The sequence below is a fragment of the Rhincodon typus genome, chromosome 1 (genome assembly GCF_021869965.1).
Source record: "Rhincodon typus isolate 14 chromosome 1, sRhiTyp1.1, whole genome shotgun sequence".
Lineage (NCBI taxonomy): Eukaryota > Metazoa > Chordata > Chondrichthyes > Orectolobiformes > Rhincodontidae > Rhincodon > Rhincodon typus.
Window position 1 is genome coordinate 76959797 of NC_063332.1, and position 139711 is coordinate 77099507.

Sequence of the window (139711 nt, forward strand, 5' to 3'; positions counted from 1 at the left end):
CCACAACGGGAACAGCGGATGCAGCACACCACATTAGCAGATGTGCAGGTGAACATCTGCTTGATGTGGAAAGTCTTCTTGGGGCCTGGGATGGGGGTGAGGGGGAAGGTGTAGGGGCAGGTGTAGCACTTCCTGCAGTTGCAGGGAAAAGTGCTGGGTGTGGTGGGGCTGGAGGGGAGTGTGGAGCGGACAAGGGAGTCACGGAGAGAGTGGTCCCTCCGGAAAGCAGATAAGGGTGGGGAGGGAAAAATGTCTTTGGTGGTGGGGTTGAATTGCAGATGGCGGAAGTGTCGGACGATGATGCATTGGATCCGGAGGTTGGTGGGGTGGTACGTGAGGACGAGGGGGATTCTGTTTTGGTTCATATTGCGGGGAGGGGGTGTGAGGGATGAGTTGCAGGAGAGGGGGGAGGAAGGGCGGGGGGTGTTCACGACCACTGGGGGGGGGGGAAGTTGCGGTCCTTGAAAAGCGAGGACAGCTGAGATATACGGGAGTGGAATGCCTCATCCTTGGAGCAGATGCAGCGGAGGCGAAGGAATTGGGAATAGGGGATGGCATTTTTGCAGGAAGGTGGGTGGGAGGAGGTGTATTCTAGGTAGCTGTGGGAGTCGGTGGGCTTGAAATGGATATCGGTTTCTAGGTGGTTGCCAGAGATGGAGACAGAGAGGTCCAGGAAGGAGAGAGAGGTATTAGAGATGGTCCAGGTGAACTTAAGGTTGGGGTGGAAGGTGTTGGTGAAGTGGATGAACTGTTAGAGCTCCTCGTGGGAGCACGAGGCGGTGCCAATACAGTCATCAATGTAACGGAGTAAGAGGTGGGGTTTAGGGCCAGTGTAGGTACGGAAGAGGGATTGTTCCACGTAACCTACAAAGAGGCAGGCATAGCTTGGGCCCATGCGGGTACCCATGGCCACCCCCTTTGTCTGTAGGAAGTGGGAGGAATTGAAAGAGAAGTTGTTGAGGGCGAGGACGAGTTCGGCTAAGGGGATGAGGGTGTCAGTGGAGGGGGACTGTCGGGCCTGCGGGACAGGAAGAAGCAGCGGGCCTTTAGGCCCTCTGTATGGGGAATGCAGGTGTATAGGGACTGGACGTCCATGGTAAAGATGAGGTGTTGGGGACTGGGGAATTGGAAGTTCTGGAGGAGGTGGAGGGCGTAGGTGGTGTCACGGACGTAGGTAGGGAGTTCCTGGATCAAGGGAGAGAAAATGGAGTCGAGATAGGTGGAGATAAGTTCGGTGGGGCAAGAGCAGGCGGAGACAATGGGTCGGGTTTGTGGATTTTGGGAAGGAGATAGAAGCGGGTGGTGCGGGGTTGTGGAACGATGAGGTTGGAGGCTGTGGGTGGGAGGTCACTTGAGGTGATAAGGTTGTGGATGGTTTGGGAGATGATGGTTTGTTGGTCGGGGGCGGGGTCATGATCAAGGGGGCGGCAGGTGGTGGTGTCGGAGAGTTGGCGTCTGGCCTCAGCGATGTAGAGGTCAGTGCGCCATACTACAACTGCGCCTCCCTTGTCTGCAGGTTTTATGGTGGGGTTGGGATTGGAGCGGAGGGAGTGGAGGGCTGCATGTTCTGTGGGGAAGAGGTTGGAGTGGGTGAGAGGGGTGGAGAGGTTGAGGTGATTGATGTCACAATGGCAGTTGGAGATGAAAAGGTCGAGGGAGGGTAGGAGGCCTTGGGGTGGTGTCCAGGAGGAGGGGGTGTGTTGGAGGTGGGAGAAGGAGTCAGTAGAGGGAGGGTTAGGCTCACGGTTGAAGAAGTAAGCGCGGAGGCGGAGGCGGCGGAAAAACTGTTCAATGTCCAAGCCTGAGCGGTATTCGTTGATGTGTGGGTAGAGGGGGACAAATGTGATGTGCTCTGCCTAGTAAAGAAGAAATAAAGCAGAATGCTGGTACTTCAGTAAGGAATTTGGTCAGCACTTGTAACATTACGTGCATAATCCAATATGGAGACCAGAAAATATTGTTTTCTACCACTATGTTCCACTACTGGAATAAAAACTTGCCACAAAGACAACATTGTATGCATCGTTCTATTTTTACCTCCCCAGCATAAATTACTTTCTTCTAAAAAGACTACTCTAAAATCTGTCAGCTCCATACTAAATGCAGCTCACAGAATGTAATGAGGTATGCTGCTCCAAATTTCCCACCCTGCAGTTCCTGAATTAACTTGTCATTGGAAGAGACCTTGGGGTGGCTAAGCTGATGGTTATTTAGCAACACTTGCTGGACTTAATATCTGCTTCAAACTTCTGGGTCAGTTGGAATTAAAACAAAACAGCAGCAATAAGGCTACAAGACCTCTCTTTCACTCCTCCTCCTGGTTGAAATAACCTAATAAAAGCAAAGTCTCAGTATTTTGATACATTGTAAACCCTGATTGACTGATTTTCAATCAAACTGAAGCTTTGCCTAAAAGATCTTCTACAAGTGTCAGCAACTCAATGTTGTCCACAAGAAGCTCAATAGACTGTGAGGAGTCATCAATGTCTATCCTTGGTTTTACAGACCGGTGGTTAATCAGAGCGTTTTTCCCTGTTTTGTAAAATATCAGCTCTGCCAAGTTGTCATTGGTCTGTATGGGTGAGAGTGCATTTGCTCAGGATTAGAAGGGGATATAGTTGAAATTCTAGATTATAGTTTAGATATTAACTGATTTTCCCCTCATTTTTGAGAATACATTTTGGTGTTGTATTAAATAGATAGTTTTCGGTTTATTCAAGAAGAGTGTGAAAGTCTCTCTTATTCTGGATAGCACATTTAAATAGGAAAAATTGGCCACTATAATTGTTGAATATAACCATTTATACTAATGGTATGACTTGTAAAGTATTGAGGTTTGATTATCACCATTTTCCTCCTTTTATGGTTGTGGCAAGATATAATAAATGATTAACATACACAATCAGTAATATAGAAGTATAAATTCTTATCCCTCTAAACATCCCCAAAACACAGCTTTCTCAGGAAATACAATCTTGTGATACTCTTTCAATCACTCTTTAAAAAGAGCAAATAGGTTTCATGCTGAAATCAGCAACAGGGCTTACTTTTCAAAACTGTGGAGATCATCTGGGAAACTTGCTCTTAGTAAGCTTTCCTCCAATTCAGCCTATTTTAGCAGGCTTTCATCCAACAGAATCAGAAACAAGCAAATCTCTCCAAACTTGTCACTGTTAAAATTGAGCAATGCTCTACAGCAAAGCAGGCAGTTATCACTAGTCATGTGTTGGAACACATATATTTATTGATTGTGATTCCTAACTGCTGTCTGGAAAATTAGGGATGGGCAAGAAGTGCTGGCCTAGCCAGAGACAAACACATCCCATGAACAAATAAAGAAAGCCTCACACATTACAATTTATTGATGACAGTGTGAACTTCAAATGCAAGAGAGAGAGGGAGAGTCAGGCACTTTGGAAATAAAAATGACCAGGGAACATACTTTTTTCCTTCTAAAGCTCAAGAAACACGTTTGATTGGATCTTTTAAGATTACAGGAAGTAAACAAACAGTCACTCACTGAATTTAGCAAGTATATCAGTTTCAAATGGTTTGTTTCTGTCAAACAGGTGGATAATTGAGTTTATTTTTCAACAATTAGTTTCAGTTTATTTGTGTGTAATGATCAAGCCAATAATGTATCATAATATTCTATTTAATCATGGTCAATGCAAGGCACTTATGTTGTAAGAATGGTCTATAGTCAACATGAACATGGGTCTATTGCTTTATTAGTGCTTTTATGGCTTCAAACTAATATAAACTGTAAAGCCACGTTGAAGTAAAACAGTTTTAGCGATTGAGTCACATAGTTCTATGTTCTAGATCACTTAGTTTGAAACTTAATGTTCTTTAAACATAAATAATCTCTTTGGAAGTATATAACAAGTCTATGTACTTAAATTACACTGGAATTAAGTTCCATAGACAGTTTTATATAATGATTTCTTGTAAGATAAACTAGGCTGTATAGATTGAAAATGATGATAAGATTTGATTCCCAATAATGTGATATGGTCAAATGAGAATTTTTGTAACCCTAAGAAGGGTTTTTGTAACAAAAGAAGGCTGTATTGTCTTTTCAAACTGATTTTCTAGTTAACTTGCTACAGGCATTAGCAGTTATTATGAAATCACACATTAACAAAGGGTTCCATGTCTTCACGTGCTGCCTCATTATCTTTGTCGGCAGCCATAAACTTAGTAAGATAGTGGATAAAAGATGTAAAGAAAAGAATGATCCTATAAGTGACTAACATTTTCTGGAATCAGTCAGTTTGTGAAGTTCAAACACTTAAAATGTTCATATTTGAGGCATGTAACTTTTCTAGAACAGATTGAATAATTTGGGACAGTTTAAAAACCTTTTCATTGAAGAATTAAGGAGTGAAGGTGGGTGTTTTGGAATTGGTGCCTGGTCATAGGACAGGAAATCTGAAATCCTAAAATTTAAAGTGCTGCAGATGGGGGTGTGGGGTGGGGGTGTTCATTGAATGAGAGACTACCTTCAACCAATTGCACATTTGCATCTTACTAATACCCAACAACTTCAAGCCAGCTTCCCAGTGGCCTGTAAATCCACTGGGGTGAAACCCAGAATACATTAAGATGATGCTGGCATCTCAACTCAATATCACTTTAGGGGATTTAATTCCCTGCACACATCCAAACCTAACTCTCCTGGTCTGTTTAATCTCTCTCACTACTTCTGTGTCTATTATTTACCTTTTTGTGTACTTATTTCAGATTTCTAACATCTGCAGTATTTTGCTTTGTGCTCATTTTCTTAATTGTTTCCTGAGTTTACTTTCCATGTGCCTACAGATGCCTGTGGCCACTGGTCAAAGACAAAAAAAGTTTACTTTACAAGGTTTCTGATTGTTAGATGCCACATTACATTGCTGTACAGTCAGATTTTGGTCAGCACAAGCATATACTTAAAAGCTCAGGGGTGACCACACAACTGTATCGAAGAGAATATCTAATGTACCTTAAACTCATATTACAATCCCTGAATACATCCCATCCCATCTCATTGGCATACCCAGTTGATGGGGTGGAGTAACATGTAAATGTGTAAAGCTAAGACCTCATGAGGCTCATAGCTTTAGGTCAAATAAAATCTGGAGATATGCTTTTTATTAACACCCACTCACTATTTACCCAGTGCTGAACAGTCAGGTTTCCTTCAAAGCAAACACCACTCAGAGGTACTAAGGAAAGTAAATAATTAGAATGTGTTCAGAGTGGGGATTTCAATTTTCACCACCAAGAGTTGCTCAATATACCATCACTGAGTTCTGAAGAACTCAGAGTCAATGGTAACAGTGAAGGTACCAACACCTGTGTATAAGCTGCTTGGCATTGATCTCAACAATCCAGTTTCCTCTCACAGTCCAAAGATGTGCAGGTTAGTTGGATTGGCCATACTAAAATTGTCCGTAGTTTCCACGGATGTTTAAGTTAGATGGACTAGCCAAGGGTAATGCAGAGTTACAGGGAAAGGGTAGGGGATGGGTTTGGGTGGGATGCTCTTTGGAGAAGCAGTGCAAACTTCTCGGGCTGATTGGCCTGTTTCCACACTGTAGGGATTCTATGATGACTGTTGTTGTCAGAGCTCAAATCATGAGGAGGAGACAGCTCCACAAATATCCCCATCCTCAATGATGGAAGAGTCCATCAGATCAGTGTAAAAGATACAGCTGAAGCATTCGCAGCAATCTTCAGCCAGAAGTGCCAAATGGAAGATCGATCTCAACTTCCTCCAGATGTCCCCAGCATCACAGATACCAGTCTCCACCCAATTCGATTCACTCCACGTGATATCAAGAAATGGTTGGAGGCACTGGATACTGCAACGGCCATGGGCCTCACAACATTCTGGCAATAGTACCAAAGACTGGTGCTCCAAAACTTGCTGCTCCAGTACAGTTTCAACACTGGCATCTACCCGGCAATGTGGAAAATTGCCCAGGTATGTCCTGTACTTAAAAAGCAGGACAACTCCAACCCGGCCAATTACTGCCCCATCAGTCTACTCTCGATCATCAGTAAAGTGATGGAAGGTGTCATCAACAGTGCTATCAAGCAGCACCTGCTCAGCAATAACCTGCTCAGTGACGCCCAGTTTGGGTTCCGCCAGGGCCACTCAGCTCCTGATCTCATTTACAGCCTTCGTTCAAACATGGACAGAAGAGCTGAATTCCAGAGGTGAGGGGAGAGTGACAGCCCTTGACATCAAAGCTGCATTCAACTGAGTGTGGCATCAAGGAGCAAAACTGGAGTCAACGGAAAGCTCTCCACTGGTTGGAGTCATAGCTGGCACAAAGGAAGGTAGTGGTTGTTGGAGACAGAACATATAGCAGTATAATGCAGGGACAGGCTGACCATGATGCCATTCTAAACTAATCCCATCTGCTTGCGCATGGTCCACATACCTCTATTCTCTGCTTGTTCGGGTGTCTGTCCAAATGCCTCTTAAACATTGCTATTGTATCTGCTTCTAGCAAAAACAATCCAAGTTTTGTCCTAACTCTTCCCATAGTTACTACGCTCAATCTACTACAGAGAAGTCATCTCAGCTCCAGGACATCTCTGCAGGAGTTCCTCAGGGTGGCGTCCTAGACCCAACCATCTTCAGCTGTTTTATCAATGACCTTCCCTCCATCATAAGGTCAGAAGTGGGGATGTTTGCTGATGATTGCACAATGTTCAGCACTATTCACGGCTCCTCAGATATTGAATCAGTCCGTGTTCAAATGCAGAAAGACCTGGTCAATATGCAGATTTAAGCTGACGAACAGAAAGTGACATTCATGCCACACAAATGCCAGGTAATGACCATCTGCAACAAGAGAGAATCAAATCATCACCCATTGATATTTAATGGCATTACCATCACTGGTTCTCCTACTATCAATATCCTGGGGGTTACCATTGACCTGCTTGTTTCTGGTCAGAAGCTAGGAATCCTGCATCTCCAGACTCCCAAGAGCCTGGCTAATATCTGCAAAGCTTATGTCAGCAGCGTAATGGAATACTCCCCACTTGCCTGGATGACTGCAGCTCCAACAACACTCAAAAAGCTTGCCACCATCTAAGACAAAGCAGCCTGCTTGATTGGCATCTACAAGCATCCACTTCCTTCCCCACTGCTGTTAATTATGTATATATTGTTCAGTATGTGCCATCTACAAGATGCACTTTAGAAATTCACTTGGGGTCTTTAGACAGCACTTTCCAAACTCATGATCCATCTTGAAGGACAAGGGTAGCAGATACTTGGGAATATCACCACCTGCAAGTTCCCCTCCAAGCCACTCATCATCCTGACTTGGAAACATCTCACTGTTCCTTCACTCTCAAGACAGATAGAATCACAGAGTCATACAGTACGGAAACAGATCCTTCCGTCCAACCTGTCTGTGCAGATACCGTAAACTGATTAGTCTCATTTGCCAGTATTTGGCTCATATCCCTCTAAATCCTTCCTATTCATGTACGCATCCAGATGCCTTTTAAATGCTGTAATTGTACCAGCCTCCACCACCTCCTCTGGCAGATCATTCCATACACACACCACCCTCTGTGTGAAAAAGTTACCTCTCAGGTCTCTTTTAAATCTCTTCCCTCGCACCCTATGCCCTCTAGTTTTGGACTCCCTACTGGCCTTGCCACTGATGCCCTCATCCCATGAAAGAATTTTAAGAAACTGTAATCTAAAGTCTAGGTTTCTAAAACTAAAAAGATGTTGCAATACATTGCTGCACAATTGGCACTTTTTAAAGGCACAAGTACATTTCACATTCTACTTTAGTCATTAGTTTGTAACATTTGACATAGACACTGCATTTACTCAGGGCTTCTGATCATTACTCTGGCTGGACTAACAGTACCCACCAGAAAAAGACAAAGCATCTAGGTGTGCCAATATCTTTCACCCTACTTTGTCAACAATATTATTCCTGCCTCCAGACCCCTCCAATTACAAAGCAACATCATAAAGTGGACACAGCCAGTAACATAGCATCTTTGTTTCAGGAGCCTTGGTTTCTCTCACTCATTTAGCACTCGGAGTAATACTGCAGACCACTATGTCTAATGAATTAGGGCATGCTGCATTCTTAAAGGAGGTCCCAACAACGAAAAAGAAGCCAACATTATATATGCAAGGTAGAGTGCATCCAAAGATAAAGTGGACTCTCTTCACATTTCCTGGCTATGTTGGGTATATCAGCACTGGAGAAGCACCTACAATGGCACAGTCTGCCCTTTTACAAGTTAGCAATATCCTGCACCTTTCAAGGACTTTGACTTTTCTGTTTTAAACTCATGTCCAAAACAAACTGCTCCATAATAAAATTGGTGACTCAATCCATCATTACTTCCTTCAATACGTTGTCAGCTTCATCTGCAGTTTTCCAGGAAACCTGAATACAACGGATGTGTCAAGAACAGCAGATCATTTCCAATTTATAACACTGTGCATGGTAATATGCATTATGCCAATGGTAACTGGAAGGGTCTGGAAAGAAAGTCCCTTTATGAAAGTTTATAATTGGTTTCACCAATGTCATTGCAATTATCTTGAGATTGAGATACCCATTACTCACTCATTTTCTTGGAACCCGAATACTTAACCAGTTGGAGATAGCAAGAACTGCAGATGCTGGAGTCAGAGTCGATACAGCATGGAGTTGGAGGAACACAGCGGCTCAGGTAGCATCAGAGGAGTACGAGATTTGACATTTCCGGCCTAGACCCATCAGGATGAAGGGTCTAGGCCAAAAACATCAACTCTCCTGCTCCTCTGATGCTGCCTGACCTGCTGTGTTCCTCCGGCTCCACACTGTACTTACCCAGTTGGTTCATAAGACAATTATTTTCACTAATCAATGTTATTTGCATTAAGTACAGTTGAGAGATAAATATGAAGATCTCTAATTAAGTCCAAATAAATTAAAAAAATCTGGCCTTTCATCCTGCTTGCTGCATACACTTGAGTTTAGCCAGGATTCTGCTGCCCAGATTTTAACTTGTACCAAGTCTTGCTCTCACATCCTGTGCTCATTGACTTACCTGACTGGGAGCCAGTGTATCACCGCAATTTTTAAATTCTCATCCTTGGTTTCAAGGCTTCACCTCTTTCATGGTGTTATGATTTACTCCAATTATGATGCCTTGAACATCATGATTTTGATCACTCCATAACCGGAGGCCATGACTTCAGATTCCTAGACTCCAAACTCTGAGATTTTCTACCTAAACTTCCTTTGCTCTTGAACACTCTCGTCCCCTTTACGATGCTCATCGACACATACCTGTTTTACTAAGTTTTTGATAAACACTTCCTTAAGCATCACAGCGTCAAATGTTTCACAGTGTTCAAATTAAGCATCTTGGGACATTTCACATGGTTTATAGACGTCATAAAACTGGAAGTTAAAAATTGTTTGTTCTTTAACTGCTGCTTTTGTCCTATTTCTGGAACATACTGGGTAGCACAAACCTTCTAGGATAATGAAGGAAAGCTAAGCTTTAATTTAATCCATATATTGGCAGAAACAGCAAACTGCATCAGCTAGAGGGCACTAAAAATGACTTCGCTACAAGAAGGCAGGGCAGAATTTTATGGGCTACTCACAGACAAGAAGAGCTGGAAATTAGGACACATGTCAGCCAAGATACTCACCCTTGCCTCATGCTACTGGCAGCAGGGGAAGCATCATATGAACTGCCTCCATCGACTTACTGTGGCCGTTCAGTGGGCAATGAAAACTGCTCTGGTGTAACAGGCAGGAGTGGCCTGGGTCCAACGTGTAGCCCAGCAGATTTAACACTGAGGAAAGGTCACCAGACCCAAAACGTTAACTCTTTTTTCCTTCACAGATGCTGCCAGACTTGCTGAACTTTTCCAGCAACTTTGTTTTTGTTCCTGATTTACAGCATCCGCAGGTCTTTCAGTTTTTAACAGTACAGACTGCTGGTCAGTGCAAAGGGGGAAGACTGCCTACTTCCCAGGCCCCCTGTGCCTATTGGAGGTTCCCACCCCAAGTTTTTGACTCCCCACATCCAACAGCCTGCCCCGTGTTGTCCAAAATGGCCCTCTAACCCACTTGTACGTGGGTTTTGGGGCATCAGGTTCCTATCCCTTCTGGGCCTTCTGCAGTACCAGTAGGGTCACTGACCCTGGTGTGGCACAGAGAATGGTACCTCTAACTGGCTGGCGGTTCTGTGAAGCTGGATCTCTCACTGGAAATGGATGGAAGTTCTGTCTTATACTAAAGGGCCATTGCTCGAAAACTATAGGAAGGAAAGACAGCCAAGTGAAGATGGGCTTTCCCTCAGAAATTTGTGCTCCGGTGCAGAGAACCCCTAGCCTATAATACAGACCATTATGTTATCTTCCCTTGTATGAAGAAAGGATCTTCGTTTACAGGTGAACACAAACTAAACTAATTCCAATTACTGTCTTTACAGCAGTATTCTCTGGTTCATTGGAGATCACTGAATAAATCAAATGTTGAAAAGGATGGAACCAATATCTGGAAAGTAAGTACAACACTGTTTACAAGTTTACTTCAGTAAATTAAAAAGCTATGGGAGCAGAGGTGGTCTACCTATTATACATCTCAATTGCAGAAATTAGAAACTTAAAAACATTATACTTATTATTATAAATTACATATAAATCAAAACTAATAAAAGTGATACACAGCTTGAAACTTAAGCACAGAAAAGCAAACATAAGGACCACAAAGAACAGAATATAAATTATTCCTCTTTGTTTCTAGTGTTAATTAGTGTTGAAAACCATATAATTTGAGAATTTCTGTCTTCCACCCACCTATTTATCGTTCAGAAATAGGTTACACCATTCCCCTACCTGAGCAGTACACAAGACATGTTCATTATTTCTGCAATGAAGGCATGCTAAAGATAGTGCCAAGCTGAGTTGCATTCACTGAACATATTCCATTATTAAATGGAATGATAAGCTGAGTTTTCAAGAACTTAGCCCACAAAGTGTGGGACAGGACTTCCACCTTTCATTGTCTTGACCAGACCAGTTTCAGAGGAAATGCTTTCAAGGGAAGAGCAATGTTTCTGTAGCTGTTGATAAAGGTTGCAAAGATGTTAAATGATCCACAGGGTCTGAAAGACCATAGCAATACACTAAATGAGGACTGAGGTCTTCACCAGGTAAATAATCAAAGGATACTTCTGGTATTCCTTCCCTGCAATTGCCACTATTGAGACCATTATAAGCACCATCAGTCATCTGGATTCACATGCAACAAAGGAAGAATCACCAGCAGTTTTGCTAGAAAAGGAAATTCAGTTCAGAGCAGTGAAATGGTGGGAGTATTCATGGTCCAGTTTTACACCCGTTATCAGCATCAAATACGTTGACTTCAGGGGGGACATAGGGAGAAAATCTACCCATTACATCTACACATACAGATCCTCAGCTGTATAATTGCTAAGATGGCTACAACAGCACTCTCCAAAATCCCTGCTTTATATCAGAGTCTCTTAACGAACACATAAGAGCAATTGCACAGTATCTTCCATTATCACAGGACATCCCAAAGTGCTTTAGAGGCAATAAAATATCTTAGAGGTGTTGAAACTACTGCAACGAAGGGAATACAAAAAGCAATTTGTGCAAGAGCTTCCAAAAACAGCAAGATATTGACAGGATAAAACAGTTCTTTGTGATGTTGATTGAGGGATAAATATTAGGCAGGACCAGAGACAGTTCAGAATAGTTCCATGGGACCCAAGGGTGCAGACAGAGGCTCAGTTTGAAGTGCCATTTGGAAGATGATAGCACTCTCTTGGTGTTGGTCTGCCAGTTTCTGATGTTTGTGCTCAAATTCTGGAATGAGGTTTGAATCACAACCTTCCGATTCAAATGCAAGCAGGCTATCAATTGAGTCAAAGCATACACATACAGAATGTGGTGTTTTGTGTGTGAATTTTATAAACAAAACAAAATTTAAGTTATTTATCATCAAATATGGATGTAAATACGCAGAGGATAGCATGATAATCTACTATAGAAAAGTTAAATGCAGTATGAAAAGCACTAGTGAAAAGCACAGCAATTCATTATGAAAAAAGTGGTGGGCACCGAGTAGAGTGCCCACCTCTATCACACTGTGTTAACTCAACTTTAAATTACATTAATGCATTTATGTAGCTCCAGCTGGTACTTTGTCCCATTTGTTCCTGCCTGGTTGATGCTTCACCACTATAAAGCTAAAAAAAAAGTACTACAAACTTTTATCTCACTGAAGAGATTTCAGGTCAATTCACATCCAATGTGTTCTGAAAACTCTGCTCACAATTAGACTGATAATTTCCACAGTAGCAGCTAAGACAAGAAAACATTCTAAAAGAATCAACAAATGTTCTAATTAAAACAACCCACAACATTCTAAAAAAATTAATTCACTCCATTTCCTAATGTCAACAGGTGTTTTAGAAAATTATATGGTGCAAATTCACATCCAGATCTGCAAATTTGCTTAAAAAGCCTAATTATTTCTATGGCCACACCATTGACATGTAGCAGCTTTTGATGAAATCATTTTCTTTTAGATATATTGTTTCCAGACACATGGGCTAACAGTGGCAAAACCATTACTTCTTTCCATCCTACAAGCCTGGTGTTCCACAAAGAAAGCCATCAAACACATAGAGCTCGACCCCATATACACTCCATTGCGAAGGAAAACCGGAAGTGAGGTAATCCAGCTCAACGGAGTGAGTTTAAATAAACAGGCGGGAAAACACAATGGCACTTCATCAGAGGCTGCACTGATGAGGTTACCCAGCAAGGTAATGAAACATCTGCGGAACAAACCAGCTCGGCGACCCAACCAACCACAAGATGTGGAAGAGGTTTAAGGAACAGTGGAGAAATTTCAATGGGGACAGCAGTGACTCTTTTAGTGGGAGAAATGCTATGTCCACTTCCTCAATTGTAGGGTTGAGGGTAATAGGGGTTACAGAGAGAAGGCACACACTGTGAGTGGATGGTCAAAGATTGGGAATTGAGGATTACTCTGTTTAATAGTGTAACTGGTCATTTTCAGAGGCTGAATGAAGTTCATATACAATTGGTGGAGTTTTGAGTGTGGACAATGGGAGGAGTGAGACATCTCACTGCAATTCAGCTGTATGGATGAGACCCAGAGGTGCAGGTTCTCTTGTCACTGTTTGCCTGTGCATGGTCAGGAAGGAGAGATCATAGTCTGAGCAAGATACAGCCCAGATGAGTACACCATACTTTTAATTAACCAGCACCTCCTGCAATTTTTGTTTTTGTTTTGGATTTCCAGCATCCACAGTCCTTTAGGATTTTTTGTGTCTCATAAACGCAGTCTTCCTATAACTTCAGGAGCAGAATGAGAAAAAGTAACAAGGGAAGCTCTGGGCAGTCAATAGCCACGGCCTTGAGATCAACAGCAGCCAGCACTAGATGGAGTGGCTGATTAGGATGCAAACATCTGAAGAAGGCATAGAGAAAGGTCAATGGTGCAGCATCGAGTCTTTATGTCAGATTTCCAGCATTGCTTCATTTATAGGAAAGTGCAACATTCCCCCTCAAAGGAGCATAAAAGGGTAAACCTCCCTAAGTGGATATACATGCATATGAGGCTTTTCTGGCCATGACCATCACTCTGTATGGGGATTGTAACAGTTTACAAACTTTGGAACTTCCAACCAAACTTAAAGGCTGTGGTAAATGCTAATAATTTTGTAATTTTTAAATTCCTTCGTGGGATGAGTACCTTGCTGGCAAGACCAGCAGGGGTAGTCTATCCCTAGATGTCCTTGAGAATGTGATGGTGATTACAATATAGTACAAGTATTAGCAAGATGTAGCAATATTACATGGATCTGATCCATGCTGCATTTGACATAGATATAGAGATTAGGAATATTAGATACCAAAATAGGAAAAAAAAAACATTTTACCTCTCTCATTTAGTACTACAAACCTCCAATACTAACCACGTTGATATGTCTCATCTGGTAAGGTTCTGCTCCTTCAAATATAAAATCCTTAGTATAAAAAGATAGCATTTTCTCATTATCTCTGAAAGATTCCTCTCTGTTAATGAATACAAATGAACCATTTTACAAACATTTACTTTTTTTTATGAAAGGTAATTTCAGTTGCATATCATATTTTCTTCAAATACAAAATTGATTCAAAACAAAAATTTATGGCTAAAGCATTTATTTTTAAAACCCAGTTTCTAATTATGCCATCATGGAGATAACTTACATCCACACATCCACAATCAGCCCTGTGGATGAATGGTTCCCATTGGATCTTTAGTAAAGTATTTGTTATCTCTAGACTCAGTAGCTCGACAATCTCCCATTTGATGTTGTTGACTTGCGTGCCAAGCTGGCTTGTTTTCATTCAGATATTTCGTCATCATGCTAGCTGACATCATCAGGCTAGCTGACATCATCAGTGAGGCTTCCAATGAAACAATGTTATTCTACTCCGCTTGGAATTTATACTGTCTGGTCTGTTATGGCGAGAAGTGTCATTTTCAGTTTTGATCTGTATGGGTTTGTATATGGGGTCCAATTCTATATGTTTGTTGATTGTATATTCTTCACCTGTAATACATCCATATTCAAACCCATACAGGCCAAAACTGGAAATAGAGGAGATCAATATTACTTAAGTAGAGCAAGACTATGCAAAGCTAGAGAACCAAGGGATTTGGGAGCCTTTGTCCATGAATCACAAAAAGCTAGCATCCTAATTCAGCGATAATACGCAAGGCAAATGTTGGCCTCTCTTTCAAAGGGAACAGAGTATCAATGTAGTAAGATCTTGCCAAAACTATACACGAAACTAGTCAGACCAAAGCTGGAATACAGTGAACACTTTAGGGGCCCTTTACTACGCAAAGATATGTTGGCATTGGAAGTTGTCCAGAGAAGGTCCACTCGGCTGATACCAAGTATGAAGCGACTGTCTTATGAGATGAGGTTGAGTAGATTGGGCTCGTAGTCTTTAGGATACAGAAAAGTGAAAGGCAACGTTATTGAGCCATATAAGATTCTTAGGGGACTTGACAGGGTAGATGTGGAAAAGTTGTTTCTCCTTGTGGGAGAGCCTAGAGCAGAGGGTATCTCGGAATAAGCAGTTGCGCACATTTAAGACAGACATTGGGAGGAATTTTCTCTCTCTAAGGGTGAAATTCTTTACTGCAGAGGGCTATTGAGGCTGGGTTATTAAGTATATTCAGACCTGAGATAGACAGATTTTTAATCAAGGGAATCAGGGTTATGGGGAAAAGACAGGAAAGTGGAGTTGGGGATTATCAGGTCAGCTAATGAGCTCACCGAATGGCAGAACAGACTTGATGGGGTGAATGGTCTACTTCTGCTGTGATGTCTATAGTTTATTCTGTCTGCAGCATCTGACACAGCTGATTGTCCAAGTTTCTCCTCCGATCACCTCTTTGCTGTTGAAGGAATTGTTCTGGTTCCATTCTTACCTAAGTAATAATCAATGCCCAATAATCAATGCCAAAGAATCACTTGCAATGGCTTTTCTTTCTACTCCTGCACTATTACCTCTAGTATTCTCAAAGGATCAATTGTTGGTAACCTCCTATTTCTTATTTACAGGCTGCTTCTCTGTGACATTATTTGAATACACAGGATCAATGAATGCAATGTGTTAACTTAGTTTGTTCTGATTTCTGCAAATTTTTGTCTGACTCAAGCACAAGATCTGTGGTAACTCCCACACCACAACATATCACCTGCTCAACCATTATTCATTAACGGGTTGAGGCTAGGTAGCATTTATTGTCCATCCCCAATTGCCCAGAGTCAACCACATTGCCTAGTCACATGTAGGCCAGGCCAGACCAGACCAGGGAAGGACGGCAGTTTCCTTGCCTAAAGGACATCAGTGAACCAGATGAGTTTTTCCTGATAATCGACACTGGATTCGTGGTCATCATTAGATTCTTAATTCCAGATATTGAATTCAAATTCCACCAGCTACTGTGGCAGGATTTGAACCCAGGTCCCCAGAATGCTATCCAGGTCTCTGGATTAACAGTCCAGCAAGAATACCACTATTCCAATGCCTCCCCCTATTTACTTAATTTGGATGTTAAATATTTTAATGCTGTATTGCTTAACTGTACTCTTCAGCTCTAATAATGTCTCCTGATTTAAACCAATTGGCAAATCTGAAGAAATGCCCACCAAACACCAATTTGTTTTCCTGCAATGTCAAACTTCACGTCTAATACATAGAAACAAGTTGAAAGAGCTCCAAATCTTTAGGTTTTACCTCCATTGATCACCGCCCTTCTCGTGCAGATCTACTCTTTTCTAAACGGTTACTGACCTCGCTCATATATTGCGTAGAAGCACAGCTGCCTCCTTGCTACTTGCACCTGCCTTCTTGCCGCACACTCCTCCCAGTCCCTGAAGCTGCACAGGGTTCCATTTTAATCTCACTATAATGGATAGTTTTTTAGACAACACTTGCACTCAACTTGTACCATTTTTAGGAACAGCAAGTGAGAAATGTTAAAGCATAAAAGCATAAGGCATACAAAGATGGGAATAGTAAGGGTTTTAGAATGAATGGAGTGTTTGGAATTAACTAATTACATGACTTTTTTTTTGTCTTCAATCCATGGTGCAATGAGAGCAGCTAATATTTAGATTTTATATCGGAATTTAAGCTCAAGGAGAATCTGACAGTGTAACAGATCTTTATAGTGGTGCATACATATAAACATAAGTGCAACATGTGCAGGGGCACACCATCCTTTCCAGGACACAAGCCAACACTTCTTTGACATATATTGTCACTCCTCTATTATCACCAGGTCAAAATCCTAAAGCTGCCTACCTATTACCACTGTGATCTTCACCACAGACTATAGCACACCACTTTCTCAGGACTGAATGGAATAGAATGCCAACCTGTTGGTGCCTCCCACATTAACGGACTTGACAGGGTAAATACTGAGAGGATGTTTCCCCTCATGGGAGTCTAGGACCAGAGGGCACAGACTGAGAATAAAGGGATGCCAATTTAAAACTGAAATGAGGAGGAATTTCTCCTCTTAAAGGGAGAAGTGTCTTTGGAACTCCTTGCCACAGACAGCTGTGGGGACAGAGTCCTTCAGCAGTAGTGAAATCAAGAGTTATGGCAAAAAGGTAGAAAAGTGGATGTGAGAATGATCCTAGTGAATGGCAGAGCAGGCTCAATAGGTTGAACAGCCTACTTCTGTCCCTATTTCTCACGATCTTATTCAGAGACTGATATAATCCATACACTTTTACACATCTTAGTGCAATTTACTGAAACTTTAGATTAGTTGTTGCAACATTTCATGGTAGTATTTAATTAAATCACACAGGTTTAATGTTAGATTTTATTGAACAAAATACAGATTATAAACATATTCAGTATGTGTCCATTCCTACCAGTCCCCATTAATGGGTACATTACATTTTAATCAAAGTGCACTGTGGATTTACACACACAGGTATGCTACTATTTAAACTACTCCCCAGCTTTCCCATTCTATAGTTTAGGATTGCATGCCAAATGTTGACATCTTGGCAGTTTTACATGCTTTCAACACAGATTAATTCAATGATCTTTCAGTCCTGCTTAGACACAAAAAAATGCCAGGCAATGATGAAACATTATCAATGTTGTTGACCAGAATTACAATATTTTGTCCTTGTATGTCTAACATTATCTTGAATGCATTATTTTTTAATCTTCTGGTACTATATGACATTTGGAATTTGAATGTAAGTGTTATTTGAAGTGCATGTTAACTAATCTTTCCATGCACCAAAGCTTTCTTGATATCTGAGCAGGTTATCTCATTTCACTGATACAAATGACAATATCAAACCCATGTTGGATAGCTTGCCTTCCACTGCCATCATAAGTATTTAGGGCTATTGAAAAAGTCCTTTTCAGTACATAGCTACTGAAGTATAGTTCTGGCACCTTTAAAATCTCCAATTTAGAATTTAATTTTTACAGTAGCTGAAAAATCTTGAAGCAGATCTTGATGTACATTTAAACTTTTCCAATACTGAAAAGGCTTTGCACTTTCTCACATATCAATTTACATTACAATGCGAACAGTTGATTTCTGCATATTGGTATTGTAAACAATGCAAGAAATGTACAGAACCTCACTATACCAAAACTGTTATACAAGGTAATTACTGTTGAACAAAAATGTTTTCTGTGATATTACATTTAGCACAAAGAAATCCTGTGCTAATATCTTCAATTCAAAAGATTCTGGTAATGTAGAAAGATGCATTCAATGAAACAGACAAATAGTACCATCAAAACATTTACTTTTGCAGCATTGATTTATTCAAGGTGTGCAAACTAGGATATATAAAAAGGTATAAAGCGTGCACTGAATGACAAGTACAGGGATGTGCTAATAAAAATATCATTGAATTAACCTCAGATTGTAACATTTAATTTGTTATTGCAACAATGACAGCAGTATTATAGATTGATTAAAATGTGTATGCATTAAAAAGACAGCTTGCCAGTAAAGGGCTAACTGGACTTTTTTTTTTTTTAAAAAAGTCAGCATCCTTCTTCAGCATTCAAAAAGGAGTAGAGTTTAAAAAAAACTGCAGTAATGTGTTGATTGGAAGGCAATTGTACAAGTCATGGCACCACATATAGAAATTAGATTATTGCTAGTAGGTGCAAAACATGGATAGCATTGAATTTGAGCAATTTGTTCCGTCCAAATGTGCCTTGTCTTGTTGCTTCAAATTGCACTAACCCAGTTTTATTTCTCCCCCCACAATGACAGCCATTGAGTTACATCATAAGGTTCCAATTAATAACAGCAAAAGAAATAAAATAAATAGCAACAAAAACAAAGTTGCTGAAAAGCTCAGCAGGTTTGGCAGCACTGGTGAGGGGAAAAAAAACAAAGTTAAGATTTTGGGTCTGGTGACCCTTCCTCAGAACTTTGGATCACCGGACCCAAAACGTTAACTCTGTTTTTCTTCTTCACAGATGCTGCCAGACCTGCTGAACTTTTCCAGCAACTTTGTTTTTGTTCTCGATTTACAGCATCCACAGTACTTTCGGTTTTTAAAATAAATAGCAAAGCTGCCCACACTTCAAAAGGAAAGGACTTAACAGTGGTTTTTGTTTGGAGACCAAACATAATCAATATTGTTGCACAAACATCCAAACACAACAATGTGCTTAAACCTTGAATCAAAGGTGACATGCTAGCAGGAAAGCTACAAATAAAGACTGAAGAATGAATTTGTCAAATTACTTCTTTGTTGCTTGTAATTCAAACCAAAAGATTTAACAGACAAAAAGGCCTTTTCACTAAAGGGAGTGAATGTATAAACAGCTGAAAACCATTGCTTTTCTGTATCCTCACATCTGAAGGCCTAATAAGTTGAGTGCAAAAGTTTTGATGATTAGTTATTAGACCTCAATGAATCAACCAGTAGCTGGAATGTATAACAGAAACAAATGCAAAACTGGCAAGATTTTGAATTGAACAAGAAAAAAAAATTAAACACAAGCACAAGTTAACTCCAGTATATGTGGGACAGAAGGTATAGGTACAGATTTCAGTCTTATCAGAACGGGCTTTGCAGGTGGTAGCCTCAGCCATTTGCCTATTCCTCCCCCTACACTGCCAAATGTTTGGTAGATACGTAGACGGTCATATCTTAGTTAGATGCAAATAGGGGAAATATGGTCTCTCTTCAGAACAATATTCTCAAGTGTATATATGCACACCAATGTCAAAACTAATATTTAAAGTCCAAAGCTTTCTTCCACATGCCTACACAAACTCCCAATCAAGTAACAAACATTTTTAAAAAATGGATGCTCCATAGGCCCAAATAATTCAGTTTCATCCAAAAAATTCAATAAAGAAACTCTGCAAATCTTTCTTCAACATCTAATACAGTACCTCAGTTTTGAGTTACTTGAATATCTCCTGGTTAATTTTGAATTTATAAACTACACAAATATTTTGAACTTGAATAGGAATAGTATTGCCCTGTGATTATTCTGTTATGCACATTGGTGAAATGAAATCATACATTGACTGACACGACTGCCAACTGAGACCAAAATTTCAGCTTTCCCCATTCTACCCCATTGTTTATTCACATCACTTGACCATTTCAGCTGAACCTGAGCAAGAATTTTGACAAGGGCCATCATCGTTTATAAGCATCGTTATACACACCGTTAATAGTGCAAATGATTTGCTGGCAGGGACCTCGTAACATTGTTTCAGATTCAACATAACTCCAGGGCTAACTGTGCTACACCAAACAACAGTTAAACATTTATACAGCACACATGGACCAACAGAAGATTATCCATCATAGGTAAACTCCTTGCAATTGTTTAATTGACAAATACAAATTAATGCTCAACCATTCAAGTGGTTAAAAAACACCATCAGATATTCTGCCTAACAAACTTTTACTAAGTGTGGCCATTTTAGACACTGCATGCCAACCGACAAGGTTTCAGCCTGATCCAAACTTTAATTCCTGTAGATAGAGTATCAAGACAGAATGTGAACAAAAAGGAACATATCAGGAGGCCTTTGTATGTGGAGTTTTAAAAAAAAAAGACAAAAGAAAGCCATATCTACAGGGCTTAAAATTCATTCATCTCCCAGATACAAATGTTTACAGAAAACTGGAAAATAAAATGGAAACATGAACTGCAAACTGTAAATATTGATATCTGATTAGTGCCTATGTCAGTTTGTACTGTGTAATCAATACAATGAGCAAAAGTGTGAAAGTCACACCAATTGGTGGACTTAAGGTATTGTGAAACCAATCGTTTTAGTGGATAATGTTACTGTTGCACAAGTAAGTGTTTTTCTGAGTGAAGAGTTTATGTAGAGATACAATTTATGATCCAATTTGCTGATAATAACCTTATCACAAGTCTGCTTCAAGTTGCGTTGCCTTAGGAAACAAGTGCCTGTCCAACAAATGTCTATCCTTTTACTAACACAATGTTCTTTTGCAATGAAAGGGATTACCATTTTGATTGCATAATGGAAGATCTTATGTTGTCATTGATATAATTTGAGTAGTTATTTATTGAGATAAAAACTTGGAAGCGACTAAAAATGTTATGGCTGCTGAATTTGTACACAAAGTTGAAATTGCAACAGGACATCACAGAAAATCAGGAATATTGCGTTATTACTGGTTTTTCTGGATTCTCAAGGCATGGTAGACTAATGCAAAATTGACCAGTGTGAAGAATGGAGAAAGATAGTGTCTTTATAGAACATAATTGAAACGGTTTACATAGATCAGATAAACTTACAATACATGAATAAATAAATTGAAGAACACTAGCTGTTGGACAAGTGATTATTCAGGGACTCTTACAAATGACAATTATTATTGTCAATAATGAATCGGATTGAAATACTTGAAAAATTATAGCACACCATTGGCATGATGGCATTAATTTATGTAATTAAAAACAGCTTCTCCAGAGATCCACATCATTCCACATGAACAAAAAGATGAAGCGATACTTGCTTTTATGTTATTGGTTGAGGGAAAAATGTTAACCATGAAAGAGAGAGAACACCTGGTTTTCTAGTGTTTTGGAATCATTACTTGATTAATTAGACATCTTTGTGTGCTAATCTTGTCCTTTTGCAAGGTAATAGTAACCACATCAATTCTCAAGAGTTCTTGAGGCAGAGCTACTATGTAGCAACCAATAGGATTACTGACAAGTCATGGGTCAAAGATAGTCATTGCGATCTTGATACCTGTGTATAAATCCCTTCCATTGTGGGCTTTAAAAATTGGAAACCTAGAAATACAAAAAAGTCACTGCTTTTGAGGAAAATTGGTCTCTCTAGAGTTGCATCTTCAAAGCGAAGGCTCAGGATATATTTTATATCTGGTGCTCCATTAGAAACAGTCTATTCCTTTGTACAAAATCTCGATTGTTTATCCAATGCTCAGTAGGGAGGCCTGAGAACTAAAGATTGCAGCATGATAATAGGAGTGAGACTAGTGAGGATTGTGGATGTCAAATGATACTAACCTTCTCACTGATGAGTTAACAATAGTTCTTGATATGAAAAGGAAAGAAAAGAACTTAGTGAACTAGGAGGTCAGCTAAACATTGAAAGGTGGTGCTCAACATTTATGTTGTCAGAATTCCAAGAACAAATTCTAATAGATTAGAAAAGGTTCATTTATAGGTATTGTACACATTTCATTTGACAACCAGAATACCAGGGAACTATAAAAATTAGCAAATGGAGAGAAAAGGCTAATATAAAAAAAAGCTTGAATGGAATCTAAAAAACTACAAGGTGTTTTTATTAATATATAAATAACATGTGGAAATGGCCAATTTATTAAAATACTCTCCATCTGGTACATATTGGAAGGAGAGGTCAAAATACAAAGTCTCAGTTACACAATAAGTTAAAAGGAAAACCTTACTGGATTTAACCTAGAGATTGTTTTAATAAAACGGTACTGGAGAGAATAATTGGACTCATGATAAATCCCTAGAAACTGATATCTTGAAGAAACTATTCAGTTGAATTAATCAATTTTCTTAAACTCTAGATCTAGAAATTGTGCTATATAACCATGAAACTGCATAGATGCAAATCTGTGGATTTAACATTTGCTGTGAGCTAGTTAGTGGAACTCGGCCAGAATAACAGATGTAGTTATAGATTTACCTGAACTTACAGTTCAGTTATGAAGACAGGTCGCATAAATCTCTTTTTCATTATCTAGAGTTTAAAAGGTTGAGGATTCACAATCAAGAATGCAAAATAATGGGATTTAACTAGGTAGGTACAGATGAAATTAGAGCTTTTACAATAATTGCGAAAGATGATATTCTCAAAATTAGAACTAGGCCAATTAGAAGTGAAATCACGGAGCACTTGTTCACATAAGGATGTGAAAATCAGGAATTCTTCAAATCTTTCCTGCTCCCCAACATCACTACCAAAAAAAAAAAAGCTATGTTTACAGGATCAATTGAAATTTTCAAGCAAGAGAGCAGAGAGAAATAACGTTTCTGTTGGGTACAGGTTTCAAGGGAGCCAAGGCAAACAGTTGAAATATAGAAAAGCCATGATCCAACTAATTGCTGAAATAGCCTGAAGGGGCTAAACAGTCAACCACATTTCCTTTTCCCAAGAGCAGTGTTGTTCCACACAACTGCAATGTGTATCATTATGACAAAAGTATTTTCAACAAGTTTTAAAATAAGAAAATAAAGCATGTCTTGCTCACTGTCACTGACAATCTTGCTTACTACAGGCTCACATTGATTTGTACTGTTCAAGTTATTTTTTATTTTATGTAGCCTGATCCTGTCCTTTTTATATAGTCTGGTGCTCCAGATTCCGATCTTTGTTTGACTTCAGTGAAAACAAACTTTCTTGGGTAGTAGGGGAAATCAGATTACAGCACTATGCCTAACTATTGTCAGTTTAATATTTGGGTCTGAAGACTATTTCAAACCATTTACTAATTTCTTGATCAATATGTTGGAATTTCAAAGCGTTGGCAATCATTGTGAAAAGGAGTTACTTGCAACACTCAAAGGAATTGTGCCATCACAAAACAGGTGCTCAGATGTACAAACTGCAAAACTTATGAATGCTGAGAGTTAAACATTAAACTAAAACAAAGAACTGTGGATGTGGAAATCAAATAAAAACAGAATAACACCATGTTGTGCTGGCAATGGTAGATAGTTTGGTCTTTCCAGTAAAAATAATTTGCTGACCAGCTGCTCACAATCTTTAGCAGTAATCACTAGTGAACGATTAAAGCAAAGAAAAAAAAAGTGTGGAGATGCTCTAAGCTAGAGAAGACCACCTTCGCAAAGGAAGATAGAAAGTGGGCAAGAGCTGAAAAAAAAAAGGGAAATAACAGTGAATCTTGCTGACAGCTAATTCCTTGACATTGAGGCTCAAGTAATTTCTGTGGTGCGAGACATTTTTAAGATCCAAGTGCAGGATCCTGTCTATGACGGTGTTTCTTGCATTCCTCCTGCACCCAAGCTCAAAATAAATGCCTCTCAGACCTTCTCAGATCTGGGAAGAGCAGCTCCCTAAAGATTTCTGTGAAATTATGCCATCTTGAACTTTAGTTTCAGAATGAGAGTTATTCATTAATCTAGAGAGGATTCTGTCTGGAAATACACTTCTACACTCAAAGCTTTCTTGAACTAGGATGCAAATTTCAAGAAAGTGACTCACTTGAACCTGTGAAACAGGAGAAACAGTAAGGGCATCTGAAATGAAAGGCACAGATATTTGACAATCTCAATCACCCAACCATCTAGGGGGACAATGTTTGTCTGAGGGCCACCACATGCTTTTATTGGCTAGTTTAATACTTAATCTAAGTTTGGTAAGACAATGGGAAGTTAATGACAGCCAAATTCTGCATTAGCACCCTCAAGTCTGACAGTCATCAGGCTCAAATAGTATCAAGACCAATTCATTTCAGTAAAGTTAGATTATCTTTGTCTAAGTCTTTATTGTTGAAAGAAAGAGACGGTTAAACTTTAAACATCTTCACTAAAGTCAAACAGAATCTCTGCAACTAAAAGGTCAAAACTCTATTGCTGAGGCTACGGTGGGAAGGTGTAGGAATTCCAAACAAAATCTGATTAGCACACGACTTACAAGTAAATAGCATAAATGCATTTTGCTTCCCAAAAGTCTTTCCTATCTAACTCAGTCCAAGATCTGTTGATAAATCCAACAAGCTTTAGTTAATTCGTGCAGCAAAACAGTCCAGAAGTCTTGGCCAGTATTATCATTGAAACTGTAACACCTAACATTAACGCTGAAAAATCCTGCAATACATTTAGAAAAGCCTCTTTTATACAAGAAGACCGTTTCAAGATATCACTTAAATAGGTTCCATGGATTAAAAAACAATTATTCTAGAGAATTAGATAATAAGAGAATAAAGAATATTGACCATATTTTCTTACATTTACAAGACTTGGATATAACAAGTTCATAGGACAACTGTGTACGGAGGATCAACAGAAGTAATTTTACATACCATGGATTTTCCCTCCCTCAACAAATTCAAATGGCCAAAGAAACCTTTGGCTGAGCTTGAGGCTGGCTTTATAGAAATCGTGTATTATTACTAGGCAATGTAAGCAAGTGCTACAGGTGTTAGTCATAATAAACTCATACGTAATATAGATCTTAAAGTTAGAAAAGCACACTAAATTGAGATCCAGGATAATCTGATTGCAGAAACATTCCAGTCAAATAATAAGACTCCCTTTAAACTTAACTGAGAAAGATAATAACTAGAAAATTCAAAAAGTACCAAGGTGAACAATGTAAAATGAGGTTTACAAAACACTGACTGCACAAAAGGCTATAAAAATATGGTTAATGAACTGTCTCTGGCTGCCTTTCTTCTTTTGTACTGCAGTGACTTTTGTTTGGAAAGGTAAACAAAGGAAAAATCTGTAGGAAGTTTCCTATTCCACTAGATCTCCATCAATTTTTAAAATGTTCCTTACTTTAGGAGCTCATCATAAAAAAGTGTAAAGTAAACAATTATAACAACAGAAGCAACCAATTGCCAAGATAAATTTTTGGAGAGAGGGAAAACAGGAAGGTGACATAATACAGTTTGCTATTTTAAAGCTCAAGGTTTCTTGTGTGCAACACCTTTATACCCCAATCTGATGTAGACCATCTTAGGAATGTGAATTTAGAAACAAAGTCAATAAGAGAACAATAAATATTTTGTAGAGGGTAAAAACCTAAAGACAAAAGAAGCCTCAAATTTGCAAACAGAAATGTTAGTTGTCGGATTTTAAATTAAGAAGCACTTTGATTTGATTAGTACTGTATAAACCAAATCTAATCTGATCTGAACCATAATCTAAACAGTATGAGATTAATAGACACTTGAACCAACATAGTACATCAAACACAATATGTTTTTAAACTCTATAGTATACAGAAATGAGATTTCAGTTTTGAGACGGAGCACTTTTTGTTCCTTTTAAAGTTATAAGCCATCCAACAGGTTTACTCACTTTGTTAAGATACTCAAATCTCTGGCAGAAATACCATTCTATTCCATCTAATACATTTATTGTATTCCCATAAATGATATGATTAAAACAAAAACACCAGAATACATTCCAAAAAACCATACAATATACTTGATTAACAACGATCAATATGATCCTTTAGTACTATCCAGCTATAGGTGTCTTCCCATTATAGAATATAAACCTAAACAATTAAATGCTGCCAAATACAATACTGCAGCATTTAAAAGGTGACTGCTCACGAGGTCCAAATTCATCTTGAAACTAATTTCATTGTATATTAAAATAAAGTAACGCATGTCTGTGATTTGTTCCCCCACTTTTGATCTTTCAGTAGACAGGACCTTATTACATATGCAAAAATCAGAATCCATCATCATTTGGTGCTGATAAAACTGAAATGAACCAAGTTAACCAAGTCATATTTTCTGTGATATACATCCACTACACACCAATCTGTTTTTTAAAGGGAAACTAATATTTAAAAAATTATGAGTCTGTAATGCCGTATTATTTTCATTTACATTGAGATAGACACATTATCAGCCAGAATACAATCAATTAATTCCACCCTAAAATCCAGTGAATTAGTAGTCATTTTAGACAGACAAACTTCAACTTCAATAGTTTTAGAAGCAGACGGGGAAGAGGGAAGATAAATGACCTCTTCATGAAGGTCTGATATTAGTGAAACAAATGAGCATATTGGATCAGCAAAGGAAAATGCACCTCAGTGAACAACATCTGGAATATTACCATAACTACTGGCTTACTTTCATGTACTAGGGAAGACTTGCATGCATACTTGCATTACCTTTGTTAGTATTTTGACTGGATATTCCCTTGCCAAAACTACGGACTTACAGAACTCTTTTGTAAGATCACATTTGCTAGTAGCTGACAAATGCCTGGAATACGACCATGAATCCTGTTCGGATGCCCTGTACAAAAAAGGGCCCTGAAAGCACTATATGTCCTAACTATCAGTTGGCAATGGCCTGAGCATGTTTGGACTAGTTAACTATTTATCCACCTGATTATTCAGGCCAATACTTTACAATTTATTCTCTCGACTGATAAAATAAAATATATCCAGACTCTGAGTTTTTTGAAATGTCTGAAGTCAGACCATAGAATTCTTCAATTGCTTGAGCATCAATTTTCTGTAAAAGAAATAGAATTCTTCAATAAATTTATGAATTTCAAATATAACCAGACAAAATTCAAGTATGTTCAAATAATGAAACACATTAACTACAAAAATTTCTGCAAGTTTACATTTACAGTTATTTACTCTAAAGATGAGCATTGGCCAATCACTGCTTCACTACAGATCACAGCCTCATTACTTTAAAAGTGTAAATTATTTTTGATACAATCAAAACAACATGCCAACCTAACATACAGCTGCACTCAGATTTAGGCACCCATAAAATCTGCAGCTAGATAAAACATAATTCATTATATACTGGAATTTATTTCAAAACATAATTCCCCAAACTTTTGCAGCCTGTACTTTCAGCACAACAAAACGTTCCATCAGTTCCCACGCAAAGAATCCTTCCATAGTATAGGCTGGAAGGGTGGCAGATGTACCGAGCATAGTCAGGTCAGCAACTAGTCAGGGTGAGTTGGTGGTAGTGAACAATGCTAGTGATTGGGGGTCATTTCTATAATTAGGGACCAAGGCTTCCAACTCTAACTCAGAGTCAAAGACATTCGCAAAAGGTGCTGGGGAGAAGGGAAAATGGCCAGTCATAAGTTGAAACTTCCTCAGCAATTCCCAAGTATGTCAACATATCTGGGCATCTCCAGTAGTGTCTGATTGGAAAGTGGAGGGGGCGGGCCATGTCCTCTATGGTCCCCTTGCACTAGATCACATACCTGTTAATAATGTTCAAAATCAATCTTCTCCATAACCCTTGTCCATTACAATAAAATTTAGAATGAGCACAGAGGGAGTTGAGGGTGGAGGGGAGAAGGACAGCAAAAATAGAATTTGGGGCAGGATCCTGTCCAACTGAAATTTTCAGCCATTTATATCCATTTACGTTTTACGCAAATGACTCAACACCCAGGTTTCAAAACTTTGGTGAGACCAACAGTCAGATTCTGCCATTTTAGCAGCAGGATAGGTTAAGTGGAGTACAGAAATGACTTAATAGCAAAACAGCTGGTAAAAGGTAACCACAATAAAATCAAATTTGTTACAAAGAACAGGAAGGAAATCAAAGAGAATAAAAGGTCAAGGGTACTTGGTTGGAAAAAGTACATAAGAAATAACAAGGGACTATACTCGGACTAATTGAGAAGCACAAGGTGGATTAGACTAGGTGCAGTGTGAAGGAAAGCAACAGCAGAAATGTGATGGGCCAAATATAATGCTGTAGTACAGAACAGAAGTTTGGTTCCATTATTACAGGTGTTTGCAAATGTGGTTATTTGTTATAGCAAATCTTAAAATTCTAAGATTTCTACAAAGAAAACATCTTTTTCTACTAATTTTTTTGTATTTCTAGCCTCCAGACATTTATATTTTGCTGGGGTGCAATTTCATAGAACCAGTTATTCTTTGGGTATCTTTATCAAATCTGTAATTTTGCATAACAAAACAGACTGGTATTCAATAGATCATGACAATAGGAGCAGTGCCAGGGAGGAAGTGGCAAGAGTCAATCTACAATCCCTCAACTAATAAATTTCAGCCAGGTTCTGTTAAGAATAATACACCTCACTATTTTCCCATTTATCCCAGGGATTCGGTTGCTGGGAGACAAAGTTGCTTATGTTTTCCTAGGTTTATGTTTCTATCCACTTTCATTAGGAACATATTGATCATAAACAAAATGCGTATTTTTTAAAATGACAAAATGCATTCCTGAATTATGTGGTGTAAGTTAATACAACTTGGATGCACAACATAAAGACAACTTGCACATATTTACATAATGCAAAAGTTGTTGGAAGAGGGCAAGGTGTTGATTATTGTTTACTTGAACTTTCAGAAAACATTTGAAATACAACAGTATTTGACTGACATGTAAACAAAGGCTCAAATGAAGGAAGCAGTAAGTAGTACAGTCAATTAACTTCAGTGCACAGAATTAGGTGTTCTCAGCCATGTTCTCATGCAACATGCAGCCAGCCACATGAACTCCCAACAGGGTAGTCCATTACTGACCAAATCAGCACTATCCTCGAAATGTTGGTGTAAATGTTGGTTTTCCGCTTAATTAGTATTGCACTGATAATTGCAAGATGAAAAACTTCAGTGTTTTTTTTCAGCAGTCTTTTGCTTACTTAGAAAGCATTGCATAAATGCAGGCTATTCTTGCAGCTAATTTGCAAACTGTCAATTAACTGTATTCCCCCAGAAAATGATCTGAATTTGTGAAAAGACCAAAAAAGGCTTACAGGTAATGTCGATCATGAAAGAACACAATAACAGGTCTGTAAGCTCAGCGGTCCACCAAATTGGCATACCCCATCATGAGTCATTCTGGGAGTGAAAATGTTACAAGACTGGGACAGTTTAACTGCCTTCTTGTAATTGACTCAGTATCCTTGGAATAAATTATGGGCATGGATTATCACTGTAACAAAGCATGGTGGTGGTGGTGGTTTGGGGGCAGTGGGAGGGGAGGTGGGTGGGAAAGGTGGTGTGGTGTGTGTTGATAAATCAAGTAGGAATCTCACTCTTAATATCCTTACAGACTTTCCCATTATTAAAATTTAAAAAGCCAGAAAATAATCAGGCTGGATCTATTATGGATGCAAAATCCAGCCTGATTTTCCACGCTGTGCATTGGTCCTGTGATAGATGAAAGTCAACCCCATTTCTGCTGACTTGTAAAAATATTTATGCTTTATAATAAATTCAAGACTAACCTCAACAATATCATCGTCAAACAAAAGCCAGAAGCCATGGCTTTTCACAATAGTTATATAGTGTCCACGGTTAGGGCCACTGTGATGGAGAGAGAAAAAAAAAGAACTCATCTTGTAAGCATTCTCAAACAAATATTAGCTAATATAGATTGAATAATTGATCAACATTTATATAACTGCATTCTAATGAGAAATTTTTTGCTTTCTTATTTAAATAAGAATGGATAAACTGATCAGTTATTCAATAGGATTTCAGAATTCATCTGGTTCGGAAAGGATTTTGCCAGAAAAACACATTCAGGTCAGGTAGAGCTCACTCAAGTGACCATAAAACTGAATTGACAATTGAGTCAATTAGTTCACTCAAGTTACTGTACAATCAACATATCAGCTTAGCATAATACAGAGAGATCCTCTGGTAATCAACAGAAAAATTTTTTTTTCTCAGATTGCATTTTTGTTCTCACCATTCCTATTACAACATTAAGAATAGGAATGATTATATTTGGCAATTTTTCAGTCATTTTCTTTCTTCTTCATTCAATTTCCATCTGGTTTTCTAAGACACACTCATTGCAATCAATTTATTTACAGTGCATGTGCATTTTTTTTTTCTGGCTTCTAGTCTCTACTGCTTTAGCAGAACAGAAAAATAAAGATTAAATGGCTTAACAAGCAAATCCTTTACCCTCGCAGAGATAGTTTACATGTAATCGTCTGAATGGAAGAAAGACAACAGATCATTTGATTGGGGGGATATAGTGTAGCAAATTATTGTAAACATATGCCATTCCTTCGGAGGCACATGTGGAGTGACCAAGACCATGCCTTTTTTAAAATAATAGACATAAATGAATATACAAGGAGCACTGTTAGCAGAATGAACAGATGGTGTAATTTTTCAGTTTCCACTGATAGGAGACATTCAACATTGAGGGCCTGTTATCATTCTCAACTTTAACCAGGATTTAAAAATCTACTGAAGCCAAATGTTAGGGTGGCATGGTGGCTCAGTGGTTATCACTGCTGCCTCATAGCGCCAGTGATTCAATTCCGGGTTTGGGCAACTGTCTGTGTCAAGTTTGCACTTTCTCCCCGTGTCTGCGTGACTATCCTCTGGGTGCTCCGCTTTCCTCCCACAGTCCAAAAGATGTGTGGGCTAAGTGGAATGGCCATGCTAAATTGCCTTAGAGTCCAGGGATGTGCAGGCTAGATGGATCAGCCATGGGAAAATGCAGGGCTACAGGATTAGGGATGCTTTTTGGAGGGTTGGCGTGGACTCGATGGCCTGCTTTCAGGCTGTAGAAATTCTATGATTAGTTCACAGCAAATAGAAACATGGGTTTAAAATCCCTGGCAGACAGAATTGTGACTTGATGCCAAGAGTGAAGAGTGAGGCAGTGTCTTTACTCATCTCTGCCCACCAGAGAATAACAAATAGGCATTTACCACTTGCACATGGATTGCTCTGTGACTACACCAACAATATGGACTTCTATCCATAGATGTCAAGGGTAGCTTCTGTTGTGGGAAATGAAGGCAGAACTGCTGGGATGTTCTCGTGGTGTGACACCATTGCCATAATCATACCAGTAGTATGACATGCAGACTTGGTTACTTCTTTGCAAACTATTTCTATGATTCTATAGATGAATGGATAAGACTATTTGGCCCATAATGCATGTGCCAGCTCACTGGAGAGTTTTAAAATTAGTCTCACTCACTTTCTCAACTCTGAGCATGTACTTTATCGATAGCCTTCCAAAAAGACCATAACCACTGATTCTTGTTTATGTATTCTACTAATTACATTCAAAAAACTCCAGTAGAACATAGAACATAACAGCGCAGTACAGGCCCTTCAGCCCTCGATGTTGCGCCGACCTGTGAAACCAATCTGAAGCCCATCTAACCTAAACTATTCCATTATCATCCATATGTTTATCCAATGACCATTTAAATGCCCTTAAAGTTGGCGAGTCCACTATTTTTGCAGGCAGGGCATTCCACGCCCTTACTACTCTGAGTAAAGAACCTACCTCTGACATCTGTCCTATATCTATCACCCCTCAATTTAAAGCTACGTCCCCTCGTGCTAGCCATCACCATCCGAGGAAAAAGGCTCCCACTGTCCACCCTATCTAATCCTCTGATCATCTTGTATGTCTCTATCAAGTCACCTCTTAACCTTCTTCTCTCTAACGAAAACAACCTCAAGACCCTCAGCCTTTGTTCATAAGACCTTCCCTCCATTACCAGGCAACATCCTGGTAAATCTCCTCTGCACCCTTTCCAATGCTTCCACATCCTTCCTATAATGCGGTGACCAGAACTGTACGCAATACTCCAAGTGCAGCCGCACCAGAGTTTTGTACAGCTGCAACGTGACCTCATGGCTCCGAAACTCAATCCCTCTACCAATAAAACCTAACATACCGTACGCCTTCTTAACAACGTTATCAACCTGGGTGGCAACTTTGTGATCTATGCACATGGACACAGATCTTTCTGCTCATCCACACTACCAAGAATCTTACGATTAGCCCAGTACTCTGTATTCCTGTTAGATTAGTTAAACACGATTGTGCTTTCATAACCTAATGACGACTTTGTTTAATCCCATTCATGCTTTCAAGTGTTATGAGGAATCTGAGGAAGGGTCACTCAATCTGAAAATGTTAACTGATTTCTCTCCACAGATGCTGCCAGAACTGCTGAGTTTTCTCAGCAATATCTGTTTTTGTTTCTGATTTACAGAATCCGTAATTTTTGTTCCATCATCATGTCTTTTATAATAAACTCTAGCATTTCCCCCACTACTAATGTGAGTGGCAAGTGATCAGTAATTGTTTTTTGTCTTTTTTTAAATAGTAGGGTTATATTTGCCATCCTCCAATCTGAAGGAATTGCTCCAGGGTCTGTAGAATTTTGTAAGATGACCAAAGTATCCAATATATTCAGCACCTTTTCAGATAGTGATCTGGGATGCAGATTATCAGGCCCTGGGATTTTGTTGGCCTTAATTCCTTGCCTTTTTTGTTTACTAAATACAGACTTCCTTCAATTCCTCCCTCTCACGAGATCTTCAGTTCCTTAACATTTCTGGAAAATTATCTGTGTCCTCTTTTGAGAGTCAAAATATGTGGTTATTTTCTCTGCCATTTCTGTTCCCCATTATGGCCTACATTTGTCTTCATTAATATTTTTCTCTTCATGCACAAATGGAAACTTTTACAGTCAGTCAGTCTTCATGTTTCTGTCAAGTTTACCGTCATTCTATTTTCCCCCTCTCGATAAATCTTTTTGTCCTCTTTTACTGAATTATAAACTGCTCCCAGTCCTCAGGCTTGCTGATTTTTCTGGCAATTTTATACAGTTCGTCATTAGATCTAATACTAATGTCTTTGGTAACACACGGTTGAGCGACTTTTCCCGTTTAATTTTAGATAGCAACAAACAATTGTAATTTGCAGCCTTTCCAAGACATCCTTGACACTGACATCAAGAATGCAACATATAATCCAGGAGCTTCTTCGCAATTGCAGAAATACCTGTCTGTCTATTTCCTTTGCTATTGAATTGTTCATTACCATAGCAGTGCCACTCTTCTTCCTTCCATCTTGTGCAGCACAGCCATCATGGACCTGGCTTCTGCCGCTATTCAAGTACTCTCCCCCAACTGTACCAAAACAGTATATCTATTAGATTGGGAGTGGGGTTGGGGGGGGGGGGGAAAAAATCAGCCCCAGGGGTCTTCTGCATTGCCTGTTCTGCTCTGCCTGGATGGTCACTTTCTGCCCATTATATCTTTATCTGTGGTGTGACCAGCTCACTGAAGATGCTGTCCACAATAATCTCGGCATCACTGATGCCCTACAGGTGAATCCACCCAGCACTTCAACTCCAAAATTCAATTATCTGGTATCTGAAGCTGGCCACCTGGGACTCTGGAAGAGTCCATGACTTTCAACATAGCCCTGAAGGTGCACATCATGGGTGAGAGTTCTGTTGCCCTGACTTCTCTTTAGATTAAGCTCATTAGTTACTCCATTAAAGGACACCAATTACACTAGGGATCTTTTTCCATTCAAAACATTTCCACTACAGTCCAAAATCACTCCCATATTTTATTTAATCTAATGAACTGCTGCAATTTAATTCATGGAAAGTGTAGAAATATTCACTCAATGTTAGATTCAGATGCTTTCTAATTTAGAACTATTTAAAGACATAGATTACCAGCACTGTCCCACCCTGTTCAGCTCTCAATTATACACCGAGTTCGCCACTCTCCTCTTGTGCTGCTTTACACCAAGTCCAGTGCTCTCATCTGGAGTTGTCGGGTACCAGTTTCACTTCTCTCGTCTCATGCTGCTTTATATAGAGTTCACCTCTCTCCTCATATGCTGCTTTATACAGAATTCACTGCTCTATATCAAGATCCTCCTAATCCACTTCACAGCAAAGCTGCTTTGCTACCCACTGCTCCCAATCTACTTCATAGTGATGATGACTGCTGCAATGCTCCTCCCAGTTCCAAATCCTCCCAACCACAATGGGAGTGTGTCTAGGAGGGAAACTTGCAGATGGTAGTATATCCTAAATATTTGATTCCCATGTCCTTCTAGATGTCATAGGTTTGAAAGCCTTGGTGGCTTTCAGCATTGCATTGTGTAGGCAATATTTTCTGCTCCTACAGACACAGTGATGGAGATAATGAATGTTTGTGGACATGGTTCTAATCAAGTGGTCTGCCCTCAGAAGAAATTCCTCAATTGTGCCTTAAATGTTCAAACACTTATGAGATAATGCCTTCTGGTCTAAGGCTTTCCCACAAAATGAAACAATCTCTCTACATCTACCCTGACAAGTCCCCTAAGAATCTTGTATGTTTCAATAAGTTTGCCTCTGGTTGTTATATATTTCAATGAGAATAGGCCAAAACTAGTTAACCTCTCAAGAACATCCCTTCATACCCAGTATTAGCCACGTGAGCCTTCCATGCCAGTATATCTTTCCTTAGAGAAGGTCTCACACAGTTGGTTTAAAAAACATCAACACAGTAAATAAAATTAGTACACATGATTAGGAGGGAATTTACTGGTATGGATTGAGAATTGGTTAATAAACAGAAAGCAGAGCGAGGAGGAATAAACATAGCATTCTCAGGATGGCAGGCTGTTACTATGGAGTACCACAAGGCCCAATGCTGGCTTTACCAATGTTCACAATCTATTCAAATAATTTAGATTTAGGGACCAATTCTAGCATTCCCAAATTTGATAACACCAAACTAGGTGGGATTGCAAGCAAGCTTCAAAAGCATTTGAACAAGTGAAGTTAATGGACTAGAACATGGTGGATGGAATATATGATGTAAATAAGTGTGAAGTTACACACTTTGGCAGGAAAAAAAACCAAAAGGCAGAACATTTTCTAAATGGAAGAGATTGGAGAGGATAAAAAGTGTCCAAGAGAATGAGTGTCCTTGCCCAACAGTCACTAAAAGCTGGCATTAAGGCATAGCAATCAATTAGGATTTGAGTACAGAAGGAAAGATGTTTGTTTAGAACCCTTGAGATTTCACCTAGAGTATAGTGTGTAGTTTGGTCTCTTTCGCTAGGGAAGGGTATACTTGCCATAAAGGGAGTGCAACAGAGATTCACCAGATTAATCTTGGAGATATCGGGATTGTTTTTTTGAGAAAGGATCGAGGACACTGGGTCTGTATTAACTAGAGTTTTGAAGAATGGGAGGTGAAACTTACAAAAACTGTGACAGGACATAACGAGGTGGATATAGAAAGGATTGGCTATCTTAGAAACAGGGACATAACTTCAGAATAAGGCAAAGGCCATTCAAGACTGAGATGAGAAGAGATTTTTTTCATTTACAGGGTGCTGAATCTTTTGAATTCTGTACCCCAGAGTTGTGGAAGGTCCATATTCAGCACATTCGAGACAGAATTCATAGGATTCTGGAGACTTATGACAATATAGGATATGTGTGTGTTTTGAAAAATTGCCTTGAGATGACTATCACCATGATTGTGAATGGCAGGGTAGTTTGATGGGCTGAATGACCAACTACTGTTCCTATATTCCATTCGCAATATGGTGATACTGCACACATCTGACTATACCCACTCTCCTCACCATAACCTTCTTCATCTCTGATCCCCAAGTACTGCAACCTGGCCAGGCAGTAGAGAAACATCAAGATAATGAAGACAACAGCACATCACTTGATTTCATATTCACTGCTACCAGCTCAGTTACTAACCACGTCTGCGTCTAAAGAGAATAGATTAAAATTAGGATCTGCCTCATTGAAGCAACTGGCACAGAGCACTAAAGCCAGCGCAGAAGGCAAGCATAATACAGGTGTCATGTCTCTGGAGAGACTTCCCAGTTCAGACTCAGATGAAGACTTCAGTGGAACATAATGCAGAAGAACAGCAACAGTTATGCACATTGGAATAGTATAAAATGCATGAAATGTGTCAAAGTGAAAAACGTGAAGGTTGAAGTCTATTCCCTTCCTTTACAAGAATATAATAAGGCTGTTCTAAGAACTGGTTCAGGTAGTGCTAGTGAAAAATCTTTCTTGAAACAAACCTGCCACAGTGAACAACAACTGCCACCAGATCATACATGCGGTCCAAATTAATAGCATCGCCTGATGTATTAAACAGTCTCAACTCCAGCGGAAACACTACTCTGTAAGAGAGTTTTGTGTATCGATGTAATTGTTCCATGTATTTGAACCGCTTCAAATGTAATGCGAGGATCATGGGTAGCTTCTTGACACACATTCTGTTGAAGAAAGACAAAATCAGTATGTAGGCGGTTTAGACAATAAAATGCAAACATACTGGTGGTTACCAGATGGTCTTTTAAAAAAGTCATCCAGTCAAGATAACAATTTAATTTAGAGGCTGAAAGTAAGAATAACTAATTTCAAAGCTATCCAAAAAAATGTGGACGATTAAGTTGCAGAAATCAAATTAAGAAGTGTTCTTCCATTAAGAAATTTTGAATCCAGTTTCAGTGGATGATCAATGAGGCCTTTGCAGCAACATGGTGCAAATGCATACAGAGTAATATAGCAAATAACAGGAAAAAAAAACACTTTCATTAATTCACATGTTACTCATCCAGGTGAATCTCAAAGTAATGCCATGGATCAAAAAATATTGTAAAAACTGAAATGTGAAAGTAATATTCACAAACAGCAAGTATACTTCCAAATGATCAATTTTATGCAGAGTCTGTGACAACACTATATAAAAATACAGGTTCTGGATTACCAACAAATAATAATCATTTGATTCCTACATCCTATTAGTTTAATATATTTATACTTCCAATTGTTCTAATCAATCAATACCTGGCACTGGTTAAGTACAACCAAGCAATTGAGTTTGTTTGGCACTTTTGTCATAAAAATTTAAAAATTGATTCAGAACAAAAGATATCCATATTAAAGAGATATGTAATCTCAAAATTTGGAGTTACAACGCTAAATTACACTTGCTTATATGCTCACCTTTTCTGAGCTTCCTGTTTACTGCAACATGTTTCACAATAATATTTGTGTTCACTGCACAGTGTTTCTGTGTTGCTGAAATCTCTACAAATTAAAGTTATAAAAATATTATGTACAGTGCAGAAATGATTATAAAACAGTGAAGAAATCATAATTAATTGAATTTTGCAAAACAAAAAATAAATAAAAATAAATCTATAACCGGAAGATTCAACTACAATAGAGAAATTGAAAAACCTGAAAACTACACTTGGGATTTGAAATAGAAGATCTGCAAGTAGATTTTTTTTTAAAAAAGTTGGCAAGTTACCACACTGACACAAATACAGGCACAATACCTTCACACATGGACTGCAGCTGACAACAACCTTCTCAAGGGCAACCAGATTGGGCAATAAATGCTGGCCTGGCCAGCAATACCCCTGTGCAATGAGTGGATTAAAAATACAAACGCAAGAAGTTATGAAGAACTTCTACAGCACATTGGTCCAGCACCACGCTTCAGGAAGGATGTGAAGGCTTTAGAGAGACTGCAATAAGAGTATGAGATGGTTTTACTGGCAAGGAACTTGATTACATGGATAAATCAGAAAAGCTGGAATTGCTTTCCTTACAGGAGAGAATTTCCTTACAGTGGAAATTTGATCATGTGTGGTCTGGACAGAGTAGAAACAAAACTGTTGAGATTGGTGGAAGGTTGAGAACTAGAAGACAGATATAAAGCAAGTGGCAAAAGAACCAAAAAGAGGGGGGAAAAAATTAATCATGAGTGTTATGATCTGGAATGTACAGCTTGAGAGTTAAATGGATGCAAATTCAGATGTGGTTTTCAAAAGAGAATTTGATTAACACCTGAAGGCAGAATGCACAAATCAACAGGGAAAGAAAGAAAAAAAGAGCAGGAGTAGAGAGGGTCAGAGTTTGGAGTGGGTCTAGCTGAACTGTTCTTGCAGCCAGCTGGCACGGACACAACAACAGAATGGCGTTCTTCCATTTCAGAGAGAATACTGCACATAGTGCCACCTGCACTAAGAGGCTGGAAACAGGATTCACATGCATGAAACAAAACACTGGCATGATCCTGACCTTTCACAAAAATCTGATGGGGCCGAGTAAAGGCACCAAATGGAAGTCAAGCATTTTTCAATTGGGAATTGAAAGAATAGAAAAAAGTAAACAGTTTTCCATTCTACTATTAGGTCCTAGCCTCATCTCATTGTACCCAGAATATATTTTCAGCAGGATGTAGGGAAAGGAAAAGAAACAGGAGAAACAATACTTGTACAGTTCTACCTCTTCCAGGAATATTTTACAAAATGAAATACTGCAGATACTGAACAACAGAAATAAAAACAAAAATAAACAAACTAGAAATACATCAGAAATCTGTAACCACGAGGGTGCTGGAAGCAGAAACAATAATTTCAAAAGTTTGGGGGGTGGGGTGGGGTGGGGCAGGGTGGGGCAGCCAACATGGACTTGATGGGCTGAACAGTCTCCTTCTGTTCCATAAATAACAAGGGAAGGGCATGTAATTAAGCAGGGTGGTGGTATACCTGAACCCTTGCCAGATTACTGCCTGTCATAATTAAGTTCTGGATAGGAGGGAAAAAAAAAATTTAATCAACATTTCTGCACGCCTTCAACTGGGCTAATAATTACCAATTAAGGGGCAACTAAATGGAAGAGTGTTAAAGATACATTCAAAATTTGTTTTAATTAATAATTCTGCAGATCTATGAAATTCTTTTCCATATTCACTAATCTAATTTTATTGCATCTCTATACAGTCAAAGAGAATACTACAGTTCAAAGTTTTTTTTATTATCATGAGGTAAGTAAAGTTTTGAAAATTAAGCTGTTTTATTCATTGCTCACAATTCCTATTCGGCACCCTTGCTTAATAGCTTGCAGCCTCAAATATCTGCATTGTCAAAATGGCTAGTGTTCTTCATTTGAAGAGATCAGTAGAACACAAGACAATTGCCAATGAATACTTTAATAATAGGAATTATTCGCCCAGAAACTTGCTATCCCAACTTGCTCCATACTTGAAGTTATATGTTATTTCATAGGAAAGTGAAGGTTTACCGATAGCAACAGTAATTAAGCACAAGGAAAGGTAACTGGAACCAATCCGAGTCAAACAGGGGCATCCCCTTCAGAATGAGGGATTCAGGTTTCGTATTAGTTTATCTTGCTTCCGCAAGGAAATGCTTGTAAAACCAAAACGAGAAAAGGGAGAAATGTCCCCCCACTTAAATTGAGCCTGCAGTGGCAGGCTTTGAGTACAGATTATTGGTGTAAAACAAAAAAGTTTATGTATACAATTCTTCAGATACCAATCTGATCACTACTTACCTGAGGCAATGTGTAATTGATGTGTTCTGTTCCACATCAACTGAAAGATCAAGAAAATCTTCATCTTTGCTGCTAACCTGTGAAATTTTGTAGTTACAAAGTAAAATTATATTAAACTGTACTTGACTTTGGCAGTACGGGTGCTCAATATAAAAACAAGGAAATCATGCAAAACTTTACATATCTGATTAGATCAAAAGCTAGAGTATAGCGTAAGATTCTGGGAGCCACTCGAAGAATGGCGACTTGGCCTAAGAGAGGGTGCTTAGTGTTTCTGGGATGACAATATTACATTGCCTCCCTCATGCCGGGGTTAAGAATGGCTTGGTGCAACTGCAGGATATTCTGAAGAGGGAGTGATTGTGGTACAGTGGTATTAGTTAACAAAGATGATTTTTTTTTAAACAAAGTGATGAGGTCCTAAAAGCACAGTTTAGGGAGTTAGGGCATAATTTGAAAAGTAGGACCTAACAAGTTAGTAATCTCAGGATTACTAGCACTGCCACATGCTTGTGACAGTAGAAATAATAGGATATACCAGTTGGCAAATTGTTGGAATGCATTGAGGAAGTCACAATGGGACATTTACAAAGTTAAAACGCAATACATCAGAATCTGCATGGTTTTATGAAAGGTAAATTACGTTTGACCAATTTGCCAGAGTTCTTCAAAGATGTAACCAGAGTGGATAGTGGAGGCTTTGTCTACGATATCTGGTTTTCCAGGAGACATCTGAAAAGGTGCCGCACGAAAGTTTAATAAACGAGGCAGGATCACATGAAATTAGGGGTGATATATTAGCTGGTACCTAGGACTGACTAACCAACAGAAAGCAGGAAGTCGGCATAAATGGGTCTTTTCTGATTGGCAAGCTGTAACAAGGCTCAGTCCTCAGGCACCAACTATTTACAGCTTACATTAGTGGCATGTTACATCTTTGAAGAACATTGGAAAATTAGTCAAACACAATTTACACTCCATTAAACCATGCTGTACAAGACACTGGCAAGGCCACATTTGGAGTACTGTAGACAATCTGGTTGCCCTGCTATTGGAAGGATGTTATTAAACTAGAAAGCATACAAATGATTTACAAGCATGTTAACTAGATTGTAAGGTTTGAATTATAATGAGAGGCTGTATAGGCTGGGAGATTTTCCCCCGGAATGAGAAGGCTGAGGGTTGACCTTATTGAGGTTTATAAAATCATGAAGGACATAGATAAGGCGAATAGCCAAAGTCTTTCCCCAAAACTTAAGGTTTGAGAGGAATAATTTAAAAGGATCCTGAGGGGCCACTTTTTCCACAGAGGGTGGTGCTTATATGGAAAGTGCTGTCAGAGGAAGTGATAGAGGTGGGTACAATTGTAACATTTGGAAGATATTTAGAAGACATTTGAACAGATACACCGATAGTAAAGGTTTAGAAGGATATGGGCCAAATGCAGGCAAATGGGACTAGTTCAGTTTAGGAAACCTGGTTGGCATGGACGAGTTGGGTTGAAGGGCCTGTTTCCATGGTGTATAACTCTATAACTTGGATGAAGGGATAGAATGTATTACAGACGACACTAAAATAGATGGGAAAGTGAGTTGCAATGAAGAAATAAGAAATTTACAAATGGATATGGCAGGTGGAGTTTAATGTCAATGAGTGAGAGGTTATTTATTTTGGTCAGAAGACTAAAAAGGCAGCTTATTATTTAAATGGAAAAAAGCTTAAATGCTTCACTACAGAAGAATCTGGGCATCCTCATGCACAAGTCACAGAAAATTACTATGAGGTGTAACTGCATCTGGTTTTACTACGTACAGCTTTGGTCCCATTACTTGAGGAAGGATGTAACTCCGGTGAAGACTACGCAGAAGATTCACTAAATTAAATCCAGACATAAAAGGCTTGTTTCGAGGAGAGATTGGTCAATTTGGCCTATAGTTTAGAAGAATAAGAGGAGATCTAATTGGGGTATACAGGGTACTAAAGGTGATTTTGAAATCGACATACAGCTGATGTTTCTCCTTGTGGGGCAATCTAGAACAAGAAGTCATAGTTTTAGGCTAAGGATTGGCAGATTTGAAACAAAGATGAGGAGGAATTACTTTTCTCAAACAACCATAAATGCGTGGAATTCACTACTCCAATGTGGTGGATGCCAGGACACTGAATAAATTTGAGAAGGAGATATGATTTTAGTTAGTGATTGGTTAAAGCGTTATAGGGAGCAGACAGAAAAGGGGAGTCGAAACTGAAATCAGCCATGATCTTATTAAATGACAGAGCAGGCTGAAGGGGCTCAAATGCCTACTCCTGCTCTAGTTCTTGTGAATAGATGACTGCAGAAACGATGTAGGAGGGAAGGTTTCTGATTCCTAAGACATTGGGACCAGCTGTGGGAAAAATGGAATTTGTACAAGCTGGATGGGTTGCACTGTAACAGAAAGATGACCAGTATCCTTGCAGTGTCTTTTGCTTTGGAGGAGGGTTAATGTACAAAGGGTCTTCATGTCCCTATACACTGAAAGCAAGCATGCAGGTAAAGCACAGTTAGGAAGGCAAACGGTATGTTGGTTATTATTGCAAGAGGTATGAGTACAAAGTGTTTTACAGGTCTTTGTTGTGGCCATTCTTGGAGTAGTGTGCATAGTTTTGGTCTCCTTATCCAACAGAAGCATATATTACATTCCCTCTATGGCAAGAAGATTCATCAGACCAAGTCCTGCGAAGGCAGGTTTGTCATAGGAGGAGAGGTCGGGGCAACTGGGCCGTATTCACTCAAGTTTGGATGAAAGAGAAAAGGGATTTCATTGAAACAAAATTCTGACAAAGGATGGAAAGACTCGATGCACGGATGATTTTTACCAGACGATCCAGAACAAGGGGTCACGGTCTCAGGGTACACAGTAGGCCATTGCAAACTGAGGCAAGGAGAAATATCTTTACTCAGAGGGTGGTAAACCTGTGGACCTCTCAACTACAGAAATCTATGCAGGTCGATTCACTGCATATATGTTTAAGACGACAATAGATTTCTAGAGGAAAAACATGTCATGAGAGATAGGAGAAGATGGCACGAAGATAGAGGATCAGTGACGATCGCGTTGAAATGTGGAGTCGGCTCAGTGGCCTACTCTGAATTTTCTGTTTCCAGGTTTACTCAAATTCTGTACTACCAAATGACTAAAATTAGTACACAAGAAGACACAGACCAGAGTGGAGACGAAAAGAAAACAACACCTTTCTCCTCCCCTCTTCTCCAAGATGGAATGAAGCAACGAAGCAGTATTGAGAAACAGCCAATACGACAGCCGCAAAATGATCTTAAAAAAAAAACACTTTACATACCGTTTCGCAGTTCAGGCATCGTGTCTCATTAGTGAGTGTTCCTTGAAAGATCTCATGCACCCAGGTCGGTTCAGGCTTACTGTTCTCTTCTATTTCATTTGCATTTCCATTCTTCAACTTCCCATTCTGTTTCTCTTGCTTCTTTTCCTCCTGCAAGATGTCAGCGATGGTGTTCAATAGGTAGTTCAGAAACTCATGTGCATCTTGTTGCATGTAGTTATCAAACAAGTCTATGATTAAAAGGAAAATAAACATGACTAACTTTTGAAGGGCTTATAGTTTACAGAGCAAGAGAAAGTACTATTACAGTAATGTAGTAAGGACCTCATCACATGACCTTCCTTCCCCCATACCATATAAAAGACCTGACTTCATATACTGGTAGTGTAAAGTAAATTTTAATTTTCTATAATGATAAAAAGAAATCCTTTTCCCAATAAGTATGTTTGAGTGAAAAGTATGTATGACATGTTATGGAATAGGAACTACAAGTAAAAAATTGAGCCTTAAGATTCAGGTCTACATAGTCTATTCTAGCATTAACTGATCCACCCAGGTTAAAGCGATTAGAAAAATCAATCTGAAGATTTTTCACAAAGATAGCCCAATACATTTGCTTCAGTCTTTTTGCAAATCAATAATATCTTTTGTATGCTGGATTTTATACCATAAGCAATGTTAAGTTAATTTCTGTACTATTAGCGCTTGATTTTTTAAATTTGAAAATGCAATATGATAATGATATCAAGAAGTGTGTTTGGAGGAGTTATTGTGTTGCCAACACATTGATCGGCATGTTCATTAGCTTTCTTTCAAAAGAAGTGAGAAGCTTATGTTTCGATAACGTAATCATTCATTCACTTCAACAATCCACTGATAGAGAACCCAAGGGACTGAGGAATCAGTATTCAGTCCAGGGAGCAGCTTACTATGGGCAGACTACTACTACCTATTTTCTGCAATGTTGAAAATGCAAGACAAAAAGGAAGGTAAACCGCCAATGTTGAGTTTGCACCAAAAGACTACACTAGTCCCACTTTCCAGCACTTGGCACATAGCCTTGAGAATTATAACATTTCAAGTGCTTATCAAGTACTTGTCCAAAGGGAAAAAAAAATTTCAGCAGGTCTGGCAGCCTGCGTGGAGACAAAGAGTTAACAGTTTGTATCCAGTGACCCTTCTTCAGTACTGATTGTAGCTGTGTGTGCGCGCACGTGCATAGACAGTAAACAATAGGTGGAGATGGACTCCAGCGAGACAGAACAGCAATTGCATAGACAAAGAAATGGATAAAGGCCAACCTATGTAAAACATTAGTTGCTAATTGGGAGCATTAGTGGCTGACAACGGGCTGTTTGTGTTAGCAGCCCACGCGATGGCAATGTCTGGAGTGTGGGAAGAAAAACAGAAGTTGCTGGAAAAGCTCAGCAGGTCTGGTAGCATCTGTGAAGAAAAGAAAGAAAAAAAAAAAAGTTAACATTTCAGGTCCAGCGACCCTTCCTCAGGCCTGTTCTGGTTTTTATTCGAGAGTGGATGTGGGGCACGGATATTGGAGATAGTGCTCAGACCCCAAAAATGATTGAACTCTATATTCAATACTGAAGGTTGCAGGGTACCCAAGCAGAAAATGAGATACTGTTCTTACAGCTTGCGCTGAGCTTCACTGGAGACAACAGCAGACCCAAGACAGCGATGTTAGCCAGAAAACATGATTATGTTAAGTGGCAAGCAAAAAGGAAGCTCATGGTCATGTTTGTGACAGAAAGGGGCCTCAGTTATGCCTCTGTGGGGTACTTGGAACATTCCTTGTTCCAGTCCTACTTTGGCCTTCACCCACAATTCTTTCCCCAGTACAATAAGAACATTGGTGTTGCTTCCATCTCATCCAGATTTGAGAAAATTTATCAATTTCACTTCCAATTTCGGCCCTGCTATCAACTTCACCTGGTTGGTTGATCTGACTCCTCCCTTTCCTTCTTCCGATATTTGTTTCTATTTCTGGAGATAGGCTGGCCATCAATATACATGACAAGCTCACCGATTCCCACAGTTACCTGGATTATACATCCTCATACCTCACTTCCTTTAAACACTCCATTCTATTCTCCCAGTTTCTCCATCTCCATCGCATCTGTTCTGATGCCACCTTCTATAAGAGTGCCTCCAAAATGTCTACCTTTTTCCTCAACCAAGGAATTCCCCATTCTTCCACCCCTCATCCTCTCCTAGGGTCTGCAGAAGGGTCCCGACCCAAAACGTCAACTTTCCTGCTCCTCTGATGCTGCCTGGCCCGCTGTGCTCCTCCAGCTCCACACTGTTATGGGTCCAGCATTAGCAGTTCTTACTATCCCTTCATAGAGAAACTGCTCCATCCCAGGCAGTATCAAATACAAAGCTCATTTATGCTTTTGTTTCTTTTGTCAAGCTATTGCAATTGTTACATGCAGCAGTAATTATCATCCTTTGTTAGCTAGCTCAAACGGTAATCCAGTGCAAGAGTTAATTTGTACAACTCTGTAGAGTTATAACTGGACATAAACTGAATGAAGATGCCAAAAAACAAAACTGACTTTTCTTGAAATTTGCCACATTATCCAATTGCTGTGCTCGAGTGATGAATATCAATTATCTACAATATTGCACAGTATATTTCTTCTGATATGCAACAACTGTTTTTGTGTTGGACAGGAAGATATCTAAATGTTTTGACTAAACAAAACTAGAGGATTTTCTTGAAATAGGCTAAAATGTCTACATGAATACTCGCATTATAAATCACACAATGTGTCTCTTAAAAACTTTGAAACGGATTAATTTGAGTCAGAAAGAAAAGCAAAACTTGCAGCAATAAAACATTCAAAGCAAATAAGTTCTCACTGCATTACTCACCATTCTCTTTACGTAGCCTAGAAATGAATTTCTTGGGAGGAATCACACCAACTTTTTTCTTCTGGGTGGCAATGCTATGGAACAGGTCTGCCAAACAGGTCAACAGATTTTCCTTCTTCTTCTGTTGTGCCTTGTATGCAAGTACATTTTCCCGAAATGGTCGACAGAAGTAGAGAGCTTGCAGCACAGAGTTACAATAGCAGGTGTTTCCAAACTAGCACAGTAAAAAGGACAGGGGGCATTTAGATAATTTGTTACAACCATTAAAAAGCAATAGTATTCCTCAAATAAAATACATTTTTCAGTCAACTTTAAAGTTGGAAATATTTGCTTAAAAAAGGTGATCAAGGATCCCACAAATTATTACATCACAAGTATACTTCATAACGTACTATAGTTGGAAGCCACAAGTTTTCAATACAACTGATTGCTTTGAAGTCACAGCTGACCAAAATCATATTGTACATAATTAGTTGGTAAAGAAATCTTCTTAACCAAAAATAATCAACTCTAAGTACCATCTATTATTGAATCACTGAACAATCTGACCAAACCTGCAAATTATATTTACCAAACTTGCAAAATTTCTGATCATTTTATCTTAGCAAGATTTTATTCTTAAACCAACAAGATACAGTAATGGTGTACAAAGCCAATCACTGCATATGCTGGAAATCTGAAGTCTGGCCCCCTCTTCAGACAGTATTTGATTGTGATTATGGTATATTTTTGAATCTCCTCTGGCCCCAACTTTTGTTTCTTCATTTATCCCACAGCCATCTCCTTTTGTCTTGTACCTTTGCTATTTAAATGTCTCCCGCTTTCCTCTCCCATCAAATTTCCTCCTCCTTTTTCCTGCCTTTGTAGTTGCTTAGCATTTGTTACATTTCTAACATTTTGAAAAAGCCATCATTCAACCTTAAACGGTGCTACATAACCTGCTGAGCACGTCCGATATTTTCTGCAAGATTAATGGAAAGTGGCCTGGTACATGTAAATTTAGTCTTTATTCAGAAAAATAGCTAAATCTGTTATTTACTGTGTGACAAGTATTCTGGTGTAACACAGCCATCTTTCAACATGGTATTAAAACACCACAGGTCCCAAGCATAGTAAATATCAACTGGTAAATTTGTTTCTTTGTTCATTTTCATGGGATGCATACGTTACTGGCAAGGCCAGCATTTGCTGTCCATCCACAAATGCCTTAGTAACGAAAAGCTTCCCACACATTTTGGAGTGCACATAAGAATTAACCACATTAAAGGAAGCTGGAGTTACATGTTAGTCCTGTTAAGGATGGCAAACTTCCTTTCCCAAAAAGGGCTTAGACAACAATTGCTGACAGTTTTGTAGCCACCATTTCTGAAACTAGCTTTCAATTTCAGATTTTCATCATCTAAATTTAAAAACTTACCAACTGTTTTAATGGATACCCTCAGAGCAATAATCAGCTTGTTTAGATTATTGGTCCAGCCCCATCTCCCCCTGTTTTATAGGATGAAACACTAGAGAATACAGTATCTACTAGATTGCACAGATAAGGTTAGTACAATCTGACAGAAATCAACTGATCAGCTCAAAAGACTGAGAAATCAAATCAAAGACCACACAATTACTTGTAATTAAAAAGTTCAATTTACTTGAGAAAACTAAAAACATTTAGCTCACCCGTTGTTTTAATGTGATGGCTGAGGTTTTATCGCCTTAGTAAGCCTTCCAATATCTACTAGCAAAGATTTTGCTACTCACAACTGTCATTTCAAATTCTCATGTTAACCTGAAACACAGGCAGTTCTTTGCCAGGGTAAGTTTTAAAAAGAATTCAGAACAGTGATGCAATTCTCAAGTCTCCAAGTTTGGAAAGTCAGTGGCACCTACATCAAGTCTACAGAACTCTGGCAGAGATGGGTTACAGTATGTGACCTTCCTGCTGGGACAAAAATATTTAATTCCAGTTCTTCCATTTTTAGGTCTTGGAGTTGCATGCAAAATTTCTGAAGTACGTTTGCACACTTCTGGCATACTCCCGATGTTATAAGCTCTCGTCTCTGAAGGGTAGGAAAATACACTGTGTTCCCCTTTTGCCGCATTTGCCTAAGCATTAATTTGGCTTCAAATTATTCCACATTTAAAGAAAGAACCTGGTTAGGCCCTTGCAATTTGACACTGAACTCAAACAGACACGATATGATGTTGACCATGAATACACAGTCACCTTTGCTCAGTCCCAGGCTCTCTTCCTCTGAAAATTTTCACTTCATTCCGGAGTTCATAAAATTGCTTCAACATACTCCCTCGGGTGAACCATTCCACTTCACAATGGCGAATCAACAAACTCTAATTCAAGGTCTTTTGGTAATGCTTTAAACTGGGGACTGTTTAAAGTTTTGTTTACTTGAAAGTTAATGCTTGATACTCCTTCCAACATTATGTATGCACACAATGTATGTTGATGAGTAAAGCAGTGACACAATAAAATAACTCAAGATCAAGGTTGAGGCTATTCATTTCCTAATTCATTACAGCAGCTAAACTCATCCGAGACCTAAGCATTGTTGGAGCTCCAAGAACGACCACCTGATTTTCTCAAGTGAAAACAGAAACCCATGCACTGACGTAATCATTAAAATAACACAGCATTTTGTGCATCATGCACTGCTGTTAAAAAGTAAGCAAATGCCCTCACATCTCCAAATCTGTGATTCCATGTTCATCAGTTGGTCTATACTTAACATAAAACAGTACAACACAGGGACAGGCCCTTCACAATGCCAACCACAATGTCATCATTTCTTAATCTGTTGTCTCATTAAACAGCCAGAGAGTAGAATTTGAAATCAGCCCCAAAATCTTTCAGAAATGTTTCAATGTCTCAAAATGGTCCTGAAAGTGAAGCTCACACTAAAATAATGCACGTTTCTCTGCAGCCAGTAAATCTGAGCTCACAATGATGCACATCTTCACAAACTCTCCCCCTGAACTTAAGGTCTCCATTCTTTTGCAATGTGTGCAATTACTACAACTGGCTTGACAAATATACTGGACCTCATTACAGCCTTGATTTAAAGGTGAACAAAAGAGCTGAACTCTACAGACAAAGGTGAGAATGACTGCCTTTGACATCAAGGTCACATGTGATCAAAGTCCAAAGCAAAATTGGAGTCAATGTGGATCAGACAGATAACCCTACACTGGTTGGAATCATTCCGGACACAAAGGACAAGGGAAGATAGTTCTGGTTGTTGTAGATCAGTCATTCCAGCTTTAGGACAGTCTTGCAGGAGTTCTTCAAGGTAGTGTCTTAGGCCCAACCATCTTCAGCCCCTTCATCAATGACCATCCTTCCATCATAAAGTGAGAAATGAGGATGTTCACTGATTGTAGGGTATTAAGCACAATTCAAGACTCCTCAGATATTGAAGAAATCTGTGTCCAAATGAAGCAAGATCTGGACAATATCCAGGTTTGAGCTGACAAGTGGCAAGTAACACAGGCCAAACAATGACTACAGATTTTTAGAATAGACCGTAAAATGTAGAATTAGGCCACTTGGCGCATTGAGTCTGCTCCACCATTTGATCATGGCTAGTATGTTCCTCAAAGCAAATTTCCTGGTTTCTCCTTGTAACACTTGATCCCCTTACTGATCAAGAACCTATCAATGTCTTAAATACACTGAATAATTTGGCCTCCACAATCCTGTGTGGCAAGGAGTACCACCGATTCATCACCCTCTGGCTGAAGAAACTCCTCATCTCAGTTCTAAAGGGTCATCCTCTCACTCGGAGGCTGTGCCCTAAAGTCTTAGTCTCTCCTACTAGTGGAAACATTTGCTCCATGTCCATTCTATTCAGGCCTGTCAGTACTCTGTAATGAGATCCCTCCCTCCCATCCTTCTAAACTATCGAGTCCAGACCCAGAGTCTTCAAATTGTTCTTCATATGACAAGCTCTTCAACACTGGGATCCTTCTTGGAAACCTCTTCTAGGCCCCCTCCAAGGTCAGCACATCCTTCCTTAGATACAGGGCCCAAAACTCTAATATTCCAAACGCAATTTGATCAGAGCTTTATATAGCCTCAGCAGTACATTTTAGCTCTTGCATTCTAGACCTCTTGAAATGAATGCCAACACTGCATTTTTCCTTCCTAATTGCCAACTGAAACTGCATGTTAAACTTAGGAGCCCTAGTTCAGCATTCTTTTTAATACTGTGTGCTTCAGATATCTGAGGCCTTTCCCCAATTAGAAAAGTCTATTCCTCTATTCTTCCTACCAAAGTGCATAACCTCAGAATTTTGCAGTATAGAATTTTGGATGTTTACAATAGGAGGCCATTCAATCCATCGTGTCTCTATTGGCTCCCAAAAGAGCTAACCAGCTAGTCCAATTCTCCAGCGCTATCTCCATAGTCCTCTAAATTCATAACTTAGAAATCTGCGTTCAGCTCTCTTTTGAAACCTCCGACAGAATCCACTTCCACCAAACCCCCAGGCGGTGCATTCCAAATCCTAACAACTCCGCGTAAAGAAGTTTGTCCTCATCTCACTCCTAACTCACTTGCTGACAGTGTTGAAGTTGTGATACCTAGTTACTGACATATCAACTAGTGGAAACAAATATTCTTCTTAACCTCTAAATCTTCTCTGTTACAAAGAAAATAAGCCCAATTTCTTACATCTCTCCTTGTATCCAAAATCCCTCATTCTTTGCATCATTCTAGTAAATCGCCTTTGCACTCTCTCCAGGACTTTAATACCCTTCCTTAAAGAAGGTCCATAGAACTGAAGACAATATTCCAAATCTGGTCTGACTACTGCTTTGTAGAGGTATTGCATCACTTCCTTGCTTTTAATGTTCTATACCTCTATTTATAAACCCAAGGAGCCTACAGACCTTCTCATAACTGTTAGAATTTGCCCTAATAACTGAGAATTATACGTGTGAACAGAGGTCCTCTGCTCCCGTACTCCCTCAAAGTTATATCCTTGAGCCTGTATTGTCTCTCCATATTTCTTCTACCAAAATGCATAACCTCATTTCTTTGCATTGAAATTCATCTGCCAGGTGTCTGCACATTTGGCCAACTTGTCAATGTCCCTCTGAATCCTCACAATTCACTACTCTCCCTACCTTACCATCTGCAGATTGAGATTTTTGCTCTCAACACCAGTCTAAGTAGTTTACGTATATCAGAAAAAGTAGGGTCCGAACACCAATCCCTGGGGAACATCACTTTCAATTAGTCTCCAATCTGAGAAATACCCATTGATACCTACCCTCTATTTCCTACCTTTTAGACAACTTGTAACCACTGCTGCCAAGGATCTCAGTCCTAAACATTTCTAATATTTTAGCCAAACTGCCACATGGCACCGTATCAAATACTTCGATAGTCCAAACGTACAACCATCCATAGCACTCCCTCATTCATTGCCTGTCATCTCAAAAGAACTCAATTAAATTTGTCAGGCATGAGCTGTTGACTATCTGCTATTAACTTACTTTTCTTTAAATGTAGAATCCACACAGTTCAGAAAGAGGCTATTCGGCCCATTGAGTCTGCACTGACCATCGGCAGAACATTCCACCCAGACCCAGCCCTATAACCTTGCATTTACCAAGGCTAATCCACCCAGCCTGCATATGCCTGGACACTACAGACAATTTAGCACAGCCAATCCACCTAACCTGCACATCTCTGGGCTGTGGGAGGAAACCACAGCATCCAGCAGAAACCCACACAGACACAAAGAGACCATGCAGACTCCACAGAGACAGACAGTCACCCAAGGCTGGAATCGAACTCAGGTCCCTGACGCTGAGGCTGCAGTGCTAACCACTGAGCCACCCTTGCATTTAAGGAATTTTATGCTGTAAAATATAGATATTTACTTTATCCTATATTACAGCCTCCATCAGTTTTCCCACTATTGATGTCAAGCCGACAGATTTACACAGTTTTCTGGGTTTTCCTTTGGCCCTTTCTAAAGGAGTGTGTCACATTTGCAAATCTTCAGTCCCAAGACTAATCCTGCATTCAGGGAGTCCTGGGAAACTTCTGTCAATTTGCTCCCTTACCTCTCTCAGCAATCTAGGAAACATCCCATCCAGGCCTGGCAATTTCTCTACCTGGAGTGCTACCAGCCTTTTTAAGCACCTCATCTTTATCTACACTATGTTCCTCAGTTGCTCAACACCTGCATTTTCAACTGGGCCATTGTCACCATCTAAGTTTGGTAAAGATAGAAGCAAAATATTCATTTAGTATCTGTGCTATAACCTTTGCTTCAGTAAGCAGCTTACCCGGCTTATTCCTTATGGGCCCCATTCTATCCTTTACTAATCTTTCACTGTTAATATGTTTGAAGAACATTTCATTATTTGTTTTAGCAGAGCCTACCATCCTTTTCTCATGCTTTCTCTTAGCCTGCCTTTTTCCAGCCTTCGCCTCTCTCCTGCATTTCAAATACTCTTCCTGATTTCTAACGCTATTATTGTTCTGGTAAGCATCATATGCCTCCTTTTTCTTCCTTATTTTCTTACCAATATCCTTAGTCATTCAGGGCTATCTAGCTTTGGTTACCCAAAAATCCCCTCTCATGGGCAAGTACCCTATTCATCTCTTTTGAAGTTCTCCCTTTTTTCATTCATTGGTAATGCATTTTGGTGGATAAACAATCAACACACTACAGTTCAAATTTCAGACCTTTAAAATCTGCCCACTTCCAGTGTAGGCCTGTAATCATTGAATGATTTTTATCCTTTTACAATTTAATATTGAACCTTACTATGTGATGATCGCTCTTTTCCAAATGCTCCTCCACTCTGACCTTCTCCACTTGGCCTGCCTCATTTTCTAGGACCAGGTCCAGTTCCTTCTCTGGTATGGCTGGAAATATACAGTTGCAGAACATTCTCCTGCATACATTGCAGGAATTTCTTGCCTTTTGTGCCCCACACTCTACCCTTGGGTAATTGAGATCACCAATTATCACAGCCCTAATTGTCCTGCAGATTTCCATAATCTGCCAACAAATACTCTCTACGTATCTTCCTCACTATTTAGAGGTCTATAATAAACCTGCAACAAGATCACCACTCCCTTCCCGTTTCTCATCTTTAACCATATAGATTCTAATTCAGGAACTGCACCTCATTTAAGGGCAACAATACAATCTTTGACCAAGACTGCCACACTTCCTCCCTTTTCACCGATCCTGTTTCTACTAAAAGCCTTATAAAACCTGGGATGTTCAACATTCAGTCCTGTTCTGGCTCGAACCACATTTCTGTCAATGCTATTATGTCCCATCCTGCTGCAATTTATGCTTCTGGTTTCCCAATTTTGTTCACTGCACTGTAATCCATGCATTTTACAGACATATAATTTAACCCTGCCCACATCTCTTTTTTGCCCATTGGAAGGTGATCATTTCTTTGTTTACTGTCAACACTCAAGCCTTCTCTCACTTCCTTTCCCCCAATCCCCATCCTCTTTTGCCCTTGCTGGTATTTCCAAAACTAGGCCATTAGTCAAACAACCCCCACCCTGCTTTAAGTTTAATCTACCCACACTGCACCATTTACACTCAGCCAGGCGATTAGCTCCCTTTCTGTTCAGATGAAGCTTCTTTCTTCTGAACACAGTTTTCTCCTTTCCCAAAAGCAATTTCAATGTCCTAAAAACCTAACTGCCCACCCCACCCCCACACACACACCCCCCCACACTATTCCTCAAGTCACACATTTACCTCCCTGATCTACCTTTGTCTAAAACTGACCAATAAAATATAATCAACCTCAACTGACACTCAATGGCATTACTATCACCATTCAATTATGGCCATAGCTTGTCATCCAACTCAGTATCCTATTCCCGCTTTAGCCCCATAACCTCTGGTTCCCTTTAATGTCCAAGGCCCATCACATCTGCACCAGCTCGTCTCTTGGTGCTTTTTATTTTATATCGTTGAGAAAACAGAATTGACCTAAATTACGGGCTGCAACCCTCCAGCGGGCACATGCCTCTACACGCTAGTAGACGTTCTTTCCATTGACAAGTGCTCTACTGCATTTCCTCGTGATGATACTTGGAAATTTAAGCTTCAAAGAAATATGAAGGAGGTTTTCTTCAATTATTTCACAAGATGTGCACATCACTGGCCAGGCCAGCACTTGCTGATCATCCTTAATTCCACCCTTGAGAAGGTGGTGGTGAGCTACCTTCTTTAACTGTAGCCCTTAGGGTATAAGAACAATCCACACTGTGCTTTGAGGAGAGTTCTAGAATTTTGACCTAGCAATGATTCAGAAGGGAACATACAGTTAGTGGCTGTCACATGTGTTTACTGCCTTTGTTCTTCAATGTGATAGAAGTAGCAGTTTTGGACATGGTTGTCAAAAGAACTTTGGTAAGTTCCTGTAGGGGCATCTTGCAGATTGTGCACAGACCTACCATTATGCATCACTGGTGAATGTTTTTAAAGGGCCAAAAACAGAAATAGCTGGAAAATTTCAGCAGGTCTGACTGTGGACAGAAAGCAGAGTTAACTTTTCAGGTCCAGTGATCCTTCTTCGAGCTGCCCTTTGGGTTCTTTTCTTTAATGCTTTTAAAAGGGGGTGGACTGCATGTGAATGAAGCAAAGACAGAAATTGCTGGAAAAACTCAGGTCTGGCAGTATCTGTGGAGAGAAAGCACAGTCAACATTTCCGCCCCATCAACCATTCTTCAGAACTGCCAATGAAGCATGTTGCTTTGACCTGATGGGGTCGAGCTCGAGTATTGTTGCTGCTGCAATCATCTGTGCAGGTAGACATGATTCACCCTTGAAAATTGTACCTTATAGATGGCCCAAATGTTTTTTCTCCATCAGCTGATGATTTGTTTGCCAAATTCTCAACCTTTGACCTGCTCCTGTAGCTACAGTATTTATCCAATTGGTCCAGTTCAGTTTCTGCTGAATGGTAACTTGCAAGATTCTGACTGTGGGAGACTCTGCAATGTTAATGGCCGTTGAATGCCATAGGGACAAATGTTAGATTCTCTTTGGAGATGGTCACTCGACCACTGTGTGGCAAGTAACATTCATCCCACACATCAAAGGCCTCTGTCATCCAGGTCTTGCTGCATGTGACTTGATATTGGAGGTGCTGAGTGCATTGTGTGAACACCCCCACTTCTGATCTAATCGAGTGATTTTTCACTCCATCAGTTAAAGATGGTCAGACCCAGGACAGCACCCCGAGGAATTCCAGCAGTGATGCCCTTGGACCAAGATAACTGACCTCCAACAAGCGCAATTTTTTTTGTTGCTAAGTATGACACTAATCCATGGAGAGTTTCCAGGATTCCCAGAGACTCCAATTTTAGCATAGCTTCTCAATGCCACTCAGTTAAACTCCAGCTTCATGTCCAGACAGTCACACTCAATTCACCTTTACACTTCAGCTCTTTTGTCTACGTTTACAAAAGGCTGTAATGAGGTCAGGAGCTGAACGTCCCGGTGTGACCCAAACTAAGCATCATTAAACAAGTTATTGGTGTTTTTATTAAGGCGTGACAATTGTATATACTTTAACAGCATTTATTATATACCTTGAATTGGAGCTGGTGATTATGGTGGTTCAAGGGCAGCACGGTGGCTCAGTGGCTAGCACTGCTGCCTCATGGCGCCAGGGACCCAAATTCAATCCCACCCTTGGGCGATTGACTGCGTGGGTTTCCTCCCACAGTCCAAAGATGTGCAGGGTAGGTGAATTGGCCATGTTAAATTGCCCAGTGTCCAGGGATGTTTAGGTTAGGTGGGTTAGACTTGTGAAATGCAGGGGTAGGGGAATGGGCCTGGGTGGGATGCTCTTCGGAGGGGAGGTGTGGAGTTGTTGGGCTGAATGGCCTGTTCCCACACTGTAGGGATTCTATGATTCTATGACCTTGAATTGGAGCTGGTGGTATGAGAGGTTTGGTCTGTGACTCTGAGGGGGTTTAATAATTGTATTTATTTCTATTTGCAATACAACACAAGATGGAAGCTAATGGGAATATATTTACATTGGGAGAATTTTTACGAGTGAATAAAGTAAAAGATATGCATAGGCCTAGAGTTTACAAGGTCTAATCGATATTTGTTACTGTTGATTAAGGGAACATCTACAGCTTGAACCAAGTTTTTGCATTTAACTTTGGCAGCTTTGCAGAAGTCTAGACGCAGCTGAATGTGAAAAACATTTGCTCCTGCCAAAAATGAAATTAAGAGTGGTTACTAAATGTTACTTCACTTGTAGCACTTGCATTTGTAAGTTCCAGACCAGAAGCGTTTGGTTACAACGCTGATGGAACTCTTTAAAGCTAAACTCGGTTGCTCCAGGAAGAAATTTGCAGATTGTCAAGTTGGGGAATTTAAGCCACAGTTGAATTAAGCCCCAAAAATGTGGAAGAGATGGGAATACATCTCAGTGCACTCTGACAACGAAGGCCATCAATTTAACTGGACAACTTCACCATCCTAGCTCAAGCCAACCGCAGGAGCCATGGGAATGCCTTCAGCAGTTTCATGTCATATGGAATAACTAATTATTTGAAGACTGCACGGAACGGTGGCTCAGTGGTTAGCACTGCTGCCTCACAGCACTAGGGACCAGGGCTCAATTCCACCCTCTGGCGATTGTGCATACTCCTCAAACATTCTCCCAGTGTCTGCGTGGGTTTTCTCCGGGTACTCCCGTTTCCTCCCACAGTCCAAAGATGTGCAGGTGGATTGGCCATGCGAAATTGCCCATAGTGTCCAGGGATGTGTAGCTTAGATGGATTATAGGGGGATGGGTCTGGGTAAGATGCTCCAAGGGTCATTGTGGACCCAGGCCAAAGGGCCTGTTTCCACACTGTAGGGATTCTATTACTGATGCTGCAGACCTCTGGAGTGGCTGACGGGGCAGCACTGTTAAATTGGAAGTTATTTCTCTCTATCTTCCCCAACATTGCATTGCTGAGGATAGTTGTTTAATCATTCACCACCATTCATAACTGAATGTGGCTAATTTATAGAACTTAGGTCTGATCCATTTCTTGTGGAATTGTTTAGAGCTATAGCATTCTGCCTCCTCTTTTTGACATGAAAGTACTTCTGTGTTTCAATTTCACCTGACTGACACCATTTTTAGGCATGCCTGTTGCTGATTTTGGCCTCCTGCACTCTTCAATAAATCAGGGCTTATTTACCACCAAACCAAGGAATCAAGTGAAGAATATGTTGAGCCAGGTGGTTACAGATTACAGTTGAACAATTCTGCTGAAGGTTTACATCATTTTATAGATACCCAGCTGAGTTAAGCCCATTGGAAACAGCAACAGAAGTGGACTGTTCAGCTCCTCAAGCCTGCTCCATCACTCCTCAGGTCCACTTTACTGTTACCATCCCACACCATCACCCCCACCATAATCCTAGATTCCCCTCCTAACCAAGAATCTTAGTTTTAAATATACTCAAGGTTTCTGCTCCACAGCTCTGTGGCAAAGAGTTCCAAAGACTCTCACCTTTTGAGAAAAAATTCCTCATCTTGGTCTGACAGTGGCATTCCTTAATTCAGAGACTATGCCCTCAGTTCCTAGACACTCCCAGAGAAGAAACATTTACACGGTCAAGCCCCTTAAGAATCCTATGTGTTTCCATGAGATCACTTCTCATTTTTCTAGATTCCAATGAGACCCAACCGGTTTAACCTTTGTTCATAAGATAATCCCTCCATCCCAAGCGAACCTTATCTGAACTGCTTCCAATGAAATGTCTTTCCTTATCTAAAGAGACCAAAACTGCAACTGTAAAATTGCAAGACTTCCTGACTCATACTCCAACCCCCTCAAAGTAAAGGGCAAACATTCCATTCATTCGACTTCCCGATTACCTGCTGCACCTGTGTGCTAGATGTGTGTTTTGTGCATAAATATCCCCAAGATTAAAAAGACAGGTAACATAAGAGTCTTTAGACTCATTGGAAATCCTCAGCGTACTGTGCACTGATGATGCCAAAACAGCATTCGAGGAACATCTTCAGTGGAAAATAAACAGACTCTCCTATACCAGTACTTAGTTTGGTATTGACTACCAGCATCAGGAAAGTAAATGACATGATCCAGAATGTTGCCATATTAAGAGCTTTGAGAATGTGATCATGGAGACTTAACAGCTTTTCTCATCTAGTGTCATGGACTAAAGGAGGTGGTGAATTGACCTATTTATGTTTCTACTCTATCTGCAAGAGATTATTTTAATGTTTCTTTATTTTTCTTGCTTTTCTCTTTCAAAGTAGGTTGTGATGTGCTCCCCAAAACTCTCAATTTGCGAAGTCTAATTGTTAAAAATGACCCATAACAAATTCTTTATGGTTTAAAAAGAACAGGGATGGTTTATTTATCACTTGAACCCAGAATTTTTTGGGAAACAAATAGGTATACATGGAGAAATATAAAAGGGTGGAAAAGAAGTTACAGTTCAGAATAACTTAGAAAGAGAAAATGGGCATGAATTCACATTAAATCAGAGAAATGTAAATTGGGCCTAGAGTTCAATAATTTGAGGGCCTTAAAACCTTTGCCCGTTCCCACCCCCACACCTGTCACGACAGGGGCATGTTTCACCACATACAACCAATTTTCACCCATTAATGGCCCCCAATATTAGCGATTTTCTTTCTCCCTGGCTTACTATTATTCATCCCTTCATCTGCACCACTGTTTCTCTTCTCCCACCCCTCTCTTCCGGGCTCCATTTCCACCTACCACACACTTCTTTCTTCCACCACCTTCCTTACTTCCAGATATGCACCACCTTTCCTAGCTACCACTAATTCTGAAGAAGGGTCACCAGACCCAAAACATGAACTCTGCTTTCTCTCCACAGATGCTGCCAGATCTGATTTCCTCCAGTTATTTTTATTTTTCTTTCTTTCAGATTTCCAGAATCCACAGCGCTTTGTTTTGTGGTAACATTTCATTACAATCTGATTATATCAGTACATTGAAGATCTTAAAATTATGACTACAAGTCACATTTTATCTGAAAGTTGACTGGAATCAACCCAGTGCATTTCCAAATATGTTGGATTACAATTTCCTGATTACGCTCAAAGCAGAAAGAAAATCCCCAAATCCCAGATGTCCTCGTTTCGAGGACCGCAACTTCCCCTCCACAGTGGGAGAAAATGCCCTCGACCAGATCGCTCGCGTTTCCCACAACTCCTCCCTCACACCCCCTCCCCACAACAACAACCAAAACAGAATCCCCCTCGTCCTCACGTACCACCCCATCAACCTCCGGATCCAACGCATCATTCTCCGGCACTTCCGCCACCTGCAATCTGACCTCACTACCAAAGACATTCTCTCCATGACTCCCTTGTCCGCTCCACACTCCCCACCACTTTTCCCTGCAACCGCAGGAAGTGGTACACCTGCCCCTACACTTCCACCAACATCTCCCCCCTCAGCCCCATCCCAGACCCCAAGAAAACGTTCCACATCAAACAGATGTTCACCTGCACATCTGCTAATGTGGTATACTGTATCCGCTTTTCCCGATGTGGCCTCCTCTACATTAGGGAAACCAAGCCAAGGCTCGGAGGCCGCTTTGTGGAACACCTACGCTCGGTTCGCGGCAAACGACTGCACCTCCCAGTCGCGAACCACTTCAACTCCCCCTCCCACTTCTTGGACGACATGTCCATCCTGGGCTTCCTCCAGTGCCACAACGATGCCACCCGAAGGTTGCAGGAACAGCACCTCATATTCCGCTTGGGAACCCTGCAGCCCAATGGTATCAGTGTGGACTTCACAAGCTTCAAAATCTCCCCACCCGCGACCGCATCCCAGAACTAGCCCAGGTCGTCCCCACCTCCCTAACCTGTCCATCCTTTCTCCCACCTATCCACTCTTCCCATCTCGACCCCTACCCCCCACCTCCTACCTACCAGCCTCATCCCTGTCTCCTTGACCTGTCAGTCTTCCCTGGACTGACCAACCCCCACCCACACTCACCTTTACTGGCTCCATTCCCGCCTCCTTGACCTGTCCGTCTCCTCTCCACCTATCTGCTTTTTAACCATCTTCCGTCTGCCTCCCCCTCTATTTCAGGATCCCCTTCCCCTCCCCCATTTCTGAAGAAGGGTCCAGACCCAAAACATCAGTTTTCCTGCTCCTCTGATGCTGCTTGGCCTGTGTTCATCCAGCTCTACATCTTGTTATCCCCAAATCTTCTCCAGATTTCAGAAAACCAAAAGAAAATGTTTCATTTACATTTTTCAACCATACTGTTTCATAATTTGTTTGTGTTGCAACTTCTATGCAAAATAATCAAAGCACATTATTGCTCTAGAAAAGTAGTGTTCCTTATTCCATACCAAGGATTCCCTTTTCCTTAAGCAATCCATCTCTTAAAATTTAGATCTTACCTAGCCTTCTGTCATTTATCTGCATTCTTCAAACTCACTGCTCTATTTAAAGAAGTTTCTCCTGCTTTTGCTTCCAAATCTCATTTCACGGTCCATTTATATTTGCTTGCATAGACCCCTTCATTTGGGAAACGCCGTTTCTGAATCCTACAGCACAGAGACAGGCCCTTCGGCCCAAACTGGTCCATGCCAACCAAAACATCCATCCACACTAACCCCATATGGGGTCTTGGCCCATATCCTTCTAAAAACTTTTCCTATCCATGTATTCATCCAAACGCCTTTTAAAAAATGTTGTTAATGAACCTGCCTCCACCACTTCCACTGGCAACTCATTCCATAAATGTGCCACCCTCCGTGTAAAAAAGTTGCCCCTCAGGTTCCCATGTGTTCTTCCCCCCCTTACTTTAAAAAGTGATGCCCTCTAGTCCTCGATTCCCCAACCCTGGGAAAAAGACCGAGTGCATTCACCCTATCCATGCCTTTCGTGATCTCATACACGTCTACAAGATACCCGCTCAGTTTTCTACACCCTAAAGAAAAACATCCTAGCTTGTCCAACCTGTCCCTATAACTCAGTCCCTTGAATCCTGGCAACATCCTTATCAATTTCTTCTGCACTCTTTCCAGTTTAACATCCTTCTTAATTGCATCCACTTTAACAGCAAGGTGGCCAAAACTGAACACAATACTCCAAGTGCAGCCTCACCAACGTCCTGTACAACTGCAACTTGACTTCCCAACTTCTTTTCTCAATACCCTGACTGATAAGAGCCAGTGCACTATAAGCCTTCTTCATTGCCCTGTCTACCTGTGACTCCACTTTCAGTGAACTGTGCACCTGAACTCCAAGGTCCCTCTCTTCCACTACACTCCTCAAGTCCCTACCACTCACCATGAAACTCCCACCTTGATTTGACTTTCCAAAATACAACACCTCACACTTATCTATATTAAAATCCATTTGCCATTTCTTGGCCCACTTCCTCAGCTGATCAAGATCCTGCTGCAATTTCTAATAAACTTCCTCATTGTCCATGATACCTCCTATTTTAGTGTCATCCACAAACTTACTAATCATGCCCTGTATATTCTCATCCAAATCATTGATATTAGATAACAAACAGCAATGGACCCAGCACCGACCCCCAAAGCACACCACTGGTCACAGGCCTCCAGTCCGATGAGCATCCTTCCACTATTACTCTCTGCTTCCTACCATCAAGCCAATTGTGTAACAACTTGCCAGCTCTCCCTGGATTCCATACGATCTAACCTTCCAGAGCAGCCTGCCATGTGGAACCTTGTCACAGACCTTACTGAACTCCATATAGACTATGTCTACTGCCTGCCCTCAACCACCTTCCCGGCCACTTTAAAGAACTCTAACAGGTTTGTGAAGCATGATCTCCCACACACAAAGCCATGCTGGCTACTCCTATCAAACCCTGGTCTTTCCAAATGCATGTACATCTTATCCCTCAATCTTCTCAAGTAACCTACCTACCGCACACATCAGGCTTACTGGTCTATAGTTCCCAGATTTTTCTTTGCAGCCCTTCTTGAATAAAGGCACAACATTCGCTACCCTCCAGTCTTCTGGGACCTAACCTGTGGCTAACAATGATGCAAATATATCAGCCAGGGCCCCTACAATTTTTTCTCTAGCATTTTGCAGGGTTCTTGGATATATCTGGCCAGGACCAGGAGATTTATCAACATTCATACATTCTAATACTTTGGAAACCTCCTCTTCTGTGATACGGACTATCCAAGATATTGCCACTAACTTCCCCAAGTTCTCAAGCCTTCATATCTTTCTCCATGGTAAACACAGAGGGAAAATATTCAACAAGGACCTTGTCCATCTCCTGTGTTTCCACACATACATGTCCATTTTGGTCCTTTAGGGGTCCTGTTCTCTCTAGAGATTCTTTTTCCTTTCCTATACTTAAAGAATTTCTTTGGATTTACCCTAATCTTCTCAGCCAAAGCTATCTCCTGGCCCCTCTTCACCTTCCTGATTTCCTTCTTCAGTAAATTGCTGTACCTCCTATATACCTTCAGGAATTCCCTTTATCCCAGCTGCCTGTACCTGAGCCATGCCTCCTCCTTTTTTCTGGTCAAAGCCTCAATATATCTTGTCATCCAGGGTTCCCTCCTCCTGCCAACTTTGCCCTTCACCCTCACAGGAGCATGCAGACCTTGAACTCTAGCTATCATGCTTTTAAAGGCCCCACACATGCCAGAGGTCTCTTTGCCTGCAAACTTCAATTAACCCCTGCAAGCTCCTGTCTAATTCCATCAAAATTCACCTTGCCCCAATTTAGGACTTGGACCTATGGACCAGTTTTGCCCCTCTCCATAACTATTTTAAAATCAATAGAATTTTATTCTATTCTCATTTCTCAATAATTTTAAACACTTCTAAAAATTACCCTATAATTTCCTGTTGTCTCACAAAAACAACTTTAAATATCAATTTCAACAACTTTGACCTTTTCTCCTCTCTAAGAAAAGGACAAAGTGAAGAACAGTGACATTCGGATAAGATTATTCATGATCGAAACAGCTGTTTCTCTTAAAGTTCAAATTAAACAACTTCATATTTACTACTTCAGAAAGTGGAATAAACTTACATTGACCAAACCAAAGTAGTGTTCATTGATTGGGAACTGCTCTGGACCGATGTCTTTCTCCAGAGCAGAGGCATTGGTGCCCTGCAACAAAAGCACAAAGGTTGGTGAGAATATAAGAATAGGCACAGCTGCTGTAAGAACAGAAAAACCTGCACTTATATTGTGCTGCTTATCGCTAATAGCCATCTAAAACACAAAACAGAGAACAAAGTATTTCTAAACAGAAGTTACTGTAGCAATGTATGAAACTCAGCAACTGATATTTGTGTACAGCAAATTCCCACAGGCAAAATAATCCATTGTGATGTTGATGGAGGGATTAACATTGTTCAGGACACTAGGAAGAATTCCCCTCCTATTCTTCAAATTATTCTAAAGGATTAATTACGTCTGAAACTTCATTCCAGGCCTTGCTTTAGAAAGTGATCAAAAGCAGCACTTCTGACGCAGCACTGCCTCAGTACTGCACTGGAGTCTCAATGTAGATTGTGTATAAAAGTCTCTGAATTCATAACCTAACTCAGATGTAATGCAATCATCAAGCCATAGCTGTTGGATAAATATTGCTACAAAAATGGAATAAAATGCAAAGCTGAGCATTATCAGTTTACACATCTATGGTGACTTTCTAATCTTCCCGAGGGTGAAAATGAACAGATCAAAAGTAAAACTGATGCAATAGGTTTCTGACACTGGATTGGATAATGGTGAAAAACAGACATGCAACTAATTAAAAAAGGTAACACAGGATAGGGTTATAATTCAACATTTTTTTTTCTTAGAAAGCAGGCTCATGAAAGGGAACATTCATTTGCCCCTGAACTGGGTGGCTTGTTCGGCCATCGAGGGCAGTTGAGAGCCCATTGCCACAAATCTGCAGTCACATATAGGCCAATCCAGGTAATGACGGCACATTTCCTTCCAAAGAAAGGAAAGACATTAGTGAATAAGATAAACCTTTTTATAATAACGGATAATAGTTTTAAAGGCAACATTACTTTGTGATGCATGCAATTCCAATCTTTATTCTATCAGCTGCCCTGGTGGGACTTGAACCCATGCATTTGTCTGGTTGTCTGGATTCTAAGTCCAGTGACAATCTCCCCTTAAGTTCGGGATAATGTAGACAGCGTTTTATCGTATGTCTAGGAGCGCTTGATACCAACACTGGGTCCTTGAAATGAGCATATTCTACTGTTATAAAATAACCTTCACTGAGAAATGTGAGGCAGAGGAGGATAGGTAAGCTCAGTCTCTTTTGTTCCATCCAACAACTAATTATGCAAGGAAAACTCATGTAAAACATAGCCATCAACTGTCAATCAACAGCAAAATACCAGTTTCATACAGTGCATAACATTTTGCGCAATAACAAGTCTACTTAATGTAAATTAAGTCATCAATTCATGGGATTTGTTAGGGTTGGTGGCAAACACTTACTCAAGGCCACTGAAAAACAGAAATATGAAATATAACATCAAAAAAAAGTTTGATCTCATTGCTGTGATCTCAATTTTGACATTCTAGGTAAAAAATTAAGTAGAAAAATCTGTTTCCAATCCCATGCCCACGACATCCCATTAGCCATGTTGAACTCTTGACGTCATAAAATCAGCATAGTCATACAGATATTAACTAGTATGAAGATCTTCAGTTGACATCTGGGAGGACCTTTCCATTTGAAACTTGCTTAACAAAGCATAACTGTGTAATGTCTCCACATTATTTAATAACAAAATAATCTCATTTCTCTTCCTCCAGGTTAATTCAATTACATATCTTCATCAGGTGAAGATGATTAAACTTCAAGTTAACTCATTTTGCCTGACCATGAAATAGAGAAAAGCAACTTCAAAAAGGTGCATTGTTCACTGCTTTGTTATGGGAACTTCCACTTTTCACCCACCCATCTCTAATTTTGTAAATCCTAAGCAGTAATGCACATCAAAGTTTAGAACTGCACATCATAGCAAGACATCGACAAGATAGCACAGGAAAGACAGTTCTACTGTTAAGACTGCCATAACAATTTTGGTGTTGTTAACGTCATCTTGATATGCTTTTGTACAAGTACCTAATTAAATGTCTTCTTTAAATGTTAGAAGTGCTGAGGCACATAGGAACAGGAGTAGGCCACTCAAACCCTTAAGCCTGCTCTGCCATTCAGTAAAATCAAGCCTGATCTGTGGCCTAGTTCTACATGCCCGATCTGGGACCATATCCCTTTGTACTCCTGCTTAATGAACAATGGTCTCTGATTTAAATTTAACAAATGAATTAGCATCGACCACTGAGGAAGAAAGTCCCAAATCTCTACTACTGTGCACAGAAGTGCTTTCTAACATCATTGTTGAATGGCCAGGTCCTAATTCTTAGACAGTGGTCCCTGCTTCTAGATTCTTCAGCCAGTGGAAATAGTTTTTTTTTTTTTTTTTTTTAAAATCTACCCTGCCTTTCCCCGTTAATATTGTAAAAATATCAGTAAGATCACCCTTCACTTCTAAATTCTAGAGAATAAAGGTCTAATTGCTCCTTATATCTTAACCCCTGAAGTCCAGCTATCATTCTTTTAAACTTGCACTGAACTGCCTCCAGGACCAAAACATCCTTCCTAATGTATGGTGCCCAGATCCACTCTCAGTACTCTAAGTGGGGTCTAACCAGGGTTTTGTACAACTGCAAATTAACGTCTGTTGGTACACTTCAGCCTTTTAAATATGAAGGTTAGCATTTCATTAGCCTTCTTGACCGCTTTCTACACCAGTTTGTGGCATTTTAAATAATTATGCACTTGAACCCTCTAATCCCATTTGTTCATCTAATGCATTAAATTATGTGCTTCTCAAAAAAAAACCTGATCTATCCTTTTTCCATTCAAAATAGATAATCTCACACTTATGTACATGAAAATCAATCTGCCATAGCCTCTCCCATTCACCTAAAAATATCCTGTTATAATTCTATGCTGTTGGCAACACTGTCTACAATGCTGCCCAATTTTGGGTCATCAGCAAATTAGGATATTTGACCCATTATGTCATTATCCAAGCCTTTAAAAGAGTACCTAACTGAGAATCCAAGACAAATCCCTGCAGTATACCGCTAGTTATGTCCTGCTAATTTGAGTACTTAACCATTATTTTAACCATTTCTGCCACTCAATTAGTTTCCTGTATCAGTAATTGGCTATCAATTTCACAGGGTCCCAACTTGGCCAATAGTCTCTGGTACGCACTTTATCAAAAGCCTTCTGGAAGTCCAGATAAACAACATCCATTGACTTACTTCTGTCCACCACCTTAGTCACCTCTTCAAAAAGATGATGTTTGTCAGGCATGACCTACCCATCATGAAACCATGCTGACTCCCTCATTAACTGAGATTTTCAAGGTGATAAGTTACCCTATCCTTCATTATAGGCTTTAATCAGTTCCTCACCACAGATGTTAGGCTAACTGGTTTTAATAGGCTCCCAAGCTCTATAAAATATTGCTAACACAGAGGCTGTTGTCAGAATCCAAATTATATTTTATAATTTATATTTAGGCCTGCTTTCAGCATTTTACCATTTCAGTGTGATGTCATTTCTGACTCAATACAACATTTTGAAGGGAAATACAAGGTGCCTTGCAATTGATTGAATTCAAACTAAAATTCTGAAAAATTAATATAGAAGAAACACACCATTAGTGAATCAATCAATCTACCTTTCTGAATCACGTGGATCTTTTAAACAACATTCCATTACTTTACAGTGTCTGCTAATAAAATGCCAACACAACCTGATGAACAGAGGAAATAAGTTAACTTAAGTGCTCTTTGAATGGCATGTATGTTAATGACCTAAAGACAGACAAATTTCATAAGACGGGATCTTCATGACTGCATCTTTGAAGCTAACGATGAAGTTTCAATTCCCTTTAGCTTGACCACCAACATTTTACATTGAACATTTCATGACTTATTTATACCAACTGAAAATTGTGTTTTAGTGGGAGCACTGTGAAAAACATGCAACAGTAAGAACTTAAAACATATGAAAACATTACCTCTGACGTTCAGCAACAGTACTTCAAAGAACTTATTCGTTACTAGTTGATTCCTGTGGCATTGGTGATGGACAAAATAAAATGGTTTCTTCCTCTAGGCAGGTGATGGGGTCTGGTGCACCCATAGTTCAGGATGCTCAAGGCCAGGCTGAGTGCATTGTGATGTTTGTGAGGGAGGGAAAAAGAGAGACAGATTTGTTGAGCAAATTTTATGGTAAGTTTGATCATATTTTCTGTGTTTTATTAGGTGATGTTTTCTTCCCTGGCATATGTAGTGGAGCAGGTAAGTGACTAATATGATAGTGGTACCTCAGTGTGTTTTATTTGGACATAACTGGGGTGAAAGATTTTTAGTATGGTGAATAATTAAAGTTGAATATTACAAATTTGTAAAGGGAAGGCAAAACATTTCACCACTAAGGAAGAAAACGAAGGTACTTGAACTCTCACAATGCAGACAACTTCCAAAAGCATTAAGCAGAAAAATCATGCCCATTTCATCAGGAAAAAACTAAATGATGCCAAAGTGTAATGATTAGGAAATATACTGTTAATGAAATAGACTATATAATTAAAAATACTATATTCATCTTAGCTTTTGACACCACTGTGTTTCTTTCTGGTTGATTCAAGTAACTATTATTAAACCATAAATCTCTCATCATCAAGGGCAAAATTTATGTATAAAGACTGCTAAAAAAATCTCTTATTCACAAGAATGAAGTGCAAGACTGGCAGAAATGCTAAACACGAGTATTTGTAATAAATACTTGTACATGCTAGTCAAACTTTAAGATACTTACTTCATCCAAAACAAGATTCATTATGACTGGTACAAAAAATTTACTGAAGCATGGAGCTCTACAGAAAAAGGCTTGTATTTGATCACTGAACATATTTCCAACAATAAACAGGATTACTGATGGAAGGGCAGAATGCCCTATGCATTCATTTGCACACAGCCAAGTTAAAACCCAAGCAGATTATTACTTAAAGAATCTGACTCCCTTATGATGCATGATTTTACTGAAAAAATGCTAAGCTTATCCAATAAAAGAGTCATAGGTACTGGCAGGAGATAAATCAATGAAGGATTATGCAAGAGCTTTATTTGTGCTGTGCACTAAATCTTTTAAGCTGCCATGATTTTTCAAAAAATATTTTCTTGAAGTAGTGAAGTCAATGGAAACATTTTCTGTAATTGTGCTTTGTTTTTCTGCTTCAAGGAATCCACTTAACAAAATTGGCAGAAAGCCTTGTGCTAGAACAATTAAAAAATGTCCTGAAACCATCATCCTAAATGCTACAACATTTGTTTGCATTCAAAATAGTGCAGAACAAAATCAAAAGACATATCAGCCAAGAATCTATTTGGTGCTAGTTATCATTTCATCCCAATCCCCACTTTCTCTTTTGCGTTCCTGAATATACAAGACAATGAAAATGACTTTCTAAATATTAGAAAATAGCTGCTGGTATTCACGTGACTCTAGACTGCTCCCGTCAAGCTATTCAATCAGAGGCATCAAGTCAAGAGCAATCTTGTCCTCAATCTATATTCACCTTTCTCAAAGATAAACTAGCTGGAGATCAAGGACTCAATTTTATATGTAAGAAAGCATAAAAGGGGGAGCCTGTAAATTAGGGCACTGTTATCCTGTCCAAACCCTCAAATGTGATCCAACTAAAGCCCTTAAGTAGGTATTCAATTACAAACAACGGGGCCTCCACACAATTTCTACCCTGCCCACCTGCCCCAACCAACAATGCCACTCCTCCATCCTCAGTGTGGCCCATCAACTGGGTCCTAGCAAAATCCTGGACATGCCTAAATGCCTGGGTCCATTGCTGAATGCACTTTTACAGCGGTGGTCACTGCTTCTGTTAGTGTAGCTGATGCGCAGAGCTGCTATCTTTCAGAAGGAGCTTCCTCCTGAAAATGGACAAAAGTCTCACATCAAAGGGCAGTATTCTGAAAGGTTAAATTGGAGCAAGTCAGCTAAAGGAAGACAGACTCACTCCCAATATTTACACTGTGGTTCAGGGAGGCCAACTTCAGCATATAATTCTGCCTTAAGAAGTGGCAATTTTCCTTCTTTCAATCCAAATCACTGAAAGAGTAGTAGCATGCCAGCCACTGTTCTTGTTGAAATCAGCATACTCACATTAGGAGTCACACTTAGCACATTCCAACCTTGTTATTAGAGGCCATTTCCTTGATACTTGTATCGGCTAAATGCTGATTCATGAGGAAATAGATGCTGACAAATACTTAACTTGTTCATAAAATACTTGATCCACTTCTTCAACAATTTTCTTTTACAAACTAACATTGTAATCATAACATTTAAGCATTTATATGCTAGCATTGGTGGTCATTTCCACCCTGGATTTAAAAGGCTCAGTTTTTTTGAATCATTTAATACTTCAAAAACATTTTTGGAAATCTTTATAGAGCCAGAAATCAGTATATATTTTGGCTAAATTTGCATAAATTTTATTATGGACAGGTTTATTAAGTTTCATGTAAAAACGACGACTTGTGTCCAAATGGATTATTGAGAGACTATAATGTCAGGCTATGCAATTGTACAGTTTCACTATTTTCAGAACAAACAAAACAATAGGCCAGAATTTTCTGTGAAAATAATGGGGAGGCTAATGCCAGCATTTCACCATCTCACCTGAGATACATGTTGAGCTGCCTGTACAGTACTTTCATGGTTGATACATTGGTAGTTTGTTATAATGTGGGTGCTGGGATTAATAAAGTAAAACTTCATTATAGTTCAACTATGTTGTTATTAAGAAAATTCCTATTTTCCACCCATTTTAAACCAGAAAAATTAAGATTTACTTATTTTGGGGGCCATGAGAGCCTTGCACCAAAAGCAGATTAGTGCCATCTCGAATTGTACTATAACAAACTTCCACTACACAAAATCTGCCAGATATTTAATTAGTCGCCTCAATGAGCTTTTAATGTCAACACATGCTCATTACTGCTAGTCAACTTTGTCTGCACAGAAAGACAACTACTACAAAAGCAAGAGTCATTCCTAAAACAATCAATTTAAAAGCTTAGATTTGTTTCTTGCTTTCCGATGTCTTTTGCTTCCGCTCTCTCACAATCCATTTCTTCCCACTATTTTTTATATACTTGGTCTAACATCAAATTCACCTTCACTAATGCACACTTCTTCCTATGTTTCTCACTCAGTTGATTAGTCAAGGATATCAGATCCAATGTCAGTTGCCCTATGCACTCAGACTCAAGACAACCTGGTTCTTTTACTATTGTGTCATTGGCTTACTGCCAGCGACTTTGTAGGGAAGAAAAATGAGCTGAAGGATACAGCAGTTATGTTTAACACAAATGTCTTTATACTACATGCTATAGCAAAATCTGACCCATTAAACTCCTCCAGTGATGAACCAATAAAAAAGTGCTTTATTGCTAACCAAGGCTGCACAAACTTTAAAACTTATTTTGGAACCAATTTAGTTTTGGGCTCCATCAATATTTGTAAGTAAAGGTATTTCCACACAAACAGATATTAATATATACATACACTGAAAACAGCTCACTGCATTTACAATAACTATCTAAACAACGGTCAATGAGGCACCACTGGAAGAACCAATCCTATCTGTCCGTCCCTGCTTGAAACGGCCCTACCAGTTTATTATCTGATATAGTCAGTTAGCCAAAGTCGTGGAGAATGCCAGAGCCCAGGGTGCCCCACGCTTCCTATTACAGGGTACATTCTACAGCAGTCTGCAAAAGGGAAAAGACTACAGTAACGTAGTTTGGCTCACCCTGCTTCAATCTCACCTCCTGACAGCAGATGTGGAGAAGACCGTGGCCCAGTTCACCGTGGAGAGGGGCCTGTAAAGGGAGAAAAATGAGAATCTCAATTCTCTTCCCCCTCCCTCTCTCGATAATAAAAAGAATACAACATATGAAAACACAGCTGCAAAAGAGATTTAAAAAGTGAAATAGTTTGTGTTGAGATTTAAATCAGTGTTTATTCTTTGTATGTTCAAAATTCTCCACAACTTACAATTAGGTTGTGTTATTATTTTAAAATTGTGATCAAATCACAACTGGAATAAATGATAATATTATTCAAGAGCTATTTATTTCAAATTTTACAAAAAAGTCAAAAAAGTAAAATGATGAATGCAAGAAATCTCAAACCAAAGTTGTAAATTCACAGCAGTTCCATCAGCATCTGAAAGAGATAGATTAACAACTCAGAAATAACTTTTCCCATCAGTGTTCTTTTAAAAGGTCCTAACCAAAACATTAAAACCACCTTTCTCTTTCGAAGGCTGAGTGACCTATAAATTTCCACAGGTTATTTTAAATTTTAAACCCAATAGAATTTTACAACTAATAGTCCATTACCCCAGCTCTCGCCCTGTCCTTGCCCCACACACAAATCTTTAAATTTCAAACATTTATTCACTTTGCATTTAAATCTCATGGATCTACAGCATCTATAACAGTGAATAGCAAATGCACCCATTTCTTAATCTTCAAAGAAAATCCTACCTTCTTTGTTTATACTTGAACTAGGAATGTTCTTCACTACTTTCCCATCAAATCCCCTTAAAGTTTTAAGAGGAGATTGATTGAGCTCTTTATCTTCTAAATTCTACTGGAAGAGCAATATTTTTCTTTGCAATTAAATCTTTTCATCCCTGGCATCACCCTAATAAATCTCACATATAATCCTCCAGGCTTGGATATCCATCCTAACATGAGGAATACTACAAAAGGTTACTGTAAATCTATCCCTCATCTAAGCAATGTACGAATTTCAATTTTACCTTTGATTTTTTTTTAAAAATAGGGCCATTGAGTACGAAAGCAATTCTTCCAGTGCTGCTTTAAAAACCAAATCATGTATAATCTTGACCACCTCACTTTTTTTTTTAAAAAAAAAGAATGTACATTTTAACTCTTAACTCTCTACTCCTCCACTTCTTTAGAAGTTGTAAATTCAAAACGCACATTTCCTCTCTCCTTTTCTCCCAAGATAGACCATTTTGCATTTTTCAGTGTTGGATTTCATCCAACATCTAATTAGTTTGTGGCTATGTCCTCCTTGAGTCAAATGCAGTTCCTAGACAGCTACCTACACAATTAAGCATATCTGAAAATCTATATCCGAGTGTAGATAGCAAAATTATTTTAAATCAACTAGCCTGCTTGCCAGATATTAGCAATTATAAATAACTGTTTCAAAGAATTTGGATTACAGATAGAAGGTCAGAATGGGCAATGTTGGTGGAGGTTGGTCAGTCCAAAGAGTTACTTGGCTTACCATTTTCTTCCTTTTCAAAAGGAAGGGTTCTACCAATATTTATTTTCAGACACAACCTTCAAACTTCACTTTCTCCCTTTACCAAAAGAACGTATCAAGAGTTCAACATTTCAAGCACCTTTCCACTAAATCTTTCATAATGACCAAGTATCCAATCTAAAAGTTACAGTACTAATATTCAACAGACATTGAACTACTACAACAAAACTCAAACAATATTTTCCCATCCAGCTCCATCCAGGGGCTCTTTTTCACCTTCCCTTTAACCTCTCTATTCAATTTAAATACATTGCGATGCAATGGTCAGAAAAGTATCAACATGATCAGCACAGTGAAATGGTTTGCATAATTCAAATCCCATTTCATGTCTTTGTACTTTGCAACAGTAACTTTTGACTATAATTTGCCATACCCTACAGAATCACAGACATTTAAAGATGGTCAATCAGACCATTATGGCACTTAGAAACAGTTGTGCATACATTTTGCCCAGAACACTGCAAATTCCTCATCTTAGAGTACAAATATATAATTACAAGAAGAATAAGCTATTGCCCCTTTGGCCTGCTCTGTCATTTAATAAGATAATTATTGAATCCACACCTGAATGAATCCACATTCCTGGCTATTTCTGATAATCTACAAGTATCCACCAACTGTCCACCAATTATTAATTGAATCAGCTTTGCCACCTTTGAAAAAGGTAGAATACTCCAGGCAGGGTAGGGATCGTGGGTGGGATGAGATCTCTTCCAATGCTTTTGGATCAGTCGTCTCTGGTTATCAACCCACTCCATACACCCTACTAAAACCTCTCCATCTTGGAAACCTTCAGTAAGTCACCTCAATCTTTGCCATTCAAAAAAAAAATTCAAACCTTCCCATTCGTGCCTCGTGGATGAAATATATCCCGGTCTGTTGAGTGAGACAAGGGAGGAAATAGCAGAGGCACTGGCAATAATTTTCAATTCCTCCTGGCCAAAGGAGACGTGTTAGAGGACAGCCAATGCACAACCATTATTCGAGAAGGGAGCAAGGGATAAGCCAGAAAACTACAGGCCAGTCTAACCTCAGTGGTGAGAAAACTATTGGAAGCAACTCTGAGGAACAGAATTAATCTGGACTGGCAAGGATTAATCAAACACAGTTAGCATGGTTTTGTTAAGTGGAGGTCGTGTCTGACCAACCTGATTGAATTTTTCAAAGGTGGTGACCAGGTGTGTAGATGAGGGCAATGAATCTGATACAGTTTAATTGGACTTCAGCAAGGCTTTGGATAAGGTCCCGCATGGAAGTCTGATAAAGGTAAAAGCCCATGGAATCCAAGGAAACTTGGCTGATTGGATCCAGAGCTGACTGAGTGGCAGGAAGCAGATGGTCAAGGGGTGTTTGTGTAATTGGAAGCCCATGTCCAAGGCGTTCCACAGGGATCATTGTTAGGCCCTATGCTGTTTGTGGTATATACAAACAATTGAGGGTTGACCAGTAATTCTGCCAAATGGTATGAAAATTAGTGGGGTGGTAAATAATAATGAGGTTGGCCTTAGATTACAATTGCCAGCCAGCTGGGAAATTTTAACAGCACAATGGTGGGCCAAAGGACTTGTTCTTGTGCTAGACTGTTCTACATTCTTTAACACAACAACATACATTTTAAATTCTGCTTTACATGTACGCATATTTCCCTTCACTATCTCCTCTGAATAATTTCAATTAGAAAGACAACAGTTTTAAACAACGTCATTTAACCCACAAGAACATCTGGCAGGGGTTGATTAAAAATATTCCATAGTCAATATTAAACAATTTAATCTGTTGTGATATTTCCATTTAAAAAGATACTGTATTTGTGCATGTATTGATTAGTATAACAAGTGGAAAGCTCAACCAATGTTTATTTTAGTCAGAAAATACTGCATGTTCCAATTTAGATTTTTGTAACTTGATATAGTTCTTTTTCTAAATATTTTAGAAGTATTAAAAATTATTCACAAGTGCTTGATCACTGAGGACGTCCATGCTTCCCAGTCAAATCATAATTACTTTTAATCAACCTGTTCAGACACGTTATGACACACCGGAGACGGCAAGAACTGCAGATGCTGAGTCAGACTGACTAGTGTGGAACTGGAGGAACACAGCAGGTTAGGCAGCATCAGAGGAGCAAAAAAGTCGGCATTTTGGGTTTGCGCCCTTCATCAGGGCCCAAAACATAGACTTTTCTTCTCCTCTGATGCTGCCTGACCTGCTGTGCTCCTCCAGCTCCACACTGTATTGACTATGTTAATACACACCTCTGAGATAGGTGGAACTTGAACCTGGACTTTGGCCCAAATGTAGGGACCCTACTACAGTCACGTAAAATGAGACCTTGGAGTTGATCCTTGGTCTGTACAAGAGCTGGACCTGCTAGCAACAAAGCTATTAAGATTGTTTTTTGATAGGCAATGACAATCTGAGGCCTCAAAGTCTTGATTTTGATCTGAACTCCTGCCAAATTAATAATATATTATCCACTATTCCTTTATGAATATTGTGGCAGTATCCTTAACTTGCCTAACCAACAGAAATGTGAGTGCACCATTGCCATAAGGACTGCAAATGTTTCCAGGCAGGCTTATTTAACAGTGTAGAAAGAACCTATTCCAAAACAGATCTCCCCAATTTAGCTACAAAGGAAAAAAGGCTGATGTTGAAAAACAGTGACCTGGAATTTCCTAGACTTTTCAGTATTTTTATACTTTTGCAAAACTAACTAGATTGCCTTCATACTTCGATACCGGATACAGTATGAGATGGTAATATTCATTGCATTATTTTTCAATGCTGCTTTGTTATTGCCTACTTCAAAGAAAAGAATAATTCTGATATCTCCAATCATTAAGAGGCAAGATTTAGGTTTCTGAAGTAGAAACAGGAAAAAGGAGACTTGCAGTTATAAAGTGGTCCTGATCTAAATGAACTACTGGCAGCCATATATTCTAAACATTCTCTGAATATTAAAAATACATTGCCAACCTTTAACTAGCTTCAACATTTACGCTCAGCTTAGATTCTAACTGATCTAAATAACCTCATTGCATTTCCTTCAATATCAGTGATGAAAAATAGGATTTTTTTTTTTTAAAAAAGGACATTCTTCCAGCATTGCAATATAATCCCTGCAGTGTGGAAACAGGCCCTTCGGTCCAACAAGTCCACTCCGACCCTTGGAGCATCCTACCCTGACCCATCCCCTATAACCCACCTAACCTACACATCCCTGAACACTACAGGCAATTTAGCATGGCCAAGCCACCTAGCCTGCACATCTTTGGATTGTGGGAGGAAACCAGAGCAAAAACACAGACACGGGGGAAAATGTGCAAACTCCACACAGACAGTCGTCAGACGGTGGAATCGAACACGAGTCCCAGCACTGTGAGGCAGCAGTGCTAACCACTGAGTCACTGTGCCACCCTCTCGACAGAAGACAATGAGAGAATGCCAACATGAACCATATTCAATTGTCTCGTTGCTGCCGAAATCTTCAATAGCATGATTGTGTCTAGAAAAAAAACAAAAAAAGTTTCCTGGTCTGCCACCAGTTTTTGATCCTTCATAAATTTGAGTTCATTACAAATTCTACTACCCATCTGGTAACACACGAAATCATGAAGCAGTGGGCAATTAAAACACCCAGCTAGAGCAAGATGCTATATTAAAAAAAAAACCCATTTCACGATGACGCAAAAAAGAATGCCTGCACAAAAGACAAGACCAGAACACTCAAGCATATCGTTCAGCTTGATCTCCTTCCAAGGTCCTGATCACCATACGCCAGTCAATTCAGCCAGCTTGATTCACTTCACATGATAATAAGCAGCAACTGAAGACACTGGATACATTAAGGATATTGTCATGACAGTATCAGAGTTGTCATACTGAAGATTTGGGGGCTCTTCTTGCAGTGTTATAGTGTCCCTACCCCTGAGCTGACAGGCCCACATTCAAGTCCTACTGGCTCCAGACATTATAATATGCCTGAACCGAAAACTTGAGCTCCACGAGTAGATATGCTCCTAGCCAAACTTTTCCAGAACAGCTACAATACTGGAATCAATGTTACAACTTGGAAAAAGTCCACAAAAAGCAGAGCATAGCCAACCCAGCCAGTAATTTGACTGCTGATCTAGTGATGTAAAGTGTCAAATCACAGTGCCATCAAGTGCTGGGACTACATACCTATGGACTACGTGAAAAACTGGACGATAATCAAACATTTTAAACACTTTCTAGATTAAAATTAGATTTTTCCAAGGAAGGAGATCAACAGTTCAATGGGCTATAAACTTCCTGCTGATTACAGAAAGTCAAGTGACTTCTTTAAAAAAAAAATCCATACCAAAAACTTAGGTATACAAGATATGGGATTTAATACCCTTTAGGTATTAAAAACCCTGGTTGGAGCAGATTACAGGACCCTGCGCTGTATGTTACTAATCAACCATTTCTGGCCTTGGTTTTTGCTTACAAAAAAAAAACCTAGAATTCGAAACAAAATATCTCCAAAAGCTTGCAATAATGCCAAACCTCGCTTTCCTCAAATCCTCTCCTGGCTGAAACATACGGTTTCCACATTTCAGTATTTTGTCTACCTTGTAAATTCTGAATAGTTGAACTGTGATCATTTTCCAAAGACTTGGAACAAATTTGATTTCCATCCAAATCAAAGTCTTGTTTAGAAGGCCTACATCAGTCTACAGCAATCTGATTTTGTCAACAAGAAAACTGGTTGACTTTGGGAATTCATGAAATTCAATCTTTTGTTTTCCAGAGGATTGGCCAATAGGGTGTTCTTCATTTGCCCTTTTTAAAAGTTGTGTTATCAGAGTCATACAACACAGAACAGTACAGCACAAGAATGGGCCCTTTGTCCCACGATGTTGTGCTGCCAAATTAAATTCATTCTTCTGCCTGCCCTTGGTCTATATCTGTCTATTCCTTGCATAGACATGTGCTTATCTGAAAGTCCCTTCAACGTCCCTATCGTATCTGCCTCCACCACCACCCCTGGCAGCACGTTCCAGACTCCTACTACTCTCTGTAGGAAAACTTGCCCTTGCGTCTCCATTATCTTTCCCCCTCTCATCCTAAATGCATGGTATTAGGCATCTCAATTCTGGGAAAAAGATTTTGACCTCGACCCTACATCAGGAGGCCAGGTCTGAAACATCAACTCTCCTGTTTCTCCTGATGCTGCCTGACCTGCTGTGTTCCTCCAGCTCCACACTATTGAATGACTCCAGCATCTGCAGTCTTGTGATCTCCGAAAGATTCGGACCGTCAACCGTATCTATGCATGTCATAAAATTATATAGACTTCTATCAAGTCTACCTCAGCCTTCGCCACTCCAGAGAAAACAACAAGTTTTTCTAGCTTCTCCTTATAGCTCATACCGTCTAATCCAGGCAGCATCCTCTCAAACCTGCACATCCTTCCTGTAATGTGGAGACCAGAATTGAATGCAATAGTTTAAGTGGGACCTAACCAAAGTCTTATAAAGTTGCAACATGACATCCTGACTCTTGAACTCAATTCCAATGGCCACTTTCAGTAAGTTATGGACCTGAACCCCAAGATCCCTCCATACATCAAAGCTGTCAGGGTCCTGCCATTAACTATATACTGTTCCTTAATATTTGATCTCCCAAAGTGCAGCACCTCACACTTACACAGATTAAACTCCATCTGCCATGTCTCTGCCCATATCTGTAACTGATCTATATCTCGCTGTATCCCTTGACAACTTTCTACACTATCCACAACTCCACTGATCTTTGTATCATCCACAAACCACGAGGAACCTTGTCGAAAGCCTTGCTACAACGCATATAGATAGCATCCACTTCTGTACCCTCAATCACCTCCTTGAAAAATTCAATCAAGTTATTATGACATGACTTGCCCCACACAAAGCCATACTTAAGCTATGCTTTTCCAAATGCACAAAATCCTATCCCTAAGAATTCTCTCCAATAGTATACCAACTGCCAATATTAGACTCACCAGTCTATAGTTTCCTAGTTCCCTTCTTGAATGGAGGAACAAAATTAGCTACTCGCTAGTCCTTTTTGCTAGTCACTGGAAAGGTCCCAAAAGATTTTGGTCAAGGCCTCAGCAATCTCCTCTCTCAATAACCTAGGGTAGATACCATCAGGCCCTGGGGACTTATCCACCTTAATGCTCTTTAAAAGACCGAACACCACTTCGTTCTGGATCTTAAAACGCCCTAGCATATTAACATGTTCCACGCTAATTCTCTTCAGCCAACTTCCTTCCTCTCAGCTCATACTATGGGAGAAAATTCAGCTCATACTGAAGCTTCACTCTGTGGATTTGTGTCACTTGAACTACTGCATATATATTTTGGGGCATTAATTTTGTTCTCAAAATGGCAACTTGTGTCTGCATTAATCTTACTAAATTAAGCTGCATACATAATATCAACTTTGTTCCAAATTTAAATCTTTTCTAGCTTTAAAGGAATTAGTGTTTCCACTTAATGAAGAAAATGAAGCAAAGAATCATGAATGTAAGAAAGCCATTAATGACTATTCTGACAACCAGAAGAATCTTTACCCACAAATAGCAGAATGTAGAACTCAGTGTTACAAAGAGTAATTGAGGATTAGAGCATTGATCCATGCAAGATGAAAGGAAATAAAGAAGCAAAGAACATAAGGACACATCGACCAGAATAGTGTTGATGCTGGAAATTAAACAAGAACAAAAATGCAATAATAAAAAATTCAATAACCCTGCAGGTCAGGCAGCATCTGTGAAGCTATAAACAAAATAAACACTTCAGGAAGATCCAAAAATTTTACTCCATCTCAGCCTCTCAAAGATTCCCAACAGACTAAGCGTAAGTACTTAATGGGTGAAGTGCACATCCAGATACATAAAGAATCAGCCAAGAAAAAAAAGTTACTGAATTTTTCTACTGGTTATGTTTATTGCTCTCAAATTATCTTCTGCTAAAACAGAAATGAAAGTCTATTTTACTTGCTTAAAGGGGAACATTGGTAAATCATAGATCATAGGAATCCCTACAGTGTAAAACAGACCATTTGGCCCAACATGTCCACACCGATTCTCCGAACAGCAGCCTATCCAGACTCACCACCTGCCCCCTCCCCGCAACCCCCCCAAACCCTGTCCCTGTAATCCTGCATTTCCCGTGGCTAATCCACCTAACCTACACATCCCTAGACACAAAAACAAAGTTGCTGGAAAAGCTCAGCAGGTCTGGCAGCATCTGTGAAGGAAAAAAAAAAAACAGTAAATGTTTTGGGTCTGGTGACCCTTCTTCAGAACATCCCTAGATGGCAATTTAGCATGGCCAATCCACCTAACATGTACATCTTTGGACTGTGGCAGGAAAATGGATTATGTGGAGGAAACCCTTGCAGTCATGGGCAGAATGTGTGGAGTTTGCACAGTCACTCCAGACTGGAATTGTACCAGATCCTGATGCTGTGAGGCAGCAGTGCTAACTACTGAGCCACCATGCTGCCCCAACTAAAAATAATTGAACAACAATATTAACAGACTGCATACTTTTAGGCTTACTTTGGCTTTTCAGAAGGGAAAAAAGTCAAAGCTTAAACATTAAACTCCAATGTGAATACAAGCTACCACAATACCTATGAATATTAACACTGATAACGCTCGAGTGACCTTCATAAACCCTCTCCCCACTTTCCCTTGCTCTCCACATATCAATGGCTCCAGACATATGCAGTATTACTCCATAAAACCAGCCAGACTCATACTTTAAAATATGACTGTCACTTTTTGGTCTCAAAGATGTAGTGCAAGCAGTTAAGTGTATATTCAAGTACATCCCACAGAATGTTTGTATTCAAATTGAATGCTTTGGCTCTGCTTTTGTGCTTTTATGATTGTCAAAGGACTGCTGCTTATCAAAAGCAACTAAACCTTTTCCTTTGAGTGAACCTGACTTTTCATCCATAGTGGACTGTGACACAGGAGAGGCCAACTGCATTATCCAGGAAAACAAAGTGTTATTCTTTCAACAGGACTTTTAAGAAGAAAAAAAGAATTAAATGACTTCGACTTCAACATGCAAAATGCATGTCTTTTAATGCAGTGGATATGTATAACACGAAATATAATTTGCACAATGGAGGACACATTCAGTGCTCCACCTACATACTACTGCTATATTGCCAGAGAAGATTGGCATTTTAATACATTTGAATTATGCTTTGTTTGTGTAACACAATCCTCCACAAAATATCTAACTACTTAAGCCAGCAAGTAGCTCAGTCACGAAGACCAGAAACATTGGACGTTCAAACCTTGTTTGCACTGATTCAGCTCATCCCAGTTATGTTAAAGAGAGACACTGCAATCGACCTCAAAATTCTAATGGACAGTTGAAGGGAACAGAATACAGTTTCCATACCCAAACATCAAGAACATACATTTGGAAAAAGTACTACGACTGTGCTAAGTGCCCAAGATTTCAAGAATTGCATCAAAAAGATGTAGACCACAAGAAATGGTCATGGACCACCCACCACCATCCCCCAAAAAAGTATTATGACAGCCTAGACCCTAACTTTTGTTTTTAACTAAACATAAAAGTGTAAGGTCTTGTGTTCAAGATATGATTTGATTGGTCTGCCACTAGCCTTTAATCAAATCACATTTTATTCTTAGAACACAGTCAAAATACAAAAAAAGAGAACTAGCACAACTTTACAACTCTATTGAAATACCGAACAACATAATATATTATTGAACCACTAGTCCAATATAAGCAGTATCCCATAAACGCTTTGAGAAAAAAGCAATTCAACCAAACAGTTATGATTCTCACATGCTGTCTTTTTCCAGTCCAGAAGAAGCAATCGGTTTTTGATTCGAGGGGAAGCCTCGCTGTCCAAGATGTCACTCTAGCAGCCAGCAGAAAGCTTCTCTCCAACCGAAAACAAAACTCAAAGCCTGCCCGAGTCTGTGAGTCCTGACTCACCCTACTCATGATTTTGTCTCATTTTAAAAAACCCAGGGAGAATTCAAAAGCTGTTCACCAACTACATTTCGGCACCATGTGGCTCTTGCAGCGGGGATGTTGTCACGGAGATGTACAGCACGGAAGCAGACCCTTTGGTCCAACTCATCCACGCCAACCAGATATTTTAAATTAATCTAGCCCTATTTGCCAGAATTTGGCCCATATTGCTCCAAACTCTTCCTATTCATATTCCCATCCAGATGCCTTTTAAACGTTCCAATTGTACCAGTCTCCACCATCTCCTCTGGCAGCTCATTCCAAGCTTGTATCACCTTCTGTGAGAAAAAGTTGTGCTTTAGGTCCCTTTTGAATTTTTCCCCTCTCACTTCAATGCCCTCCAAGTTTGGACTCCCCTACCCTGGGGTTAAAAAAACCCTTGACTACTCACCCTATCCATGCTCACGATTTTATAAACCTTAATAAAGTCACCCTTAGCCCCTGATGCTGCAGAGAAAATAGCCCCAATCTATTCAGCCTCTCCCAATAGTTCAAATCCTCCAACCCTGACAACATCCTTATAAAATCTTTTTTATAGAACCCCATGTGGAAGCAGGCAATTTGGCTCATCGTGTTCACACCAACCCTCCGAAGAGCATTCCAACCAGATCCAGCCCTCTATGCTATCTCTGTAAGCCTACATTTCCCATGGCTAATCAATCTAGCCTGCACATCCCTGGACACGATGGGCAATTTAGCATGGCCAATCTACCTAACCTGCACATCTTTGGACTGCAGGAGGAAATTGCAGAATGCAGCAGAAACCAAGCAGACACAGGGAGAATGTGCAAACTCCATACAGGCAGTTGCCCAAGGCTGGAATTGAACCTGGGTCTCTGACGCTGAGGCAGTGCTAACCACTGAGCCACCGTGCCACCCTAAGCCACCTTGAACCCGTTCAAGTTTCACAACATCTTTCCTATAGCAGGGAGACCATGAACGTCCTGTACAGCTGCAACATGACCTCGCAACTTCCATACTCAACGCACTGACCAACAGAGGCAAGCATACCAAATGCCTTCTTCACTGTCCCATCTACCTGCAACTCCACTTTTGAGGATCTATGAACCTGCACCCTAAGGTCTCTTTGTTGGGCAACACTCCCCAGGACCATATCATTAAAAGGTGTATATATCCTGCCCTACCAAAATACAGCACCTCACATTTATCAAATAAGAAAAATAGGACAGAACACATCTCTCAAAAGGCACATTACCATCACTGAAATAGAAACAGGAGTAGGTCATTTGGCTCCCTAAAGCCTGCTCCGCCAATGAACAGGATCGTGGGTGATCCAACATCCCCCACGTCCACCTTCCTGCTCTTTCCCAGTAATCATAGATTCTTGATCAGTAGGGGCATCAATCTCAGCCTTAAATATACACAAGGACTCTGTCCCTACAGCTCTCCAATAAGGAATCCCCAAGACTCTAAATCCACCGAGAAGAAATTCCTCATCTCAATCTTAAATTGGCACCCTTTTATTAAGTTTATGCCCTCTGGTCCTAGACTCTCCTGTGAGGGGAAACATCCTCTCAGCATTTACCCTGTCAAGCCCCTTAAGGATCCTATGAGATTTCTAAGAGATCACCTCTTATTCAGCTGAGCTCAAGTGAATACAGTCCTAATCTGTTTAGCCTTTGTTCATAAGACAATCCTTCAATACCAGAGATCATCCTTGTGAACCTTCTTAGAACTGCCTCCAATGAAATGATATTATTCCTTAAACAAGGGGACCCATGGAAAATAAACTGCAGGAATGCATGGGGACAAAATTTACAACAGCAATTTAAACAATTGTTAAGTCTGAAAATGCAAATACAAGAGTTAAAAAGGTAGGAAGGGGACTGACACATATGAAGTTAATAGATATCCACAGATAGGTGCCAGAAATCAGACTGCATTCAAAACTATATGTGTACAAATTGCATAATTATTTGGGAATGAACAGAATAATTAACGTAACAAATGATATATTCTGAAAACAAAGTTTGGAAGACGTATAGTACGAGATTTTGGAAACTGCTCCACAGACAATTTTCCCCAAATCAGCAAGTGCTCCACAGTGCTCTGCCACGTTCACATGCAGCTAAGAATCATGGGTCACCCGAGAATGAATAAATTGGTGGTTGGTCATGTAAATTAAGGTGCTGTACCATCAGCCTGGTACATATCCCATTATGGTTTTCAGGGCAGGTGAAGGAAGATGGTGCCATCTTCCCTCACCATTGTTCAACTCAGCCCATTAATTATCTAGGTAATTAATCCAGCCACTGCTCCAATTTAGCTAGGAGCAGAAGCATCACATTGACAGGGTTACACCTGCACAAAACAGTGGATGGATGACTCCAACTCCTTCCTGGGGCCCCATATCAGACCACCTTCCCACGTTTTTGCCACACACCAGCAGGGCCTCCCAACCCAACCCCTATAAGACCAAACTTCCAAGTTTGAGAGCAAAATTTGTTTTTTCTTCCTTCTATAGTACCGACTCTTGTGTAATCTTCCAAACTCATGACCACTTCTTTCTAGAAAGTGAAGTGCAGCAGATACATGGGAACACCAACACCTGCAAGTCTCCCTCCAATCCATTCACCATCTTTACTTGGAAATACATTGCTGTACATTCACTGTCACTGGATAAAATCCTGGAATTCCCTCTCTAATAGCATTGTGGATCTACCTACAGCACATGGACTGCAGCAGTTCAAGGCAGCAGCTCACCACCACCTTCACAAGGGCAACGGACAGGTAATAAATGCTGACCCAGCCAGTGACACCCACATCCCACGAGTGAAAGTAAGAGAAGGCATTCAGTATGACACCTCCCATTGGCCAGCAACACAGACAGGACTTTCTCCAGGACACAGAAAAGTCTCACCTCAAAAACTAAAAAGGACTATCACTCAAAAAGTAAGGCAGGGTGAGGCAGTTAAGCAGAGGCAGGCTAATCCCAAATGTATGCAGGGATACATGTAGCACAATCTCAGCACATAGCCCAGCTCAGTACGGTGTCCCAAGATTTTCAATTTTGAGGAAAAAGAGACGCTACATACATAGAGACAGTCCTCCACAATTTAGAAATTATCACCAAGTCAAATCAGGGTCAACCGTGGGGGAGGTGTCGAGGGGAAGAGATTTTATGAAATCAGCTAGAGCAGAAGGTATGGCATCTGGGGTGGCTTATCCCAGCAAGATATGAAATCTTGACTCCCCAACAGCAGGTTGTGACGCAGAGATAAAGTATGCTGGTCCTTATGCCAGTCTGTACCAGGTCATACCATTTGTAATTACATGCCCCAAGTACTCGGTCTTTTACATCCTACTTTCAAGAAAAAGTTAACAGCAGACAAGAATAGAGAAAGACTACAGAAAGCTACAGGACACAGGCATTGGAAGTTCTCATCCACGATTCACAAAAAGCTAGCATTCAAGTTCAATTTGTTAGAGGGAAGGTAAATGGAATACTGGCCTATATTTCAAAGGAAATGGAGTATAAAATTAAGGAGGTTTTCCAAAAACTGTAAGAACTGTACAAAGCACTAGTCAGATCACAGCTGGAATGCTGTGAACAGTTTTAGGCCCCTCATCTAAGGGTAGATATACTGGCATTGGAAGTAGTCCAAAAGGTTCAGCCTGCTGATATCAGATATAGAGGAACCGTCTCATGTGGAAAGGCTGAGCGAATTGGGCCTGTATTAATTGTAAGTTAGAAGGATGAGAGGCGACACTTTTGAAACATAGGAGATTCTTAAACTTGAAAAGGGTAAATATGGAATGATTGTTTTCCCCTTCTGGGAAGAGTCTGGAATGAGAGGATATAATCTCAGAATAAGGATCAACATTTAAAACAGATGACAAATTTCTTCCAAGAGATTTGTGAATCAGTGTAATTCTTTACCATAGAAGGCTATTGAAACTGGGTCATCAAGTATATTCACAGCAGAAGTAAACAGATTTTGAAATCAGTGAGGGAATCAAGGATTATGGGAAAAAAGGCAGGAAAGGGGAGTTGGGGATTGAGATCAACCATGATCTCAGAGAATGGCAGAGCATATTCAATCGGCAGAATCGTCTACTTCTGTCCTGATGTCTTATGACCATTTTTAGATCCCTGAATAAGCTAGTCTCAGCAAATAAGGATAACCACAGGGACAAAGTGAAACCAGTGTAATGTGAAATATTTCCATGTGAATTTAACTTTTGAAAATATCTGCACTTTTCTGCTTTCATGTTAACGGCAAATCGAGATGGACAGGGAAGTTGTGACTGTGATAAAGAACATCCTGGTTTGACCAGAAGGCTCATTTATAACCCAACACCACTTGCTGTATTAACAGTCAACAGTGTGTTTCACAACAGAAAAAAGTTTCCCCCATCACGTGATTACATGTCACATGCATACTGCTGGATTTCAAATTTTGATTATAACCACATTAGAAATGTGGAAAAAAAATGCCTTCAGTACGGTGCTCAACAAAGTTCCACAAGGTAGACTAGTTAGCAAGGTTAAATCACAGAATACAGGGAGAACTAGCCACTTGGATACAAAACTGGCTCAGAAGGTAGAAGACAGAGAGGGTGGTGGTAGAGGGATGCTTTTCAGACTGGAGGCCCATGACCAGCAGTGTGCCACAAGGAGTGGCGCTGGATCCACTGCTTTTTGTCACTTATATAAACGATTTGGATACGATCTTAGGAGGTAGCGTTAGTAAGTCTGCAGATGAAACCGAAATTGGAGACGACGTAGTGGACAGCAAAGAAGGTTACCTCAGAGTACAATGGGATCTCAATCAGACAGGCCAAGGAGTGGCAGACAGAGTTTAATTTAGATAAATGAGAGTGGTGCATATCAGAAAGGCAAAATCAGGGCAGGAATTACATCCTTAATCATCATGTCCTGGGGAGTGTTGCTGAACAAAGAGACCTCAGAGTGCCGGCTCACAGCTCGTTGAAAGTGGAGTCTTAGGTAGATAGGATTCTGAAGGTGGTTTTTGGTATGCCTGTTTTTATTGGTCAGTGCATCGAGTTGGGAGGTTGTGTTGCAACTGAACAGAACATTGCTTTGGCCACTTTTGGAATACTGCGTGCAATTCTGGTCTCCTTGCTATAGGAACGATGGCGTGAAACTTCAAAAAGGGCTCAGAGAAGATTTACAAGGATATTGCCAGGGTTGCAGGGTTTGAGCTATAGCGAGAGGCTGAATAGGCTGAGGCTATTTTCAATGGAGCATTGGAGGCTGATGGGTGACCATATAGAAGTTTATAAAATCATGAAGGGCATGGATACAGTAAATAGGCAAGGTCTATTCCCTGGGCTGGGTGAGTCCAAATTAGAGGGCATAGGTTTAAGGTGAAAGGGGAAAGATTTTAAAGGGACCTAAGGAGCAAAATTTTCCAGAGGGTAGTGCGTGTACGGAATGAGCTGCGAGGGGAAGTGGAGGAGGTTGGTACAATTACAACAACATTTAAAAAGACATCCGGACGGGTACCTGAATAGAAAGGCTTGGAGGGATATGGGCCAAATGCTGACAAATAGGACTAGATTTATTTAGGATATCCTGTGAGCATGGACAAGTTGGACCGAAGGGTCTGTTTCTGTGCTGAACCCCTCTATGGCTCTAAGTGGGGCACACTTTCAATCAGGAATGGCTCACTGCTAACATTCCCACATTTCCTCCATCACTAATCTATGTACACAACTAGAGAATACTGCAAGAATTAAATTTGCTATAGAAAACCTGGATAAAGACTGAGAATGAGCCACAGATGAGAATAGCGCACCTTTCCTCTCATTCCAAAAGAGAACTATGTTTCAACACCCATAGCAAAGAAGTGATTTTATGTACAAAAGATCCACACAGAATCTCACCATTCATACCTTCAAGCCCATACTGTCATTTGTACTCAAGAGCCATTCCAATCCCTTATCACCTAACTTGAATAGGCATAACCTTTGCACCTTTTTCCATGATCACAGTACAGAGTGTCTGATCTCTGTACAGTATTTAAATCAATTTGTTGCATTTAAACAAACACTTAAGTGAACCTGTGATAAATGCTTCAATTTGTCTAGTCTGTTTAATTCATACATCCTTAAAGTGGCAAGGATAAAGTAGAAATGGATTTGCCCTGATCTAACTCTAACTCTCACACATACAGAATTTTTCTTGCTGGGGTGTTCAAAATTAGTCAAATCCTTTTGCAACTCTTTTGGAAAGTGTTCAAACACTAATCTCAAATCTGAAAGCAGGTGCTGTTGAAAAAAGAAACAATAACCGAATGAAATGGAGACCCTTGGTCTGCTGGTGGGAGGACTGGAATGCACTAGAATTTAACAAAGAAGAACACTCAGCTACCTTTCTGAAATATACCTCACTGTTCTTAATTGAGTAAAGCCACATATTTACCGAAATTAAGTATTTAAGCCTCTTTTGTGGGAGATTTCTGCCCATTTTGTGGCTCGCTCAAAGGCTTGTATTCACGATCTGTAGTAATTGTCAATACAGTAAGGAACTGTTTTGTTCAGGCTTTCCTGAAAACCCCGACAGACTGGTCCTAGCAATTAAAGACCTTGCAATGCCAGCTTGCAAGACATTCTAAACTTCAATTCTTACGATGAATTATAACCAGAACCCCGATAGATAAAATAGCACAGGTTACAAATTGCAGAAATTTGCAAGCATATCAAAATAAAAAGCAGCTTCCATTACAGTAAATATGAAATGACACATTTCAGATGGAAGGGCAATGAGAAAGGAGGGACAAATGAAAAGATTGCTCAGTGGCAGCTGATTGTAGCAGATAATGCGAGTTTGAGGAGTACAAGTGTTTGCGAGATTGTTAAACTTGAAGAGATGGCAGTAATATTTAATTATTAAACAGTAATTTTCTTTTTTACACTGCAAAGAAAAAGAGAACTCAGCATACAAGTATAGGAGTAGTTGTCTCTAAATAATATTAGCGTTATAATATTAGAAGATGATTAATTTATTTCATGCCATTCTGGAGCAGTAAACTGAAGTTCAGTCACAAGTGTTCTGCTCACCAGAGGAAAAGCTGAGAAAGCTCCCCAAAACTTAAAAGCTCAGAATTTCTCAATCACAACTCGATTGAGCCATTAAGTGTGTTTTTAATTGAAGTTTGTGCACACTTTGTACTTACAGGCCTAAATTATTTGTTTTTTTTTAAGAAAAAAAGAAAAATCAGCAACAAGGACACCATTTATCACTATCCCCAATTGTTCAAGATATCGTTAAGAGTTCAGAGTCAATCACATTGCTGTACATGTGATTCCAGAACCACAGCAAACTAGATCAGGGTGGTAGACTTCCTTCCTGAAAGACATTCCTGTGGCAGATGGGTTTTTGTGACAAGCGACAATGGCTACATGGTCACTGTCAGTCCAGCTTTATTTTCTAAATTCTTAAGTATTGATTGAGCTCAATTTCCACCAGTTGTGATGATGGGATTCAAACCCATATCCGTTGAACATGAGCATTGGGTGACATGGCCATTCTGCCACCACCCTCCGCTAATCAACAGTCCAATCAGAAAAGGTGACATATTTGGTTGACCATACATATTACTGCATTGAGGGGGATCACAAATTTCATTGGCATCAGGGGTACAGAAAACAACAACCAAATACCATGTCCTGTGCAGCAAAACTGAAATTTTAAAGTTATCTTTCCACCTTCAACAAATCACAGAATATATTGAATGCACCAAAACTTCAACATTTAGCATTTTAATGAGACTTGCCAATAAGTCTACATTATTGCTCTCAATTTATTGCGCTGTTCATAACAATAACTTTTATTGCTTGTAGTCCTGGGACAACAAACATACAACATTCCTCCAAACTTCATTCCATAGCTGAATGATGACCTGTCTCAAATTGCACATAAAAAGCAATAAATAATCCTATACTTCAGATAAAACACAGGCTTACTTATCCCAATGTATGTTTATCTTAAAATAACTTAAACAGCCATTTTCAAAAAAAAAATCTTCAAAATCTCTAAAAAAACCAAGGTGAAGATAATTATACAAAAACTGACATTCCATGAGATTCATAAACCATTTGTCTCCTTTGGGCTTTTAGTTACTGTATCTAAATCCATCACTAAAAGATAACTGACTAAAGTGAACAGCTATTGGGTGTGCAATAGATGTTTATGGGTTACAAATAAAGAATGCAGTTCAGGCTCATCTCCATTAATTCATCTAGAAAGATCACATATCACCACAACGAAATAGCCTATTGTTGTTTAAATAACAAGGATTTGCCTCAATTACTCTGTCAAGAAAGTCATTCAAAATGGTGATCACATTTCTGTTAGTAATCTTCAAATTTACTTTATGAGTTTTGATCTGTTGTTTCAGAAGGTTAACGGAACTAGCTTACAACACATAACTGAATATTATCTAAATTTGTGACCTCAAATTTACCACTCACATTTATTCCAGCCAAGAATGTAGTTGCTTCATGACTGTTCATACTAGCAGATAGAGAATATTAACATTTTCAAAACTATAAACATTTCACTGAAAGTGAAATGAATGTCAATTAATCTTTTGTTTTAAAACAAGTTTATTCTTTCATCGCTGGGAGTGAGGGGATCAGAGGTTTTCCTTGCTAAGACATGCCAAGTATCCTGAAAAGATCTACAAATGAAGTTCGTTTTTAGAAGGCAAAATGTTTTTAATACTACTCAAAAAAAGTACTGAGTGATTTTTTTTTGAAAAGTCACAGAGAAAACAACACCTCATATCCATTCAAGATATTTACAAGTGTTTTGAAGCAGGGATCAACATCAGAAACATAGCTTGTCTACACAATATTGTGCTGTATTCCCCATGCCTGCCAAAGAACTAGAAAGTCAGACATAGCAGATGTTAACACTGCAAGTATAGAATGAAAGTGTTGCTAATTTAATTCTTTGCAATAAAGTTTAATATCTAAATAATGTAGATGAGGCTGTAACCACTACTCAGCAGTTTCTTTAGTCTGTGCTAACAGAAGAAAGTATCTATATTTCTACACTGCTACTTTGAAGCAGAGAGAACTTAGCCTTCCCACTCAAGGTAACAACAGATGAAAATGGCTATTCATCCCATCATTTTCTTCTAAATTGGAAGAAGCCCAATGATATAGCATGAATAAGTGCCCTTGCTGCATCCAAGAGGATGCATTATTAATACAAGTCAAATTGATCACAACATAATAATACAGGCACAGTTATTTTTAATTCATATCTTTAGGAAGAGTTTAAAGTTCCACAATGCAGCATCTAATTGCTTAAGACCATAAGGCCATTTAGCCCATCAAAACTGCTCCGTCAATGATATTATCCTTAACTACCTGCATTTTCCAATAATCCTGATTCTCTTACTGATTAAAAATTTGTACAGCTCAGCTTTGAAAATACTCAGCAACCTAGCTGCAATAGCTCTCTGTAGTAAAGAATTTCTCTTATTCACTGTTCTCTGAAGAAATTCCTCCTCGTCTGTCTTAAATATGCAGCCCCTGATTTTGAGATTCAGCTCTCTGGTCCCAGACACACTCTCAAGGAGAAAGAAGCTTTCCACATCTACTCTGTCAACTTCCCCAAAGAGTAGACCCCAATCTACTCAACCTCTCATAAGACTATCCCTCCATACCCAGGATCAGCTAAGTGAATCTTCTCTGGACTGCCTCCAATGCCAGTATCTTTCCTTAAATAAAAGGGGCCAACAACCATTCACAGTGATCAAGCTGTAGTCTGACTCAGAGCAAAATTACTACAGATGCTGGAGTCTGTACTGAAAACAACAAATGCTGGAGATCACAGTTAGTCAGACAGCATCCATGGACAGCAAGCTAACGTTTCAAGTCTAGATGCTTCAGCTCTGATGAAGAGTTATCTAAACTCAAAACGTTAGCTTGCTCTCTCTCCATGAATGCTGGAGATCAGTCAGACAGCACTTGTTGCTTTCAGTAGCGTCTTGTATTGTTTTAGCAAGAAGTAAAAACCAGCATTCCATTTGCCTTCCCTATTACCCACTGAATATGGATGCTGGCTTTTTTAGATGTGTGTGCAGGCTACTTGCCTTTAGAACACTACTCAAAATCCTGCGCCAGTTCTTATACATAATCCAGGGCTGGCTTAACCTGTGTCCTACAAGGTTTCTATAAAATAATTTCAATAGAAGTTTTACTTAAATGAAAAGCTACTTAAGTTAATACAATCTACTTTGAATTTCACAAATCTATTTCTACAGTTCTTTCACCTACAAAACCTGAATATAGTTGCTTAAAATGACCAATATTTCTTCCTTCTTGTTTTTGCGATATACACAAACCAACGGGTAAATACGTCATTCAACAAATTTCCAAATGTTAACTCCTCAACAAAAAGCACCATTATGAATATACTAGAATTCTGTACTTCCAAAGCAGTGCACTTTCTGCATGTGTGAAGAATTTCTACTTGTATACATTAAAAGGAAGTTTCCTCTTGAATACTTTATTTTACGTTAACGTCCATAATGATGGCACAGAAGTAGTGTTGGATTTGAGCTATTCAAGATATCCATTTTTAAACTCACAAACGCATTTTACGAAAAGAAAGCACGGTGGAACAAAACTTCAATTCAGCTTTGGGACTCTCAAGTGGGATCTGTAAAAGGTGAACTCTGCCAGGTTGAGATGGCCATCAGCACCGTAAACCTCACTCGCAACTACATGCACGCGTCTGTCGACAAGGCACGAAATAAAATCCCCCGGCCCTTTACTCACCATATTACAAATTGAAGCGATGTTTCTGACAGTCATTAGTTTGCAGCCTGTGGTTCCTCCGCCATCTTTATGAAGAACATAATAAACCCGGGGTGGGGGTTCCGAGAAAGCAGGGAGCGGGGAGGTGGATTCTCCGGGAGCCGGCCCTGAGAGTCTGCCAGGCGGCCACACTAAGGTAAACAAGGCGCCGGAGCCGGGCTGCACTCCCCGAGCCCATTCACCGCCCAGTCAGCCCTCACGCCGACCATTAACAGTTTCCGCTCCTGGTGCTGCCGTCGCAGCTGACTCGCCATGTCGCCGGTTCCAGACACATGACAGCGGACCCCTGGGATCAAGCTCGCGCTCGGCTCTACCGCCTCAACGTCCGCAGCTCCAGCTCGAGCTCGAGCTCGGGCTCGGGCTGAGGATTCCGGCGCGGTGCGTGACAGCAGGAAACAGCCTTCTAATTGACACCCCAACCATCCATTCACAACACAGATTCAACTGTCCGTCGGGGCATCGTGGGTGGCGACCGACCAATCAATACGTGACACATGCCCCCGCCCCCTCCGGCGTTGGTCATCATGTAATTGATCCCAGGTATTAACAGTTTGCTTGGAAAGGGGAATGTTTGTAAACCTCAAGGTCAGCTCCGTAAATTGCTGGCTATGTGCAACGGCATTTTAATTTGATAATTCGCACTATTTTCATGGAAAGAAGATAAATTTGCTTTGAATGGGTGACTTTTAATGCTTAAATCATTACAGGATTATGGATTATTTTATTGAATGCTGTGGTTAAAATTATGATTAACCCAAAAGCGATGATGTGTAATTTGTACCAATTATATATAACATAAGTCTTCTTCCTCGAAATATTTTAACATCTTGGTTAAAATCCACAAAGCAGTTTCTATTAAATATATAATTCATATAATAAATATTGTTAGTCCACTGTTGGATAAAATACTGCATGCAGTGAGCAAAGGGTGATTGGAGAAAGTCATGCTATCGTCTATTCTCTTCACACTCGCCTTACAACACACCCCCGTAAAAAAATGAAATTGTAATCATGATCCAGTAACTCTTATTTGAAAGCTCATGTGCGGGTAATAGATCAGAATAGAACATGCGTGACAACATTACTAATATACACGATGCTAATTTTGTCTCTATACAACCAGACAAAAGATAAGCAGCTTACTGTCCATAATCAATTATGATCCATTTGGAATGAACGCAGCTCTACAAATAGAGGACAAAATGATAGCGCTCGAAACTGATGTCCACAAAGGGCAGTGATGTTCATCCTGAGGAAAGGATTGAAAATAAGATTTGCGAGAAACTGACAGCCATGGCAGTGTTGAATACTGGGGATATATTGATAATTTGGAAACAAACCAGCATGATGTCCAATATTAAAAAAAAATTGGGAGGTGGTAGTGAAGGAAAACTCATGATTTTACTGAGTGAATGGAGTAAATCCTTCCCCTCCACTCATAATTTCCCTGCCTTAAATCTTGATCACCTTGCTTTCTAAACTTCATTTCTAAAGATTTTCAGCTTGTCACTATTCTTCCTGCTTTCAAAGTTTCCTGAGACCTTTACCTTTGACTTTCTCTCAAGTTCTTCTTCATTTCTCCCTTGTGTTTGGTGACCTTTTGTTTGTACTACTGTTTTGTAAAGTGCACTAACACATCTCCCTGTAAACAAGAAACATCAGAAACTGAAATTAGTGTAAATGAAATGTTAACAAACTGTCGACTGTTTGAACTAAATAGAACCGCAAATAAAAATTTTGAAGTTGCTGATCAGGTCAGTGAACATATGTAAATACATATAGAGTTAAAGGGCCACATTCTCATCCTGGAGGCATATATTTTCAGTGGCTTTGCCTGCCAGTTTGATTGGTGCCTAATCTGGAATAAAGAGGCAGAAATGGAGGCAGGCAGATGCCAATCTGGCCAGATTAACACTCCAATTGCATTCACTGAGACATCAACCTAGTTTTGCAGATCGTTGTAACACTCTCACTCTTGATTGTTTACCCGCTTCACTCTTACTCTCTTCACACCCTCATTCCTCCCATTCATCACCCACACTTCAGCGTCCCTCACCCCACTGACCCTTGTTTACTCACTCATCCAGTTCTAGAAATAGAATGCACAGTCCCGATGAAAACATTTGGAATCTTTGAAAAACTCATAAATCTGTCAAAATAAACAACATCTCTTGATAGGCACTTAAAGTAACCCATTATCCTGTTGAAACTCATAATCTATCAATGTAAACAATCTCACACTCTGCGGACAGTTACGTAAGCAAAGCGTACAGTGCTGATTTCATTAGTGCGTTTGAAGACAGTCAGACAGATGGCAGAGATATTTCTTAAATAATTAATAAAAAGTTCAGACTTAGTTGTTTTGCAACAGACAAATATATGGTTTAGATATTTAAAAGCTGAATGAATGTAATGAGAAAAGTTTAAACAGTTAGCAATGATCTGTCACTGGGCTATATTTCCAATAAATTATGCAAATTCAACAGTACAAACTCAGTAAACAATATTACAGTGCAGAAAAGGACTTTATCTAGTGGATAGTCTATTCTCCTAGATCTGAAGACATTTTTACTTTTAAAGTGATATTCTTTCACTCGAAATTATGCCACTTGCCAACATAATGATCCAATTATTATTAATTGGGTTAGAAAGGCATACAGGATACATGCCTTTTATTCGAAGCATTGAATACAAGAGCAGGGAGGTTGTGATTGAACTGTATATGACATTAGTTAGGTCACCACTGAATTCTGTGTGCAGTTCTGGTCGCTGTACTATAGAATGGATATGATTGCACTAGAGAGAATGCAGAGAAGATTCACCAGGACATTGCTCAAGTTGGAGTGTTTCAGTTATGATGACAGACTAGATAGGCTGGAGTTGTTTCTATTAGAGAAAAAAAAAGTGCTGAGAAGGGATGTGATTAAAATCTGCAAAATCATGAGGGGCATGGATGGGGTAGATAGGAAGAAACCAGGATGATTAGATTTGAGGTCGTGGGGAAGGCATGAGGCGATTTAAGAAATATTGTTTTCATTCAGATGGTCGAGGGTTCTGGAACTCACTGCCTGAAAAGGTGGTCAAGGAAGGAACCTTCACAACATTTAAGAAGTATTCAGATAAACACATGAAGTATCATAGCATACAAGGTTACAGACCAAGTGCTGTAAAAAGGAAGATGGCGCTTGATGAACAACGCAAACATTTTGGGTCAAATTGCCTCTTTCTGTGCTACATAACTCTATGAATTTATAGCCACTTACTTTTCTCAATCACAGTATGTCGTTCACTCAGTTTATCAAACATAAATATAAGTCAGGCTATAACATTTCATGATGAACTGGAAAGGGGCAACATAATTTTTACTCACCATTCAGATTGTTTTCAATTCCAATCCATGGTTAACAGCTCCACTTGAAAGGTATGATTTAGAAAGATTCCCAAAATGCAGCCACTTCACTGGAAATTAAAGGAAGTTTGAAATACCTACTTCTATTATGGCACCAATAACTTCAAAACAGTACATTATTAGAGCCCATCCTATGCACTTGCCTGCACTGCTAAAAGTAAACAGGGACAGAAATGGGAGAGGAACTTCCAGATCAAAGCTCTGGCCACTTTTTAAAAAATCTGCCTGACTGTGTAATGTCCTGAATTAGGACCACAAAACTGATCCCAACATGTTAATGAACTTCCATCAGAACTGGGAAAAGTTAGAAATGATTTCAAGAAACAAAAATTAGGAGGGTGGAAATAAGAACAAAAAGGAAGGTGTATGATCTGGTAGAAGACAGGAAAAATTAAATGATAAAACGTTTCATGGCTCAAGGTCAAAGGGACAAGTAAATAATCAAAAGATACCCCAAAAAGTGGTATGAATTACAGAATGAGGAACAACTACACTCCAAAAGCAAAATCCAAACAAAATTAGGAGAAAAACCAAACATGCAAAGAAAGTGGGAAACAAACTGGGAGGCAAAGATTGTTGTGAACAATTGTTCACCACATTTCAAAAATGATATATAGTCACTGGAGAATATACAAAAGGAGTTGCAAGAGTGATATCAATGCTGAAAGATTGCAACTATAAGGGATGACTGAATAGACAGTGGATCCATTCTTTAGAAAAGAGAAGTCTGAGTGCTGACCTTTTAGACGTCTTTATAATTGTTAAGGAGTTTGATCAGAAGTTGAGATGTTTGCACTTGCGGGGAGATAATAAATACATTTATAAATCCAATAAAAAATTAAAGAGAGGTGTCTTTGACCAGAGAATATTTAGAACATGGAACTTGATACACATGGCTGGGTGTGTGAAAAGAATAAACGGCTTTAAGGAGAAGCTAGGTGAGCACATAATGCAAAAAGAATTAGAAAAACATGTTGATAGATTTTGATGACCTCGAGTTTTGGGAGGCTCTTGCAGAACATAAATACCAGCACTAAGTTGGACCAAGTATTCCATTTCTCTGTTTTAAAACCTATACATTTGTTCTTGAGAATGAATAGTCATCCAGTTACTATAATAGTCACCCATCCTGCCATGGAAAATAGATTTGAGGATGGGTGATAGAAAGAAAATAAAATCTTTTCCAATCACAATTAGTAATCATTCTCTACAGCAATTTTGCATATCACCCCAGTTTCTCATTGGCTGGGAAGAGTTGTTGTTCTAGTAGTGTGTAGCAAAAATAACAGTAAGGCTATGGAATGTGCTGCAATGCGCAGAGCTAGGATGTACTTGTATCCTATTACAGAAACAACAGTTGCTTACTTAGAGTGTTACACTGTTCTCAATAAGTACAAAACAATGATCCTTGAGAAATTATCCATAACAAAATTTGAAGCAATGTCTAAACTTTGGATTTTTTAAATAATAATGTATGGTTTATAGCACATACAGCTGATTTTAATGTGGTATAGCATATAGCAAAAAAACTATTATTGAATGTGTAGATAGATCATATAAATGATGGTGGTACTTTATTACAATGCTGTTTAATTTCAAACCATGTTTTCTGCAGAATGCTGCAGGCACAAATGAATTTTTTCATGTGAAAGAAAACTGATATCACTAGAGTGACAACTTATTTTTACATTACAATGCAGAAGCTGAAGTTGTTGTGAACCTGTCTTTAGATTCAAAATATCCCATGGCATAGTTTAATATTTGGCTCTGGCTAAGTGATTTGATATGCAATTATAACCTCGCCAAATGGCGATCATATTTCACATGCATTGCTATTAAATTGACTTACTATACCAGGACAAATCATAGATTATTATTTCATGGTTCATTTTCTGAACTATTAACTGAAAATTAATTTAAATAAATTAGTGAATTGCTATTTAAAATGTCACTGCAACAAACTGTCCTGTTAGGTAGTTCTTAAAGTGTAAGAAATCCTCACAATATAAAATCTAACAACTCTTATTTCAACAGACTATTAACTTGAATAGGCAAGCTTCAAGAAACAATCACTTTTATCACAGATACTGAGCCCTTTGTGAATAATAAATTAGGTTAGGGTAATAAAATAGTAAATTATTTGAAGAAGATTGACTAGTCATTTGATTTGTACAACCCCGGCATCATTGAAGCTGTTTTTGTATTACAGACAAAAGCCATAGGTGACTGATTTAAGTATACTACCTCACTTCCCTATTTCTCTGTTTGAATACGTAAACGGAGTTTGAGTACCTTGTTGAAGTAATAGAAAGGATAAATAACAGCAGATGATGTAATAAAAATGGACTTGTAAATCAGTAAAATTAAATCCCATCCAATTGAAGGGAGAATGCCAGCATAGATACAAAATTTCAATTTATTAGAAGTGTTTGAAGCAAAGAAAGGTCCCTAGTTTAATTAAATTCTCTTAAAGGCAGTATCTAGCTTAATCTAGAGAGAAGTCATGACAGATGATCTCAGACCTATGGTGTGCTCCCCTTGCGCAATATGGGAAATAAGGGATACTTCCACTGTCCCTGATGACTATGTGTGCAAGAAATGTTTCCAGCTGCAGCTACTAGCTCATTGCTTTTCAGAGCTGGAGCTGCGTTGGACTCACTGTGGAAAATCAGCAATGCTGAGAATATTGTAAACAGTGCGTTCGGCAAGGTGGTCACACCGCAAGTGAGGATTAGACAGGGTGACCATCAGACAAAGTAAATGGATCAGGAAGGAAGTGCACGAGTCTCCTGTGGTTATGACCCTCTTTGGATGCTGTGTGGGGAGGGGGCGTGGGGGGTGGTGGTACTGGTGCTGGCAGGGAAGTGGTGATGGCCTATGAAAGGAAAACAGCATCAGTCAAGTTCTGCACAGGTGGCTCTGCTGCACAGAAGGGGAGGAAAGCAAGAGGCAGGCCTATAATGATGGGGGATTCAATAATAATGGGTACAGACAGGTGTTTCTGTGGCCATTGATGTGAATCTAGGATGGTATGTTGCCTCCCTGGTCCCAGGGTCAGGGATGTCATGGTTGGAGGACAGTCTGGAGGGTGATGGTGAACAACCAGTGGTCGTGATTCACATAGATATCAACAACACAGGGAAACATTGGGATGAGGACCTAAAAGCTGAATATAGGAAGTTAGGCGATAAATTAAAATGCAGGACCTCAAATATAGTAATCTCAGGATTACTCCCAGTGCTAACGAGAGTAGGAATAAAAGGATAAATCAGATGAATGCATAGCTGGAAAAATGGTAATCCAGCAAGGGGTTTAGATTTTTGAGGTGTTGGGACCATTTCTGTGGAAGAGGAGTGCTGTACAAGCCTGACAGGTTGCACCTGGACAAGGATAGGACAAATATCCTCGCAGGGGCTTTTGCTAGTTCAATTGTTGACATTTTAAACTAGTACGGCAGATGGATGGGAACAAAAATGTAGGCTTAGATGTGTCAGATCCAGATCAGGAAATGGAAGGAAGAACATTAGTTAATGATATAGTCAGTAACTCAGAAAGACAAAAGAAACAAGGATTAAAAAACATCCAGCAAAGGAAATTAATGGGGTTGAGCAGTTTATACTTCAATGTGAGGAGTATTGCAAACAAGATACATTGTAATATAGGAATTAGGTGTAGGATTAGGCAATTTAGCCCATTTAAATAATAATTTCACCTTTTATTTTTCCAACCAAAATGGACAACTTCACACTTATCTACATGAAACGCCATCTTCCAGATTCTGATCCATTTTCCTAGCCTATCAATACCCATCTATAAACTCTTTATCTTCTCATCACAGCGTTATTTCCCACCTATTTTAGCATCATCTGCGAATTTTGCTATGTTACACTCTGTCTTTGCTTGCAGATTATTTATATAGATCATAAATAGTTGATCTGCAAAACCTGAACCCTGCAGCACTCCATTAGTTACAGTTCACCATCCAGAGAAGGACCCATTTATCTTGACCCACTGCTTTCTGTCAGTCAGCCAATATTCTGTCCAAGCCAATACTCCACCCTTAAGCCTCTGGGATCTAAATTTCTGGATCCATCTTTTATGTGGTGCTTTGTCAAATACCTTTTGGAAGTCTAGATATACCACATCCACTGGATCTCCATTAGGTAGATGTACTAAGGGCACAGATAGACACATGGCAGCATAACGCTATAGCTATAACTGAAACTTAGCTAAAGGAGAGGCAAAACCGGCAGTTCAACGTCCCAAGATATAGAGTTTTCATGCAGGAAAAATTGGGTGACAAAAAGGAAGGTGGAGGGTTAAAAAATCTATTACAGTTGTGAGAAGGTCAGAAACCAGGGTATAGTCCAACAGGTTGATTTGAAAACACAGGCTTCTGGAGTGTAGACCCTTCATCAGGTGAAGTGAGAAAGAAGCATACAGAACACAGAACTTATAAGTAAAGATCAAAGGGTCACACAACTGACAAGGATGTATTAAACAAACCCAAAATGCTGTTAAATCTTTAATCAGTTAGAAGGTTTTAGTTGATTCATATGTATACGTAAATCTCTGAATTTCTTTCAAGTCGCTGCCCTGAGAGAACTGAAGGTCTTACCAGTGTAAAGAAGAGGTGACATTTTAAGTCAAACAATGCATGTTAGGTATGAGTTCTTGTTTAGAATCTGTTTGTGTTTTGGTTTAGAGTCAGACTGGTTAAGGCTATGAGAAGGGATGATATTGTAATCAGGTTAACAAATGAGGCTTATGGTTTGAGTTTAGGAGTAAAAAAGGGGCACTCACACTACTAGGAGTATACTACAGACCTCCAAATAGTGAGCGGGAGATGAAAGTACATACATGTAGACAAATTTCTGCCTATGGCAATAAAAAGCCAATAACTGTAGGAGATTGTAACTATCCCAATATCAACTGGTTTCAAACAATATAAGGAGCATTGAGGGTGAAAAATTCATATACTGTGAGTGGATGTCACCAGGGCCAGATGGATTGTTCCCCAGGATGTTGAAGGAGGTCAGGGAGGAAATTGTAGATGCTCCAAGGATTATTTTCCAATCTTCACTAGACTCAGGTGAGATGCCGGAGGACTGGAGAAATGTAAATGTGGTTCCATTGTTTAAATTGGGCACAAAGGAAATGCCAAACAATTTTAGGCCAGTTAGTCTTACTTCGGTGGTGGAGCAATTTTTATGATCAATCCCAAGAGTTTAGATAAACTGTTACTCAGAAAGGTATGATTTAGTCAGGGATAGTCAGCATGGCTTTATTAAGGGAAGGTCATGCCTTACGAATTTTATTGAATTCTTTGAGGAAGTAACAAGGAAGATAAATGAGGGTAATGCAGTGGATGTTGTCTACATGGATTTTAGTAAGGCATTTGACAAAGTACTAAATGGCAGATTGGTCAAAAATAGTAAAATTCTTTAGGATACAGGGCAATGTGTTGAATTGGATCCAAAGTTGGCCCAGTAACAGGAAACAAAGGGTAATGGTCGATGGCTACTCTTGCGAATTGAAAGCTGTTTCATGTGGAGTTCTGCAGAGCTTGGTGTTGGGACCTGTACTGTTTGTTTTACACATTAAAAATTTGGACTTGAACATCAGGGGAACAATTGAGACATTTGTAGACAACACAAAATTGTCCTTATAATGGATAGTGTGGAGGATAACTGGAAACTCCAAAATGATATAGATAGATTGGTGGAGTGGCCAGGGGAGTGGCAGGTGGCGTTTAACTCTGATAAGTGTGAGGTAATGCATTTAGGGAGGTCAAACAGTAAAAAGGAAGATAGAATAAATGGGAATATACTGAGAGGAGTAGATGAAGTGAGAGATTTTGGTGTGCAAGTGTACAGGTTCCTAAACATAGCAGTATAAGTAGATAAGGTTGTAACTAAGGTATATGGAATGCTGTCAATCATTGGCAGACGTATAGATTACAGAAGTAGGGATATAATGATGAAACTGTGTAAGATACTGGTGAGACCACAACTGGAATATTATGTGCAGTTTGGGTCACCACATTACAGGAAGGATGCTCTGGAGAGAGTGCAGTGAAAATTTACTAGAATGTTGCCAGGGCTAGGGAGTTGTAGTTATGAGGAGAGATTGGAGAGTTTGTGGTTGTTTTCCTTGGAACAGAGAAGGCTGAGGGGTGACATGATTGAGGTATACAAAATAGTAAGAAGTAGAGATAGAGTAACAGGAGGAACTGCTTTCCCTTGGTAGAGAGTTCAAAAACCAGGGGTCATAGATTCAAACTAAGTGGCACAAGAATTGCAGGGGACTTGAGGAAAAACATTTTTAGCAGAAGGTGGTGGGTGTCTGGAATTCGCTGCCTGAGTTGGTGGTGGAGACAGTGACTCTAAACTCATTTTAAAAATACTTGGATCTGCACCTGAAGCATTGTAAGCTGCAGGCTATGGGCCATGTGCAGGAAGATGGTACTCGAAAGGGATATCTGAGTCATTTTGGTTAGGCACGGACAAGATGGGCCAAACAGTCTCCTTCTACGCTGTATATTTCTACGGTTTTGTGGTTCTAATACCTCGTCCTTGGACCAAGTCCTTTATTTCTACTCTCCTTAACTCATCCTTTGCTATCAGGGCTAATCCACCTTTTTATAATTCTGCCAGTCTTTTTGAAATGCTATGTACCCTGGAACATTTATTTCTACACCTTGGTCACTTTGTAACCATACCTCTGCAAAGACGATTACATCAAATGCTTTCATGTTTATTTGTGCCATTAGTTTGTCTATCTTGTTATGTAGGTTTGTGCATTCAAATAAAGAGCCTTTCACTTTATTTTTACCACTGTTCTTTGCACAAACCTATCACTAATGAACTTACAGTTAAACACACTGTTCCTTTGATCCTGCTTTGCTTGTCTTTACCTAAATCATTACTATATCCTATTACGTCAACGTTACTCTTTAGATTTCTAATACACCCCTCACCTGACTATGTTACCCTGCACACCATTTTTATTTTAAAGCCTTATCTAGACCTCTAGTTGTGTAATTCACCAATTGAAGAGCTCCCTATTTTTGCAATAGTGATGCCAGTGCTTCGTGAACCAGAAGCCCTTCCTTTGACACCGCTCTTTCAGCTACATGTTTAATTTTCTATTCTACTCAGTTATAATCTGGGGATTATTACCTTTTAAAGTTGACATTTTAATTTGGACCCTAAATGTCCTCAAATACTCCAAGCTGTGCATCATTACTTGCTGAACCTATCTCCTTGGTTTCTATGTAGATCACAACGACTAGATTCTCATCTCCCACAAAAGCTCTTCTTCAACTGTGAGGATATGGGTAGGCAGCATGGCCTTTGGAAATCTTGCTTACGTCTGCAGTAAACAGCGCCAATTCCCCTGATTATACTGTCCCTGTCATTATCACATTCCGTTCCAACTCCCGCACATAAATGGCACCCTGCACTATGGTATCTCATTCTCTTACATGCAGCTCAAACTCCAACTCAACAATTCTGAGCCAATATTTGTCAAGCTGCAAACACTTTCCGCAGATGTGATGTCAGGGATGGGGATCGCAGTGCTCTGCACAAACTTCCACTTGTTGTAATTATAGCATACCATCAATCCTGACATGTTTATCAAACCTTATTTTTGTTTAATTGAGTCAGTTGTGTGCATTATAGTAATTAATTGATTTATCGAGTTAAACATAGTAATTTTGAAACGTTACAGGTTCCTTAACTTGGAGGAAAAATAGCTTTGCCAACCAATCAACAACCCCTTGTCCTGTGATATCAGATATCCATCCTGGTGCCTGGGATTTCCCTAATGCAAAGAATCTTTGGACATTTTAATATTTCACAGGTGTGTATAGATTCAAACTGTTAGTGTTAGATTTGGGATTGTTATGGTCCCTTGATGATAAGTTCAGGATGGAGTTTTATTTACAATTATCAAAATAAACAGTTTATATTTGACTAACAATTCTTTTTAATCGTGAACCAGGCTGCTCACTGTCATCTTACTCTGTGTCTTCATCAATGATGTATTGAATGGTATCTAAGCAAAAGACTTGGAATGTCTGATCCACACAATTTTAAAAGTAAAGCACGATTCCTTTTCACAAGTTGATTAATTGTGTGGATGGTGGACTTGATTGGGAATATACTTAATCTTCATGGTAGGCTAATTAATGCATGATGGTGAGAGTCATGAACGAATCCTTTTTGTGAACTATTGTTTCCTACTTTTTGCAATGTATATTTTAGGATATCCAACCAAAATTGTTAGTAGATATTAAAAAGAATATACACCATTACATACTTTTCTATCAAGTATTTGAAGCCACAATTGATGGCAAACAATAATTTCATTAACTTTAGAAAGGAGAGTGAATTTTTAAAATCATTTTGTGGGATGTGAGCATCGCTGGCTGACCAGCATTTATTGCCCGTCCCTAGTTGCCCTTGAGAAGGTGATGGTGAGCTGCCTTCTTGAACTGCTGCAGTCCATCTGCTGTGGGTTGACCCACAATGCCATTTGGCGGGTGGGGGGAAATTCCAGGATTTGGACCCAGCGATAGTGAAGGAACGGCGATATATTTCCAAGTCAGGATGGTGAGTGGCTTGAAGGGGAACTTGAATGTGGTGGTGTTCCATTATATCTGTTGCCCTCGTCCTTCTAAATGGAAGTGGTTGTGGGTTTGGAAGGTGCTGTCTGAGGATCTTTGGTGAATTTTTGCAATGCACCTTGTAGATAATACACACTGCTGCTATTGAGCGTTGGTGGCAGAGGGAGTGGATGCTTGTGGATATAGTGCCAATCAAGCATGCTGCTTTGTGCTGGATGGTGTCAAGCTTCGTGAGTGTTGTTGGGGCTGCACTCATTCGGATAACTGGGAAGTATTCCATCACACTCCTGACTTGTACCTTTTAAATGGTGGACTGGCTTTGGAGTCAGGAGGTGAGTCACTAGCCACAGTATTCCTAGCCTCTGACCTGCTCTTGTAGCCACCATGTTTATGTAGTGAGTCCAGTTGACTTTCTGATCAACGATAACTCCCAGGATTTTGATAATAGGTGATTCAGTGATGGTAACACCATTGAATGTCAAGCTGGCAGTGGATAGATTGTCTCTTATTGGTGATGGTCATAACGTGGCATTTGTGTGACACAAAGGTTACTTGCCATTTGTCTGCCCAAGCCTGCATTTGGACATGGACTGCTTCAGTGTCTGAGGAGCCGTGAATGGCGCTGAACATTGTGCAATCATCGGCGAACGCCCCCACTTCTGACCTTATGATGGAGGGAAGGTCACTGATGAAGCAGCTGAAGATGGTTAGGCCGAGGACACTAGCCTGAGGAACTCCTGCAGAGATGTCCTGGAGCTGAGATGACAATCTCCAACAACCACGACCATCTTCCTATGTGCCAGGAATGATTCTAACCACCAGAGAGTCTGCCCCCTGATACCCATTGATTCCAGTTTTGCTCGGGCTCCTTGATGCCACACTCAGTCGAATGCAGCCTGATGTTAAGGCCTGTTACTCTCACTTCACCTCTGGAATTCAGCTCTTTTGTCTATATTGGGACCAAGGCTGTAATGAGGTCAGGAGTTGAGTGGCCCTGGCAGAACCCAAACTGGGCAACACCAAGCAGGTTTTTACTGAGCATGAGGTAGCAAGAACTGCAGATGCTGGAGTTAGAGATAACTACGTGTGGAGCTGGAGAAACACAGCAGGCAGGCAGCATCAGAGGAGCAGGAAAGTTGACATTTCAAGTTGGGACCCTTCTTCAGAAATGGGAAGGGGGAAGGGAGCTCTAAAATAAATAGAGAGAGAGGGGTGGGGTTGGGGAAGGTGGGTGGAATGGTGATAGGTGAGTGCAGTTAGGGAGTGGTGAGGTTTGGTCAGTGAGGTGGGAGGGTCGGATAGCTGGGAGAGAAGATGGACAGGTTGTGTCCGTCAAGGAGGCGGGGTTGAGAGGGAGGGTTGGACATGGGATGAGGCTGGGGCTGGGGAGATTTTAAAGCTGGTGAATTCCACGTTTAGGCCATCGGGCTGGAGGCTTCCGAGGCGGAATATGAGGTACTGCTCCTCCAGTTTGATGTGGAAGGGGTTAATCTGTACATCCATCAACTTGGTCTACTGCATCCGCTGCTCCTGATGTGACCTCCTCTACATCGGTGAGACCAAGCAGAGACTCGGGGACCATTTTGTAGAGCATCTGCGCTTTGCATGTGACAAACGACAACACCTTCCAGTCGCGAACCATTTCAACTACCCTTCCCATTCCCTGGGTGATACGTCCATTCTGGGCCTCGTCCAATGTCACAATGACGCCACCCGCAAACTGGAGGAGCAGCACCTCATATTCCAAGATGGATCATCCACTTGGCACTTCTGGCTGAAGATTGCTGCAAAAGCTCCAGCCTTATCTTTTGCACTGATATGCTGGGCTCTTCCATCATTATGGATAGGGATATTTGTGGAGCCTCCTCCTCCAGTGACAGTGAGTTGTTTAATCATCCACCACCACTCACGACTGGATGTGGCAGGACGGCAGATTTGAGATAGGGTAATATAAATTAAATTGAATTTAATTTAACTTTCTCCTACAATGTTTGGTTCTTCAAAATATGCAGCATATTTGTTTAGTTATTCATTTTTATACCTTTAGACAATCTTTTTGTTAATTCTGCACTGAAATGAAACACCTTCGCAAGGCCCATTGTAATGAAAAGTGAATAATTTATAAATATAATTTTTGAAGTGAATTTTGAAGTGAAGTGATGCAGATGAATGTGGAGATTTTCATTAAAATAATGTCAAGGTTGCGGAAATTGCCTATTTGTCAAACTCTTGCATCATACGGAAAGCAAGTGTCTGTAAACTTCTAAGTTTTGTTAATGGAAAATTGGTTATACTGTGGTGGTTTATGATGGGTGGATATACATTGAAGGCCATTACCTTGTCTTCAGTTCATAATAATCAAGAATTTATTAGAGTTTAAAAAACCCAGAAATTAAATATTTTAGGAGACCTGTTTGGGGTCAGAAGCAAGTGTCATTTCTCTCTACAAAGGTGTACAGGACAGTTCAGGCAAAAGACATAGAATCCCTACAGTGTGGAAACACAATAGTCAAAACACAGTAATCTTAATAGAAAAGTTTTGTTTGTACCACCTCCCAAACCATGACAGTTTGATTTGAAATTTGGAGGTTATTAGACGCTTGGAATGTGTAGGTTCTCAACTTTGTAAATAGTCGTATCAGAAGACTCCACTATTCACATGAAAGAAATTGGGAAAATGAGTTAAGTAGAACTTAAAAATTTGGTGGAAAGGAGTTATGTCCTTGGAATTGAATCTTTGTAAAGTGCTGGCATTGGGAAATAGGTTGAAAACTTTGTTTTGCCGTGCAGGTCAAAATTTTTCTAGATGGTCTTCCATATCAAAATAGTTTGGTTTCTTTTTTGGTTTTGTCCTTTGTGTAATACATGTCTGTTCTGTTGTTAAAGAAACTCTGCAGCCTTGTGTGGCTAAGTTTTAGTGATTGGCCACCATGTTGACTAATACTTTAAAAATAATGGAATCTTGACTTGTTTAGCAGTAATATCACCCAGGATTGTAAAACTCCTCATTTTATTGCCAGTTCACTTTCAGAAGACATTTGAGAAAAGTGAATAATATCAAACAGCAAAAGAATGAAGGACAATGACTCAATAATATTATTATTGGACTTATTTTCCTTAATAAATATATTAAGCAGAATATAAAGTTTTTAAATAGTCACATCTCAGGTCCTAGACCTAATTAATCTGTGAGCAGTAGACTGATTTTCAATTATTCCATTAAAATCCTGGTGTATGTAGATTATAATTCAACTGCTAATTTTACACAATGTCTGTAATCTAGATTTAAAATTATCATGCCAGAGGACATAAAGACCAATCCCAAAGAAAACTGCATTCCTTTTTATATTTACAAATTTAACTTCTGTTTTCTTTAAAAAGAAATCACCTTTGTGCTTTGTGATAAATTGGCTGAGGATAATCACATGATCATATTTTCAGAAGCTTCTGAAACCTGTACATATCCTAAACATTCAAGATAAAGCTGATACAAAGGTCCTGGAGTTTATCTGTCTACAGTCAGCTCTGGATAAGGAAAACTCCAAACCTATTATATTAAAATGGGCACCAGTACTTTTAGTTACCTCTTCACGTCAGAGTGAACATTCTGATGGGTGAGGTAAAGCTACACCGTTAGCTTAATTAGCCCATCAAAATGGGCTCTCAGCACATGAAATGCTTCTATCACATAACTAGAATAAGAGCTTTTTGATTGCTTAAGTATACAAATCTGGGATTCTAAGTTAGTTGCTGTTTGAGCTACAAAGACATAGCAGGACACCAGGCTGAAATTGCAGACTGCCTCGGACCCTCCACCACTGTCTTCAATTTGCTGGCTGGAAATATGCCTACATTTTGCCTGTAAGTGGTAAAACTAGTGGGTCTAGCTCACCAAGGAAACTATTGTTGGACCCTGACCTCCCAGCAGTTCTATCTCACATGAACTGATTTTGTCAACCCTGAATTTACCAAAACTTGTACTATATGAGCTATTTCCTGTTCTTCTTTCCTTAAATTCCTGAGTGCTTATATGTGTTAATGAAGGACCAATGCAATTCCCCCACATTTTAAATGTTTTATTAGTAAATCCCACTTTTATTTTTATTTTAAAAGGTTTTACTGTAGCTTTATTTAAAAAATTGGAATCCAAAACCCAGGTTTGAAAAATACCCTTCAGCTCATCGCTAAGTGACAGGAGTAAAGAAGGCAGAGGAGTGAACCAACAATGCCTCGCTGTGTCAGGCTTAAAAGGGGAAAAGCAACCATAATTTAAATTTACTGCCATTCCCCTTTGTTCATGACATGTCATCTGTCGTGTGTGGTCGTTCCAAAGACAGATCCTTGGTTCATTGTCAGCTGATGCTTCATCTTGAGCCATTCTCTTGGCAATTTCTGTTACAGGTAATTTGCCATTGCCTTCCAATCTCATGGGCAGAACAAGGAGGCATGTTGCAAATCTCCCCCAGCCAGAACAGAAATCAAACCCATGCTGTTGGTGTTAAAATGAACCACACTCTAGCCACCTATGCTACCATTCTGAAGAAGGTTCACTGGACTGAAATATTAACTCTGTTTTCTCTCGACAAATGCTGCTGGACCTGCTGTGTTTTCCCAGCAATTTCTGTTTTTGTTTCTGAGTCCCAGTATCCACAGTTCTTTGATTTTTTTGCTTAGCCTTTTAACCTAACCAACCCCCAATCCATTCTAAATATATGATGACTTGTTATAAAAAGCATAAACCAAATAACTTGTAAATTTGTTGCTTTACTAAAAACAAATTGATATCATGATCATACTGATTTTCATTGATGAGCATGGAATAAAAACAACATTTCATGTTGATATTGCAAATTGCTGAAACCTGTCTATACAACCAAACATAACATGCAGTGAATTGTGATGGAAGATTTTCAGAAATGCCAGATCTTGCAGTCAGCTTGGTACAACTTGTCTTGAATTCAGTCACATGCTTTCTGAAAGTTCCAGCACTGTGCAAAACACAACACAGTATGATGAAAGCACTTATTCACACATTGTGCAAAAACTGATTATCTATAAAATCAAAAACTCTGAAATAGATTTCATGCATAGTTGTTTATGACTCTATTTTTCTGTGTCCCTGCTTTTCAGCTTCATTTAAAATATGTACAAGGCCAGTTTATTGATGACATTATGGCAATAAGCTGATATTATCTCATGGCTTATCAGATTGTTGTAAGTATTAGACAAGATGACTATGAACAGTACAATACAGATATGAGCAGGTAGAAAGCTCATAGGTATGTTCAACCCTCCCACACTCACTATTTATCATAAACAATTCATTATAATTCAACAGTTTTGACTGCACCAACCTAACAAGACGTCTGTCGTATTGATTACTCCTGTGAAAACTCATAGTTCTTTACAGCATAGATGGAAACCATTCCGCCCATCATATCTGTGCCAGTTGAAAATGATCTGACTACACTACAGATGTTCCTCAGGGTATTGTCTTAGGCCCAACCATCTTCAGCTGCTTCTTCGATGACCTTCTGTCCATCATAAGGTCAGAGAAGGGATGTTCACCGATGATTGCGCAATGTTCAGTACCATTCACAATTCCTCAGATACTTAACAACAAGATCTGGACAGTATCCAGGCTTGAGTTGACAAGTGGCAAGTAACGTTCGCACCACACAAATTCAACACAATTACTATCTCCAATAAGAGATGATCTAACCACTGCCCCTTGACATTCAAAGGCATTACCATCACTGCATTCCCTACCATCAGCATCCTGGCAGTTACCATTGACCAGAAATGCAACTGTACTCAACACACAAAGACAGTGGCTACAAGAGCAGGTCAGAGGCGAAGAATATTGTGGTGAGTAACTCACCTCCTGACTCCCCAAAGCCTATTCATCATCTACAAGGCACAAGTGACGAGTGTGATGGAATATTCCCCACCTCCCTGAATGGATGCAGCTCCAACAACACTCAAGAATCTTGACACCATATAGGACACAGCAGTCCAATTGATTGGCACCAGACCCACAAGCATTCACTCCCTCAACCACCAATGCTCAATGTGTACTATCTGCATAAATTCAGCAAAGATCCTTATATAACGCCTTTCAAAACCACAACCACTTCCATCTCGAAAGAGAAGCACAGCAAATACATGGGAATGCCATCCACCTCCTCCAATGTCCATACTTAATTGTACTTTTAATCAAAATTTGTGAGTAGGACTTGCAGAAGTTATTCAACATAGAGGGAGTGTGGGAATGCAATGTTGTTGGGGTAGATGAGGCAGCAATAGATGAACAGGGATCATGGTAAAACACTTTCAGGAATATTTCACAAGTGTCATCAATATTGGGTTTTAATCAATGAACACTGTATTCCACTTTGATACCAAATTGGAAAAGCTTCATGTGTGCAAAAGTGTAGGGCCATCATATCTGCAACACAAAGATAAGGGACTGATATTTTCAAAACAACATTAATTCAGTTGATGTAAATGGTAATCGATGTTTTGAAAGCTGTAAGGAGTGAAACAAGCTGACATTAATTGACGACAACAATTTGCTTCTTTTGAGCTGCAGAAAAACTAGGGGACATATACTTTATCAGTTAAAGCTGTTCTTAATTCTCCAAACCATAGTTGGTAAGAAATAAATAACTTAAGAGCCTTGGATTGTTTAATTTTCCTGTGGTCATAAAATGTATGTGTGAAGTGTGTCAGCCATATCTCTTTGGTAGCACACTTGTCTCTTGGTCACAAGTTTCAGGTTCTACTCCTTGCACCGGAGCTTAAACACAACAATTAAGGTTGACATTCTAGTACAGATGGGAGGTGATGGCCTAGTGGTATTATCGCTGGACTGTTAATCCAGAGACCTGGATAATTTTCTGGGGACCCAGGTTTGAATACCGCCACGGCAGATGGTGGAATTTGAATTCAATAAATATCTGGAATTAAGAGTTTAATGATGACTGTGAACCCGTTGTTGATTGTTAGGGAAGGAAACTGCCATCCTTAACTGGTCTGGCCTGCATGTGACTCCAGACCCACAGCAATGTGGTTGACTCTTAACAGCCCTCTGGACAATTAGGAATGGACAATAAATGCTGCCGAGCCAGCGACACCCTCATCCCGTGAATGAATAAAAAAAAACTGGAGGAGCTTTACATTGTTGGAGCTGGATTAGTTAGGATGGATGGCTGGTTTGCTATGCATAGTGACACCGATATCTTGATTCAATTCCTGCACCAGCTGAGGTTACCACGAAGAACCCTTTGTCTCAACCTCTCCACTCATCTGAGGTTTGGTGACGCTCAGGTTAAACCACGACGGGTCATCTCTTGTTCTACTGAGAGAACAGCCCATTGGTCCAGTAGGATGTTGGAGGTTCTGTCATTTGAATGTGATGTTAAACTAAGACCCATCCAAGTAGTTGAGTGGATATAAATGATTCAATGTCACTACTTCAAAGAAAAGCAGGAGAGCTATCCCGAGTGTCTGTGTAGGGAAAATATCATTGGTGTGTCTCTGGGAAAATACACCATATGGCGGATACCGAACTAAAGTTCTCAGGCTCAATCCTGAATCTGTGCTGAGATAACTGAACGTCAGAACATCTGGGTGGAGAACAGTCAGCTCAGATTCTCATCTCTGACTCATGCCCTATGACTTATAGTCTGGAAAATTTAAAATGTGTGTGTGACCAGGAAAGAAGGCTGCTGTTATAGCTACTGCTAATGATCTTGATAGCAAATGCAAAATCCAAGTGGGGAGGAAAATCTGATGAAGTTTAAATATGTGCTCATTGTCAAATATGTCTCTCATGTTGTGGTTTGAATGAAGTGTCAGATGGTTCCCCTGATAATCACAGCCTACAGTAGATTTTGATAAGACAACATGATGTTGTCAATTCAACATTTTATCCACCTTGAAGAATGTAAAGATCATTGCAAAAAAATTATTTGATGCTCAAGTCAGAATAGTTTGAACAGTTATTCAAGTGTAGAAGGTTCATTGCTCTATGAGTGATCACATATGTAGTTTCTTGTTATGCATTTGTGACAAATAAGCATATATTATTAGAACGGGTGTATTGTATTATACAAACCTAGTAAAGACATCAGCATTTGAAGTAGAGATAACAAAGCGTGGAGTTGGAGGAACACAGCAGGCCCGAAACGTCAAGTTCCCTGTTCCTCTGATGCTACCTGGCCTGCTGTGTTCCTCCAGCTCCACACTTAGTTATCTCTGACTCCAGCATCTGCAGTTCTTGCTATCTCAGCATTTGAGGTAGGTTTGTTTTCTCATCATTTTTCATAATTCTCATGCCCCTTCCTTCAACTATCTGCCAACCAGCCATCCTAGTTACATCACACGTATGTTGTTCTCTTACTGACTTGTTCACCAAATTGCTTATACAGCACACCTATGCGTTTCCACTAAGCTGACCATTTGATGCAGCCTGGAATATCATGCCTCTCAGTGAAGAATTTTCTGCCGCCCAATTCACCCCATCACATTGATGAAAAATATTTGGAACATGACTCATATACTTGTGCTGAAGAAGTTTTCACCCCTTCGTCCTTGACAAAGCTCTAATACAAGTTGACAGCCCTTTCACCAAAGGCCTCTCCATGGCAGATCCCTCTCATTTTACGTTGTGAAAGAGTCTTTGACCCCTTGTAAGATTTAGTCCATGAGCTATATGTTTTTCAGAAAGGGAGTTGAAACCAGAGGTGAATTTAAAGCAATTAGTTAAGAAGCAACAAGTTTAGATATGATACAAAAGCTAAACAGTCAGAAAAGACAAATGATCCATTACAGTACAAATGGTTTACTAGTCCCATGTGGGATAAAGAGATGTGGGAACCAGAAGAATGCTGATCTCTGTGGAAGGCAGTGGCAGTCTCCTCAGAATGGTTTTCTGTTCCTGGATTGGACAGACAGATGAAGCTAATCCTTGTAGCTCTCAGTCCCCTTGACCTAGCCAAAACATTAGCTCAAAGGCTGCATGGATCACTTCAGATATTTTCCTATCTTATGTCTTAATGAGCTAAGCAAAGTGTAGGCTGAAACCCAGCATGATTTACTTCAAAAGTTCTTTTCTGTCCAAAGTGAGTTTACTTCTTAACAACCTGTTTATATATCCCTTTCTTATGTCAATCTTTCGATAAATTGTCCACAGGAACAGGTATTCCAGACAATCCCTCTTCTTTCTGTCTGAAGCCATAAAGTCATACTGTGGATTTTTGTGTATTCGGACATCCTGTTTAACCTTTACTCAGACAACTGGTTTACATAGGGATCATGAGATCCAAATTTTTCACATTTAGTAATGCCTCGTTTCAAAGCCTTGTAGAGTCATGTCCTTGGCAGAGATAGCAGACTGCTATGGAATCTGAGGGGGAAGGAGAAAGAGCAATTTCTGTAATATTCAAGAAGTTTCTTAAAATGTTATAAGGCTATTTTAATCACTTCTTACACCACAGGCACCATATTGCTCCTCTCACTTTTTAAAAGTGATAATAATTTATTTTGATTCTTTTCAATTTATACAGCTTGTAGTCATTTTATTTCCATTAGAAGAGCAACATTAAACGTCGGATGCAGGTTTATTGACAACTCAATGGTCTCAGTTACCTGACTGGAAATTATTCACCAGGGAGCAACCCTCATGAGGAATGATTTCCCCACAGCCTAGCACCAGATTTTCCTGCAACTTCCCTTCAGGGATCAGATAGTGCAGTACACATGTGCAATTTGGGTTCACAGTGATCCATATTTCAGGCATTATTGCAAAGCCTACTCAAGTGTTCACAGAATGAGAGACTACCATCCCTACCATTGCAAGGTAATCTGAGTAGTCTTCAAGACTAAAGAGAGTACTCAAGCACTTCTTTACATGGTATTTAATCAAATGCATTGCATATAAATCTCTTGCTAAAAATTCAGTTCAATACATTGAGAATCTAATGATGACCATGAATCCATTGTTGTTTGTTGGGAAAAATCCATCTGGTTCACAAATGTCCTTTAGGGAAGGAAACTGCCATCCTTACCTGGTCTGGCCTACTTGTGACTCCAGACCCACAGCAATGTGGTTGACTCTTAACTGCCCTCTGGGCAATTAGGGATGGGCAATAAATGCTGCCTGGCCAGCAACTAATGAATAAAGAATAAAAATAAAAATAAAAGAATAAAAAAAAAGAATAAAAATGAAGAATAAAGAATAAAAAAAATACAATCAGGAAGCCCTGGCTGACGGATATAAACAGGAGTGTCAAAGGTTCTGTTCTCTGTCGGAGATGGCTCTGAGGAAGTTGGATCAGTGTCAACTACTATACACGTAAATAAAAAGTGACTTGATGACAGGAGACCAGCCTCTGACGAGTTGTTCCAGTGGCAATGAGAGAAAAGAATATACTCCTGAAGAAATTTGTTTATACCAGTCATCTTTGAGTTTGGGTAAGTACTACTAGGATCATGCTGATATTTGGGAAGCTTGAGTCATTTGGTCCTGCTATGAAAGACCAGGCCAAGTTTGTGGAAAGAACGGGATACTTTTTCCCAGGAAAATACCTTGAGGCAGATGAAAACCAACACTAATTCTGTGACAATTTTTGGATCTGCAGCTCTCTAGGTTATGAGGCATCTAAAATTTCCTAAGGCACTGGACACTAAAACCCTACAAGTGTTGGTGTATTTAGATAAAGAATATTACCAACCGAAGCCTTGACAAAGAACGAGAACCCTGAGATCAGAATTGAAGGACTGAAAACAGAGGTGGTAGTCCGTGACCTCGACCAAAGAGGGCTGGGAACCTGGGAACCTGAAAAAGGAGGCGGGGTTCTACCCAATGAGGAACTTAGGACCTGAGACTAACAAATGTGGCAGGGTGCAGAGAATTTCTAGAGTGCGGGAGCAGGCCAATCGGCCCATCTAATCCCGACCGACACACCCCTCCCCCCACATCCCTGTCAACCTGCACTTCTCAGAGCGAATGCACTGAATGTGCAGATCTTTGGACTACGTTTGCAAGGACATGAGGATCCGCCACCTTTCTAACACCTCCTCGATTCCTGCTTGAGCAGGACACCACATCGTTTTCCGTTTTGCACTTTGTCGATTCCCGACCGAGTAGAGCTCCCCCCTCCTTTGTTTGTTTCCCACATCCTCCTTATTGAAGATCACCGAGCAACACATCCGTTTTCAGTCCCTCAATTCCTCATTGGTCATAATCTTATTAAACCTCGTCTCCATGCCAGGAATCGTGCCCAGGACGTTGGCAGTATGAAAGAGCAGTGCTAACCACTGAACCCCAATGCCCTGCCCACACGAGCAGTGCTACCGCAGAGCGTCAGACTTCGGTTCGATTTCGCCTTTGCGTGCCTGTCTCCGAAGCACCGAAGCCGAATGGGACAGTGGTTAGCGCTACTGCCTCAAAACACCAGGCTGCAGGGTTGGATTCCTGGCGTAGAGACGGGGTTTATCGAGATCACGATTACTGACAATTGGGACGACGAGGAAGGGAGGCGGGGCTCGCGACATTTGTCAGTTTTAGCTCCTCGACACTACATCGTGCAGAGCCCCAGAATCCCCACTTTGCAGAAACAGGGTTTTCGGCCCATCAAGTATCGACTGACCCACCGAAGAGCAGCCCACCCTACCATTTCACTCCCCCGTCCCAATGGGGGATCCACTCAACCTACTCATCATTCCAATGCAGGTGCAGGGACATGGAGATCCGCCACCTTCTTCACCTCGTGGATTTCTGATTGGGCAGGGCCGCGCTTCCTTTTCCTCATCTTCCCACTTGTCAGTGGTCGTGATTCCATAAATCCCACCTCTATGCCAGGAGTCGAACACTGGAGTTTTGAGGAGCACTGTGCGCATTAGCCCCAAGGCCTTGCCCATACTATCAAGAAAGTCTCGAACACCACGGTAGCCCCTTGGATTACCCCTCACAGAGGATGGGCCTGATGAGCCGAAGACCCTGCTCCGGCAGTGCGGGCATTCTCTGCACATTTCCTAGTTTCACATCTTGTGCATAAGTGCCGCCTCGTTGGTCGGGATCGTGGAGCACTACCTCTGTTTTCAGTCCTTCAATTCCCGGTTCTCAGGTTTAAGTGCTCTGACTTCGCGGCTATAATCGGGAACCGATACAGTTGTGAGGCTGCTGTGCTAACCACTTTGTCAAGTCGCCTCCGATAAGGGTGTGGGCAAGGGGTCGGCTTGCTGGCTCGAGGGTTCGATTCCTGCACAATCAGGGAGCAGCTACGTGTCATAAAGTTTCGTTGGATTAGCCAGAGGAACTGCAGGGTAACCTTATGAGGGTCGGTCAGTACTCGATGAGCCGACTGCGCTGCTTCTACAGTCAAGGGACTCTCTCCATTTATCCGTTTCATGTCCTCCATTCCACATTGTGCGGAGCCCCAGGCTCTTCATCCCCTCAATTATCATCTGACCCTCGGAAGAGTTGCCCACCCTATCACCACAACCGTCACCCCGCACTTCCCATGGATAATCCACTCAACCTGCACATCATTGGAATGTGCTGGCTGGGACATGGAGATCCGCCACCTTTTTCACTTCCTCGATTCCCGATTGAGCCGGACTCTACATTCTTTCGGGATTTCCCCCGCTCCTCATTGGAGCAAATCACAAGAATCCCACCTCCATACCAGGAATCAAACCCCCGGACCCTGGCGCTGTGAGACAGCAGCGCTAAGCAGTGAGCCACGGGCCGCCCCCGATCCACATGAGTCCAATCCCTTGCCCACATTGTTAAAGGAGGCGAAACGCCAAAATCTCGAACACCACGGTCAGCCCCCCGCCATCCCCCCAAAACAGCACCAGGCACCCGAGTCCCAAACCGCCTTTGGATGACTGTCTCCGTGGGCCTGTTCTCATTGTAAAAGGAGGCGGAGATCCGTGATACCGCACACTGAGGAAGTGAGGGACTAAAACAGGAGACGGTGCACCAAGACATTGCCCACACTGTCATGAGAGGCAAAGCCCCCGGGGGAATGGGTGGCCCGTTAGCAGAGTGGCTAGCACTGCAGCCTCACAACGCCAGGGACCCCGGGATCGGTTCCAGGCTTAAGTGACTGTATCTATGCGCGTATCGTCTAAGAGACCTTAAACCTGAGATCAGGACAGCTGCGGAATTGCAGGACTGGGAAAGGAGGCGGGGCCCTGCACAATGCGGAATCGAAGACGCGTGACTGAGAAACGTGGAGAGGTGCAGAGATTCCCCACACTGCAGAAGCCAGGTATTCGGCCCATCAAGAAAACGGATGTGATGTTCTGTGATCTCGATCAATGAGACGAAAAGAGACGGTGTTCTGCTCAATGAGGAATGGAAGAAGTGACAAAAGTAGCGGATCTCCATCTCCATGTCCATGTTCGAAAATGCGCGTTTTGTTTTAATTGGCCATGGGTTGTGTAGGGTCACAGGGACAGCTTCGGGTAGAGGACCGCCCGGTGTCTTAGTGGTTAGCGCTGCTGTCTCACAACGCCTGGGTCCAGTTTAGATTTCTGGCGTGGTGGTGGGGTTGATGCCAAGTGGGAAGATGAGGAAAAGGAAGTGCGTCCTTGCCCAATCAGGAATCCATGACGCGAAGATGGTGGATATCCACGTCCATGGATTCACAAGCACCGTTCAAAGACGTGCAGTTTTGTTGTATCGTCTATGGGACATGCAGAGTGACAGGCGTAGGTGACGGTGGTTGGTCTTTGGGGGAGTATTAAGAGGGTCGGTAGATACTTGATGGGCCGAATACCTGGCTTCTGAAGTGTGGGGATTCTCTGCACCCCTCCACATTTCTCAGTATTCGGCCCATCAAATATCGAACGGTACTCCGAAGAGCAGCCCACCCTACCCTAACCTGTCACTATGACCCTGCGCAACCCATGGCTGATCCATGGACATGGATATCGGCCATCATTTTCACTTCCTCTATTCCTGATTGAGCAGAACACCGCCTCCTTTCGGAGCTTCCCGCTCCACACTGGTTGAGATCACGGAACCCCACATCCGTTTTCTACTCTTCTATTCTTTATTGATCGTAATTTAATGAAACCCGCCTCCATGTCAGGAATCGAGCCCTGAACCCTGGCGTTGGGAGACAGCACCGAGCCAACGGCCCGCTTCTTATCGATAAAAGCTTCAATGCCATGACTACATCTTCAGAGGGGGTGAAACCCCAAAATCTCGAACCGCACGGTGCCACTTTGGTTAGCAGTGCCGCCCCTCACAGCGTCAGGGACCCGAGTCCCATACCGCCTTTGGGTGACTGTCTCCGTGGGCCTGTTCTCGTTGTAAAAGGAGGCGGAGATCCGCGGTGGGTGGCGGGTGGCCAGTTGGCATCATGACGGAGATCAGGTGGCGGGGCCCTGCACATTCAGTGATCGAGGAAATGAAAAAAGGTGGTGGGTATCCCTGTACATGGACATGCAAGCACAATCGAAAGATGTGCAGTTTCAGTGGATTATCCATGGGAAGTGCAGGGAGACAGGGATAGGGCAGAGTAGGGTAGGAAACTCTTCGAATGATATTAGATGGGCCGAATACCCTGCTTCAGCAATGTGGGGATTCTCTGCTCCCCGCCACTTTTTTCAGTTTAGGTGGTGCTATTCCACATTGTTCAGGCCAAGGAAAACAGTCACCCGAAGGCGATATGGGACTCGGGTGCCTGACGCTGTGAGAGGCAGCACTGCTTACCAAAGGTCACCATGCGGCTCGAGATTTTGGTGTTTCGCCTCCCTTTGACGCTGTGGGCAAGGAATTGGACTCATGTGGATTGGGGGAGGGTGGTGGGGGCGGCCCGGTGGCTCACTGGTTAGCGCTGCAGTCTCACAGCGCCAGGGTCCAGGGTTCGATTGCCTGGCATAGAGGTGGAATTCATGTGATTTCCTCCAATGAGGAGCGGGGGAAACTCCAAGGAAGGTTCCTTGCCCACACTGGAATGGAGGCGGGTTTTAGGGGCCGTGACCACTACGTGAAGAAGAAATCGAAGAGAGTGACGGATCCACTGAGTACCCTGCACATTTCCCAGTTTCAAGTCTTCGATTCCACGTTGTGCAGACCGCCGCCTCGTTGGTCGAGATCGCCTCTGTTTTCAGTCCTTCAATTCCCCTTGGTCGTAATTTCAGGTGTCTGACGTTGCGGGTATGGGGATACACACCTATATCGCCTCGCCTCTGATAAAGCGTGCGGGGCAAGGGGGCGCTCCAGGGTTCATTTTCCTGGCATAGAGCCGGGGCCCCTGCACAATCAGGGTACGGCTAAGTGTCATACAGTTTCGTTGGATTAACCAGGGGAAGTGCAGGGTGACAGGTGGGATGGCCATCGGAGGGTCGGTCAGTACTTGATGGGCCGACTGTGCTACTTCCACAGGCGAGGGACTTTCTGCACCCTGCGACATTTGTCCGTCTGAAGAAAAGATTTCTGAAGGGTCCAGGCCCGAAACGTCAGCTTTCCTGCTCCTCTGATGCTGCTTGGTCTGCTATGTTCATCCAGCTCTACACCTTGTTATCTCATCATTGGAATGTGCTGGCAGGGACATAGAGATCCGCCACCTTTTTCACTTCCTTGTTTACCGATTGAGCAGGACTCTACCTCCTTTCGGGATTTCCCCACTCCTCATTGGAGGAAATCACATGAATCCCACCTCCATGCCAGGAATCGAACCCTGGCGCTGTGAGACAGCAGCGCTAACCAGTGAGCCACCGGACCGGCCCACATTGTTAAAGGGAGGTGAAACGCCAAAATCACGAACTGCACGGTGACACTCACAGAGTCAGGCACCCGAGTCCCATACCGCCTTTGGGTAATTCTCACCGTGGGCCTGTTCTCATTGTAAAAGGAGGTGGAGATCCGTGATACCGAACACTGAGGACGTGAGGGACTAAAATAGAAGGCGTATTCCCAAGGCCTTTGCCAAGTCCGGTGAGCCAGCGGGCCGACGCCTTACCCAGACTGTCATCAAAGGCGAAGTCCTAAGGGTGGTGGCTGGCCCGTTAGCATAGTGGTTAGCACTTAGGGCCCACAACGCCAGGGACCCGGGATCGGTTCTGGGCATAAGTAACTGTGTCAAAGAGACCTGAAACCTGACATCACGACCAACAATGCGATGCTCAGTAATCTAGACCAAAGCGTACTGAGAATCTAAGAAACGAGGCGGGGCTCTGCACAATGACCTAAAATGTGGTAGATACATCCTCACACTGAGGAACCCATCAAGTATCGTCCGACAAGCATCCCACCCTGCACTTCCCCTGGCTAATCCACTGACCTGCAGGGACATGGAGATCCGCTTTGCACTTCGTTGATTCCCGACCGAGTAAAGCCCCGGCCCCTTTGTTTCCCACATCCTCCTTATTCAAGATCATGGAGCAACACATCCGTTTTCAGTCCCTCAATTCCTCATTGGTCATAATCTGATGAACCCCGCCTCCATGCCAGATATCAGGCCCTGGACCCTGGCTGCATAAGAGAGCAGTGCTAACGGACCACGTCTTCGATTCCACGTTGTGCAGAGCGCCGCCTCGTCACTCATTCTCCCGCTCCACTATGGTCGGGATCATGGAGCACCACCTCTGTTTTCAGTCTTTCCATTCCCTCGTTGGTCATGATCTCAGGTCTCTTTGATTTTGCGGAAATGGTGATACACACCTACATTGGGAATCGATCCCGGGTGCAGTGCTGACCACTGGGCCAATGGGCCACCCAGCACACCTGTGGCTTCGCCTCTGATGACAATGGTCAGGTCTTGGCGTACCGCCTCCTGTTTCAGCACCTCAATTCCTGTGTTCGGTGGGTGTGGCACAGGGTAGGCTGGTCTGGGAGATGGGGGATGCTCTCTACTCGTTCGGTCTGTACCTGATATACCGAATACTCTGTTTCTGCAGTGTCGGGATCCCTCCACATTTCTGTGTTAAGTCCTCGATTCCACATTGTGTCCAGAGTCACCAAACTGCAGAAGCACAGTATTTGGCCGATCACGTATTTAACGATACACCGAAGGGCAGCCCACCCTACCGTAACCTGTCCCGTGACCCGGAACAACCCATGGCTAAAACAAAACAAAATCGCGCATCTTCGGACTGTGCTTCCATGGACATGGAGAACCGCCATCTATTTCACTTTCTCAACTCCTGATTCCTGCTCCTCATAGGAACTACCGATGCTGGAGAATCTGAGATAACAAGGTGTAGAGAGGCTGACGTTTCGGGCCTAGACCCTTCATCTGCTCCTATGATGCTGCTTGGCCTGGTGTGTTCATCCAGCCCCGCACCTTGTTGTCTCGGATTCTCCAGCATCTGCAGTTCCTACTATCTCTAACAAGGTGTAGAGCTGGATGAACACAGCAGGCCAAGCAGCATCAGAGGAGCAGGAAAGCTGACGTTTCGGGTCTGGACCCTTCTTCAGGAAACGTTCATCCGTTTTCTGCCTTTCTATTCTTCATTGGTTGTAATCTGATGAATCCCGACTGCATGTCAGAGTCTCGAACGCTGGACCCTGGTGCTGTGAGACAGCGGCGCTAACCAGTGAGCCACTGGGCTACCCCCTTATTCACAAAAGCTCCAATGCATTCATCCTGTCAGAGGAGGCGAAACGCCAAAATCACAAACGGCACGGTGTCCCTTTGGTTAGCAGTGCTGCCCCTCACAGCGTCAGGCACCTGGGTCCCATACCACCTTTCGGTGACTGCTCCGTGGGCCTGTTCTCATTGCAAAAGGAGCCCCGCTTCGTTTCTCAGTTCCCCAGTCCTCATTAGTCTCTCAATTCCTCACTGGTCATAATCTCAGGTTTCATGTCCCTCGGGCGATGCGACCGTGGACACAGTCACTTAAGCCTGGAACTGATCCCGGGGTCCCTGGCGTTGTGAGGCTACAGTGCTAACCCCTCTGCTAACGGGCCAACCACTGCCCCTGGGGCTTCGCCTCTGATGACAGTGTGGGCAATGTCTTGGTGCACCGTCTCCTGTTTCAGTCCCTCACTTCCTCAGTGTTCGGTATCACGGATCTCCACCTCCTTTTACAATGAGACAGTCACCAAAGGCGGTATGGGACTCGGGTGTCTGACGCTGTGAGGGGCAGTACTGCTAACCAAGGGCTCCGTGGTTATATAACAGAATCACTACAGAGTGGAAACATGCCCTTCGGCCCAACAAATCCACACCAAACCTCAGAGCACCCACCCAAACCCATCCCCCTATAACCCATCTAATCTACACATCCCTCAACAATACGGGCAATTTAGCATGGCCAATCCATGCCTGAGACAACAAGGTGCAGAGCTGGATGCACACAGCAGGCCAAGCAGCATCATAGGAGCAGAAAGGCTGACGTTTCGGGCCTAAACCCTTCATCAGAATCCACCTACCCTGCACATCTTTGGACTGTGGGAGGAAACCGGAGCTCCCGGACGAAACCCACGTGGTGTTCGTGATTTTGGCGTTTCGCCTCCCTTTAACAATGTGGGCAAGGCATTGGTCTCATGTGGATGTGGATGTGGGTGTGGGCGTGGGCGTGGGCGCGGCCCCCCAGTGGCTCACTGGTTAGCGCTGCTGTCTCATATCACCAGGCTCCGGGATTCGATTCCTGGCAGAGAGGTGGGATTCATGCGATTTCCTCCAATGAGGAGCGGCGAAATCCCGAAAGGAGGTAGAGTGGAAAAAGGTGGCAGATCTCCGTGTCTCAGCCAGGTTACCCAGGGGAAATGCCGGGTGACAGGTGTGGGGGTAGGGTGGGCAGCTCTTTGGGGGGCTGGGCAGTCGGCACTTGAGAGGCCGACGAGTCTGGTGCTCTGCACAATGTGGAATGGAAGGCATAAAACTGCTAAATGTCGCAGGATGAGAGAACCCCTTGACTGTAGAAGCAGCGTAGCACTTCCCCTGGCTAATCCAACGAAACTGTATGACACTCAGCCGATCCCTGACTGTGAAGGGGCCCTGCATGCCAGAGTGGGTAGTGAGGAAAAGGATGTGAAGACAGGTGGCAGATCTCTGTTCCAATCAACATTCCAATGATGTTGAGCAGGTGACAGGTGTTGGGGATATCCACAAGATGTTGGATCATCCTTGGGGCATAGGGAGTGACAGGGGTAGGGGACAGTGCTTCTTCAGTGGGTCAGTTGCTACTTGCTAGGCAAGAATACCTTGGGCAGTGTGCATATTTCTGAGTTTCCACCTTGTCAGGAGCACCGCCTGTTTTCAGTCCTTCAATTTATGATTTTGCGGGCCTGGAGTTGTGAGGCTGCTGTGCCAACCACCCACCACTCCTTGGGGCTAATCCTCTGATGAGGGTGTGGGCAAGGAGTTGGCCCACTGGTCACACTCTCACACCGCTTTGCTCCAGGGTTCGATTCCTGGCATCGAGGTAGAGTAGGGATACCCTTCGGTGGGTCGGTCAGTACTCGATGGGCTGATAACAGTAAAGGGGCTCTCTCCATCCTGCAACATTTGTCCGTTTTATGTCCTCCATTCCTCATTGTACAGAGCCCCAGCTCTTCGACTTTCAATTATCGTCTGACCCTCGGAAGAACCGCCCACCCTACCCCCACAGCTGTCACCCCACACATCCTTTGGCTGATCCACTCAACCTGCACATCATAGGAATGAATCTGCCACCTTTTTTGTTTCTGCATCCTTTTGCGGTTTCACGCCCCCATTGGAGGAAATCACATGAATCCCACCTCCACACCTGGAATTGAACCCCAGACCCTGGTGCTGTCACACAGCAGCGCTACCCAGTAAGCCAGTGGGCCACCCCACATTCACATGAGTCCAATGCCTGGCCACATTGTCAAAGGAGGCAAAACACCAACATCTCGAGCCGCATGGTGACACCGACCACCCTACCCCCCACGCCGCCTCACAGAGTCAAGCACCCGAGTCCCATACTGCCTTTGGGTGACTGTCTCATTGTAAAAGGAGGCGGAGATCCGTGATACCGCACACTGAGGAAGTGAGGGACTGAAACAGGAGACGGTGCACCAAGACATTGCCCACACTGTCATCAGAGGCGAAGCCCCAGGGGCAGTGGGTGGCCCGTTAGCAGAGTGGCTAGCACTGCAGCCTCATAACATCGGGGACCCCGAGATTGGTTCCAGGCATTTGACTGTGTCTATGTCCCCATCGTCCAAAGGACCTGAAACCTGAGATCAGGACCAACGAGGAATTAAACCACTAATGAAGACTTGGGGGGGCGGGACTGAGAAAGGAGGCAGGGCCCCACACAACGTGAAATCGATGACCTGAAACTGAAAAAGTTGCAGGGAGCAGAGAATTCCCCTACTGCTGAGGCAGGGCATCCGGCCCATCTAATTGTGTTCGTACAGTATCCTGCCCTATTCCTGTCACCCTGCACTTCCCATAGCTGTTCCACTGCACATCTTTCAACTGTGCTTGCATGTCCATGTACAGGGATACCCACGACCTTTTTTCATCTCCTCAATTACTGAATGTGCAGGGCCCCACCACCAGATCTCAGTCATGATGCCAACTGGCCACCCACCACCCACCGCAGATCTCCGCCTCCTTTTACAATGAGAACAGGTCCACAGAGACAGTCACCCAAAGGCGGTATTGGGACTCGGGTCCCTGACGCTAAAAGGCAGCACTAACCAAGTAGCCACCGTGCCGTACAAGTCTTTGGCGTTTCGCCTCCTTTGACAGTGTGAGCAAGGAATTGGAGCTTTTGCGGATTGGGGGCGGCCTGATGACTGACTGGTTAGCGCTGCTGCCTCACAACGCCTGGGTCCACTGTTCGATGGAGGCGGGGTTCATAAGATTACTGCCAATGAGGAAACTAAAACTGACAAATGTGGCGGAGTGCAGAGAATCCCTATACTGCAGAAGCAAGGTATTCGGCCCATCAAATGTAGACCAACCCTCCCAAGGGCATCCCATCTAAACCAGCCTACCCTTCCCCACCCCTATCCCTATGACCCGGCACTTCCCCTGGCTAATCCACTGAACCTGCACATCTTTCTAACGAGATCTGCCACCTTTTTCACTTCTTTGATTCCTGATTGAGCAGAGCCACGCTTTTTCCCCCTCTGTCATCCAGACAACCCCTCACCGCACCTCCATTTCCCACTCCACAGGTCTTAAGAACCCCGGCCTCCAAACATAATAAAGATAGGGGCCCCCTTTTCCAACCCGTCAGCCTCCACATCCAATGTATCATCCTCAAACACTTCTGCCAACTCCAATTAGACCCCACCACCCAGAACATCTTCCACTCCCCACCCCTCTCTTGCCTTCCATAAGGACCATTCCCTTCACCTCTCCTTAGTTGGCGCCATGCTCTCCACCCACCACTCCAACCTGCCCGGTACCTTCTCCTGTAACCATAAAAAATGCAACACCTGCCCACACACCACTTCCCTCACCTCCATTCAGGGCCCCAAACAGTCCTTCCACGTGAGACAGAACTTCACTTGCAACTCTTCCAACCTCGTCTATTGCATGTGGTGCTCCCAATGCGATCTTCTCTATATCAGTGAAACCAAATGTAGACTGGGTGACAGTTTCACTGAGCATCTTCACCTGGCCCATAACAACCAACCTAACCTCCTGGTCACCACCCATTTTCAACTCCCTCTCCAACAAGTCGCAGTGACTCACACTGCCAATTTGAAGAACAACATCTTATCTTCAGCCTGGGCACCTTACAGCCCAGAGGGCTCAACACTGAGTTCCCCAATTTAAAAAACTTCCCAGCCATAAGACCATAAGCAATAGGAGCAGAAATTTGGCCATTCGGCCCGTCGAGTCTGCTCCACCATTCAATCATGGCTGATAAGTTCCTCAACCCCATTCTCTCACTTTCTCCCCGTAACCTTTGATTCCCTAGCTCCCCTTCCAGCTGCCAACCAGATTCATCCCTCCTGTCGACCAACCAGGTCGTACCTGCTACCAGTGTCCAACTATCACCACCATTCCGCCCCCGCCCTCTTTATCTGCAGCTCCCCGTACCCCCACATCCAGTCCTGAAGAAGGGTAATACCCGAAACGTTGGCTGCTCCTTTCATATGCTGCCTGGCTTGCTGTGTTCTTCCAGCTTCCTGTTCGTCTACCTTAGATTCCAGCATCTGCAGCTTTTTTTTGGTTTGTTACTCCTCATTATTCAAGATCACAAAGCAACACATCCGTTTTCTGTCCTTCTATTTCCTCAATGATCGTCATTGCCACCATGGCGGGAATCGGATCCTGGAGCCTGGCGTTTGTAAGGCAACAGAGCTAACCACTTAGAAATTGAGCCCCCCGCCCCGTCACATCAACCCCAAGGCCTTGCATACATGTCGAAGGAGGCGAAACGGGAAAGTGTCGAACAGCACGGTGGCCCCTTGGTTAACTCACACGGGTCCGATTCAGCCTTTGGGTCACTATCTCCTTGAGCTTGATCTCACTGTCAACGGAGAATTAAAACAGGAGGCGGTACATCAAGACGTTACCCTCAAAGTCAAGAGAGGCTAAGCTCCAAGGGTGGTAGGTGGCCCGATGGTTAGCACTACAGCTCGCCACCTCCAACAACGTATGGGACACGGGATCGATTCCAGGCATAGGTGAGTGTATCCATGCTCGCATTGTCAAAGAGACCTGTAACCTGAGAGATCACGAGCAGCGAGGATTTGAAGGTCTGAAAACGGAGGTGGTGCTCCGTGATCTTGACTACCGAGAAACGAGGCAGGGCTCTGCCTTGAGTGCAGAAGCAGGGAGACGCAGGTTGCGACCCCTCAGCATGCGGAGGAATTGCAAAAGGAGACTAAGGGTCCACTGCAGCTTCACAGCCGCTGCATTTTTCCAGCAATTTCTGATATTGTGCTATGAAACGAGGCGGGGCGCAGAAGTCTCGCCTAATTGCTTAAAGGAGGAGTTGGAGGCGGGAGATCTCGCCCCGCTGTCCCTGCTCGCTTTGAAGCTGTTACGGAGGCGGAGCTGTGAATCCCGCAGTGAAAATACCCGATCCGTCCGCAGTGAACAGAGCGGGGAGGTGGTGCCTACCGCGGTCTCCGGCTGGGGCATTGGCGGTAGCCGCTGCGCTGACTGGTGCGTGTCTGTGAGGGAGGCGTGTCCCGGTGACTGTATAAAACGATACACGCCCGGAGGCCCCGCCTCTTTGCTTGTGCAGCTGCTGCTGGGTGAGCGCGTGTCAATGGGATCCGGCTCCGTGCGCGGTAACCGCGTGGTGCGGCTGCCGGCCCGCAGTAAGACCCGGGAAACTGAGGGCAGTGAGGCGCCTCGGCCACTGTCCGGGGAAGTGAGGGGGTGTGGGAGTGATGGTGGTGAATACACCGCCCGATCCCATGGAAGAAGCGCTGGGGTTTGGGCCGCCGTGACTTGGGGGTAGTTGGTGCTTTATTCGGGGCCTGTTCTTTTTTTTTTCCTCCGACGCCTCGTTACCAGAATCCCGGGAAAGAAAAGTGAGAGAGTCTAATCGGTCAGGAAGGTGTAATTGCATGGACTGAATTTATTGAGTTTTTAAATGTTTCTTTTTTTTAAGGACCCGGACATTAGAGAGGAGTCCCAAGAAATGGCGTTTGTGAGCAGACCAGCCGGAACGGAAGTGGCCCACGTGGCATTGAGTAATATTCAGGTGAACATCCATGATATTTTCATTGATATTGCCCTGAAAATATTTGACTCGCCGTAAATCAGTTCAAAAATCATTTTGTTACTGAGGATGAATTGGCTTAGATGGGGGATGGGCTGTATTAAGGGTGCAGCTGGCCTGTCACCAAGGGACATGAATTCAATCGCAACCCTGAACTTTTTGTTTTGTCTAGGCTGCTGGCCTGGTCCCTGGTATAGGGAACATCCCTGGCTCAATTTCTTACCTTTGTTAATACCACTGACTGAATACTAAAGGTTGTGAGGCAAGAAATATTGCTGACTAAAACATCTTGGGAAAGAACTGGAAATGTCGGTTTTTAGGTGTATGTGGGAGTAAATTGAAATTTACTTTCACTTTCATGCCAGCTCTCTGTAACCCTTAAACCTATTAGTTAAAAATCTATCTTATCTCCCCTCCATGAATTTATTCAATGTCCAGCATCCATTTTTATTTCATCATTCTGGCGATGAGGGTGTTGCTGGCTAGGTCAGTATTTATTGCTCATCACTGAGTGCAGTTAAGAGTCAGCCACCTTGTTCTGGGCCTGGCGTCCCATGTAGTTCAGACCAGATAAGAATGGCAGTTTCCTTCCTTAAAGGATATTGATGGATAAACCCATCTGGTTCACCAATTAGTAATGGACTTGTGGTCATCATTTGACTCTTAATTCCAGACTTTTATTGAATTCAAATTCCACCATCTGCCATGGCAAGATTCAAACTAGGTTCCTCAACCAGTAGCTGGGTTTCTGGATTAACAGCCCAGCGATAATACCACAAAGTCATCACCTCCCCTGTATCCAGTACAGTATCAAATCCATCCACTTGATCCTTGGGTGGTGAATTCTGCCAATTCTCTACCCTTTTATGAGAAGTTACTTTTCAGTCATAGAGAGGTGCAGCATGGAAAGAGACCCTTTGGTCCAACTTGTCCATGCTGACCAGGTGTCCTAAATAAATTTAGTCCCATTTGGTGGTGTTTGACCCCTATCTCTTTAAACCTTCCTATTCATATACCCTTCCAGATACCTTTTAAATGTTGTAATTGTACCTGCCTCCACCACTGCCTCTGGCAGCTTGTTCCATACATGCACCACCCTGTGCATCAAAAAGTTGCCCCTTGGGTCCCTTTTGAATCTTTACCCTCTCTCCTTTAACCTATGCCCTATAATTTTGGACTCTTACCCCACTCTGGGGTAAGAAACCTTGTTTGTATCTATGCCTGTCATGATTTTTTAAACCTTTGTAAAGTCACCTGTCTGTCTCCACTCCAGGGAAAATAGCCCTAATCTTTTCTGAACTGTTTCAATTCTCTCAACATCCTACCTATAGCAGGGTGACCAGGATTGGATGCACTATTCCAAAAGAGGCCTAAATCTGTAACCCCTTTATCCTAAAACAATAGCCCCTCATTCTAGATTAGCCCACATGAAGTGTCTAGGTCTACTTTGTCAATCCCCTTTTTGTGTTTTATGTACCTCAATTAGATCTCATTATCTTAACCCCTGAGAGTATAGGCCTAAACTACTTATTCCGTCTTGATAAGACAAATGCCTTATTGCTGTAATCCATTTCAGTGCACAAGTTGGGCTGAAACATCAGTGCTCCTTAGTCTGAGCTGTCCTTTTAAAAGATGATTTTAAATTCATTTTGTTTTATTACAAAGTGCTGGAGGAACTCAGCAAGTCCAGTAGCATCTGTGGAGAGTGCAGCAGATTTCATTTTTTGAATCCATGTGACTGTTTGGTATATTTCTGTTTGTTAATTTTGACAAAGGAGCAGCGCTTCGAAAGCTTTTAATTTCAAATAAACCTGTTGGACAATAACTTGGTGTCTTGTGATATCTTGATTTTTGTCCACCCCTGTCCAATACCAGCACTCCATATCTTGCAAATCTTCAGAGAAGTGCAATAAGTTCGGAAAAGGGCAACAAAACAAATTCTGTTAAGTGTAGATTGCGTACCAAGTTGACCTATATTACTACTTGGCCATCTATTTTTCTGCCACAACATGAAAGAAGCATGCCATTGTGTCTGCTACTTGTATTAAAACAAATAAGTTGTCTGACCTAGACTATGATAAAAGTTAAGGTTACACAATTTTGGGTCAGTGCAATCTCTATCCAGTTGCACATTCTTGATGTGGAAGTCCTCTGTCACTGTTGGATTGTTGCTGGCAATTTCTTTCTTCTGTTCCATTACCACACAAATTGCTGCCTGTTGTAAGCTTTTGCTGCCAGAAAGGTATTGTCATAGTTGCACATGTCAAAGGCTGCACCAAGAGCTAAATGAGTTATGTACACTGTATCTAACTCCAAAGGTGCATTCAGGTTTAATTGCCTCAGCGACACTTCATGACTTAAGTTACCTAATGTGAAATGCTGGAAGGTACAGATTTGTTATCTTGTAAATTTCATCTGGAGCAAGTAGGATGTGGCCCCATGGGTGGTTTGTAGTAAACAAATATTTTTTAACTAGCCAATTAATGTGTTGGTCAATTTTCATGTGTTACTGTTATTACAGGAAATTTATGGTTTCAAGTGGATTGATGACTGCCTGCTTATATATTCATCTGAAAGGTGCAGTGTCATAAATGTCCACGTGACCCCTTTATAGCTTTGCCCATTTAAAACTGACAGTGTCTTAAGTGGCCAACACAGAAGGGTAGATCATTTTCATTCTCAAACCCAAAGCAAAGTGCCTGTGAATGCTTTGGATCCTGTCGAGTGGAACATATTTCCTAATGTTATTGCAAACTAGCTTTTAAATTCAACAATAGCTGTATGATTCAGATAAAAGATTTGCAGGTTAATTTTGTTGAATTGATTTGTGAAGATCAAAATTTGATGGCTTGCGTTTTTACCTGTAACTTTTTTCACCATTTGCAGGGAAATGAAAAACCAAGCAATAGATGACATTGGAAAGAAGAAATGTGAATCTAAGAATTACCATCAAGTAAGATTGAGGGAGGGAACCACTTGCATCAAAAGGCTTGAATTTTATTTGTATTGGCTCCCCCTCCATCATTGCCCATCTAAGACAGGCAGTGTCCTAGGTGGCCAACACAGAAGGGTAGAATATTTTCTCTCTCAAACCCAAAGCAAAACGATTGTCGATGCTTTGGATCCTGTCGTGAGGAACAGCTACATCCTGATATCAACTGTACTAATCTTTAAAAATGGCAAGTCAAGGTCAAAGTGTAGAGTCTACTGTGTCAAATTGAGATTGCAGGTGACTACCATTATACTTTACAAAATACTTGGCTTCCACTGATTGCAGCCTCTTTTGAATATGGTCTTGAGGCAGTTATGTTTTAGCACCCATTGCACAATTGTGTGAATTTCTGGATGGCAGATTGCATGGTGCAGATGTATGAATGCTAATATAAGCTGACATGCTGCATGCAGGGCTCAATCAAACAAATACAATAGAATTTTACCAATGTGTGTGCTGAATGTTAAGGTTACATGTGTTAAATTCTTGTAGAGAAATAGTTGAAAATAGATGTTAAGTAGTATGTGAAACAATTGAATTTTGGGGCCTGGGCAGTGTATTTGAAGAATAGTATATAACTTCCATGATGTCTTGGTTAAAGACTGTGCAATGAGGCATGAATAATTCCATTTTAGAAATGACACTTGACAGTCCTGGCATGGCTGCCTCCAAGGCAAACTAAAATCACATTAGGCCTTTTATTTCCATATGCAAATAGGCTAATGCTTGTCTCATGTTTGTCCTTTTCCATCAAGGTGTAATTGAATATGATTTATGACAGGAGTGCCTGTGTATGTATTGAATTCCATTTTGTTTGCCTGACTGCCTGTTGTGCCTGAACAATAGTGTTGTCAACTCCATTTCTGTCCTGTGTTCAGTATCTTAGATGATCAGTGCAAAAGGGTGATTTGTATCATCTAAAACAAAACCTTGTGTCCAATTTTGGATCTTGTTGGGGGAACCATTTGAATTCTTGAACATAATACATTTCCAAATTTCTAATATTTTAGAAATGAAATAAGAGTAAAATTGCCACTGGGTTGTGATCAAAATTTGAAACAACATTTATCTATGTACTTAAACAAATTGAACTAGAAACAAGGAAATAAATAGTATTCTTGGAGAAAATTAAGGTGCAAGTGTGAGAAAAACCTTGAGCACTTTCACCAGCTTTGTGTCAGGCAAATAGTGTCTTAAATGGCCAAGAACAAATGAGGGGGGTTGAAGGGAGGATAAAGATGATATTTTGTCTCAAAACCAAAGTCAAGTAGTTGATGCTGCTTGGGATCCTGTCAGAAGGAATAGCTACCTTTTATGCAAAGAAAAATGGATAATTTTAAGCCCAGGTTTGACATTCACCTAAACAAATCTTTGGATGACCAGCATCAAACTTTCTGAGCAGATGCCATCCTGTGCATTTTTCATTGTAGTTCATAGTTGACTTTATTAGATGGTGTTAAATCTCTGTACTCTTATATACATTGAGTTATGCTGTAAGTACTAACTCTCTCTTTCTCATTTTTCTTAAATAGAAAAGCTGAACCATGAAATAAGTGCTTAAACATGGAGGAACATTCAAGGATATGTGCAGAGGTCAGATGCTCAATTACATTGAAATGTCATATCCTATCCTATCCCTTCCAGCTTTGTCTAAGACAGATTCTTAAATAACAGTTTCTTATTAAGGGTGAAATAATATTCTCTCTAAAACCCAAAGCAAAGAGATTTGGTGTTTTGGATCCTGTTGGAAGGAATAAACTTGTTACTTGTATTTGCATTACCATTGAAATAAGGAACAGCTCATTTCTCCAAACTTGTCATTAAAGCAGTGACATTGTGTAGGCAGGTTGGAATATAATATTACCTCCAATATTTCACAAGGAGTCTATTCTTGGCCACTTCCTGTTTCATATCAGCATACTGCCCCTCGACAGCATCTGAAAATTCACCATCCATCTCCATTATTCATTGACATTCAGCTGTATCTTAACTCCCCATCTTAGTCTGTCCTGTGTCTCTAATATTGCTTGACTGACATCCTCTACTGGATGAGCAGCGACTTCCTCCACGAATTGGATAAAGCAGGGCCATGTCTTTGATAATAACTGCAAACTCTTGCCTTGTCACCAACAACATTCCTCTTGTGACTAAACCAGACTGTTCTTTTGTTCTATGTGACCATCAGGCTGATGCATTCAGGCCACCAATAAAATCACTGATTTCCAGTAGTCTTATGTGCACTTGTTTCACTAAGATGAAAATTTCTCATGCTTTTTTCCAAATCCCTCCATTGTCTTATTTCCTGTTCAGCCTGGCAACCCTCAAATTCTGACTTTTTGATCAACCCTAATTGTTGCTGCAGTGCTGGCAGCTACATTTCCAGTGCTCAAGGTGGCAAGGTGTGGAATTTCCTCCCAAACTATCTTTCCATCTTTTGTTCTTCTTTCTGTTCCGTTCGAGGTACTCCCTAAAATACACGTTTTGAAGCTTTTGTTAATATGCCCTAATATTTTGCATTGAATGTCAAGTTTTATTTCATAGCCCTGCAACAGGCAGTAGATGTTTGACTACATTAAAGGTGTAATGCCAATACCAGCTGGTGCTTTTTTGTTCACTTTCATTTATTTACACTTTCCTAATAAGTCACAATCTAGCAAAGTGGAGATACGCCTGTGTATACCTCCTTATCAGATCTGAATTAATATTTTACTCAAAATTACTTGAAGCAAGATATTGTCACCCTAAAATTATTACTGCCTTCTACTTAATTAGGAAATGTCCCTTTCACACAGCTGAATTTGAAAAATACCGTAATTGAAACTAAGCAGCTCCAGTGTATTTTATAATGCTTAGTGATACAGTGTAGAAGAGGCCCTTCAGCCCATTGAGTCTGTGTCAACCTATTGACAGTAATTCCCATTTCCCAGGACTTGGCCCATAGCCTTGAATACTTTGTTTCTGTAATGTTGCCTATGAATTTTGGTTTGAATGGTACTGGCAGTTTTAAAAATTCAATTGTATGGTTTTGTTTAGGGGTACATTAAAGTGATCATTTTGTTGAAGTACTTAATTAGAAGTTCTTTCCCTTTTTTCTACAACAGGCATGCCAGCACCCTGTACATGTCATTGGAATAGTTGTGGATCGTGATCATGAAGGGGAGGAAGCCACAAGTTTAAATTTTTGTGAAGTAGAATGCAACTAATTTTTAAACTTCTCATGCGAGAATAACTTGCTTGAGGGGGAATGAGGGAAATGTATATTTGATTTGTAAAATTATCTTGTAGAAACAGGGGTAATGCAAGATTTGAGATTTTGTAAATGTTCTCAATTCACCTGTTCAAACTGATTATGATATCTCTGGAGCAGTTAGGACTTGAATCCAGACCTTCTGGTGCCAAAGCAGGGACACTACTGTGGCACCAGTCCCTTGAGACTTTGTATTCATGAACACTACTGTGATTTATTTGCCATTGTGTTTGTAGTTAGCTTCATATAATGTTTTAGGTATTGCAATTAGTTACTGATAATATGCCCCAATAAATATATAATAGTGCCAAAGTTGTTTTTTTCCTAAAGCTTACTTGCTACCCAGTGTTGATTTACCAATCCAGTTACAACTGATTGTATAATTGCTATGTTCTGGATCTTGCAATTGATTTTAAGATTTAATGTAATAAATGTTTACACCCTGGTTAGTTGCATAACCTTGGGAAATTTACTTCAATGCAACGGACAATTTTTTTTTTTTTTTTTGTCACATTCATCTAGCAACTCTTACCAGTCATGCAGTTATACTCTAACTCTAAATAAAACCAGGCAGACCATCTGGTCGTGTCTGAGGCATCAAAAATAATGATGGCAAACATGTCCCTCTAGGTCCTACAATGTCCTCACTAATGTTCATCATTCTGTGTGCCTACTATTATTGAGATAAATGGCTAGACTTTGAACATATCTAGCAACTCAAAATGGGGCATCCATGATGTGCTGTATCATCGGTGGAAGAATTGTCCTCTGATTAAAATTTTAATGTCATGGTATAGTATATTCCCTGCTCTAAAGTTTTGGAGTAGATCTGTAGCTCTGGTTGTGGGTGTTGAAGTTGGTTGGCTCGCTGAGCTGGTTTGTTGTTTTGCAGATGTTTCCTTACCATGCTTGGTAACATCCTCAGTGCAGCCTCCGATGAAGCGTCAGTGTGTTTTCCTGCCTGGTTTTTAAACTCTGGGGTCTGTTGAGATGGATTGCCTCACTTCTGGTTTTCCTTCATAGTGGAATGTATATGGGGTCGAGTTCAATGTGTTTATTAATAGCATGCTTCCAGGAATTCTCGTGCTTGTCCATGTGGATTGAGATGAGTGAGTATTGGTCATGTCTTTTTGTAGCCAGTTGGTGTTCATGTACCCTTGTTGTTAGTTTCCTCACTGTTTGTCCGATGTAGTGTTTCTCGCAGTCTCTGCAGGGGATTTTGTAAATGACATTGGTCCTGTCCATGGCGGGGAGTGGGTCTTTAGTTTGGGTGAGCAGTTGTCGTAGGGTTGATGTGGGCTTGTGTGCCACTCTGATGCCCAGCGGTCATAGGAGTCTTGTGGTGAGTTCCGACGTGTTCCTGATGTAGGGTAGTGAGTGTGTGTCGGGGTGCGTAGAATCTTTCTGATGCTGTTCTTATAGGCATCTTCTGACCCAGTTCCTTGGATATCCATTATCCTTGAACACTTGGAAGAGGTATTCTTCTTCCTCTGCTGTTACCATCAAGTCAGGTCGTTGACCCTAGTTCCATGAAGAGTGAAGGAGATGTTCCAGAAGTAGCATCAAGTATTTTTTGAAAGTGGCGTCAACCTGGAGAAGCTACAAAACAGGACTAGTGTGCTAAACAGCATAAACAGAAAATCATGGGAGTTAAGCAAATTAAATTCTGCAGTCCTGTCCTATGCAGTTGTGATTGGTGGACAGTTGAAACCACTCACGAGAGGAGGAGGAGGACTTTGCTCAGCTTAAGACTTTCTCTTTCAGTCCTTGTCATGTAATTTGCCAGGGTGCTGGTCCCAGCATAGGTCAAGTGAAGCCAATCCTAATAGAATAGTTCCCACCTACCGCAGTACTGCTACCAGTATCCCATGAACTGAAACCCATTCCTCCCACATCGAATTTTGAGCTACAGTTTTAATTCCTTGACCCATTAGTCTGTACCAATAGCTCAGGTAATAATACTGAGATTATTACATTGGAGGTTCTGCTTTTCTATTAGCTCCTAAATATTCAAAGGTTTTTGGCAAAATCTAGTTTGACTGGTACTAATGATGATGAAATCTATCCCTCCCTCTCCAAGTTCTTCCCCACCCTGAGGAGATGTCTTTAACCCTGGTACTAGGATGCTGACAGTCTAACCCCATAATTATACTGTCCCCTCCAGTACTACATTGCTATTTTCTTCCCCTGCTTGAAGTCTCATGTTGCTGTAGTCAGTTTGCTCATTCTCCATGCAGTCCTCCTCTTCTCTGCACTGCTTACAAGAACCTCTTGAGTAATTGCAGGTGCTGAGGTTCCTTAAACTAAAAATAAAAATTTTAATACTGATCTAATATTTAAGCAGTTATTTTTAACAGAAATAAGAAATCAGTAAACACAAACTAAGGCCTTACTTTAAAGACTAGAAATATTCACCAGTCCTACTCTCCAATCAAAAACAGAAGAACTGCAGAAGCTGTAAATCAGGAACAAAAACAGAAGTTGCCTGAAAAGCTCAGCAAGTTTTAAGCACCTGGTGAAGAGGAATCAGTGTTAATGTTTCAGGTCTGGTGATCCTTTCTCCGAATTGAGCCTCCCAAGTCAGAAAAATGATTTGACATGTGGTGATGTCAGCAAACAGGGAGGAACTCATGATCTTGGGTGATATCTTCAATCTACAAATATAATTTTCAGGGCCTGTAAGGATAATTATCAAAAATTGAAGTTAATGCACAATTATAATCCAGTTACACCAAATTCAAGTAACATTTTCAATTTTGTTTAGAACATGCCTAACAGTGCAGAGTTGAGGCCTTTGAAGAAACCTTGCAGGAGAATGAATTTGTTCTCAGCCATGTATTGATTTGTGTTATTCTGCACATTTGTTGACTTCTAAAGTTGTTTGTTAACTGGAGTAATAATAGTAAAAATGAAGTTATCCTGTCGCATTCTGAGCTGTAAACTTGTGGTTGGCCCACAGTGCAAGAAATGCATTAACAGCTGCATGATACAGATAGGTCCACCATGGTGAGGGGCAAGAACTAATCAAGTAATTCAGGGAAAATGATACTGTTAGCCAATTTTAATAGATGTTGATTTGTAGGCCAGTTTGTTGACAGAAGAATTTGAAAGTCTTGAGTAAACGATTCTGAATGGCACTGAATTGGTCACGCAGAGGGTAGTGCATGTACAGAATGAACTGCCAATGGAAGTAGTGGAGGCTAGTGCAATTACAACATTCGGAAAGCATCTGGATGGATATATGAATAGGAAGGGTTTAAAGGATATAGGCCAAATGCTGGCAAATAGCACTAGATTAATTTGGCTTATCTGGTTGGCATTGGATGAGTTGGACTGAAGGATCTGTTTCCGTGTTGTACATCTCTATGACTGTCTGGTAGGATTGATCAGTGACCTCGAACTGACTCTTGACAACACTGTTGATAACACTCTTCTCTGAAATAAATAATGTTTCAAGTTTCCCACAATATAAACCCAAAATGGCTCCTTTTGAGTATTTGAGAATGGCTGGGAATTTGGAAATACCTTTGCTATGTCAGGAAAGGCAAGAATGATTTTTCAGTTCCAATTCTTTGAAATGAAACTGACCAACAGGGAAGATCTGTAGAAGCTACATTGCTGTGTTGAACTTCTGAAGTTCTCAAGTTGCTATGGCACAGGAAGAAGCCATTCAGCTCAATAAGTCATTTTGAAATGATTGGTCATTTCTGCTTCTACCATGCTAATAAACAGTGGATTCCAGGTTATTACTACTTGCTGTGTAAAAATGTTCTACCTCAAATATCCCGTACATCTCGTATCTAAATCTGTATATATCTGGCCTGTATTCATTTTACTATCAGCAATAGAAATGGCTTTCCTTATCTATTTTATCTAAATCTGTTATCATCTTATGTACTGCTGTCAAATCTCCAAGCATCTTTGATCCAAGAAGGACAATTCTATCTTCTTCAATCTAACTGTATAGCTAAAATCTCTCATCTGTGACCAATCTCATTAATCTGTACACCTTTTCATCAACCCTGACATCCTTTCTGATGTGGTGACCAGAATTGAATGCAATACTCTAGCTGGGTTGGGGCCTGGGGGGGAGGGGTGATGGTGCCCAAACCTTTAAACAACTTCAGACAAACTTCTCCTACTTTGGTACTCAACACCTCCATGCATTGTATTTGCATTGCTAACTTCTCAATATGACCTATCACGCTGAAAGATCTACACTTATAAAAGCCCAGGTTCTGACATTAAGTGGAGATTGCCTCTTTCTGTCCTTTCTGCCAAAGTTACACACAAATTTCATCTGCTATTTGCCCATTCTGAAAGTGTACCTATGTTCTGTTGGAGTTGATTGGAATCATGCTCACTGTTTGCAACAATGCCAAGTTTGGTAAGGCAGCAGACTTGATAAGTAGGTTACGATTAAAAACAAACAAGTTGAAACTCTGACACCTGTACAAAAAGACACAGCAAACCCAGAAACAGTTGTTGAAGCATTTCAAGGAAAAGTAGTTGTTTGGCCTTCGTGTATAATGGAACAGACTTAAGTGGCAAGTGTATCTCATTTTCTCAAAGGTTAGATGTGATTTTTTGATTGGAAAATAGTGATATTTTTCACTATTTTAATTTTTTTAAAACACAGTAAAAATACAGGTGTAAAATTATTGATGTTTATTAGTAATGTTTATTTACAGATACATACAGCATGGGTTACTCCACCCCTGCATGAGTTCATCTGCCAAAACTTTCATTCATGCTATTGACCCCATATTGATTATGCCAAAGTGTTCTTGGCTAGTCATCTACATTGTACCTTCCATAAACGTATGATCATCCAAATGTCTGCTGTTCAAAACTATACTCACACCAAATCCCAGTCATTACCCTTGACATAAAGTGGCTCCTGGTCAAGCAATTTAATATTCTTAATCTTGTTTTGAAATCCCTCCATAGTCTTGAAGTCCATTCCTTTAAATCTCTGCAATCCCCTCCAGCCCCAGACCCTCCAATGTCTGCACCCATTTGGTGCTGGCCTCTTGAGCAATTCCAACGTTTATCATAGATAACAAGGTGTAGAGCTGGATGAACACAGCAGGCCAAGCAGCATCAGAGGAGCAGGAAAGGTCCTTCAGAAGGTCCAGACCGGAAATGTCAGCTTTCCTTCTCCTCTGATGCTGCTTGGCCTGCTGTGTTCATCCAGCTCTACATCT

The 139711-nt window shown here is 40.9% G+C and overlaps 1 protein-coding gene, 1 long non-coding RNA gene and 2 other non-coding genes across 6 annotated transcripts; 3 read left to right on the forward strand and 1 right to left on the reverse strand.

Moving 5' to 3' along the window:
* Positions 1-17436: 17436 nt before the first annotated feature.
* On the reverse strand, positions 17437-92989 carry usp46 (ubiquitin specific peptidase 46). Of its 2 annotated transcripts, XM_020528012.2 has the most exons (10): positions 92549-92989; positions 71186-71239; positions 63302-63382; positions 46220-46433; positions 43331-43560; positions 39989-40065; positions 37628-37711; positions 36697-36894; positions 30080-30158; positions 17437-27354 (listed from the first exon to the last, which is right to left on the reverse strand). In XM_020528012.2, exons 1-10 carry the CDS (start codon positions 92582-92584, stop codon positions 27253-27255), a joined length of 1155 nt encoding a protein of 384 aa, XP_020383601.1. In that variant the 5' UTR covers positions 92585-92989; the 3' UTR covers positions 17437-27252. The 2 variants fall into 2 exon arrangements, with proteins under 2 accessions (XP_020383601.1, XP_020383602.1); XM_020528013.2 differs by lacking the exon at positions 71186-71239.
* Positions 92990-127762: 34773 nt separating this feature from the next.
* On the forward strand, positions 127763-134949 carry LOC109927993. 2 transcript variants are annotated; one of them, XR_007262724.1, is made up of 5 exons: positions 127763-127858; positions 128155-128247; positions 131152-131218; positions 132790-132850; positions 134359-134949. It is a non-coding gene; the product is annotated as an uncharacterized LOC109927993 (long non-coding RNA). The 2 variants fall into 2 exon arrangements; XR_002260389.2 differs by having other exon boundaries at positions 127776-127792.
* Positions 130882-131000, forward strand: LOC125484995. Its single transcript, XR_007263781.1, has one exon. It is a non-coding gene; the product is annotated as a small nucleolar RNA SNORA26 (small nucleolar RNA).
* LOC125484993 lies at positions 131290-131408 on the forward strand. The gene has a single exon (XR_007263780.1). It is a non-coding gene; the product is annotated as a small nucleolar RNA SNORA26 (small nucleolar RNA).
* Positions 134950-139711: the final 4762 nt, after the last annotated feature.

Excerpts from the sequence above, each read along its gene's own strand:
- usp46 (XM_020528012.2), bottom strand. The coding sequence starts at position 92,584 with ATGACTGTCAGAAACATCGCTTCAATTTGTAATATG. Across the intron at positions 63,383-71,185 it reads TCCACATCTGCTGTCAGGAG|GGCACCAATGCCTCTGCTCT; the intron begins GTGAGATTGAAG and ends CTTTTGTTGCAG. Across the intron at positions 40,066-43,330 it reads GATGCCTGAACTGCGAAACG|GTTAGCAGCAAAGATGAAGA; the intron begins GTATGTAAAGTG and ends AAAATTTCACAG.